This window comes from Heteronotia binoei, chromosome 21 (assembly GCF_032191835.1).
Source record: "Heteronotia binoei isolate CCM8104 ecotype False Entrance Well chromosome 21, APGP_CSIRO_Hbin_v1, whole genome shotgun sequence".
Classification (NCBI taxonomy): Eukaryota; Metazoa; Chordata; class Lepidosauria; order Squamata; family Gekkonidae; genus Heteronotia; species Heteronotia binoei.
This window is the reverse complement of record NC_083243.1, coordinates 128,239,118-128,383,296: the sequence shown is the minus strand read 5'-3', so window position 1 is coordinate 128,383,296 and position 144,179 is coordinate 128,239,118. Positions and strand designations below refer to the sequence as shown.

At 42.8% G+C, this 144,179-nt stretch overlaps 1 protein-coding gene across 3 annotated transcripts; it reads left to right on the top strand.

Moving 5' to 3' along the window:
* The first annotated feature begins 38,215 nt into the window (after positions 1–38,215).
* BDNF (brain derived neurotrophic factor) lies at positions 38,216–131,660 on the top strand. 3 transcript variants are annotated; one of them, XM_060262397.1, is made up of 2 exons: positions 38,216–38,594; positions 130,193–131,660. In XM_060262397.1, the coding sequence occupies exons 1-2, from the start codon at positions 38,592–38,594 to the stop codon at positions 130,952–130,954; spliced, it is 765 nt and encodes a 254-aa protein (XP_060118380.1). In that variant the 5' UTR covers positions 38,216–38,591; the 3' UTR covers positions 130,955–131,660. The 3 variants fall into 3 exon arrangements, with proteins under 3 accessions (XP_060118380.1, XP_060118382.1, XP_060118381.1); XM_060262399.1 differs by lacking the exon at positions 38,216–38,594 and adding an exon at positions 39,636–39,760; XM_060262398.1 differs by lacking the exon at positions 38,216–38,594 and adding an exon at positions 74,792–74,912.
* Positions 131,661–144,179: the final 12,519 nt, after the last annotated feature.

Below are 144,179 nucleotides of genomic sequence, written 5' to 3'. Positions count from 1 at the left end.
CCTTCCTTCCCTCACTCTCTCCTTCCTCCCTCCCTCCTTTCTTCCTTCCTTCCCTCCTTCCCTCCCTCCCTCCTTCCTTCCTTCTTCCTTCCTTCCTTTCTTCCTTCCTTCCCTCCCTCCCTCCTCCCTTCCTTCCCTCCCTCCCTCCCTCCTTCCTTCCCTCCTTCCCTCCCTCCTTCCTTCCTTCCTTCCTTCCGTGGCTCTCAAATATCCGATGTTCATGTCTTGCGGCTCTCAAACATCTGTCCTTTATTCTGTGTTGCTCTTTTGTTAAGCAATTCTGGCCACCCCTGGAGTAGACAATACTGACTTTGGTGGACCCAAGCACTGATTCAGTGTAAGGGAGCTTTGTGTTTGTGTCTTCTGGTGCAATTTTGTTCTCAAATCCTGTATTTACTTCATCAGTATATGGGATAAGGCACTTTCTCAACTGTGCTGCATAATGCAGCCTATTTATTTTGTCCTGTTGGCTCTGTTGGCTCTATCTGCACCACCTTCATCACTTTCGGGGTGTGGATCCCCCAGTGGGGTGGTCTCCTGACTCCCTCCGCCGGCTGTTTCTGATAGCCCTGCGCCCCCTCTTTCATTTGATATGTGTCCCGTGCGGGTGCCACCCTCCCGCCGGGAGATGCTGCAAAATGAGCCCCCTTGAGGCTTATGGCGGCAGGGCTCGAGGGAAGCGAGCTAGACTGCTGTTCTTTTGAGGGGTTATAGAGTGTTTCGAGCCCGTCCTTGTGGCATCAGTCCCATCATTGTGGGGCTCAGGGGGCCGGCGCAGCGGCCCGCTGAAGCAGCCTGTCGGTCACTTCCGGGTTCCTGTCCTGCATCTCGACCAGTGTTATTAGTGACAGGCTGCTTCGGCGTGCCGCTGCGCCGGCCCCCTGGGTCCCACAATGATGGGACTGATGCCACAGGGACGGGCTCGAAACACTCTATAACCCCTCAAAAGAACAGCAGTCTAGCTCGCTTCCCCCGAGCCCTGCCACCATAAGCCTCAAGGGGGCTCATTTTGCGGCATCTCCCGGCGGGAGGGTGGCACCCGCACGGGACACATATCAAATAAAAGAGGGGGCGCAGGGCTATCAGAAACAGCTGGCGGAGGGAGTCGGGAGACCACCCCACTGGGGGATCCACACCCCAAAAGTGATGAAGGTGGCGCAGATAGAGCCAACAGAGCAAACAGGACAAAATAAATAGGCTGCATTATGCAGCACAGTCTCACTGGAATCTCACTGGAATCTGACTGGCTTCTCAGCGTGGAACCCGTTCTCTCTAGTCTTCTCACTTTGAAAAAAGTAAAAAAAGAGTTTTATTTAACTTTATTTCCCCCTTTCCCTCTCTATAAATAATCTTGGTGTTTCCGGCGGTGATATTTGGGGGATTTTTGGGGACGTCACAGGAAGTGCTGTGAAGTCACTTCCTGTTTCCGGCAGTGGCATTTGGGGGAAATGATGTCATTTGGGGGAAGTGATGTCACAGGAAGTGATGTCACTTCCTGCTTCCAACAGGTGGCGCGGGGGATGATGTCACAAGAAGTGATGTCACTTCCTGTTTCCGGCAGGTGGCACGGGAAAAAATGATGTCACAGGAAGTGATGTCACTTCCTGTTTCCGCCGGTGGCATGACATCACCGGAAGTGACGTCGCTTCCTGTTTCCGGCGCCGGCGCGCGCTCCGCACGCGCACACACATTCCTTCCCCCCTCAAGGTGTCCCTGGCTGGCCTGCAGAAATTATGGCCACCCTACTTGTAACAGCAAGGAGTTAACATAAGCAAGCTCTAATGTTTGCCATACAAAGACAAAAGCAGAGGTTACCAGTTATATCCACAAATGCTATGAACCAATTTTTCCATTCATCTCCATTGAATCCAGCAACTCAGTTCAGACAGCACATGAAACCAGGGTTTATTTTAACTATGGTTAAATGCTGGTTTCATTGGTCAGGGAGATAGACAGTGAAAAGTAGAGAAGGGTGAGAAAGATTTCTATTTTGATCTATTCTGGTCAGACATCTTGGGAGCTGGGGTGGACAAGGCATTATACCCAGTGGGATATTTCCCAGTGAGTCAGTGGCTTGTCCTCTCTTGGGCTGAACCAGCCCAGAGTAGAAGCACTGTGTGCAGTTCTGGGAAGCAGCGTCTGATCCAGGCATGCCCCACCTGGCTCAGGGAAGGCAGCTCTCAGCCTGCACAAATCCTGTCTGGCCTGAGCTGCACAAGCCACACCTGGCTTGAGAAAGATACCTTCTGACCAACACATGCCACTCCCAGCAAAAGAAAGGAAGCTTTCTTCCTTCCTGGGGATAGGGCTGCCAGGCCTCCTGCAAGCAGTGCAATTTGGAGCAGTAGTGGGACAATTTAAAAACAAAACACAGTGATATTGTGTATGTTGGGATTTTCCTCACTAGGAATCACCAGAAACACAATCACAGTTCCTAGAGGTACCCTCCATCATTTCTGTTTTTTTCCCTGGAAGTGACATAGCATTATAACCAACATTGCTTGCTCTTCCATTTCCCTGTCCCCCAATCCTCCTACCTGTCGCCAGCCTCAACTCCCTGTCCTTGGAAGGCAGCTCCCAGCCTTAGCAAGACACACCCAGCCCAGAGAAGTTAACTCCTTGCCCAGGCAAGCGCCATGCTAAAGTTAGAAATATGAATCTTATTGGTTTACTGGTTTTCCTCAAAAATAACAATGACTTTTTTTTAAAGTTTCCATCGTAAAATGAATGTTGCTAGGATGCATCCAAATACTTAGTTGGTTGGTTTAAAATATTCGTATCCTATCTCTCCACAATGTGCTTGAGGCAGCAAACAATAAAAATAAGCAATAAAATGCATAAAACAATCAATCCTGTAACAGTCTAAAGGGGAAAAAGAATTCTGAATCAGATGCTTGACCAGATAAGATGTGTCTTTAGCTGACACCATGGAAAAGAACATAAAACTTTTCAATAAAATATTTTTATATTACACTGAACCAGTTTTTAAAAATATGGTCAAGTGGCTAAAGCTGAACAAAATGAGGCTGAGTCTGGACAAGATAAAAGTAATGCTGGTTGGGAAGGCCAATACTGAAGCCACTTGTGGTGGATAGAGTGGAGTTTGCATTTGCAGAGCAGCTTAAGATCTTAGGGGGCTCATGGATCTAGCCTTGCTATTTGAAAAACAGGTTGGTATAGTGGCCAAAAGTGTATTCAGTCAGCTGCATTTAGTTTGTTAACTCCCTGAATTACCATAACACTTTCTACAGAGAGGGGGGAGGCAATCCAGAAATTGTAGGGTTTTTTCAGAATGCAGCAGTCTGATTATTATCAGGAGATAGGCTTACCAGCTCCTGGGGGTAGCGAAACCTGGGGGAATGGAATGAAAGGACCTTGGTGGAGTATAATGCCATAGACTCCACCCTTCAAAGCAGCTGTTTTCTCCTGATCTCTGTAACCAAGAGATCTGTTGTAATTCTGGGAGATCTCCAGGTCCCACCAGGGGGCTGGCAACCTTAACAGGAGTTAGTCAATGGGAACAGGTGGTGCATATAGAGCCCTTTAAAACCTTTTTTAAAAGGTGGAGTATTTTTATTTCAATAAATAAAATATTTAGTTTGGAGGTATGCTCCCTTCAGGAGTTAGAGGCACACTGTAAATAGAGCAGTCTAACTTGATTCCAAGGCCAATGGAACTGTTTTATTCAAACAGAACTTTATAGCAACTTCACTCCAACTTCAATAGTGGGTTCCCAATGTATTCTCTCCTGCCACTACTGCCCTACTCCCACCTTCCTCCTCCTTACCTCCTTCCACCTGTCACTATCTCTTCTTCAGACCTTCTCCATTTTCCTTGAAGCCAGCACTATGTTGCTTTCCCATCCTATCTTCTCTTCAGAAGAGCCAATGGACTCTGTCTCTTCCCTCTCTATCCATTAATCCAAACCTTATCCTCCTTCTTCACAACAGGCCCAAGGAGTTCTGATCTAAAAGTCAAACCAGGGGGCCAATTTCCCAATTGTGCATGGGTCAAATGAAGAGATAGCCCACAGCCAATAGTTCCTTCTTCTCATAGACAGAACCTAAAAACTCTTCTGAATCCTTGCCTTTCCAAACTCAAATTTGCTACAGCCCATCTGCCATATGTGATACCCTTCAGTGGAGAACCAGGTCAGACTCCCACCCTGAGAACAAGTACAAGGGTAGACCAAGACCCACTCACAGATTAAGAATAAATAATCTGAATGATAATATGGGCAAATTTTGTTGGGAATGTGTAGTCTATTACAAATGTTCTATCTACAATGAAGAAAGGCTGCACTACTGTTCAAAGAAAACAGTAGTCAAATTGCAAATAGTAACAAATTACTGCAGCCACGTTTCTTTTTTCCTCAGGTTCTGATTTCTCTCCCTATCTCTGGTTTTGTTCTAATAAGAGATACCTGAAGGCTCACTTTGCTGGGGTCACCAGGGAGAACTTCCATGAATGAAGAGTTTCCATTACATTTCTCACATCTTCTCTCAATTAAAGGAAGTACTATTTGCAGACAGTTACATGGTTCTTTAGTCTGTGGCAAATTGGGCTGGAATCTGGCAAGTCAGCTCAGATGCAGATGAATTCATTCAGTAAATTTAGAACCCAAATAGTACTCTGTGTTTTATAAAAGAAAAAAAATGTATATAACCCCATCTAAGATAGGGTTGCCAAGTCCAATTCAAGAAATATCTGGAGACTTTGGGGGTGGAGCCAGGAGACTTTGGGGGTGGAGCCAGGAAACATTGGGGGTGGAGCCAAGAGCAAGGTTGTGACAAGCATAATTGAACTCCAAAGGGAGTTCTGGCCATCACATTTAAAGGGACCGCATACCTTTTAAATGCCTTTCCACCACTGGAAATAATGGATATAGGCACTTTCTTTTGGGGCTCAGAACTGGACACACTGGCCCAATCTTTTTGAAACTTCTGAGGAGAAGCAATGGATGCTATTGAACAACATATTGAACAAATAGCAACCCACTGGGGCTTCATTCTAACAGAGGAGCATTAAAGAGGAAACTACAAATAGGCCTCCTTCCCAAGCTAAATGGCTGCCCTGTGCAATTATATTCAATGTTATGCTTCAGTCACCAACTCCCAGAACCCCCTGTGTGAATTTATCCCAAATTTTCATTTCCAACTGTATCCTTTTAGAAATTGATTACCTTTCCACTAATTAACTCCAAATTAATTTCCATTCAGATATCCAAATCACCTCCCCTTCAATTAACAACTGAGAACCAACATAATCTGCAATCTGAGTACTGAACTAGGGTATAGGAGACCCAGGTCTCTATTTCCATTCTGCCACAGAAGCTCACTGTGACTAGTTAGTTTCTCTCAGCCTAATCCACTTTACAAGGTTGTGGTGAGGATAAAACTGAAAAGGAATGAATGATGTAAGCTGTTTTCAGTCACCACTGAGGAGAAAAGCAGGGTACATATATCTAAATAAATAATTTCACACCCCAAAAAGTTAACCATTTGTTATTCCTCAACCATTGACATCCTTCTTTGCAGTCCTGCTCTTCCTTTTCACGATTACGGTATGAACCAAGAAGATGTGAAGCTTGAAACACACAGCTGTCATTTTTTGATTTTTTTTAAAAAAATTAAAACTGGAAATACCACAATGTCCCAATGTTGCATCAGTGGTGCTTAAAGGTTTGGAATTATTTTATGATAGAGAAGATTACTGATTGGATAGTATGTTTTGAAGGAAATCTCATATCTCAAAGTGTGAGGAATAAGTGGTCAGCATGAGTAGATGCTTTTTTGGATAAAGTAGGAGCTGCTTATAGAAGGCCTCACTTTGAGGATTTTAGGAATCAGGATATTTTTTTATTCCATTAAATAGCTTAGATATCATACTTATGTTGTTCTAGTTTACAAAATTTGCATAGAAGAATATCTATGATAGATTGTCACAGCAATTTCTTCCTTGCATGTTTTTGGCAGACTGTAACTGTAGCTTTTGCTGTGTCTTTGATGTACAGCCTGAATTCTTTTTAAAATAAAACAGTATGGTTTTTTTTAAAAAAAAAAAATTAAAAGAACTGGTCTCTCTCAACTGAATTCAGAAATCTGCTTCAAATTCACACCTTTGATTCACAAACTCTGCTCACCCAGAAGAACATTCCTGATCTCTCCAGTGGGTAAGGAAGTTTTGCATGTATGTGCCTTCAAAATGATTGAGAAAAATGTAAGGAGCAGAAGCTTTTTGCTTACTGGGATACTTACAAGTTACAAGACGGGTATAAAACAGATCTGATTTTGCTGACTGCTGTAGAACTCAGAATTCCAAAATGGGTTTTGCATTTCACCAAGGGTTGCCAGTCTCCAGGTGAGGCCTGGAATACCATTGATCTCCAGTCTAGAAATCTGTTCCCCTGGAGAATATGGCTGCTTTAAAGGGCAGACTCAGTCCTAAGTAGTACTAATTCACATATGTAGTAAAGAGCAACAGTCCATTCCAGTAGCACCTTAAAAACTAACAAAATTTGTGGTGGGGTATGAGCTATCCCATAGAACAGTGTTTCCCATTTGCAGGGTCATAACCCGGTACCGGGCCATGGAAGCCTCACTACCAGGTCACAATAAAAGCCAAAGCTAGCCCCACCTCCAGCAAAACTAGCCCCGTCCCATCTCTGTGTTGTGCAGAGAGGAGCTGGGCTGCCTCTCCTTCCTTCTCCCCCACTCCCAGTGTTTGAGAGAAAAGCTAGCATCCACTGGCACTTTAGACCCATGAAGTGTTATTCAAGGTATGAGCTTTCATGTGCCTTGCAGTATGTTCTTTTGGGGAGATTTCCCCAGGAGGCCTGGGCGGCAAAGAAGGTGTATGTGTGTGTTTTCAGCCGGGAGGGGCAGGGAGTGGGCGTTCTAGTAGATATTTTTTTACCGAACAACCCCTGGGCAGAATTTTTGCTGGCTGGGGTCATCTGATAGTGAGGAAGGGGGTTTTTTCTTTCTTTCTTTCTTTCTTTCTTTCTTTCTTTCTTTCTTTCTTTCTTTCTTTCTTTCTTTCTTTCTTTCTTTCTTTCTTTCTTTCTTTCTTTCTTTCTTTCTTTCTTTCTCTGCAAGTGATGCTCTGTCTGTATTCTTGGTGCTGGGGATGGGGAAGCAACAGTGGGAGGGCCTCTAGTGCCCTGGCCTCACTGGTGGACATTCTAGTGCTTTTGGGGCATTGTATGAGGGAATTTTGGACTGGATAGTCCACTGGCCTGATCCAACATGGCTCCTCTTATGTTTATGTTCTTTCTTTCCATGTCTTTCTTTTCTTTTCTTTTCCTTCCATTTCATTCTTTCCCTTTCTTTCCTTCCATGTTTACTGGATGAAACTTTTCTGTTCATCATACTGTTGTTGCAGACATAGGAGCTCTGCCAATGAAAAGCTGGCACCCCCAGTTGTAGCCAGGTGACCGTCTATGAGATTTCTCTGTGAGTGAGTGAGAGGAAGAGGTGTGGGGCAGAAAGAGATTATTGGAAATTACTGCAGTATATCTCAAAAGCACTGGAAGAGATGATACTATGAACTTGATACCATTTTACTGGTCCTGCTTTTAACAGCTGTCTGACACCAAAATTAAACTCTTCCTGTAGATATTAAAAAGGATGAAAGTAGTTTACTGGCTAAGTAGCTGCACAACAGGTTGCTTTTAAAGGCATGGGAAACACAGTCAGTAAAAAGCTGCAAGTCCTTCATAAATATCCTTTTTGGGATAACTGCAGAAAAGCTTGTATGAACTTCGTATAACTTGAAATTAATTCATTAATTACAGTACAATTCTCTGCTACCTTTCACAGCAATTTCCCCATGTTTCAACCAAATAAAAGTATGAAAAATAGCTGTCAAAAGATTTTCTTGAAACCAAGCAACCTTGGTTGTAGCTTGAGGCAGGGTTCCAGTAGTAGCAGCTGAAGGCAGGGCCTACTAAATGTGTCAGCATATTTTGAGGTAGAGCAGCTGCCAGGGCCCAGTGTGGGTGGTACATAGTGCTGGCATTCCTGATGGCAACGGCAACAGAATTCCCAACTGCATACACTGGCCAGTGCTGTCAAGGAAGGGATGTGTAGGTGGTGCAGGCAATTGAACATGGGCATTAGGAGTGCTTGCAAGCTGGAGAAAAATACACAAACAGATAGGTGCATGCAGGTGTAGCGGTGAAAAGATAGGACCACCCACTTTCCACCCCCATTTTGACACAGCAATAGTTTCAGAGAGATTTTTCTGAAAATGAATTTACTTCCGAATAAGAGGCAGGTTTGGGGGAGTGCCCTGGAAGTGACATCAAGGGAAAAGGTGAAATTTTGGTTCAGTGTGCCCCGGAAGTGACATCACTTGGTCCTTGACACCACAGGAAATGACTTAATTCCTGTCTCCCAGCTCCATCCCCAAATTTTAGTGGGCCACGAAGGAGAAGTGTAAAAATAACCGGACCACGGGAAAGAAAAAGTTTGGGAAACCCTGCCATAGAGCTTTATCATGTAACAGTAAATGGCCAGCATGGTTCTTCTTCCTAAATAGTGGCAGAACTGCCAAAACAGGGCAGTGAAGACCCTAAATTCTAGCATATGAAGTAGAAAATCTAAGTGGCACCTCTCCCTATCATGGTAAAAATATGACAAATGAATTAATTCAGGGGACTAGCCATGTTGGTCTGAAGCACTAGAACAAAGTTAGAGTCTAATGGCACCTTTAAAACCAACAAAGTTTTCTTCAAGGTGTGAGCTTCTATATGCATTCAAACTGGAATGAAATTTACCTGTCCATATATATAAGGCATAGGTTGAACAGAAAATTAGCATACAATATAATGAAATGTTTTAACAGATGCACACATGAATAGCAGTCTAAGTTTATAATGTCGTAATTGTTTAGATTTAATTCCAAGGAAAAACAGAGAGGCAAATAAGGATGTCAGAATTGGTGATAGATGTGTAAATGTATCCATCTTAATTATGGGGTGTTAATAGACAATTTGGAATCCTGTTATAGCATCTCAAAATATGGTAAATAATCAGTCCACCTCATGAAGTGTTGTAACAATTAAACTGGCCCTGCATAGACTTGTATCCCAATTTGATTGAATTCATTATAGGATTGCCATCCTCCAAGTGTGCCTGGAGTTCTTCCAGAATTACATCTGATCTCTGAATGCCAGTTTGGTGTAGTGGTTAAGTGTGTGGACTCTTATCTGCTGGGAGAACCGGGTTTGATTCTCCACTTCTCCACTTACAGCTGCTGGAATGGGTTAGCCATAACTATTGCAGGAGTTGCCCTTGAAAGGGCAGCTGCTGTGAGAGCCCTCTCAGCCCCACCTACCTCACAAAGTGTCTGCTGTGGGGGGAGAAGATATAGGAGACTGTAAGCCGCACTGCATCTCTGATTCAGAGAGAAGGGTGGGGTATAAATCTGCAGTCTTCATCTTCTTCTTCTAACTCTGTGTTGGGGAAGTTCCTGGAGATTTGGGGGTAAAGCCTGGGAAGGGCAGAGTCTGGGAAGGGAGGTACTTAAGGGAGCTATAATACCATAGAGTCCAACCTCTAAATCAGCTATTTCCTTCAGGAGAATGTATCCCAGTAGTCTGGAGAGCAGTTGTAATTCCAGGAGACTTTAGGCCCCACCTGAAAGTTGGCAACTGTAAACTGTAATCCAGGCATTCACACAAGCAATACTGAACAATTGGAAAGATAGTCCTATACGAGGAACCAAGGGATGGAAAATTCTCTTCTGGTAAAAATTCAGCATAGAAGTCAGAAACAAAAAGTTATCTTTTCTGCTTCTAGCTTAGCATATGGGAGGTACAGAAGGTGGATCTAGAGCACAACATCCTCAGTCCTGTAGAACAATCCTTTAGAAACTATTTCATCCTGCCACAGTTAGAGAAGTTCAAATGCTACTCTGGTCTGATGCCTGGACTGGTCTGGCCTGTGTCCAAAGCATTCTTGTATGGTTTATATTACAATATTAACTCCCCTTGATTTGAAAAGACTTTCTCTGGGAGGTTCATCTGAAGAACTACAAGAACAAGCACCAAAGTCTCACATTTGTGATGTCTGTCTAGTAACTGTACAGGTGAATTGTGTCTTTGAGTGATAATAAGTAATATGAGAGAACCCACCTTTTCTTCCAATTCTCATTTAAATGTGATTCAGTAGAAAGTTGTTCCTTGCTTGCCCCCAAGGTGTCAATGTAACAAGTGCAGTGCCTGAGGCTTGTTTAAGTCAGAATACTTCCTGATATTTCAAGGAGGCTGAAAGAAAAGAGGAGAAGAGGGGGGAAAAGATTCTGACGCTGTGCAGATGTACTACGCAGTGGTGGGAGGGGTGTTTATTATCTGAGTGGCATTGTGACTCAGTGGTTTTCATCTGCATGCTACAGGATGGAAGGAATATACATAATTAGGAATGGCTTTTAGACACAGAAAGCTGATACAGAAAGGGAAATGGCATCAAAGGGAGGAGGAAACAGCTCAGATTGCAAACTATTTATATGCTAGATAGGAAAAAAGATTAACATTGTGGGGCAGGGAGATGATGCGAAAAAGATGTAGCCTGCTCAATTAATAACCCAAGCAAGTCAAAATGTTTGCTTGTAGTTTCAGATTAGTTGGCTAAGAACAGCAATGGATGCACTTTTCCTAGGGCCCCAAGCCATTCTTATTGTGAGATAGGAAGCAACAGCCAGCTGTCTTTCCATCATGCTTCCAACATCATCAGTTGAGCATGCTTTCATCTAACAACCATCACTTCTGAAAGCAGTTGTAGTTGATTTCATTTCTTTATTTACAATATTTTGTCCCACTCTCTCAGTTTAAAAAACTCCCAAGATGGCTTACAAAAGTTCAACACATGAACAATAAAATTTAATATAAAACGCATGGGACTATATAACATTTGTAATAAAAGTTATAGCCTGAATCAGGGCAGTAAAACTATCATCAATTCAAAGGAGTATTTAAAAGGAGGATTAAAGCACAAAGAGTTGCAATGAAACAGCACAGGGCAAGCACATTCAATTCAAATATTTGCCTTTAATGCTGGTCAGTGCAGAGATCATGTTATGGTCTGGTCTATTATTTTGGACAGGCAGGGTACTGAATACATCCAGCTAGAAGCCCTGTACTGCTGCTAGTGAAACAAGTCAAGCTTCTCCAAGCTGGTTTGCAAGTTTGGAGATACAATGAAAAATTGCACATGAGCAAAAATAATCATGGCATATGTACCAACAAAGTTTTCAAGACACCTGAAAGTAATGCTGGTCACTCAGGAAAATTTGCACAGTCAGATGAGTGTTCATTGAATCACATATTGACAAGTGATTCACAAACCATTTGTGAATCTGGCCTAAATTTGTTCAAGGTAAATCAACATTTGTTCAAAAGTAAATCAACATTTACAGTCCTTTAGCAAATTGTTTGTAAATAAAATAGAGGTAGTGTTTTTTTGTAGATTGACTTGAATCCAAGTGTTTGCATTGGATTTAAATTAATTACATTAGATATGTCTGAAGATATATCTGTATTTGAATTGTTCTACTATATATCATTTTGGCCATCATGGCTTCTGGCAAGGAATTTGGGGATTGTAATTTGCTTGAACAGAGGTCCATCAATGGCTATTAGCAACAACGTGTAGATGAACCACTATATCTGGTGTAGTGAAGCTCTATATTCTTGATGGTTGGGGGACAAGAGGGGGCTTCTGGAGTCTGGTTCTGCTGGTGGACCTCCTCACGGCACCTGGGTTTTACCCACTTTGTGACACAAAGTGTTGGACTGGATAGACTATTGGCCTGATCCAACATGGATTCTCTTATGTTTAAAGTGATGATAATTCTGTTACAAGAGTTTGAGCCACCTTCACAAAACTACTAGTCTGGAGGTTTTCCAGGGTGTCAAGTGAACTGCTAGATCAATAGCTAGTTTATAACAGTAGATATCCCCTAAATCAGCTTCAATCCAGGTGAACTGAGCTGGGGATAGGGAGGGGGGAGTGTGAATCCAAATGTATCTCCCTTTTAAAAAGAAGTGCTCCAGGTAGCTATCTCAAGGATTCCTTCAATCCTTCTTGGTTGCAAGGAAAGCATGATATGTATATGAGAGAACACATGCAGAAGCCACACAACATGTTGTGATATGTGCACAGTGATGGTGTACTTGAACCAGTGATTTCATGACACATATGACATCTCTACTTGATCACTACTGTTTCTGGTTAAAAAAAATAGTTTCAACCTGCTTTTCAACCATAGTCATCAAATAAGATAGTTTAAAGACTGCAGAAGCTTACTGTTGCATTAAAAAAAACCCAGACTACAAGCTGACACAGCATGGCTGATTAAACTCCAGTTTAGTGTAATGTCTGAAAGCCAGCTACCCAACAGATTGTGGTTTGTCAATGGGTGCTAAGCTGCTCTTTAACTGTGGTTTGTTGTGATGTACAAATGGGGGGGGGGGGATCTCAGTCTGTTCAGCAGCACTGCCTCTTTTAGTGCTTCAGAGATATCAGCCTTTCTCTGAAGGGAAAATTTAGCAGCAAGAGAGAAAGGAAGTACAAGAGCAAGAAGCCTGCATGCATAATGAATGCAATAGAAGAACAGCCCTGCTCGATCAGACCAACAGTCCATCTAGAACAGCATCCTGTTTCCTTCAGCAGCCAGCCAAGAGCCCAAAAGGGCCTCAGAGATCAAAGTTTCTCCTTGCTGCTGCCGCCCTTCAGAAGAAGCCTGGAAACTGGCCTCCAGTTCAAGGGAGTTTGGGATTCTCTTTGGTGGTAGAAATGAGGCAAGCGGGGGTGGGGAGGAAATTATGAACAAACTTAGGTCTGGTAAACCGACCAGAGTTTATATAACAAACTGTGCTTTAAGGAAACAACAGTTTACTGTTTATTTATTTAAAATATTTTTATACTACCCTTCCACTCATTTTAAGGTCCCAAATGTAGTGAATGATCAAAAACATCAAAATCTTTTAAAATGCAAATTTCTAAAAGAATTAAATTAAAAACACATAAACAGCCAGGATTTTCAGTGAGGGAACACTAAATAAAACAGAAAAGTCTTCACCAAGTGGTGAAAGACAATGATAAAGGAGGACATACAAACCTTTGTGGGAGGGAAATTCCATAGTTTTGGTGCCGTACTTAAGAAGTCCCTTTTTGAATTGCCACTTGTATTGCTTAAAAATGCCTGTGATATCTGAAGACAACCCTAGATCTGCTAATCATGGGAAAAGTGCACAAATGAAACAATCTGAGGGATACAGTGTTAGAAACAGGCAATGAATCAAAATTTCAAATGAAACTAGTATGGACATGCTGAATGTTTAGTCAATGCTAGTTTGTTTATCATGGCAAGACCAAAGACATATTTGTATTTTTCAGAAAGCCAAGCCTCTGTAGAATAGAAATACTAGGTAATTTATTTATTTAGGTTGTTTGTATCCTGCCTCTTGGTATACATATTCAGCTTCCAAACATTACTTAAATAGAACTGTAAAATAATGTGTAATACAAGCAGGTCTCATTTTGAGCAGGAGCTCACAGGAACGGAGCTCCAGAACCTTTAAATTTTATTGCGCTCTTTCTTTCTTACCCCTTCCCCCAAAAAATATTTGCTGCTGGGCATTGTTCAAACCCCCTGTGAGAATTTTGCTGAACACTTGACTTTCTGATATTTCCCCCCACAAAAAATGTAGAAATAACCAAAACATATAAAGCAGACAGATGGACATCTTCCTCAATTTACTGTGGCCACATAGAAGAAAGTAATTTAAAAAGTATGATGGTAGTAAGGTTTTATTATGGCAATTATAATTCAAAAAGCATTTTAAGGAAGATGCTGAACTGATATAATTTAGTACATCTAGTGATGTCAGGGGTGTATGGCATATGTAAATAAGTTATGCAAATGTGCTAATAAGCTTTGGCACCTCTTTTTCTATGAAATGATCTCTGAAGATCTTCCAGAATAACATTAAATGCTGGCCAGCAGCAAACCTAATAAAAGTAAAATTTAAAGCAGGGTAACAAACTGATGTTATGGCATCTATACTGGACTAGCAGCGCAATCCTAATCAGAGCTATAACTTTCTAAGTCTACTGATGTTGACAGACTCAGAAGGATATAACTCTGTTTGGGATGGTACTATAGGATTAGGTAAAACTGTACATTCATTCCAGAAGAGATCCATCTCCTTTGTCAAATGTTTAATGTTAGTGGGAAAGGAAGGAGAGGATGTCAGAACAATTCACAAAAGAGAGATCCATGGTAGCATTCATGTGTAATTCTTTTTTTCTGGTTGAGGTTGAAAAGGTGAGGAAATCTGGATGAGAAAGTTTTCACCTATTTGCCAAATAAGAAATGCTGTATGAACAACTGTAATCTTATATACCATATTATAAAAAAAATGTAAGCTGCAATTTACTGAAGTTAGGGTATGTATAATGTAGTATTTATTGGTCATACCTGTCATGTCAATAATATGTTTATTATTTAATACATTGTGGTAAAGTTATGGGGGAAAGTTGAATATGGGACTATTTATTTAATTAGGAATTATTGCTTCTGCCAATTCATTCTTGTAATATGACCACTAATATACATGTAGTTTTACGGAACTCTACACCATTCCCTAATCCATCAGTTTGAATTGCTTCAATTACAAACAATGATCTCTTGTCACTTTGATCACGTTTCCTTTCCTCTCCTCTTAAGTCCCTTTTCTCTGTCTTTCCTTGTTTGTTTTTTAAATGAATGCTTTTATTTTAGCACTCTCCCCTACTCTGTCCAAGCCACATTTCTTTCTTCAGCTTAAGCTATTATCCTCCTTTATCTCTTATACCCTCCTCAGATTTGTCTTTATCTCCTCTTTGTCTTCTCTTGATTTTAATGCTTCCTATTTCATGGCCTTTCCCCCCTACTATCTTCTTATCCATGGGAAAATCTGCCCCTTGTTGTCCATCAGATCCCTTCAGTCCTCTTTTGAACTGGTCAACTGGGGAGGGAACAACATTAATGGAATATTTATTTTTCTTCATTGTTTGTGAATCTGTCTTTAGAGTTAAAGCCTAGTGTCATGCTCAGCTGTAAGATTAGTTACCACCAATAGGCTAGAGTTAACAGTAATGAGACCCACTGGTCATAAACACGATATAAGGGGCTGCTCCATTACCACCAAGGGAACCTGACTCTCCAATATTCCACTAGATTGACATCAGTTAATCTGGTGATTTATGATGTTGTATGTTCCAGTGGGAGAACAACACTGATGGTATGCTACTAGTAATATAATCTGTCATGGGAAAAGAATGTTTGCATATGAATCTTAGAACACCCTTCTAGAAAACCAAAAATCATAAGTAGGTTCATTTGCTATTATTAGCCCTTTTCCAACCAGGTTTCCTGACATTTCTGTTTGTTGGGGATATTCTATCTGCATTGTCTGAGCTTTATGAAGAGGTCTTTCAGTTGTAGAATGCATTTTATATCATTTGTTAAACTAATGTGGTGGCAACTAAAGGATTAGCTAATCATTACATTGCTGTCATTCTATAACCCATGTAAGACATAATTGTTTAGAAGGGCATTTTTACAAAGGAAATAGGGCTATAGTATAACAGAATGGTTCAGGTAGGTTTATTGCCAGCTCTGGTACTAGTGTCCATGTTTGTTTGTTTGTTTGTTTACTTTGAATTTATATCCTGCCCTTTCCGTGAATGTTTGTTTGTTTGTTTGTTTACTTTGAATTTATATCCTGCCCTTTCCGTGAATGGATTCAGGACAGCTGAGTTCAAATTAGATGTTGTTTGGGGGCAAACTTTCTTGCACACAGACAACATCTGAGTCTCAAAATACTCTTCAGTCACAATAATTCAACATCTTAATTGAACATGGGCACTGGTACCAGAGTTTGGGATAAATCCAGATGCCAGCTTTGATGCCACATCTCTCTCTCTCTCGGCTTGACTTCGCAAACGAAGATTTAAGAAGGGTGCAGTAGCCCACATCTGCTGCAGGCTCGCTGGTGGCTGACAAGACCAATGTGGGACAGGCAGATCCGGCCACAGTGGCTGCAGGGAAAAGTCTGATTTGGGGTTGGTGCTGTAGCAGTGCGATTCTTCCTCAATCTCCTTTTGTCCTCAAGACCAGCTATGCGTGCGTTCTCAAAGGAAGAGACAGCCTGGTGGATGGTATGCCTCCATGCTTTGCGATCTGAGGGTAGGTCAGACCACTGGTGATGGTTGATGCGACAGGTGCCAAGGGATTTCTTCAAGGAGTCCTTGTACCTCTTCTTTGGTGCCCCTCTATTTCGATGGCCGGTGGAAAGTTCGCCATACAGAGCAATCTTGGGAAGGCGGTGGTTTTCCATCCTAGAAATATGCCCTGCCCAGCGCAGTGCCTCGATGCTTGTAACCTCCGCCCTCTTGAGGACTTCAGTGTTGGTCACAAAGTCACTCCAGTGGATGTTGAGGATGGTGCGAAGGCAGCGCTGATGAAAGCGCTCAAGGAGTCGCAGGTGATGACGGTATAAAACCCACGATTCGGAGCCGTAGATGAGGGTTGTCATCACAACCGCTTTGTAAACATTGATCTTTGTGCCTTTTTTCAGATGCTTGTTGCTCCACACTCTTTTGTGCAGTCGGCCAAATGCACGGTTTGCCTTTGCCAGCCTGTTGTCAATCTCCTTGTCGATCTTGGCATCTGAGGAGATGATGCACCCCAGGTAGCTGAACTGCTGGACTGTCTTCAGAACTGATTCACCCACAGTGAGGCAGGGAGGGTGATAATCTTCCTGGGGTGCAGGCTGGTGGAGAACTTCTGTCTTCTTCAGACTAACTTCTAGGCCAAATAGCTTTGCAGCCTCTGCAAAGCTGGACATCATATGCTGCAGAGCTGATACCGAGTGGGAGACGAGTGCAGCAGCATCAGCAAACAGTAGCTCTCGGATAAGTTTTTCCATTGTCTTGGAGTGAGCCTTTAGTTGCCGCAGGTTGAACAGGCTGCCATCAGTGCGATAACGGATGTAGACACCATCGTCATCATCTAGATCTACTGCGGCTCTTTGAAGCATCATGCTAAAGAAGATCGTAAAGAGAGTTGGCGCGAGAACGCAGCCTTGCTTTACACCTGTGCCTATTGGGAAGGGCTCCGAGAGGTCGTTGCAGTGTCTGACTTGGCCTCGCTGGTCTTCATGTAGCTGGATGATCATGCTGAGGAACCTTGGGGGACATCCTAAACGTTCCAAGATTTGCCACAGGCCTTTCCTGCTAACGGTATCGAAAGCTTTGGTAAGGTCGACAAAAGTCACATATAGACCCTTGTTCTGTTCCCTGCATTTCTCTTGGAGCTGCCTGAGAACAAATACCATGTCAGTGGTGCTCCTGTTAGCTCTGAAGCCGCACTGGCTCTCTGGGAGGAGTTCTTCTGCAGTGGTGGGCACCAGTCTGTTTAGGAGTATTCTGGCAAGGATTTTGCCTGCGATGGAGAGCAGGGTTATCCCCCGGTAGTTGGAGCAGTCTGACTTTTCCCCTTTGTTCTTATGTAGAGTGATGATGATTGCATCGTGAAAGTCCTGTGGTAGTTTGCCTTGTTCCCAGCAGGTGACAAGTACTTTGTGAAGTGTGCTATGTAGTACTGTGCCCCCATGCTTCCAGATCTCTGGTGGGATTCCATCAACTCCCGCTGCCTTGCCACTTTTCAGTTGCTTGATGGCTTTAACAGTCTCTTCTAGGGTGGGAATCCCATCCAACTCTGTTTTCACTGGTTGAAGTGGGGTGAGGTGGGTTGCTGAATCTTGAACTACGCGGTTGGCACTGAAGAGAACCTGAAAATACTCCGACCACCGGTTCAGTATGGATGCCTTGTCTGTGAGGAGCACTTGGCCATCTGCACTACGCAAGGGACTCTGAGCCTGATATGATGGGCCATATACTGCCTTCAGGGCTTCGTAGAACCCTCTTAAATCACCAGTGTCTGCACACAGCTGGGTTCTCTCTGCAAGCTTGGTCCACCACTCGTTCTGAATGTCTCGAAGCTTGCGCTGGAGGTTGCTACATGCAGCGCGAAAGATTGCTTTTTTCCCGGGACAGGAGGGCTGATCAAGATGTGCTTGGTAGGCAGGTCTCTTTTTTGCTAGTAATTATTGGATCTCTTTATTGTTCTCGTCAAACCAGTCCTTGTTCTTCCTTGTGGAGAACCCGAGGACTTCTTCAGAGATCAATAGGATGGTAGTTTTTAGGTGTTCCCAGAGTGCTTCTGGAGAAGGGTCTGTGGGGCAACTGGGGTCCTCAATTCCTGACTGGAGTTTTGCCTGGAAGGCAGCTTTAACTTCGGCTGACTGAAGGCTGCCAACCTGAAGCTTCCTCTGAGGGATACCTCCTCTCCTGGGTGTGGGTTTAAAGTGAAGACGGAGATTGCAGCATACAAGACGATGATCCGTATGACATTCCTCACTGGGCATTACTCGGGTGTGTAAGACATCTCGAAGGTCTCTCTGGTGCACCAGAATGTAGTCGATAAGGTGCCAGTGCTTGGACCGTGGGTGCATCCAGGTTGTCTTCAGGCTGTTCTTCTGCTGAAAGATAGTGTTGGTGATGGTGAGCTGGTGCTCCGTGCAGAATTCTAGCAGGAGGCGCCCGTTATCATTGCAATTGCCAATGCCGTGTTTGCCAAGTACTCCTTTCCAGGCTTCCGAGTCTTTACCTACTCTGGCATTGAAGTCGCCAAGGATGATCACCTTGTCCTCTGTAGGGGTGTTCCGTACGAGGTTGCGTAGATCAGCATAGAACTTGTTCTTTTCTGCAGGATCTGCTTGAAGGGTTGGGGCATACACACTGAAGAGTGTTGCATGCTGCTTGTTTTGAAGTGGGAGGCGCATGGACATGATGCGATCTGAGTGACCTGTTGGCAGGTTTTCGAGTTTGGAGGCAATGGAGTTCCTGACCATGAAGCCAACGCCAGAAAGGCGGCTCTCAGCCTTTGACTTACCCGACCAGTAGAGGGTATAGCCAGCACCATGTTCTTGAAGACTGCCTTCCTCAGGGAAATGGACCTCACTGAGAGCTGCTATGTCAATATTCAACCTGAGAAGTTCGTGGGCAACTAGAGCAGAGAGTCGTTCAGGGCGACCACTGTCTACTGTGTCAAGCATGGTTCTGATGTTCCAACACGCAAGCTTAAGTCTTTGCACACTTTGTGAGGCAGGTGCATGCCTTTTCTTTGTTGTTATTTTTTGACCGCAAGTAAGGATGCCCGTTGACCGGGACTAGCCAACTGGGGTGGGGGAGACGAGCTTTATTTAGGCCACCTTTTCTAGGCCCCTCTCCGTGTGGAGCAAGCAGTGCTGTCCCTAGATAAGGCTGCTTGGTCATTCAGGGTGCTGCCGAAAAATGCTTTCATCTCTGGGTCAGCATCAGGCAACCAATACCCTGAACCGCCTACATGCAGGATCGGGACTGCGGCTTCCAGTGGCATCTTCCACCTGCCGTTTCGCCCCTTGCCCATCGCTGCAGGACTTGGTGTGTTGTGGGTTGTGGATGTGGATATGCCCTTCAGGCCTGCGCAGAGGAATTTTTAGGTGAAGCACAGTGTGTGCGGTACTGGCTCCACCCTTTCACCTTGGGATCATCTGCCATGGCCCAGTAAGCCGGGACGCCGGCAGCGAGTTCTCCAGGTGGTAGGTGTTACATTAACAAGCTCTATCTGCCCGGGTTTGATGTTAGAGTTTTCCTTCTCTTGGCTGGCGAGGTTGGTGAGCCCAGCCTGCCCATCCGGTTATACCGGCAGACATTCGGTCGCACCATGACGTGGCAAACTCTGTGAGAAACGGGGGGGACCAGCGGGAAGGTGTTGCCACGGATGCAGTAATGCAGGAGAGGCCATTGCCGTGACCATCTGCCAGGCATAGCTGGACAGTGACCACGCGGCGTTCACTACACCAGGAAAGGAGAGGCTATGTATTGTGCATACACTTTCCCTGGGGGGGGCAGGATACCCAAGAGGCAGCCCACCCCTCCCCCTGCTTCCACATACACCCAAGTGAAACATGTAAACTGTGCAGTTGTGGAATTATCAATAATTCCACAAAAAATAAAGATGATTGTTTAGAGACAGTGCTAAATCTATATCATTTCCAAACAATAAAGATAATTATTCAAATACAATGTTGAGTCTAAAACCTTTTCCAAAGGTATATAGTTCCAACAGCACACACACAATGGGAAATTTAGTTCAAAAATTCCTTGTAAATTTCTTCTCTTCTGACAATCACAGGAAAAACCTAAACAAAGGGGGAACTGGTTTTGGTAACAAGACTTTCTTGTTACTGCATCTCCTACGTCAGAATGTCATTGGGTTCATACCCTTAGAACAATGATGCCACTGGGACTGAATCAAAATTGGAACTTAGCAGCATTCCAGTAAGGGTTAGAGTTTCCCTTTAAGATGGAGCAGAGAATCGAACAGCTGAATTCAATTCTATTGGAAGTGTATTTGTGTCAGTACTTTGGTATGCTTGTCAGGAGAAGCAATACCAACAAGAAAGTGTTGGAACTTTTATCCAGAAAGCTGCTCAGACTGGTGCTTCAACTAACAAGTAATTAGAGGAACTGGTGAGTGTGTTTATCATGTACTCTTTATGGCATAACCTTATTTTTCAGGATTGTAATTTTGTTTCTTGTGAGTGCTTTTGCAACTTTTAGTCTTCTGCTTGTACCAGTAAATGAAGCCCTCCTAAGAGCAAATGAAGCTGTGGGCTGAAGGCCTTGTTACCCAAAGTGGTTCCTCCTTTACTTCAGTTTTTCCTGTGATTGTCAGAAAAGAAACAAGGAATTTTTGGACTGAATTTCCCATTATGCATGTGCTGTTTAATATATGATTGGATCTATATACCTTTGGACAAGGTTTTAGACTCAACATTGTATTTGAATAATCTTTATTGTATGGATATGATATAGATTCAATGCTGTCTGAACAATCATCTTTATTATTTGTGAAACTGTTGATATTTGAGAGGTGCTGCACAGTTTACATGTTTCACTTGTGTTGCTCAAACTATGGTTCTATTTTTTGGAAACACCCAGGGGTGGAATTCTAGCAGGAGCTCCTTTGCATATTAAGCCACATACCCCTGATGTAACCAATCCTCCAAGAGCTTACAAAAAAGAGCCTTAGAGGATTGGCTACATCAGGGGTGTGTGGCCTAATATGCAAAGGAGCTCCCACTAGAATTCCACCCCTGGATATGCCACATACACCCAGACTGGACCTAAGAACATCAACTACACCATCTCAGTCTTATTCACTAGTTAATTTTCTAACATTATATATGCCATTAAATGCCAACAATGCCCTTCAGTTCTCTACATATGGCAAACAGGACAACCCTACACCAAAAGATAAATGAACACAAATATGACATTAGGAATTGCAAGACTGAGAAACCTGGAGAACACTTTAATCTTCCAGAACATTCAGTGGATGACCTCAACATAGCTGTTTTATTTCAAAGGAACTTCAGAAACAGAATGGAAGGGAAATTGCTGAATTACAAATTATTTCAACACTTAGAACAAACACCTCTCCCAGGACTTAACAGGGATATTGGTTTCATATCTTACATATGCTAAACTCATGCTCACCAAGGAAGACTATACATCTTCTGTATTTTATGTATTCCCCCCTCATGAATAATATAATGGAATTAGCAGTAAAGCCCATTGTAGGAAGACATACACGGGCCCTAGAAAATATTGGGGGAGGGGGGTGATGAATGTGTAAGTGGCAGGAAGGAAGGAAGGAAGACAAACAGAATGAAAGAAAGAGACAGGGGAAGAATGAGAGAAACAATTGTAGGAAAAAGATCAGGAGAAAGGAGTGCAATAAAGAAAAAGGAATGGAAGGAAGGTAGACAGACAAAATGAAATAAAAAGACAGAAAGACAGAGATACAGAGAAAGAATAGGAGAAAGATCAGAAGGGAGAGGTAAAAAAGGGGGAGAGAGGAGTGAGAGAAAGAAAAATGAGAAGGAAGATAGAATGAAAGAAAAAGACAGAAATACAGAGAAAGAAAAATGAGAGGAAGGAAGAGAGAGTCATGGAAAAGTTGGGGAGAAAGGAGTGAAAGAAAGATAAATTTAAGGAAGGAAGGGAGACAGAAAAATGACAGGCAGGCAGGCAGCCATTAGAAGCCTCCCTTTCACCTCCTCCCATATACAGGTTGGGGGATGGGAAAGGGAGTCTTCTAGTGGCTGCCCACCTCTAAAAGCAAGCAGCTGACAGGTGGACCCACTCCACTGGTGGCTGTAAGAGGTTGGGAGTCATTGCAAGCCTCTCTTTTGCTCCCTCTCACTTGCAGGTGGCGGGAAAGTGAAAGGGAGTCCATTCCATGGGGCCATAGGACAGAGTGGACTCCATTGTATCTTATGGGCCAATAGTACAGAATGGACTCCATTCTATGCTATCAGCCCATTCTATGCTATCAGCTCCATTCTATGCTATCAGTCCAAACTGGAGAGCCGGTTTGGTGTAGTGGTTAAGTGTGCGGACTCTTATGATTCCCCACTCCTCCACTTGCACCTGCTAGCATGGCCTTGGGTCAGCCATAGCTCTGGCAGAGGTTGTCCTTGAAAGGGCAGCTGCTGGAAGAGCCCTCTCCAGCCCCACCTACCTCACAGGGTATCTGTTGTGGGGGAGGAAGGTAAAGGAGATTGTGAGCCTCTCTGAGACTCTTCGGAGTGGAGGGCGGGATATAAATCCAATATTTTCTTTATCTTCTTATCCTGTCCAATGGGCCCATAGTATAGAATGGACTCCATTCTATCCAATGGACCTATAGGACAGAATGGAGTTCATTCTATCTTATGGGCTGATATGATAGAATGGACTCCTCACCCAATTTGAACAGAAAGAGTGAAGACTATTTGCAGGTGAAAAGGGGACTTGATATATTGTATAGTCTGTTTATCTGCTGCTGTTGAACTGGCCTTCCCCTGCTGTGAATGAACATTCCTTTTGTGTCAGTTGAAGAGAAGTAACTGATACTGTTTGCCTATGAGCATGTCTCTCACAGTTTACTGTTTGCTTCATTGTTTGCTTTGTGGCAGTGTTGTTTGCTTTGTGGCAGTGTGGCAGGGGGGGCGGGGAGAGATGGACTGTCCCAGACTTCCTACAACAGGCCCTGAAGAGAGGCAGTAGTGATCAGTAAGCCCCCAGGAGAACCTGTCAACAGAGAACTGTCTCCCTCAGAGGTCAGTGGCTTTCTGGTGGGGTTCTCACCTGACGAGGCCAGTGGTGGGCAGGGGAGAGCAGAATCAGCCAATGGCACACCAGAGACAGAGTGCAAGCCAATCCTGTGTAGTCTACATCCAACCAATAAAAATTCTCAGATTTGTCACCATGGTAGGGCTTCTGTTATCTAAAGAATACTGTTTGTAAGACAATGCATATAGCAGGGGTGGCCAACGGTAGCTCTCCAGATGTTTTTCCCTACAACTCCCATCAGCCCCAGCAATCATGGCCAATGGCTGGGGCTGATGAGAGTTGTAAGCAAAAAAAAATCTGGAGAGCAACCATTGGCCACCCCTGGCATATAAGAATAATTTCTTTTATGACATAACACTCCAAAGAACAATATATTGGTATAATATTTAGAAGAATATACTGTATAGTGATTGTAATGTAATGCAATGAAACTTGAAATATACTGCATTCCACCTCAACTAAAAGAACAAAAAAAGCTGTTCATTACCTTCACACTTGAGGGGAGATGGATGGGGCATCATAAAGGAATCTCATTTAACTTCCCACAATTAGAAAAGATTATCTTACACACTTATCTCTCGTTTCAACATATTTATTGCTTCAACCATTCTTCCCCCTTAATTGGACTCATATAGCTGTTGAACCTGTACACTTGGCTTGTTGTTCTTGTTTTATTTCAAAATGTCCTCATGCTTATTTGCTGTTTCGCTTTTCAGTCCTGTCCTGACTTTTGAAAGGTTTTCTTCCACTGGATTTTACCTGAAGATCCAAGTGTGCAGACTAGATAGATCTAGATTCAGATTGCCATGAACAGATTACTTCTTCCATGAATGCATATGTCTGTTGTGATAATTTCTTAATTAACGTATTGTAGATAGCACTTTTAAAGAAATGCCGCATGGCATGAAAATGGTACAAAATGATAACCATGACCAGTGACTCTTGTCAGGCATGCAACCTCTTAACCCTGGAAATGAGCAAGAAAGGGCTCTTTGCCGCAAGGCCCCTTTGTGGGAGCAGTCATTTGGGGGCATAAAAATGGTGAATTCCCCTCAAAAGAGAGCCAGGGCCCCCTCAGTGATCTCTGTGCCAGACTTGCAATCAAAGCCTGATGCCAGAGGGACAACTCAGGCCCCAAGAGCAACTTCTGAACCACCTATAAATAAGGCTAAAAAGGAGTCAAAACACTCAACTTTATTGACTGCTTGACCCCAACATACTGGCTCCAACATGATGTCAAAACTGCTGATCTAGGACCTGGCACAATGCCAATGATTCAATTCCCCTTGAGGTCAGTCACAAATCCCCTCAATGTCACCACAATATCAGAATGACTCACCTTGCCATTGATCATCCTCATCGACTTGAACGCAGCCTTTGGAGTCCCCCACTGTTTGACACTGAAATCTCCTCTAAACCAAAGTGTTCAGTCCCTTCAACACTGAATTCCCAACAGTCAACAGCATTGCCACTCCTTGGATGAAAGCACAGCACATTTGTGAAAGTCCCTTACTCCTTCCCTCTCCATGGCTTTGAAGGAATACCAACCTTCAGATGAGGACATGTTTGAATTAATCACCCTTGGATGGAAGGCTTCAACAAACAAGCCAACTTCAGTTTCCAGTGTCAACACTTTGCAGGCATCAGAATGGAGCTCTCAGCCACAACTGGTCAGTTCTCCCGGTGGTTCATACCCACGTGGAACCACTGGGATCTTTCCTCCTTCCCTCATTGGCAACCACCTAACTTTCAAACCAACCCTGCCATGGGATCACAATAGTCAGACAGCCATAGATCAACCTGGAACACTGTATGTTCCTATGCAGACCCTGAGATACAACCAGACCAAGAACTGGAAAATGGCTCAGAATGCACATCTGTAACCTCACCTGATGATCCCCTGGGAGACCCCATGCCTGAACGAATTATATGAACAGTTAAGGCATTAGAAACTGAATATGCACCACCGGAGCCAAAAGTTGAAGACCCAATTATGAATGTGTTGTATTCCACTCACCCAGGCCCTGCAGTCCTACTGATGGTGAAAGGCATTTTAGAGATCACAAAAAACATACAGGCTAAACCAGCCTCTAGTTAAGCCTCCATTAAGAAAGTGGGAAACCTATATAAGATTAGAGAGGAAGAATGGAAATTCCTATTTCAGCATTCCCAGTAAACTCTTTAGTGGCTGAAGTGCTCCCATCCAAACAAAACGTAGGAATGCATTCAGCCCCTCTTGATAAAGAGGACCATAAATTAGACATTCTATGATGCAAAGACTACACATCAGGAGCCTTAGGCCTCCACATTGTGACAGAGAGCCCCCTATTTTTCATTTATACGGACATCATAATCTCCCGTTTGATTGCCAAGGTGCCTGGAGTTCCAACTCACACACACCTGCTATGAAACATGAAACATTTTCTAAGAGACTTATGTGAATACTAACAGTCTCAGCATTACAACAGCACTCTATATCTCTGGAAGAGTGCTAGTCAGAAGTACAGATGGGTTTCCAGCCGCTCCATGCGTGCACCATCTCAGCCATTGCAGTGGAAGAAGTCATGCCGCCAGAAACTGTCTGGGCAAGCGGTTTCCAGCCTTGTCCAGAAAAGCCATGTTGGTAGGCTAACATCATCAGCGACCATCTTCCTGCAGTGCCAGACTCCATGACAGAGAAGCGAGAGGCTCATGTACTCAACAGCTGTTTCAAACATCTACATAAGGCAATCAAGCTTAGCTTAGGCGTGGATCCTGCCAGACCGCCCAAGTCTTTGTCAAATGGAATTTTAGACAATGGACAGTACTAACCAGAAGAGCAAGAAGAGAAAGACCAGCTTCATCCAGAGCCGGAGTTCTTTGTGTAAATCAGGTGTCACCTTAGGTACCAATTTGACACTCTATTGTCACTTTTAGATAAGTTTGGATAGCTTGTTTAATCACCTCCACCCAGACCTCCACCCATGCCTTGCCCTAACTGTCATTCTGGAACCTCCCCTTTTCCTGAGGTAATACACCATGTGACACCGCATCATGCCCCATCTGACCCCGTGTCATAATCCTCTGTCCTCCTACCCCCTAAGGGCTTAAGGAAGACCTTATAAACTCTTACCCTACACCCCACATGTGTGCATCTGACAGTACCCAATACCCCGCTGCAATGCTTGACAGAATTCGTAAGGTGACAGCCAAGTGTCTGGATAACATTTCAGGGAACTTCAAACCCAGGTACTTCCCAAGATACACTCAATAACCTCAGTTCTGAAAGACATACAGATTCCAACCCACCCAGAATTACTAACACTATCCTACCCCCTTTCAAAACCCTATCCCAACCTAGCTGCCAACAACCTAGGCAGAAAAGCTGACAGGGACGATCTCCTAGGGACCCCTCCTCTAAAGGTAAGGCACCCCAATGGCTGGATCGTTTCCCACAAGATGTTTGGGTTTTGAGTGTAATAAAGTTTGGATATGTTCTGGAATTTAAATCCACTCCTTATTGTATTAACTTTAACCTCAGGAGGTCACCCTCCAACTTGGTACTACAGCAAGAAATTCAGCTTCTTCCCTAAAATTGAGCTGTGCAGATCATTCACCCCTCAGAAGAACAGATGAGTTTTTATTCCAACTACTTTCTGATAGCCTAGATCCAAGTGTTGGTCTGAAACAATAGAACAAAGCAGGAGACAAGTGCACCTTTAAGACCTGGGCTAACTATAATGATGTTATAACCTCTTGAGATACTAATGCCCTTCATTTAAAACCACAACTAAGAAACCAGAATGACACCCAGATTTATGGCACTTCACACCTATGACATGTTTTTTATCACCCTCCACTGCTGTTACAGCCCAGTTAACAATACCAAACAAACAAACACAGACCCCAATTTGTGATCCTTTTAATCTGCTAAAAACATTCCCATGACTCTACTGCTCACTTTTTCTACTCACTGCTCACTTTCTCTATATTTAAAGATGGCTTGCCATTCCAGTATTGTCTGATGAAGTCTGCTTAAGAGCATACAAAAGCTTACATTCTGAATAAAATTTGGTCTTAAAGGTGAAACTTGTCTACTGCTTTGTTCTATTTCTGATAGCCTGTTGTAGATTTTCTGGGCTGTGTGGCTGTGGTCTTGGCATTGTGAGACCTGACGTTTCACCAGCAACTGTGACTGACATCCTCAGAGGCATAACCCAGAAAACTGGAGTTCTCTCTGGGTTTATCTTAGACCTGAGGGAACTCAACAAACATTTGAACATCTGCAAGTTTTGCATGCTAGCCCTAGAGGATATCTTCCCTTTATCAACAAAGGATGCTGGTTTACATTCCTAAATTTCAAAGATGCATATTTCTACATAACTATTCACGAAGCTTGCAGGAAATTAGTGAGATTTAGGTATCAGTATGGAGTGTTGCCATTTGGATTAGCCACAGTCCCAAAGGTCTTCATGAAATGCTTCTCAGTGATTGTAGCTTACATGCACTTGGGAGAGCTGCTTGATTTATCCTTTCTTGGATGACAAAATCAAAATCACAATTAGAAGCACATATATCTTTGGCAATAAACATGTTAGAATGGTTGGGTGTCTTCATAAACTTCACAAAATCCAATTTAGAATGTGGAGTTCATCAGAGCTAGACTCAGTTCCATATCCCATAAAGCATACTTCCCGGTGAGTACAGCCATAACAATACAGAAATAGGTATCAAGATGTTCTCACTCAAGATTTCAAAAAGCAATCCTCATTCAGAAGCTTTTAGGCCTGGTGGCTTCCACAACAGCTACAATTCAACATACAAGGCTTCATGTGTCCCCTACAGAACTGGTTTCTGAGAAAGTTCAAAATGATAATTGATTCACAATGGCAGAAGCCTTCTACACACAGATGGATCATTAGATCCCTATCCTAGTGGTCTTTAGATTCAAACTTATTACAAGGGGTATCTGTAGCAGCTCCATCCCCTGTTCTCCATCTGTTCACAGATGCTTCAATGATAGAGTGGGGAGCTCACTGTGGTTCAGTTTGCATTAATGGTCACTGGAGTCCAGATGAGAAGACTCCATAGAACTTAGAATATCATAGAACTTAGAGCCACTAGAAATGCCCTTGCTTCTCTTTCAGACATCATCCAGAGAAAGACTCTCTTGCTGTACACAGACAATCTAGAAACAAAATACTGCAAGGAAGCACCACTTCTTTAGAATTAGGCCACTTAGTACAGAATAGAGTTGATAGCCATATATGTAGCAAGGCAAGACAACACTGCAGCAGATTGCCTGAGCAGGGACCCACTTTCAACACATGAGTAGTTGGTAAATAGGAAATAAATGTTCGCAGGGTGGGCGGGATACAAATAAATAAATATTATAAATAAATATTAGCTGTCAATTTGTGAAGCTTGGGGTTACCCTCTAGTAGACCAGTTTGTTTTAGCAGACATCACAAAATGCCAAACAAAATGTACGATAGAGTTATTCCACCAGGCATTTGGTTGAGGCAGCAGGCATCCTATGGCAGTGGAAAGAGGACTAAGGGAAGAGTGCTCCCTCTGCCCCTTGTCACATGATCATTTGAGTGGCAACAGAACTTATAGCTCTGCTATGCTGAGGGGAAGAGGAAAACTCAGCTGTAAATTCTAGAAGCTTGTAGAAAGCTCCTCTGTTGCAGGCCTGCTCCAAAGCAGTCCCCATGTGTGCCTGCACAGAAGACACTTGATCAGGGCTTTTTTTTAGCAGGAACGCTGGCTTTGTGTCAGGGGGTGTGGCCTAATATGCAAATGAGTCCCTGCTGGATTTTTTTTTCCCTACAAAAAATGAACTTGATGAACATTAATACATTTTTCTACAAAGTGAACTTGATGAACATTAGTTACAGGTAAATGCAGCCATGTTTTCCCATTCAGTCACCCTGATTACAATTTATGTAAATATGATGAAGAAAAACAATGTTGAGCAAGAGTTGTTTATTTTTAGTTACAAAGGGTTAGTTTACTAATATCCTTCTTTTGTGATAAATCTTTTTCTGCTGGTTATTCATTTTTTGTAGTAAATCAAGGAATGTTCAGGTCATGTTCATTTTCAGGAGTATGATAAAAGGTAATTGTTCTGTGTTTGTTTTTAAAGAATAAATGCCCTATCATCTTTCATGTTTGAAAACTTACCATCTTTGTATAAGCTAGCCAAATAGAATAGATTCATAATAGCCATCTACATATGTCAGTTCTGAAAACAAGAATGGACAGAACTAATTCAGGTGGCCATAACCAGAAAAAGATTAAATTATGAGGAACTACTGGTGAATGTAAAAATAACAGAGTTGTGTCACTTAAAAGATGAAGAGATTTATTGTGGCACTATTTTTCATGAGCCAAAGTGAACTTCATTCAGCTCCCCTCAATGGAGTCAAAGAGAAACTACAAAAAGTAGTCTTATTTGATCACAGCTCAAATAAATATGATGTGGTATCCTTTCTGCCAGACAAAACGATGTCAACTTCCAAACATAATACTGGCTTAAGACCCCAACTACAGAACATGGGGCACAAATCTGTAGACTTAGTCAAATGTTCCCAGTTGGCCCTTGCATACCTGAACAACAACATCAAAGCAAATACTTTTATTCAATTGTAGAAATTGAATAATAAGGTTCAAACTGCCTTCCTTTGTTAAACATAGTGATATGATTTCTGTTAGGTGTTCATTCAGTAGACCAAAAGAACTTTCCTTAGGTATTCAGGTAAAACTAGGTTTCTTTGATTTCTTCATCCTACTCACTGTTCCTTGCAGGTGTACAGCTGAACAAAATGCCCAATGCCTCCTTTTGTGTTCAGGGAGAGTAGTGACTTGGGAGGACAGGAGAACATTTAGCAGGAAATGAATTTTTCCTCAGATAAAAACTGATGTCTGCAGGCCAGTCCTAGCAATAATGGGGAGGGGCCATTGCTCATTCGTAGAGCTCTACTTTACATACAGAATGTCTCAGGTTCAGTTCCCAGCACCTCCATTAGGAGGTACTATGGAAAACATGAGACCATGGGGAGCCTCTGCCAATCAGAGTAGACAATACTGACCTTGATACACTGATTCAATATAAGGCAACTTCATGTGTTCAGTGATTTGTGTGAGAATTAAAGAAACAGGGGCCCATACTATATTGAGTTAGCGTGTCACTTCTGTGACAAGATTTCAGCCCACACAACAATGATGTCAGGTGTCTCCTGAAGAGTACTTCTTCAGTTTACCTTCAGTAGCTTTATTTCCAGTAGGCTTTTCAGAAGCAAACAAGGCCTTGTTATGTAAACCTCTGAATAAAATAACCATCGGTACTCTTGTAGCATAATAGGAATTCCAAGTAATTATAGCAACATGCAAGCTAGGCTGAATAATATACAGTTAAGATTATTGAAGTAAATTATATTTATGTAATAAATTATGTATATTTATGTAATAAATTCCTTTTGGTATTATTTCTTATATTGCTATATAATTTTATGGATTCTATAGATTTAGACTTATTGATAGGGTTATGTTAATCTGTATTATCATTTTACTGATTAATTTCTGTGATAGTTTGTATTGACATTGTAATTTGGTATTAATAATTATTTGTATTTTCCTTCTTTGTGTTTTGTTGATTGCTATGACTGAGCTGAAGTAATAGAGTTCTTTAGAAAGAATGAATGAATGTCAGCAAACTGTCCTCACTGTCATCCTCTGACAGATGAAACAAGAGCAACAGGGTTTTGCCATCTGTTCTTATGCTACTAATCTACATCTTCAACTGATTTTGTAAATGACAACTGCTATGGAGCAAAAATTAAGAAATTGTACAAATTGTAAAATTTGTGAAACAGTATGAATTAAGGAATTTTACAAACTATAACTCTAAAGGAGTGATATATGTTACTAATGCCCATGCAATAAACTATAAATAGGAAAAACCTTAAGGATCTTAAAAACATGTATTTGTGAACACAACAGCAACATCTGTCTTGGAAGAACAGGAGCATCTCTAGTTTCACATTTTATTGAATATAATCATACCACCACAGACATTGTCTTTTGGACTATCCAAAAAGTACGAAGCTAGAATGACAAGCTGTTGATGAGAAAGGAGGATGAATTGATACTTAGATTATCCTTGGCCCCCTATGGGCTAACTGGGAATCTGGACCTTCTATATTTACCTGGTCTTGGTGACTAAGCATTTGGAGATCATCAGTCCTTTAAGGGTTAAACGGTGTCCAGATATCTTGCCATCTTACCTGGTTATAAAATACAGTGAGCTCTACCCTACTCAGCCAAGTGTTCAATGTGGAAACCAGAAAAGTTTTTATATAAGGGATGCCACAATGTCTGTTTTTCTACCTTTCTATTATGGACCTTGCAGAGAATGTTTTGAGTTCTTTTTCAGCATTAAAAGATTTTTTTTTGTTATAATGTAATTTTGATATCACACTACAAAATTAAAGAACACCCGTACACGAGCCTTCTCCATTGCAGCTCCGCACCTATGGAACCAGCTCTCGGAAGAAGTGCGGGCCCTGCGGAGCCTCGAACAATTCCGCAGGGCCTGCAAGACCTTCCTTTTTGAGATGGCCTTTATCTGACTGAACGATTAATGATTCGCCTTAAGTGATTCCGCCATAGTATATACACCTAATAGAATAGCACTAGGAATGTTAATTTTAATTGGAATGTTTTTAAGTGAATGCGATTTTAAAACCTGTTGTATAATTTATTGTATGGATCGATGTTGTTAGCCGCCCTGAGCCTGCTTTGGCGGGGAGGGCGGGATATAAATAAAATATTATTATTATTATTATTATTATTATTTGCAAAGTTACCTTATACCATGCTCAGACTGTGCCTTAACTCATTTTACTGGTAATTGTAATTTTAAGGAATAATTAATTATTATTCTGTATGTACATTTTAATTAAATTCATGATTTTTTTTTACTTTGTATTAGATCCTCTGATAAAGCATTTGGTGAAATGCATAGGGATCTAGAAAATCTAATAAAACTCAACTTTGCACTTTGTTCTCTTTTTGATTCTACCTACTGGTGCAGCCTTATCTTCTTCCTGCAAGCAAAAGATAGATCATGATTTACCATGGTACATCTTGGAAACCTCCTGATTCTGGAGCTGCAATGAGTTCTCATTGTCCAATGCTAAACAGGTTAAACTTATCTCTCAGGATAAACCCAGTCTTCTCCCCATCCTAATTTCCAGGGAATTCCTATTTCCTCAAGAATTTCCCTACCCTATTGCTAAGGCAATCTCTCTTCCATCCCTTGGCTGCTCTGCTGTGTTTATCTAATAAAGAATGCTGACACAGATTAAAATGATGAAAAAATACTTCTCATACTCAGTGTTCCCCATCTATATTATTGTTGAATGTCACCAGATTTTTATGTATAGTATTATATTAATCTCAGATCTGTTGTAACTCAGATGAGAATTTGCACTTGTACAGAGAGATTATCTAACCTTTATCTCAGGCAATACAATAGGTAATTGTGGCATCACTGACCTCTTTTGCTGATGAACCCCCAGTGAAGACACTGACAAACAAACGAGATCCTTCAAGTTTGAATTCTGCCCACTCCTGAGAGCCTTATGTTCAGCTTGGAAGGTATTCATTTGCCTTAGATTGAGTTAAACCCTTGCTCTTTCTGTTCCTTTATTGTCTATTCTGACCAGCAGTTGCTCTCCAAAGCATTCATCAGAGAACTTTCCCTGCTGAGAATAAACAATTATTCTGATCCTTGGCATTTTGAGCAACCACAAGAAAGCTCCTCTCAGGCATTCAGTAGTTTCAGAACCCTTTGAAAAGCACCATAAGACTGAGAAATGGTTGGCTTTTTCTTTTGAGAATGAACAACCCACCTTACCTAGTCTTCCATCCTCCATGAACTACACAGTGTCCAGTTATAAGGAATCAAAACATTTGATTAAAGTGTGAAATATACACAATGACATGAAATGTGTGGTCCAGTTGAAAGGCTGAAATGCTGCAATGGCTACCTATCAGAGGAGATGTAGGAAATAAAGCTATTCCTTGATATCCTTTGGTGAAGAGGAAGACAAATAAATAGTGGTCTAGAAATGTAGCCTGTGACAACCAAAGCCACAGCAGTGCACAGTAAAGTTGATCTTTCGCCTTCTTGGAAAGTTATAGATATAACTAAAGAAATAAGCAAAACAATGTTTAGGAGAAAATCTTGAGCTTTCTTCCTCAGTGGGTGATCTGACTGGGAAAAGTTTCTAGGGGGGGGTTGGGGGGGGTAAAAAAGCTGCGATCAACTATGGTGGCAAGATGGTTTTGTTGCTAGACTTCTAATATGTATGTTTCTTTTGACAGAAGACAGGGAATCTAAGCTAGAAGTCTATTCTGACCAAGAAACTTGCTTCTACATATGATGGGGGGGGGGCAGTTTCAAAATAAATGACTCAAAAATGAAAGCCGGCATGGTATAGCTCAGGTTCATTAGATCTCAGAAGCTAAGCAGGAAAGGACGGAAGCCACCAAAGAAGACTCTGAAGAGAAAGGCAATGGCAAACTGCCGCTGCTTCTCACTTGCCCTTGCTGGGGTCACTGAAGTTGGCGGCAATTTGACAGCACTTTAGAGACACATAAATGTCTCAACATATATTAATTAAAGCTCCATGCACAGACAGCTATACCTTAATTAAGGTTCTGATCCTACAGAACTGAATGCAGACACCATCTCCAATACAAAACGTGTCTGGTGGAGGAAACAGTGGGATTCTCACACATTGAAATGCGTTTATGCATCTCCACCAGCATTAAAATTACCCAACCGGTCTGAGAGTGTAACTGACAGCCTGAAAGTGATAACTATTGCAGAAGCATTTGTGTAGTGCTAATGAAAAATTTTTCAACTGGCCGTGATTTTTTTTGCTTATATTGCAGCCATATCTGTACGTTACTGAATCCTGCAGTATTCTTGACTGGACCTTTTAAAAGTAATTCAGCAAGATGAAAACAGATTCCAGTTTGTGCTACTGGTACAACCTATTTTAAGTTAAGTCAAGATCCATTTGGGGTCATAGTCCATTACTTTCATTAATAAATTAGTCTTTCCACTTTTTAAAAGCAAAGTCTTGACACCTTTTAGCTCTACTGATTTCAGAAATACAGTGTTTGTTTGTGTGTATTTATTTATTCATTAATTAAATAAAATTAACATTTGGGAAAAATTTCAAACCAATTTTTAAAAGATTACCAATTTTTTATTTTCATCTCCTGGATCTTTGAAGAATAGCATCATCTTATTCAATGGTAATGCAAACTAGCCATTTAATAAGGCAATTTGGAGAACCAAGAAATGAGCAGCTTTACTGATGAGTTATCAGCTGGTTTCTGAGGGAGGATTTTCACATAGTACTTTCCAGTGCCAGAAGATCGTGCTATCCACAAGGTACCAGTCCTAGGGCAGCATCTACTGGTGGTTTCTCCATTACTTTAGAAAGTATTTTCTTGGAAATGTGTTGTTTGCTTTGTCCTCCAAATAAAGATATTTCTTGCATCAACTGTTCCAGAGATTGGTGTGGGGTCAACACACTCACAATGCAATCCTACATAGAGTTATACCATTCTAGCTCAATTGACTTCAATGGACTGGAGTAACTGTCCTTGGATTGCACTGTCAGTCTTGTATGCACAACTGCATGAATGAGTTTTAGATCAAATAGATATATGCATGTTTTTCAGCACATGGAATTACCTCTAAAAATAAATGTGTTGGATCCTTAGCATATCTTCGCATATCTTTATCTCAGGATATTTGAAAGCAATACTATAGGAAGGGCTAGATAGATCTCATCTCTTGATTAGGAACTTTCAGTTTGACTACAGTGAATTTATCTTTATAATTTTCCCCCCTAATACTACTAAATTCCTTTCAAATAAAATCATATTTGATCAAGTTTCCTTTTCATCAGCAAGGGTGGGGTGGGGTGTTTTTTTTTATGTAAGTTAAAAATACTAAACAAGGAAATGAGCTGCTATTACTGTTAAACTTAAAACTGGTGAGTCTTTCCCATAAATGATAGCTTGGGATTGACAATTCACTCTCTCTTTCTTTCAGTCTTGATCTCTTGGTGAGAAATGGCAGTTTGATCAAGCTGCTAGAGAATGATTCATAGCTTGATATTTTGTTATGATCAAATACGTAACAAGGTTTCTGTTCCTAATATAAATAAATATTTGTGCTATCTGCATTGAAAGGGTTTAATGCAACAGGTTTAATACTCTGTTTGTGCCTCTACATCCACTGCTGTGAATGTACGGCAAGTAAAGAATAATTAGGTGATTTTTTTCACCAAACTGGAGAGATAACAACTGGCATGAGCAATGGACACTAATTTGACATAACAAATATCAAGTCCTTCTCAACAGAAGTAGCAGCTGTAAGAACAATAAGGCAGATGTTTCAATAGGAGCCAAAAAACCATACTAACTATGAAACAAACAGAATACATAGTAGATAAGGGCCTGTAAGACATGGGTTGATTTCAATGGTTTTCCCAGCTCTTCTCTATGATCCTAGAACTGCCTGGTCATGTCAGTTTGCAATCATCCAGAAAATAATCTCCCCAATACCTCAACCAGTACTTCTGGCTTTGACGTGATACCCCCTGGCAACTTTGTCCAAGTTAGCCTATTGTAGATGTATTGATGATGCAAAATAATAACAAGAAAGCACTGATAGTCCCCCACCCACTCACTGAGATGTCCACACCAAATCATTCACTCTGGATATTTTGGTTTTGCAATTGTTTTACAGGCAGTTTTGTTGCCTTGAATCCAAATGTGAATGTGAGGGTGTTCCTCCCAAATCCCTGCTGTTCTCTCCCCACCCCACCCCACCCCACCTAACATGAATTCAGAGGCTGCAACTCAGCATTTCTAAAAAGGCTTAAGAACCATTGCTTTTAATGAGACTTGAAAGTGCTTAATGATGATGCTCTGTATTGTGGTTAGAGTTCTTGGTCACTTATCACAGATCTGGCTTCCACAGCTCAGTTGCGAAGACCCTTTAAGGAGCCCCCACCCCCAGGGACCCTGTGCTGAGCAACTCACCGGGGATCAGTAATCTTCAGATTCAAACCATCTTCATAATTGGATCCCATAATTGGATTAACTCAATTGTTGCTAATCAATTTACTGGAAGAGAAGAGACTGGGAGTGATGGAAAAATGTTTCTCTGGGTAATTCAAGGGAGCTAGCACAGGCTCTCTCTCCCACAGCCCCAGACGCCAAGCTGGCTACACCAAGTGCCGTTACTCAGGGCTAAGAGGCAGCGAAGCCATTAAAGCATTCTGCAGGCAACTTCATGCAAACTTTAGACTGAACCTCTGAATGGCTCTCTTGGTTTAATTGCATTGCACCCGAAGTATCTCTTTGGATTAAGAGGAATGGCAAAGGAAAGGTAATCTCATTTGGTGTGTGTGGGGGAGGGACCCTTCCCATCATTTTTTTGCAAGAGGGGGTTTCCAGTCTTGTTCGGGCTATAGCATAGCCCCAGTGGCTGGAAAATTGCAACCAATTCCTTTCTAGAAATTTCACTTTGTGATGCATAAGGAGAGGGAAAACTGATAGCCAAAAGGTGGATGGAAATTTTTCTAGCTAAGCAGAGGAAGGATAATATTTTGAATGTCCATAACTTTCCAAGGTGTACACTGCTTTGTAATGACCTAGCTGGTAGGTTGCTAAAATATCAATTTTCAAAATGGGCAGTTGAGTCTAGTGACACCCCCAAGGCCACCCACTGAATGCAAGGCAGACCCAGGACATTCAGAACCAGAGCCAACAGCATCCTCCCTCAGGTGGAAAATGGACTCATAAAAGATAATGGGAGGAGGGGCAGATGGTCATGATAGGTAGATCAATATAAACAGGTAATGGATACACAGGGAAAGATGGATAGGGTAGAATATAGTATGTAATATATAGATAACTGGAATTGGATAATGGATTCAACCATATGCATGCTTACTATGGAATCCCACTGAGCTCATCAGACTTTACTTCTATGTAAACATGGCTAAAATCGGACTGAAAGGCTGAAATGGTAAGAACACTTACTTGGGGGGGGGGGGTCTCTTGAACAAAGTGAGACTTGCTTCCAAGTTAAAGACTCATGGGATCGAGGTGCGAGATCCCGATCCTAAGAACTTCGACTTGGAAGAAGGCTCCGTTAAGGTCATGAGTATCCAGGTACACTACTGAAGCATGGGCACAGGGACGATAAACACGTGTCTGTTCGTCCACCCAATCGCCAGCGGTCCGCGAGTGCGTACCTGTCCGTATCCCTCAGTGCTGTGCCCGGCTCCAAAACTCATGTGTACAGAAGAACTGTGTTTCCTGTTTTTTCTGATACACGCGTACAATCCTTTCATTAACAGCCATGTATAGATGTGTGTGCAGGTGTATCTAAACACACCGCCCGTTGTGCGTGTGTGTGCGCGCGCGTGTGTGTGCACATAACGCATCTGTCTCTCCGTCTCTATCCACCATCTGCCGGTCTCCCTCCCTATCTCCCTCCTTTAGCCGTGCCACCTGCATAGTTCCGCCTGTTTGCCTCCACTCTGCTCGGATGCAACAAGTCCCTGGAGTGCCGTCCGTGTGTTCAGCTAGAGTGAAAGTGACATGGAAAAAAAGCCGGCTGCTTCCTTACCTGCCAGCACCACATGCAAATCTCCAGCTGGCTCGTCTTGCTCGCAAGCACACCAGGCGGATTAGAGAGGCCGAGTGAGTTGGACTTTTCTCATGCTAGAGAGGGAGGGTGTGTGCGTGTGTGTCTGGAGAGAGAGGGGTGTCCTGAAAAGACTTTCGCGGAGAACTTTGTAGCCCACTCCCAACGTGTCAGGAGGGAGGCGGCGAGAGAGAGAGAGGCACGTTTTCTCTCCTGGATTGTGCCGGCTGGGTCTGGTTGCCAACCCCTTCTCGTTCATTAAGATCACGTAAGAAGAAGAATCCAAAGGGGAAACGTGTCTGTGAGCTAAGGCGTTTGCGTAAATCTAGATAGGGCTTTAAAGAACTCCCTGCCAGCCACTCGCTTTCTGTCTTCCTGTAGTCACCAAGGTGGTGGAGAGTTGAGGCTTGCGGATATTGCAAAGGGTTGTTATTAGATTCATAAGTCACACCAAGTGGTGGGCGATCCACTGAGCAAAGCAGAACTTCTCACATGATGACTTCAAACGAGACACATTACCTCCCAGCATCTGTTGGAGAGACTGGATTTTAAGGCACTTCTGTCTCCAGGACAGCAAAGAAACAATGGTGAGTACCCAAAACAGGTATTGGGGGAGGGGGTTTCCGCCTAGTGCTTTAAAATATTTCCCCTCCTTTAAAAATCACTAAAGCTTGGTGAAAAGCTTGAGTCTGTTGCCTGACAACAGTAGTTCAGAGCTCAGCTTTTCCTTTTTCCAGCCTGCCCCACTCCCTACACCTCCTTTCCCGATAGCACTTTAATTTCCCCGAGCATAATACGAGCCTCTGAGGCCAGATGGATGTGTGCGTGCGTTTAAAAAAAAAAAAGATTCGCCAACTTTAATTGCGAGGCGCTTTTGATTTAAGGCTGCGTATAAGAAACTTGGAGCGGAGCTTCTCCTCCTAGGGATCTTGGGATGCGGTGTCGCTTTAGACTTCCACCCTGTGCGGCGATGAAGACTGTTGATGGTCTTGGTGATGGATGATAGTTCTTCTGGTTGTTTCTGCTGTCGGATATGGGCATTTCCCTAATACCTGGATTGGGGAGAGCGGGGGTGTTGAATCGGGATGTTTGGGGGCAGAAAGAAGAAGAAGAAGAAGAGAGTTGTGGAGAGGAGAGGGAGAGAGACTTACAAGTCCACCAGCTCTCCTCAAGGAAATGGGTGATCCCCTGGCTAAGCCAAAGGTCCACTCAACATGTGATCATCTATTTACAGGGCTCTTTTGGCAAAGCCATTCTCACGTGACGAAGTCCGGGGCAAGGACAAGACTAGGCGCAACCCGTATCGAGTGTCACTTCATTAAAGTATAAATTCTTGACTCCCCCTCCCCACCTTTCCTGGAGCGTTGAGAAGGGGAGGGTGGCTGGCTGGCTGGGGAAGAGGGGGGGGAGGGGTTCGATCAGTACCTTGGATAGAGGCAATGGGTTTGGCTGAGGTGGAGGCACCCCAGGTATCCGTCTCCCCTCCGGATTAGTTCCCGGAGGGAGCCCTTAAAAGGCAGCCAGCTTCGACCTGGCCTCACACTGATAACATCGGGCTGGGCGAGAAGAACGCTCCCCTCGCAGTTGCGTCCCAGTTGTGGCGGAGTCGCTGGCCGCGGGGGCTGGAGTAGGGGGCAAGAGTCCTGCAGACGCTCCGCCGCGGTCTTGGCATCGACGGGTCAGGGGAAGTTTGGGAAATGCGAGTACTTCTCGGCAAGATCTAGCCACCGGTTGTGGGTTAGCCGTGACTAAGGTAAGGCAGAAGCCCGGCTCGCCCCCTTCTCCCTGGGTGCGTGTGCCTGTGTGCGCGTTTCCTTCTCCATCTCGGGGTGGGGGGCTGTTGGCTGCTCTTTGCGGAGTTTTTGTTATCTTGGTGGCTGATCTGGGCGCTCTCAGGAAGAGAGGCAAAGGTAGGAGAGAGACGCGACCTCACTCCTAGGAGTCGGGTTAACTGTTCTCGGGTTGGATCCCCCAATCGCCTCCTGTCTGTCTCTGGGTGCTCTGGGAATGTGTGCCCCTATTTGCTTGTGTGTCTGTGTGTGCGTGTCTTTTGCCTTCGCAAGAAAGAGTTAACCTGCGGGAGGCCGCTGCAGTTTAGACTGATCGATGGCCAGAAGTGATACGTAGCTAGCTAGGCTCCAGTCATTGAGATGGAGATAGTAGGCTCACGCCGACCAGTCATTTCCTCAATGATCTCCTTTTGGTGTTGAGATGTCTCACTTTGGGATTGCATTCACGTGTTGTGCTTTGTTCAAACGAATAATGTCTTGCTTCGGAGTTAATGTCTTCTCTTTCTTTTTTTTAAAGAGCGGGGCGTTTCTAATCCCTGCAACGGATAAGCCCCTTGGAAACTCCATTCTTTCCGCCCCAGTCTTCCTGCTTCTGCTCCTCGAGGTCCCCCCGCCCCTTTCCTCTTTCGATTCTTCCTACGTAGAAATGTAGCTAATAATATTTAGTCTCCGGGCTAAAAATAAGCTCCGGAAAGTCAGCAGTTTGGAGCAGCGGGAGCCGCTGCTGGCAGGTAGAGCTGCCTGGGTTTTTTTGGTGCGGGGTCCCCCCTCTGGTTCCTCCCTGACTGCTCTCTTCCCCCGTCTGCTTGGCTCTCCCCTCCCCTCCCCTCCCCTCGGAGTGCCCTGGCAAGGACCCAGGTAGCGGCTCCCCTGGAGCGCTTTTGGGGTCGAGCCGCGCAGCCTGCAGCCCGCTCGGATGGCCGGAGCCAGCTGGGTGGGGGGCTCCCAAGGAGCTTCCTGCGGGCGCGGAGACGCAGGAGGGGTGGCGTAGCGCCAGCCGGCCAGCCAGCCTTGACAAGCGGAGGAGGAGGAGGCTGGCACAGCCAAGCAGGCAGGCGGTCGGCAACCCCGACGAAGCTGCTGCCTCCTCCTCCTCCTCCTCCACCCACCCCCAGCTTCGGCGGGCTGGCGAGCAGCAGCGGAGGCAGGAGGTGTTACAAATCGAGGAGGCGGGTATGGGGGCGGGGGGGGGGGGAGCCTTCCTGGGAACCTCTTGGCTGAGCCCGGAGCCCATCCGCTTCCTTCCTTCCCGCAAGCCGCAGCTGCCGGGATCAGCAATTAGCCGGCGGGGAAATTGACAGGAGAAGAGGAGGAGGAGGAGGAGGAGGAGAGCGCCCTTCCTTCCCGGGAGACTCCGCTGCCTCGGCCGGTCCCTTCCCCTCCCCTCCCCTCCCCTCCCCTCCCGGCTCCGAGTCCCAGGCCAGGTCCGGGCGGGGGGAGGGAGGTGATTTCTCCTTGCCGGCCTCGCTCTTTGTTCCAGGCTCAACTCGGGCGATGTGGGGCGAAATCCCTCTTCCCTTCCTCCTCCTCCTGCTGCTGCTGCTGCTCTTCCCTTCCCTCCCCTCCCCTCTCCCCCTCCCTCCGCCTCCTCCTCCCCCAGTTACCACCGCAGCTGCTTGGGCCGTGAGCGTCTCCACCGGTGCGATTGCGATCACGTAGCTAAGGGAAGAAGGGAGAATCCCAAGCAGGCAGACTTGCGGGGGGAGGGGAGGGGAGGGGAGGGGCGGGGGGAGTTTCGCAGCAGGGTGTGGTCGGCGGCCGAAAGAGCGCCTACGCACTGGGCGGAAAGGGTATCGGGTGGGACCCCACTGCCAACCAGCCGGGGAGAATTAGGCAGCAATTACGAGGACCCGGGAGGCGCCTCCTGCCGATCCCGCAGGGACTAGAGCACCTCGTCAGGATGGGGAGGGGGGCGGAGAAGAAGCCGGAGGGGGGATTTCTGTTCCATCTGATGCAATCCCAAACGTGCTGCAAAGGAACTCCGAGGCAGCAGCATCACCAGCACCTCCCACCTGCCCAGATGGTGCTCCTTTAAATACGGATCTGCGGGGCTGAAAGCTTTAAACAGAAGATTCACGGCGCACCCGGAGACAACCGGTGGTGGAGACCAATTAAAGGCGCCGCGCGCGATTTTGCTTTTCCCCAGCTCAGATTTCTAATTCGCGGCTGTAGGAAAAGTAAATATTGTGACACTCGCGACTGGCTTGATTGATTGGGGGGCGGGGGGCGGGGCGGGGATGGAGTGCGAGAAATCCGCCGTCGAGTCTTAACTGCAGGATTCACTTTGCTTCTGCGCGTGTGTTGCAAAGCCGTGCCTCAGTTGCTAAGCTTCCCGTTGACTGCACCAGTGAGGGAGATATTACCCTTTTAGTGGAGTTACCAATTTAGCTGACAACCGAACCGCGAAAATTGTAAGTCTGTGGAGCTCTGAGGAAGGATTCCCTCCTCCCCCTTTTACCCTAACAGAAAACTCAAGTTCAGGCAGGGGCAATCTCGGCTGTAAAAGCTGAAGCTCAGGCACAGCAGTTGCTAACTGAGTGGCTCTGGATCAGCGGACCCTCTTGGTCTCGAAATATACATTTTATTCCAAAGCAGCCCTGTCCAGAAACTTGGAGATAATTATGGCTAGAAGATATTCAGAGCTGCAGAATAAATGCCTGGCTCATGGATCTAGTAGCTTTCCCTAAGAAAAGTCATCATCATCATATCCATTATACAGATGGGAAAGTGACATGTTTCAAGTCCCCAACCAGTGCTTCTTTTCTAAAATTGGGGGGAGGGGTGTGAGTTACTGATCATTAAACATGCAGGAAGGATGCCCTGAAAATATTTAATACTAATTCAAAATGTGGGGAGCTTGGTAGTAGTGATGGAAATCATTCTGCAGGTGTTCAGAGGCATGTTGTTGTTGCTTCACCTGTTGTATGGTAGAAATTGCCATATATGTTACGCAGCTAAGCTGTGTAAAGGCCCAGTATTGTGTTGCCAACTGAAGGATGTCATTTGTTGAGAACATGTTTGTGCATAGATGGGGGGGTGGTTTAGTTACTCTGGTCAAATGCACTGCATTACCTATCTATAGTGAATGATTTTTACATATACATGCTGCATTTTGCATTATTTTCTATACATACAGCATTCAAATCCAGCATTCTTTTTGCATTCCATTAAAATCATCAGTCAGTTATATTCAGCATGTGACTGCCAAAAATGAGAGGTATGAGCTTCCCTTGTATCACTTAGGACATAATGCTAACACTATCAGCTGAAGGTGCTGTAAGGCCTCCTTTCCCTACCTGAACTACCATATGGTCCCTGGACTCTGTCCATTCAAAGCTCCCCTACCTATTTCACCCCAGTTCTCCAATGAAAATCCCTCCTCTTGGTCATCAATGGAACCTCAAGTCAGAGACAATATGCCCCTGAATACTAGATTCTGGGAAGAAACAACTATGAAAGGCACTCAAACCTTAATTGCAAGCTTCCCAGAGGCATGTAGTGAGTCACTGTTAAAAGCCAAATGGTGGACTCAGTGAAGATGAGAGACTTTCACAAGGCCACAGGTTGAAAATAAAATAGATGGGATCTGAGTCCCAAACCCCACAAATAATATCCCCTTCCAAAAAAATTGCTAGTCCTCTGACCCAGCATTTACAGTCATGACATTTATACCCATTTTGTTCACTAAAAAGCTCTAGGGAAGTCTCCCATCCAGACATTGACTAGACCCAGATATGCCTAACTTCAAGGGAGGATCATATGCCCTCCAACTATACCAGGCTGTGATTTACTTGATAGTCCTGTCCCCTTCTCCCTCTCTCTTTGCCTCAATTTCTCCTATGCACAGAGCCAATTCTAATCAAAGGCAAAACTTTCCATGTATGACATAAAATTAGGCAGAAATCATGAAGGTGGCACATCTTATAACCAATGTGATATCAGATATGTGACATGTACTTGACCTATGTGCTCTCTTTGAACAGGGATGTCCACCTTTTGCATTCTTGGGAGAGAGCAATAGCTCTTCTGTTTCCTACTTTGTCTGCTGAGTATCAGCTGTGGGACCCCTATGAAGACTGTTGGCATAATCTATCTATGGCATAAACTTAGTTTGACTAGGATGCTGGCCACATCTGTTAGATATCACCATTGCCAAGCATAGACCTCTTCTTTAGCTTGGAAACTAGAAGTATGTTTTGTCACTCACAAACTGACAAAACCTCTTATTTAGCTTGGAACTAGAAGTATCTGCTGTCACTAACAAACTGACACCCTCATCCATGGGCAGGTTCCATAATGAAGTCTGTTCTATCTAGTAGTAAGTGCTTTGTAGCTATGTATTTAAATACAGCATTACATGACAGAAGTTGCATACATGTTACATACAGATTCCAAAGAGAGATATAACATTAAGCAGTGTCCTTGCATCTGAAACTCCAGGCAACCTTTCTTTTTAGAGCTTCATTAAGTATTAATAGTGTAGTAGGTGAAAACTACAGTAGCTTCATGGGCAATAGCTTTCAAATGACCATCAGTGTCTTAAAAGAAGACATTCAGGATATGACACTAATCAAAAGAACTAAAATTGTTTTCAGTATGGAAATATGCTTTCTACAACAAAATAGAATCAACAATATAATAATGTAGATTAAGTTTTATTCACATTTTATGTCCCATGGGAAAATATGCTGTTTTTCAACATTTGACTTACGCATTACATGAAATCTGTTTTTTTTTGAATAACCAGAATCACATGGATGGCCTTAGAACAATTTATGTTAAGGTCATCCTATGGACCTTAGGACATCTAAATAATTCCCAAGTTGTTTGCAAATGCATCTCACTGGTTATTTTAAAGTAATGGTCTTAAGCTACCTATCACACATTTATTGCTTCAAGAAGCTCAGTGTTATATATGTGGGGGGGTCTCCTTTCATTTACAACCCTCTCTTTATATCACAGGAGCCCATTTAGATAGATTAGGCTGTGAATGAATGACTGTCTCTGGCAGAACTTTGAAACTGGGTCTCTAGGTTTGCCAGGTGGGGTCTGGCAAACTCCCAGAATTACAAATGATCTCCAGACAACCAAGACCTGGTTCCCTGGAGGATGGTGCTGCTTTGGAGGATAGACTCAATACCACACCTTTCTCAGGTTCCAGGAATTTCCCATCCCAGAGTAGGTAACCCTAAGTCTGAGCAGTGCAGGAACATTGCTTCAGTATTGCAGGCAGTCTACAGACACAGTTGTTCAGGTTTGGGCTTCAGGTTTGGGGCTCAGTAACAAGGAATTGCTAGGAGGGAGCATTCACCAAGTGTTAATTTGCCACAGTATGCTATTGGGCAGCCATATCTTGCTGACTACTAGGAATTTTTTTATCATACTTCCATATCCAAAAATGTAGAAATCTGAGGAAGTAAAAAAGTAGCAAATCTCATCACTTTATTGGATAAACAACTAGTTTACTGAGTGCTTATATACACATCACACTAAATGAAATGCTACTGGGTAAATTGCCTAGCAGTTCCTACCCATATACTGTAAAATGAAGATTAGATGGATCACAGAGGGATGTACATAAGTTGATTTCTCAATAGTTGTTTACAGAAATTATTATAAACCGAAGACACTGTGGTTTTTATCCTGCTACAAATTGAACTTGGATTCTCTCCAGTTCCACTTCTCAAATGATACATGTATTTGCTCCTAATCTAAGGCTAATTTCTTCTTTCCTTCTACTGCTCATCTCCTTCATGCAGGCATTCTCCCCCCCCCCCCCGCCGCCCCAAGTGCTTGCTATGTTTTTCTGAATATTTGTTTGAAACTGTAAAAAAAAACTTTGTAGTCCCTTTGGCTACACATAAGGAAAATATCTTTCACCTGAACTCACTGTGGGAGAAGACTGTACAACTGGCTGAATGTGAGTATGCTTCCACAACTCACCAGATTAAGTACATTTGAATACTTCCTTGATCAGGGGTGCCAAATTCATTTGTTACAAGGGCTGGATCTGACATAAATAGGACTTTGTGGGGCTGGGCCAGGCGTGTCATAAAATGTAATGCCAGGTAGCAGAGATATAAACTTTATAAAAAACACAGGAGAACACAAAGGTGTTTTTTTTCTTAAAATACAAAATGCTTAAAATTCTTGCAATATTTTGTTTAAAACGGAAAGGTGGGAGAATATTGGGATTTGGCAATGCAATTTTTAAAACAAAACATCAAGAAAAAGAACAAGGATCACAGCAGAAACTAAAAATATAAAATACTCTGAGCCTAGGAAAACATGAAATGTCTGGGTATTGCAATCTTCTCCCCTCTACCCCAGATCTACTCAGATTGGCAATGACTCTTCAGTGTAGTATCCCCCTTTGGCTGTAGGTTCCCAGGTCAGAGTACTCACTAGACACCAGTTATCAGGTCCATTCAGCAAAGACAAGCTGGCTCAAAACATCAACCCTTTATTTGCAAGGACATAATTCCAGGAAGCAACAGCTTCAGCTGGCCATAAGAAGGCTGGAAAGTGAAACTGACCTCCACTCCGTTGAAACACATTGCAGCACAGACAAAGTTGTAAGGAAAACATGGAATGGATTTTCCATTAAGGTCTCTGGGCACAGACAGACTATCTATCTGGGCACAGAGACCTTAATGAAAAATTCATTCAGCATTTTCTTTGCAGCTTTGCAAGGCCCAAAGAGTTTCATGCTGCAGCCAGCAAAGACAAGGCAGAAAGAGTTGGGAACATCAGGAGCCTTGGAGCTTCAAAGAGTGAGGACAGGAGGGGGATGAGGGGAGAGAAAAGAGCCACATGCCTGATTAAAGTCCGGGGTGGGGTGGGGTGGTTCTGGCCTGTGGGCCAAACATTTGTTTATGGTCCATTTACGCCTTGTTCAGATACATAAGCTCATCACAAGGACTGAAACATCAGTTGTTTACTTGAATGTGTGAGCAGGCCCTTCATAAGTGGACCCCAATTTTGTATGGCCTTAGCACAATGACTTTCAACAAAGTTCATATCTTTCTATTCTCAAAGCCCTTTTAGACAATTCTTACATGATTACTGAACATGAATGTTTGGGAGAAGGGAGTAGAATCCCAGTAGCAGGTCCTGCTGTCATTCACTTGGTAAGCAAGCTATAAGCCCTATTCACATGTTACAGTAAATGCACATACAGTCCATGTATAGTGTACACTTGAGTTTTTCTTAAATACATGTGTTGAGTAATTCTCATGTTATATTCAACACATGTGTGACACAAACCCCACATTTAACCACATACTGGTCTTTGGTTTCAATTGAAAAGTGAAAGTGTATTGACTCTTTCTTGAAAGCAGATGTACATACATCCCATATGTATGTACATTTCTATGTACATTTGCTAGAACATGTGAATAGGGCTAGTGTGAGCAACTGTGCATGCAATTGTGCATGCATACAAACTGTTTGTGCACATGATTGGTGATACAACTCTACATGCATAGTCAGAATTCCTGCATAAAGCAATGTTCATACAGTTAACATGTGCCTAGAGTCTGTTTACAGTCTATTAATCACAACTGATATTGCAGTCCTATTGCCCTCTCATCCGCAACCATGTTTTGTACTACATATTTATTGTTTGAAAAGAACCTAAGTGTACATGAATCAAATTATGAACATGCATGTGTGAACCAACCCATAATTAATTGTAGCTGATTATATTGACTCCCCACTGAGGAGAAAGGCAGATTATATATGAAAAAAAAAAATAAATTCTACTGAAAAGCTTAAGCATGAATCAAAAAAGTCACTGGGACCTATGTAAAGCCCTATAGATTTATGGCATTTTCTATTTTGAACCTCATGCCCTGTCATATTCCACTTTTGAAAGTTTGAAATTGCTCTCTGTTTCAAAAACTGTTTGCCATGTGGTAAGGATGAGTTCTGTTGAGAAGACAAATCTAAAATCTTCAGTTATTTGAATCTTGGCCATTGCAGTGCAGGTGATACAAGGTTCTTCCTGCATGAGTGCTTATGCAAATCATTACTTGGTGTGCAGTCATCATAGATTAATACACCTGTGTCAGTCAGCCCAGAAGCAATCTGATAAATGAAAAAAATATGTATGCATGTAGCAACTCCATTAAGATTAAATATGTGGACTGACTTTGATTTATTTCCTACTGTGGGTCATAGCCTTGATACCCAAAAGCAACATCAGTGCTTCTCTTAGTACTAACATCTAAGGAAACAACTTAAACCCATATGGCTTTGTCCGTATCACCCATGAGAAACTTCTTCTTAACCTGACAGAATTCCAAGTATTGAACAGCTTCCAGTGGATATATACATATACACATGTACAGCTGAATGTGTGATACAAACCCATTTAACCACATACTGGTCACTGGTTTCACCTAAAAAGTAAAAGTGTATTGGCTCTTTCTTTTTATGTATATGTCCTCCACCCAGAAACCTTACTCTGGCTGCTCTGCATAACCGAAAATATCTGTGAGAAGAAATAAGCATGTTCCCCCTCAGTTCTCTAGCAGATTCTGGAGTCAGAAAAACACAACGGGCAGTGTGGAGTTAGCATAACAACTGCCCACCCATTTTCATTATTTCACAAATGTGTGATGCATGCTCGTGAGCTGTCATCATTGGCAGCGCTAACATTTCCATCTGCTTACATATTGTTTCTATTCTTATGCTGCAATCCTTCTAGCTGCTTACTCTGGAGTAGTCCCATTGATGTCATATAGCTGCAGTCCACAGGCTGTTTATTCCAGGACAGCTGTAACTGAGCTATTTTGGGACTGATACTTCGTATATTGTCATCCTTAATTTTAAGTGCATAATTAGCACTTTTGATTACTCCTAAGAATAGGTTTCATGCTACTATATAATTAAAGATAGTCAATGTCTGCTTGAGTTAGTGTCTGGAAACCAATGAAAAACTATGAGAGCAATCACATAAGAGATTTAGCCTGACGTAGCCATGCCTCCCCTCCTGATCTAGTGTGTGCAATGTCATGTTCTCGGGATGCAGGCAGGCAGGAGTCCAAAGCCAGTCCAAGGTCAAAGTCCAGGATGTCAAGCAGGAGCCAAGTCACCAATGCAGAATCACAAACCAGAATCAGAAGTCAATGTCCAAAAGCCAAAAGGTCAGGGTGCCAAGGAAATCAAACAGGTCAGGATCAGGAAGGAGCATGGATGCAAGCTAGAGAAAAGACTTGTTGCTTCCACAAGGTTACCAGGTTCTGAGTGGGAGCTATATGGGAGTCTCAATCAGCCTGCTCCCTGGGTGGCAGTGACTTTGCTAGAACTCAGGGCTGAGAGATCTGAAGCATCGGCATGCCTCATGTCTTCGCTCTGAAAGTTCTTTCCGGAGCCTATTCAAACTCTTGAGATGGGAGGAAGAGAGCTTGGAGGAGATTGATTGTCAACAGCTGACACTGGTGCCTGGAGAGTGATTGATGGGACAGCTGCTGTTTGTTCAGCTGAGGAACTGGCTGGCAACTCTTCCAGGTCTGTTAACCCTTCCAGCTCCTCCTCGTCAGGGCTCATGATATGCAATCACACGTGCATACCTGCCCCCTGAATCCTACCCATACCTACCTTGTCTGAGGATGGGCTGGGGCTGGATTAAATAGCTACCAGGAACTTTCTGGTAGCAAATCTCTAAAACATATGCATGGTACATTTCCCAGCTGTCTGAATGGCTGGGTGTGTGCTGCACCTGCCCAGCACCCAGACAGCATGCGCATGAGCAGTCTGAATGTTCCTCTTGCACATATGTGGCCCATGCTTCTCTCAGCAACAAGGCAGGGGCTGTGTCATTGATGTGGCATGGATCAAAGAGAACTGGCTTTTTCAGAGCCAGGATACTGCTGTGCCAAATCTCTTGTATGATTTCACCCTATGTGGTGTCCTGAAGTAACAGTAGCATATAAGGACCATCTCATTGTTATAATACACTAAACCTGAGTTTGCCACCAACTGTACTCTCAACAAGGAATTACAGACTGTCCCAGGTCTCTGACAAATGTATCTGTTTTCAATCACTTGTTTGTCATATTCTCACATTACTTGTAAGATATAGCATGAGAAGCGGCTCTACCTGTAATAGGTACCATTTATTGAAACACTGTGGATCTCACAAACACATGTGGTTGAAAACAATGAGACCCAGCTCTGTCTTTTCCAACTTAGGGCACATGCCAATGAAGAATCAGAAGGAAGTTGAATGCCAAAAGAAATTCTTCAAAGAACTTTGGCAGGGCCATATGGTATGTAAAAGAATGTGTACAAATATATGGAATAAACTGTGGCCTGTGGTGGGAATAGGCAAATATCTCAAAGGCTGAGCCTTCCAATACTGCTCAAAAGTTGCTAGTTGCCATTTAATAATACAAAGAGTTATTGCAAATACCATTTCTGTCATCACCACAATGGAACATTTTGTCAGTACTGTTTTGGACTTCTTGATTTATACTTTCAGGCTTTGGTCTATTCACAGTTGTAAGAGTCATCACAAATTGATGGCAGCTTTTTCAAATAAAAGTCCTCTTTATCAATATAGGTGAAAGAACTGCTGTAGCTGTTAGAAAGGGATGCTATGATACATATTGTATCTTAAATGTGTTGGCAAGTGCAAACAGCATGTGGCAAATTTAGCTTTGTACTGCTTCTAGGCAAAGTAATTTCCTAGGGAGCTGTCTGCGTGTTTCAGCTCCTTGCTTAAAAACATAATCTGGATTCTCTCCTTTTTCTGCACCTAGCCACACTGAAAGCTAGAGAGTGACCCTGTATCATTTTGCAGGCTATTAGTGAGTGGTTGTTCTAGGCCTGAGTTTCTGACCCAATGACAGAACCGTTGGGTCCTGCCACAGGATTGGCCACTTCGGCCTTCTACGTGTAGAAATGCTGGTTTTCCTGGTATTAGGCCAATTTATGCAACCATTTTTAGGTACTGAGCTGTTAATGAAATTAATTAGCTTCAGGGCTTTTTTGAGCAGGAACACACAGGAACGTAGTTCCGGCTGGCTTGGTATCAGGGGGTGTGGTCTAATATGCAAAAAAAAATTCTGCTGGGTTTTCTCTACAAAAAGCCCTGCACAAAACAATGATGATGTCAGGGGGTGTGGCCTAATATGCAAATGAGTTCCTGCTGGGCTTTCTCTTTAAAAAAGCCCTGATTTGCATTGAGTTGTGGTGAACCAGTGAGTCATGTGATCATTTACTAGATGCTTGGATTTGATTTCCTATGCTGCTTTATAGCTTTGAAATGCAGCATAAGCAGGGACAACAACATGTACCTGTGGAATGAAATCCTGGGTGTCAGGAACCACTGTATGAGCTATTAGGGTGCTTGTCCTCTAGATTTCATTTCTTTATTTTTTAAAATTATTTTAAACAACTGCATGCAGCTTTCAATATAATACAAAAAAGTTAAGAACATGATGCCAAGTACTATTAAATACTATGAAAGAGGTATCAAAAATGCCTTGGCAAATTTCTGAAAGTTTGAGGGGGTGGTGCCTAGGGAGGGTAAAGTTTGAGGAAGATGTGATATCACTTCTGGGTGATGGTCTAGGCTGCCTCTGCTAATTTCTAGGGGAAATTCCTAGAGCATTGTTATGAGGAGGCCATTTTTATTTCTGCTCTTTAATTCCTCTAGAGTGGAAAATTTGGGCTTGGGGATGGTAATTCTCTGCCACAGGTGGGTAAATGGGAAGCCTGGGGGAAATGTATATAATTATTTGCATGGAACAAGGATGGAGTAGATATTTCAGACACACAGGAAAATATAAAATAAGGCTAAAATAACACAGTAAACAAACACAACCTGACTAAACTAGTTTCTAGCTTAATGGCTTACATTTCTTCAGAATTCCTGAGTTATGGCAGCTTGACATGAGCCTATCCTGCAAGGGACTTCTCTTCTCTTCCTTGCTCCTGGAAAAGTCAAGTACAATTCTCCCCTCAGAGTTTTATTAGAATCACACCCCCTTCCATGGATAGGTACTCTTTTCCTACTCTGACTGGTGCTAAGCCTATCATTAGTGGAGAAACTCCGTCTTTCTCTCTGAAGCTTTATGATTTGATATCCTGTTCCTGCTCTGATTAGAGATGCTGCCTGCAGCCCCAGCCTGATCCTGGATTTTAATTAGAGACCAGAAAAGCATGGGGACCAGGATGGGACTCCTGGCATAAACATTTGATTAAATCTAATTGAAATCAATATATTGCTCATGTTTGATTGGATTTTGCCTTAACAGAAAATAGACAATGACAATAATGCAAGAGCATAAAAATACAAATAAGAAAGACGCATCCTATGAAATAAAAGCCAGTATCCTGTTTAGTATAGAGATGTGTGACCTTTCTGGTACCCAAAGCATTTCCTGTTCAAAATGCAAAGTCCAAAAGCATTCCCTTCTAGTACAGTTATGGGCAGTTGGAGAGTTTGACTCTCTTTTTGCATTGCACTCAGGGCACAGTTTCTCCAGCTGGGTTCTTAAGCTATATCCTATGGTGTCCAATTTATTCTGACATTCAAGCAGAATGATTAAGTAACATGGTCATTAAGTTGCAACTTTTTTGCTAGCTTGCCTTTTCAGATCTTTCCCTCATGTCACATGTGGAAACAATGAATTCTGCCTCAGAACAGAAACAGGACATTATAAACCACTGGAGTGTGTACCTTGGTCTAGAATCCAGGGGAGGCTTTTAAAGACTTAAGCATCATTATAAACAGTAATTGATCATTTCTCAGTCATCAACTGAAAAAAGCTTCTTTCTTTCTTTCTTTCTTTCTTTCTTTCTTTCTTTCTTTCTTTCTTTCTTTCTTTCTTTCTTTCTTTCTTTCTTTCTTTCTTTCTCACTTGCAGTGGAAAGGGAAGAAGAGCATGCAATGGTAATTAGACATGTTGCTTGCCTTTTAAATCAGAAGCTATTTACACCTTGAAATTCATGAATAATGTATGATATACAGGCATGATAACAGATAATTAGATGGACCAGCTAAGAGGAAAGTGAAAGAGGGCTGGGAACCCAAGGATTGCATAAGGTGTGTGGGCATTTTGACATCTAAGAAGTGCTATAGATCTGGCACTAACTACCTCAGCCTCATGAAGATAATTAAGAAGAAATGTGGGTGTCAAAAAAACCTAGCAAACTATTCCCATAGATTGGTTAGCTTCTTGCAGCAGTTCAAAACACAATTGGCAGCCGCCAACGTCAGACATGATTGCCCTTTGATGAGGCTGTTACTGACTTTATAAAAGATGCCTGAGTTAAAATGTTGTCTTAAGCTCATTGGATGACAAGTTCCTGTCTAGGATTCTGTCACTGTAATAAATGTCAGCCTGCCCAGTGAAGTTCTAATATTCCATTGTGTCCAGGAAGAGTCAAATAGCAAATTACTCATATATTCAGTTTTATTTGAAGATGTACTGTATTGTTAGTAGCCTTTTGTTGAGTTAGAAAATGTACAATGACAGGCAGGTCCTCAGTTTTCTTTCCATTCTGTTTATCCCTGTTTCTCACTTTTATTCTGTTGTGTGTGTGGGGGGGATGTCAGGATAAAAATGAAAATTAAAAGAAGTTGGCTGAAGAGCTACCTTGCAATCCTAAACAGGGCTACAACCTTCTAAATCCATTGACATCAATGGTCTGAGAAGGGTGAAACTCAGCTTAGGATGACACTTGTTAAATTCTCGATGGAAAATGAAAAACTTTTTAGAATGAAACATATAGGCTATATTGTGTTGTCAGTCAGGCCAGGATGAAAAATAATTTTGCTTCATCTTCATCTTATGGACAATTCACATATGCATTGGCTTTAGCATTGGATGTTGTTTCCATAGGTGAATAAGCAGTTACAGTTTGTTAATCGCCTTAGAAATATTTTAATATCACTCAATGCTCATTCCAGAGCAATATTTTTAAACATTCAACTGGTAACCATTAAGGCTTGGTTTCCATATGTTATTTGTATCTTTGGCGCTTGATCACTATACATTTGGAGACTGGAGCCAAATGTGTGAACTAACTCCACCAAGAAGCACTGCATCTGAAGAGAATCGAACAATATGTGAAAGTTTTATATCTGTGATGGATCAGTAATCCATGCTAATCATTATGTGATGTTACAGTAATCAACTGAGGAACATTCATTGTTAATCACCCTCAATTGTAAAGTAATCCACTGCTGAGAAAAGTAATGTGTATGAATTTGTGAACTGAACCTTAGCCTATTAGGCCTGTCTTTAGTCACTAAAGTAGATTATCTGATGTGTCAATGACTTCTGAGTTGCAGTTTGTGCTTCTTCCTTACTACAAACATGTTGAATTCTTGTCAAACAAAATTAGTTGTATCAAGAGTTAAAGCACATCAAGTCTCTCTTTCAGTTTCAAATAATTATCTTGGGCTGAATATTGTTATCAGCTTCTCCATGGGAGTCTTCTTTAACTTGTTTTAAAGTTTCCAATTAATAATTATTAGTTGGGTTTGAAGAAAAGACTACAGTTGCCTACCAAACTCAATCAGATTGAATTTTAAAAAAAGGTAAAGGTAGTTCCCTGTGCAAGTACCAAGTCATTACCAACCCATGGGGTGACATCACATCATGACATTTTCTTGACAGACTTTTTATGAGGTGGTTTGCCGTTGCCTTCCCCAGTCATCTACACTTCACCCCCAAGCAAGCTGGGTACTCATTTTACCAACCTCAGAAGGATGGAAGGCTGAGTCATCCTTGAGCTAGCTACCTGAACACAGCTTCCTCTGGGAGTGAACTCAGGTCGTGAGCAGAGCTTGGACTGCAATACTTCATCTTACCACTCTGCGCCACTGGGGGTGGGGGGCCCTACCAGATTGGTTACTGCACGGAAATTTGTTTCAGTATTAAACAGTAAACTGAAAATCTCCTTATCTCCTTATCAGAAGGGACTGAAAGACCATTTATTCCCATCCCCTGCCCAAAGGCAAGACAGTCTACCTTTCAGTCCCATCGGCAATCAAGTGTTCCACAAGCAGATAATATATGTATTGCAAGACATGCCTAGAGAGCAATAGCTTTGGATGACTCATGCAAATGAGCTGATCTATACATGATAGGGGAAATACAAAGGAAACATATGAATTACTAACCACTATAATATGGGAACAAATTTCTTTCCTAACCCCATCACTACAATTAGACAGATTTTCAGTTATTCACTTATCCCAAGGAAATGTCAATCTACATGTTTTTTGAGGGGGAGCAAAATTTTTAAAAATGACACCCCCTTTTGGGCCATTCTATATTATGGTCCCATAGAATACAATGGACTCCATACCCAATTTGGCACACACCCCCTGTCAGCGCCTGGGGCAAACACCCCCCTCTGCCCCCCCCCCATCCAGCCCTGATTGTAAATGGCAATATGAATGGTGTGGTATAAATGATATTTTAAAAAACCATTTCCATTGCAGTGTGTTTTCCCCTTCCCTCTCTCATAGTCTCAAAGACTTCATATCCCATGAGTCATTGCTAACTTTCTAAAATAATTTTTTATATGAATAAATGTGTCACCTGAAAATTGAAAATATTCTGAGGTGAATATGTTCTGTAAAACTGACTTTGAACAAGGCAGCTGAAGAACAAAGTTTGAGTTCAGTAGCACCTTTAAGACCAACAATGTTTTCTTCACTGTATTAGTCAGTTTGGTGTAGTGGTTAAGTGTGCGGACTCTTATCTGGGAGAACTGGGTTTGATTCCTCACTCCTCCATTTGCACCTGCTAGCATGGCCTTGGGTCAGCCATAGCTCTGGCAGAGGTTGTCCTTGAAAGGGCAGCTGCTGTGAGAGCCCTCTCCAGCCCCACCTGCCTCACAGAGTGTCTGTTGTGGGGGAGGAAGGTAAAGGAGATTGTGAGCCGCTCTGAGACTCTTCGGAGTGGAGGGCGGGATATAAATCCAATATCTTCTTCTTCTTCTTGTGCATGCACATGTGCTTGCATACGATAGCTTTTACCTAGAATTAAACTTCATGGGTCTTAAAGGTGCCACTGGAGTCAAACTTTGCTCTGCTGCTTCAGACCAACACAGCTACGCACCTGTAGCTGAAGAAGTACAGCTTAAGTGTATTAGACATTTTTTCTTGGTTTTCAAAATCTGCAGTTGTGCCAGGCCAGTGGCTGACAATAAAAACAACAATCAAGTGTGACAGACAGCAGTTACAGCAAGGCTGAGAATTCATGTTGATACGGCTTCCATAAAGAACCTTCCCAAACATCCATTTCCCTGGGAACAGCTGCTGTGTGATAAACATAGTGCATTTAAAAGCTACATCCAAACTTTTGTTTTCCTCTGTAAACAGTACTCTCAGGAAACTACTAGGAAGCCACAGTCTCTTGTTATCATTCTTTATCTGTTAATAACTCCAAAAGATAGCATATCCACTCTGCAAACTTATACTGGTTGTATAGGCATGAGGAGCTCTAGGAATTGTAGCTGTGAAGTGAAAGCTTGGTTCTAAAAGAGTTTCTTCACCACAACAAAAGTTCCAAGTTTTAAACTGTTGATTTAAATAAAAGTTAAATAGCTATTACAGGGGGGGAAATTGGGAAAGATCCAGGCATCAAAAGAAGCAAGGATATTTTTTCAATTGGTATAAGATAGCCACCTTGTGTATTACTAACTGAAAATTATTACAAGGTTATGTCTTAATGATACTTTATGCCATGGAGAACTAACATTACTCAAATGTATCTCCTAACTGTTCATTTTATGAACATCTGAAAACTATCTTTGCCTGATTTGGTGGACATGTCAAAGAATTAAGCTACTAACAGGAGTTGTTTTGATGGGCCCAATAGTGATTCTTCTAGAATATCTAAACATCTTAGGATCAAAACAGGAGACTGAGGGCATTTTTTATTTACAGCTAGAACTTTAAAAATTTCTACATTGGGAAGAGAGAACTTAAAACATCTGGACTTCTCCCCAAATACTGCAAAAGGTCAAAGAATAAAAGTAACTACCTTCCCCAAAAAAATGACAAGTCACAAATGAGGATTGCACAACCACACATAGCAAGGATTGGTATGGGAAAAGCAAGGTATTGGGGGTGGGGGGATTGTGGCATAGGATTGTGGAAGCATACCTGGAGGAAGTTTTCACACAAAATACTCTCAAAGAAAACACTTTTTACATGATCTTTGTAATGGTGGTTCAGTGGTAGAGCATCTGCTTGGGAAGCAGAAGGTCCCAGGTTCAATCCCTGGCATCTCCAAAAAAGGGTCCAGGCAAATAGGTGTGAAAAACCTCAGCTTGAGACCATGGAGAGCCGCTGCCAGTCTGAGAAGACAATACTGACTTTGATAGACCAAGGTTCTGATTCAGTTAAAGGCAGCTTCATATGTTCATGTGTACACACAGATATGATAGAAGAAAGGAATTGAATGCAGGGCCTTATAAAAATGTGTGTGTGTATGAAAAGCCAATTTAAGTGTCATGTACTGAAAAATCCTTAGAGTTGATTCACACAATATTTTGGTGAGTTAGTGCATGTTCTTTTTTTTTTTTTTTTTTTTTAAAGCACCACTGTATAATGTTTCCTTGAAAGCATTCAAAATGTATGATCAGCCAGGATGTAATGATGAGCTGCAATCATTAACAGGTAACCTGTTAACAATTCATCCCATCTCATGGGAACTTTCTTCTGCTCTCAAGAGATGAAAAAAGTATCTCACTATGAGTCACCATGTAACATAAGATGAACTGGCTATGATGTGATAACTATCATGGGGCAGTTGCTCCTTGTGCAGATTGACAGCACATGTGCATCAGAAAGAATGCTTGTGTGCAGGTTGGAGACACTAGACTGGAGTAACTATAAGACGTCAGATGAGATCCACTTACCTCCTCTTGGAAACAAAGGGCCCTTTTTAAATCCATGTGTACTGCAAACTTTATGGCAAACATGTACACTAAGTGAACATACATTGTCCAGCCACCGTGACCTGTTAACAAGTAAAGCCTTGGATCAGTTCCTCTTGCCCTCACTGTTTGCTTCTTGACTAGGACACTGAATCAGGCAGCTTTTCAGCCCTATTGCAGCTGTAGTAGATAAATTTTGTGTTTTTCTGTCTTTATGCAACAAACACATGGGTGGTTCAGGACATTAAAGACAGATCACTCCATTTGTCCTTCGTTTGCCTCTGTGCAGTATGAAACATAATTGAAATCATCTGCATTGAACCCACTGCCTATTATTGGCAAGGCATTATCTTATTTTTTCTAGTTAAAATATTAAAAGCCATTTATTTAAGTGGCACAAGTGGAATAAACTGCAGCTTCCAATGTTAACATTTAAACAATTATTGGCAGGTCACAGTAGCGGCAGTCGGGAAAGTTAATGGCACTTCTAAGCATGCACAACACTAGCATTCCTATGGTAGACAGGTTTGAGCAGTTTGAGGATGGGCTGAAAAGGCATACAGGCATAACATATGCTGATCCAGAGGTGCCCGAGCATGTCTAACTGAATGCTAAATGCATTCTTTGGAAATCACATACCTTTTTGGAAGTCAAACCAAAGGAAATTATACAACAAATCTGATTTTCATTATTTCCTCAGAACAAAACTCCATATATTCACCAACCTACCCATAAATTTTTTTGTTCCCAAAGCCCAAACATGAGAACTGCTCAAATTGAATTGAAACAAGCTGAAAGAAGTAAAACATTTACAAGTTGTTTTATGTGAATAGCTTATATCCCAGTGCATATCATCAGAAAAAGCTTTGGTATTTTAAAAATAAGAGCTTAATTAAATACACCTGGTTCTTTTTGCAACCTGTTTGGGGAAATGTTTTTCAGATTAAAACCACAAACTCTAAAATAATTCCAATATTTTACCTCCCTCATACAGCTCATTAAGATAACAGCAAGTGTACAAAATGCTTGCCATGTTTATACAAATGTTTGCTTCGCTCTGATTGCTCATGACACCTTAACTGTAGCTTTGTAAAAGAACTGTAGCAGATCATAACAATGGGCGACTGGCAACATGAAAACATTAGTCAAAATCCAAAACTCTGTAGAGCTATACAGTCAGAAGAAGTCCCATCTTTGTCAGGGGAACTCTTCAGAAAAGCAGAGCTCTCCTTGACATTAAAACATATGAAGATGTCTCACAGCTAGATCCACCTAATTCAGTAGTGTCGAATAGTTTGACAGGCAATGGCTCCCCAGGGTCTCAGGCAGAGAAGGGTCTTTCCCAGCGCTTGCTGACTATGAACTGGACATACCCGAGACTGAATCGGAAACCTTATGCATGCAAAGATATGTGCTCTGCTTGTGAGACTCCCAAGGGACAAATGAAACTCTCTTATAATGAATCAGATCATTGGTGTGTCTAGCCTACTGCTGTTGCCTCTGAGTGGCTGCAGCACTAGAAGGCCTCAGGCAAGGGGGTTCCTCAGCACTACTTACTGAGATCCTTTTCACTGGAAATAACAAGGACTGAATCTAAAACCTACTGTGCAAGACATGTAGACACTCTCACTGAGTTGTGGCCGCTCCTCCAAACAAACAGAGAAGTCTCAGCTTGTGCAATAGAAACTCTGAGTACCCATCAGATCTTGTGGAGCAGATTTTCCTGAAAGTAAATCACCTAAAATAGAAATAGTAATGATTTGACACCAATTTTAGTTCTATGAATTTCCCATAAACCCTCAAAGCAGAAACTGTGCAGGATATTCCTGCCTGAAGCCAATAATCTACATGGCACCTTCCCCTAGGGGAAAAAACTGATCAAAATTCAAAATGTTATGGACACCCTTCCCATCTGTACCTGAGAAAAATTCACCCTGCCTAATATATAGGCCAGCCCTGCCTCCAAAGTTATTTTAATAAAAAATGCTTACTAGCAGGGGAGAGGTCACAGTTAACGGTACAGTGTGTGCTTCATATGCAGGAAATCTCTAAAAATCACCATCTTAAAGGATACTGGACAGCAAGTGCTACAGAACATCCTTTTCTGCCTGGGATGCTGGGAAGCTGCAGTCAGTCAGTGCAGACAATAATGGACCAGTGTTCAAACTTAGTATAAAATAACTCCATATATTTGCAAAGAGGAAATGGAAAATTTAAAAGACAGCATTTTGGGCGATCTGATCTTTGATGATTGATGAGTTTCCAGGTATTGGAATATCAAATGACTTGATAAGAGTGGCTGTCTGAATTTTTACGACTCAGAACTGCTCACTAGCTGTCAATAAATATGAGTAGTTATCCAATAACCAATTGTCTGGGTTCAGATAACAATGCTGCTGGTGAGGGGGATGTTTTAACCACTTTCTCACAAGTAAAAATCACACCTGTTAGAGCTTTTGCTCAGCCTGCTTTTAACTACACTCTTCATTACATATTAATTTTGACTCCAATAAGTTCCTTTTCTCAAAAATAATTGCCAGGTGACCTCTTCTGACCACTGGTGGAGTTTATCCCACTCTATGAAAGACAGGCAGCAGGTAATTCAAATGGAGGGGGTCAAATGAAACAGCTGTCTGGCAACAGACCAACAATCAAGTGGTAGGCAGGAAAGCACCTGCCTAAAGGGATAACCTGGGGGTTGCAGTCTTTGACAGGCTGCCAATGTGTTTTAATAGTTATAGTCCTGGACTCAGAGACCCAGGTTTGAATTCTCACTCTTTTAAGGAAGTTTGCTGGGTGACCATGGGCCAGACACAAACTCTCAGCCCAACATACATCACCAGGGTTTTTTTTGTAGCAGGAACTCCTTTGTATATTAGGCCACACAGCCCTGATGTAGCCAATCCTGTGTGGCCTAAAATGCAAAGGAGTTCCTGCTACAAAAAAGCCCATACATCACAGGGTTGCTGTGAAGATAAAATGGAAGAGAGGCAAACTTTGAGTCCCCGTTGGGAAGACAGGCAAAGTATAAATGAAATAAATAAATACATACTGAGGGATCCAGTAGATTTTGGAGCTTATATAGAAAGAACTGGTCTGGTTCTCTGGGATCACCTGATTGCCTGGACTAGGACAATGTTTGCTTGTCATCATAAAGTCATGGCTTGAATGGTCAACAATTGCCTCCTCCAGTTAGTGATATAGACAGAAAGCTAGGCAAACAGTTCTTGGTTGGCTGGCCAACTGGCTGCACCAGTTTTTTCAGGATGTGTGTATGTATACAGCTTCTATCACTTTCCCATCATCTGTGCCCTATATAAGTCCTGTAATGGGGTCTGGAGTCCATAGTATTCCTTAACTGAGCAACAGTCTGACAAAACTATTGTAATGCGCTGAATAAATAAAAGACTTGAGGAAGCCCTGAATAGAATGATAGAACTATTTTGGCACTCAAAGAGTGTCAATGTGTTTCTAAAAATGAAATACCCTACTGGAAACTAATCCAAACCACACTGCTCTATTCAGTCACTTCATATGGCTTTGTGGTCAGAGACTAGATGTATATTGAATTACATATGTATCTAGTCAAATGGTTCCTTATTAAAATGTCTTGCTTGTGTGCTGTCATTCATTTCACTGAATGCCTGAGGCAATGAATCTAAAGTTAATTGCCAATCCAGATCCTGCTGGTCATCCTATAAACTTTAGGAGATCACCAAACACCCAGTCTCTTAACCCCTGCCTCTGGAATCTATGCTAAATCCTGTGTGGCCCCGTGATCTGTAAATGGGCAGATGTGTTTGCCTCTGTGGGCAAATCCACCATTAGTTGCTATTAGCGAAACAGCTTCCATTGAGATAGATCCAGGTGGACAGCTGTTGAGATCATCCATGTTGCTCAATCATTTTACACTGGTGTATTTTACAAGAAGTGCTTCCTGTGTGAACAATGCATTCAAAAGTTCAGGGCACATTCTGCAAAAGATATAAATAAAAAAAATTATTATTAAAAAATATTCTTACCTATGCCAGGCCTATTGAAACTACAGGAAGCTGCAAAAGAATGTGACTACTCTCCCATTCATTTCAATGGAGCTCGCTCAGGACTTGGAGCACTTGTGATATAAGTCTGTACAATGTGGAAAAGAATGGATTATAAGAGTATAATACTGGAAGCAAATGGGACACAATGAATAGGAAATTATTGCACAACACTAGAGCTAAAGGGCATCCACTAGCTTTGAATCTGAATGGATAGCAGTATGGATTGGACCCAGTGGAGAGAGCAAATTAGTAGGCATGGCAAGATGTTGGTAGGCTTCCCAATCCCCAGGTCCCAGTGGGGGATCCCCCGGTTTTACAGGCTTCCCCTCGCCCCCACAGTCACCATGTACCTCTAGAGCTCTGGCAAGTTTAGAAACCTGCAAACAGGTCCCATTTCAAAATGTGTGCCTTTAAATTTGAGCAGGAAAAAGGAAGTGCTTCATGGGGAAGGGTCAGCAGCAGTTTTGTCAGAGCACAGACCCTCCAATTCTTTTGCTTTCATTTTCAGAGCAAGTAAAGATGTGGAGGAATCAGACCCAGTAGGTGTGTGTGTGAGAGAGAGAGAGAGAGAGAGGGAGGGAGGGGGCAGGGGATTCCCCAGTTTGGAGGCCCTCCCCCCACTTTAGAAAGCATTAGAAAGCGGGGGAGGGAGGGAAATGTCTACTGGACACTCTATTATTCCCTATGGAGAATGATTCCCATAGGGAATAATGGGGAATTGATCCGTGGGTATCTAGGGCTCTGGTGGGATGTTCTTTGAGGTAGAGGCACCAGATTTGCAGCATAGCATCTGATGCCTTTCCTGAAAACACCCTCCAAGTTTCAAAAGGATTGGACCAGGGGGGCCAATTCTATGAGCCCCCAAAGAAGGTGCCCCTATCCTTCATTATTTCTAATAGAGGTAAGGCATTGAAAAGGTGTGCAGTCCCTTTCAATGTGATGGCCAGAACTCCCTTTGGAGGTCAATTGTACTTGTTCCAACCTTACTCATGACTCTGCCCCTGATGTCTCCTGGCCCCACCCACAAAGTCCTCAGATATTTCTTGAATTGGACTTGGCAACCCTAGATGTTGGACCTCATCAAGGGGTGGAGGCCACTGTGAACATCTTGCCCAAGAAACCCCCAGACTTCAACCTGACATGTAGGATTAAAGTTTACTTGAAAAGTCAGTTTGTATGGGGAAGAGGGGCTATATGAAGATGGAGGTGGCCACTGTGTGTGTGTGATATAGTGCAAGCAAATCACAAGTATAGCAAATAGCCCAGAATATCAAGAATCATTCCTCTGTTAGTGAACAGTTACAAGGTAAAGACTGCTCATTCCCAGCTCCTTTTGCTTCACAGTGCGGGAAGAGTTTCTTGAACTTGCTCAATCATAGAGATCCAATGAGAGGATTAATCACAGAAATACATCATCTGGCCAGATTATCTGGTTGTAGCTCAAGTTCACAGAGAAATTTTCTCCATCTGCAGCTCCATCTTCAGTTATGTTTTTATCTTCCCTCCTGTTGCTTTGCTGGTCCTTCTTCCCTGCCAACTGCCGCCATCGTAAAGATATGCACTTGAGGTCTCTCATGTTTTTAGCTGAGAAAATCAAGAAGAGAGAGGCAGAAATATACTCAAGTTCTGGACACTGGACACCAGATACCCAGATACTTTGCTCTCTACTGAGACACTAACTTTTTAATGCCTGCCAGAGCACATGAGAGTAATCCAGTAACACCAGTGAAATTAATTCCCAGTTCCTCTGAGCTCTGAGTCAAGAGTGCAGAAACACAGGGTGTAACTCTGCCATTATTGAAGAAGCTGAGAGGATCTCTAACATCACCAGAGCCAGTTTCACCAGCAAGTTAAACCTAGCCCCAGTCTTATTCTCAAGGCTTTCTCAGGATTTGGTAGTTTATGTGTGCTGTTGTTTTGCTGAATTTTAAGCCTTTGGTCTTGAAGTTTGGGGTTAAGGTGTTGTATCCTCTCTTACATTGCATTTTTGTGATACTGGAATCTTTAAACGGTTGCCCTATTATACAGTCAGAATGGAGCAACTGCACAGAGGCAGGGAAAGGCAGAAATGAGGGTATCAAGTGCAAAATCCTGATAATTGCAACTTCCACTTCAAAGCCAAGTTTCTAGCTGACAAGACTGCAAGTAGACGTTGATAACGTGTGGGCATTGCCTGCTGATCTATCAGAAACCTGCAAGGTAACAGAAGTAAGATTTCTAGTGTTAAGAGCCAGGGCTTAAAAAAAGGCTTCTCATTTTTTAAAAAAATAAGAAGGAGAAGGAGGTCATTGCAAAAGAAAGAGCTGGTTCAACTTGGTCTGTTTTCAATACCTTTTCTTGCTGCTGTTCAATGAACATTGTGTTGGGTATTCAGCTTCACTTTGGCCAGATAAGTTACATGGCATGGCTCCCAATTTCCTGATTACATAAAATGTTTGACCTTATTTGATATGCACACTCTAATACACACATTTAGAATTCAGTTTCTGTGAAAATGGGAAGATGAAATTGGTAACAACTTCCTGGAAAGAAAATAAGATGCATGAGTGCGGAAAGACAGCAGAAAAGAGGCTTCAGGGAAGCAATTACTCATGTGATTATGCCCATCTACAGAGTACATGCGGCATGCTTTTGTCTTCTTCAGAAAGCAATGGTTTAAATAACACTAGAAGAATACTAGTAGAAGAATACTACGAGCAGTGGCTGGTGTCTGTGTAAACTAGAATGTAGACACTAAAATGGGAGTGGCTATAGAAAAGTACCTTGTGATATATATTTTATGGGGAAAATTAATCTGATAGTTGAAAGAAATAGCAAAATGCCCATTTTGATTACTGGGAAATGTTTAACTGAAAAAAAAAAGGTAAAGATAGTCCCCTGTACAAGCACCAGTCGTTTCCAACTCTGTGGTGACATTGCTTTCACAATGTTTTCACAGCAGACTTTTTACGGGGTGGTTTGCCATTGCCTTTCCCAGTCATCTACACTTTCCCCCCAGCAAGCTGGGTACCCATTTTATCGACCTCGGAAGGATAGCAGGCTGAGTCAACCTCTATTTAAACAAGTCCTTCATCCCACATTGGGATGGCCCCAGATAGGTGTTTCCTGTAAACAAACCAATAAGCTCCTTGGATTTTAGGCTGAGACAAAATGGAGACAAATAGGGAGGATGAAAATGACCATTTGCCCACCTGCCAGGAAGGAGTAGGACATATTGCTGTCTGCATATCCTGGGTTAGTACCATAAAAGTTGAGGAGGTGAGCCTTGTTCTAATTAGCTGAAGGTGGCATGTGTGAAAACTCAAACCCAATTCTAGGATAGGCCAGGAAAAAACCTCACAACTGGGGCAGAAAAGTTAAAAGGTTTTAACACATTTTGTGAAAGGTATGCAAACCAAGGACCAGAAAAAATGGAACAAATTGAGTGAAATCTGTGTCAACTAGCTCCTATTTATAAGTTCCAGTTTGGCTTGAGTCCATTCCTCAGAAAGAAATGTCAAGGTAAACCCAGTGACTTGTACAACTTAGTTAGCCCTTGGTTTTGTTTCTTTTATATTAACTTCAGTAATATTCCTGCTAATGTTCTGAGACTAGGTCCCTATGCTTTTGGCTCTTAAAACATAGATTTGTATGGTAGTGAACAAAAATCCTTTTTCCTTTACAGATCTCAGACTGTGACCAAAATGTTTTCATCCGAGCACCTGGCCCTTGATCTTCACATAGATCAAACACCTGACTGGGCAAGAGAGCCAGTAGGACAGGAAAAGGGCAGTGTGCAGCAGCAAGCACTTGCACACCTAGGGTACTGCTGTTGCCACCAGTGTCTCAAACAGCTGATAGCAAGGGGAAGACATAAGTTTCAGTAGTGGCAGAGACTCACCCCATGCAATAGAAGGGAAGGGAGCAAGTGGACAGCTCCCTTGCACACAGATACTTCAACCACCTCTTGGATAACAGACAAGGGAAGGGGGGCAGGGCAGATTTCCACACTCAGCTCGTTCCAGTGCTGGGTTTTGTGCAACAGCTGTCCATATATCCAATGAACAGGAATGGTTTGCAACAAAGCACACCAGTCTGCTGTGTCAAGATCAAATGGGGCATTTAGCTAGATTTGCTTAGTAGTAGAGGCTTCTAGACTTGACCCAACTGTCTCAAGCACTTCTTGGTCTGTTGTTGAGTGGTGCATCATCTTGCCACTTGATACAGCAGGCAGGAGTTGTTAACACATAGGAAGGTCTAATCATTTGCATATGCTCCAGCATGAAATACCTTTGAAATGACTCTGTTTGTTGCACAGTCTGGATATAGATTGCAGAGATCCACAGAAACCATGGTCTTCTTGTTCACTTCAGTGGCTGGCAAGGCTTTTTTTGAGCAGGAATGCACAGGAACGCAGTTCTGGCTGGCTTGATGTCAGGGGGTGTGGCCTAATATTCAAATGAGCCCCTGCTGGACTTTTTCTACAAAAAGCCCTATGTAAAACAATGGTGATATCAGGGGGTGTGGCCTAATGTGCAAATGAGTTCCTGCTGGGCTTGTTCTACAAACAAAGCCCTGGTGGCTGGTATGGTTCTACAAACACTATGGGGATGTGTATGCAGACAGCCCTAACAAAGGAGAGAATTAGAAAGCAGTTGCTCATGCAGACCCCAGTGTCTGCATCAGAACCTCACAGCTGGATCCCAGGGATGGCCTTTATCATTTCTGAAGTTTATGTTCAGGCTGTTGCACTGTTTGATCCAATGCTATTTTCACTGGCAGTGCTGTGAATGACACCTCTGAGCGACACCAAATAGGTGAATATATTTTATTTAACCTCCATATGGTTGTTTTTGAAGCCCAGATGCCCAGGCATTACTTCACAAATATGACAAGCCTGTTGCATGGCCAGGGTGAAATCTCACTAACACATTGTCATTCAAGGGAGCTGAGATTACACAAATTCTGCACTAGGCCTGCAGACTCCATTTTGTGCTGACTATCAGTTTTTGCTCCCCCCCCCCCCCCCATGTGCCTTGAGCTCGGTGATTTCAAGCAACTTTTGGTTTCAAAGATGTGGATGTAGGTAACTAGGAGACAGGTATAAACATAATTAAACATAAGATGCTTGTAGTAATATTAGAACTGACCTCAGGCAATTAAAAATATTAACAGATAAATACTCTTAAGTCAAAACCTTAAATTCATTTACATCACTCTGGTTCGTATAATCAGGATTAATTTAGATTTCCTGACAAGCAAAAGAAATCCAAGCTTAATTTTTCCCCCTTGACCTTTTCTTCTCAGAAAATCAGGCTGGGACCAGATGACATTAATCAAACAGATGGTACAAAAATATTGGGGAAAAAACTTTATTAGTTTGTCTATTTAAAAAAAGAGAGACAAAGAAATTCTGATAGTCTGTTTATACATAGGTTAATGGCTGTTTTAATGGGGAATGTGTTTAACTAATGAAGTTTTGGCTTTCTCATAGATTGCTAAAAATATAAAATAATTTCCTACATCGCATAATGATAAGGAAAGACCCAATTCTCAACAGCAGATCTCCTGCTGTGTGTGCATAAGGCATGTATTCAGCCTCTGATATCTCCTTCATTCAGTACTCCACATGGCCACATCCAGTCCCCAAACTGCAGCTAACAAGCTAAGAAAGACCCCAGGGATGAGCTGCCAAACAGACTAGACAATACTGGACTAAATTGACCATTTGGTTTTACTCAATATGAAGCACTTCTTTATTTTGTTATTAAGAGTCTGATGATGCCCTTTACTTTAATTTGTAGTCCCAGCTTCCACTTCTTTTCATATAAACTGTCTTATTAGTCTTATAGTTATACCTCCCATGTAATTCATCCAGAAAACAAATCCCCTCCCCCCACATGCCCTCTTTGGATTAAATGGGGATTGGTCTCCACATTGCTGTTGAATGATGGGGACCTAGCTTTGTGCCATTCTCTCTGCCTCTCATCTTTGTCCTGCACTGAGACATTTCTTTTATTTGCTTCAAGATTTGAAACTATTGGGTTCAGTTGGTGATTGTGCTTCAGCAATAGCTCCTAACAGGGATGGCCAAGGTTTTTTATTGGGAGGGGGGGCTGGGCAGAGAATTCCCAGAGCTCCCCTATCCTTTATCAGCTACCAAACCCCTGCTTGTGCCTTCCTTTGCTTCCTCCCACCCATCACATGACTCCCACCTGCTTGTGTGTTCTTCCTTTGTCTGTTCAAAAATCCTCCCATTGCCCTTGCTCACAGTTGCCTGCCGCCCTTCCCCGCAGTGGCGACAGGCAGGAAGCATGGGTAGTGGAGAGTCCACTATTAAGTGAGTGTGCAAAGGACATCAGATGCAGTGGGCCCTGTTTGAAACCTTGGGCTTTGGCAGCTGCCCCACCTCAAAGTATGCTGACACCTGCTCTGACTCCCTGCCCCCTCTTCATACAATGGGTAAGGTGAACTGAGGAGGGAAGCTGAGAAGGCATTTGTAAGAGGAAAGCAGCAACATCAGAGGGGTTCTCTCTGTACCTCCCAATTCTCCCCCTACAAGTACTCCCCCTGGCTATTTTTTTTTTCTTCCCCCAAATTTCACAAAAGCCTGCAGCGGTCAGGGAAATTTACATGAGAGAATCAGGGAAAGGATTAAGCACTTCCTTCTTGTGTGCTTATTACAAATCATTCTTGTTCTTCCTCTGTAATTTTAACTGACAAACACTAGGGAATGGCATTTTTCTATATAAGGTGTAGTTCAGCCCTTGGAGTATGTCCTCCCCCCACCCCTTCAGCTTTTGGAATGTTGAACACCACTGGAAATACAGGATGTATCACCCCCCCAGTGGTAAGTCAGCAACTGAGAATCTGCACAGTACTGACCCAGACAATTCTACTTCCATCACCACCAGATAAGGATGTGAGGCTATGGCGATCTCACTTTGTGCCCTCCCTCAGGCATAGGATTTTCCCTTGGTTTCTTCTTTCTTTCCTGCTGAGCAGCCCCTACATCTACTTTCTTCTTATTTGTTGGTCTATGGCTGTTCTACCCTGTCACATTATATATTTTGATGCTGGCCCAGCTCAGAGACTTGTGAGAAGAGATAAAATCATGTGCTTATATTCTACTCCTGTACTGGCATATGAAAGGCTTTTGAAAGCTCAGAAATAAACAAAATATTTTATTTAACTTGGAAGAGAAAAGGTCAGGTGGAATCAGGGATAGGATGTATGAGATGAATCAATAATAAAACTGAAGCAATCTTGTAATCATGCTAAATTCAGATATTACATTGCCAATTTTTATTTTATTTTTTTTGCTTTTCCACAACATCTTTTTTGAGGAGGAAGGCTATCTTTTCAGTTTCTGCTTTAACTCACAAGCATAGGTTTCTGAGTTTTACTAACAATTCCAGTTTAGAAGACAGGAACATACAACAGATTTCCCAAAATCCTTCTCTCTACACAGAGCAGGGATCACTCCTCTTTCCACTGGGCAGGGATTACTTCTCTTGATTATAAGCTCTGTCCCTTTTTGGCTTGAATGGGGATCTTCCATGAGCCTCTCACTCCTCTTTTCCTCCTTCCCTGTCCTCAGTCAGTGCTAAACTATCTCTTCTTCAACTGTCAGTTCCAAACAGTCATTTCTTAAATGATGTTCTCCACATAATTTCCTTTGAACGCAAAAGCTCTCAGACTCTGTGAGGCATTAACCCTTGCCTAGTTTGCCTCACCTAGTTTGCCTAGTGGCAGAGCTGGCCCTGCCCATCCCTGTACTGGTTTACTGGATGATGGGCCAATAATAAATACCATCCAGTATAGAATGGTCATTTGAAAATGCTCACCCTTTTTGAGGAAGACTTTCATGGTAGCACGGGCAGCCATTTCAATATAAGCAATTGTGTTACCACTATGCTGATACTGCAGGTACTTTTTACCACATATGCCCAGATTTACACCTCCAGTTTGCTGAATATCTTGAAGCCATAAAGTACAATTGGTTATCATAAATTGGCACCAAACAGACAAACAGTGAAATGTGTGCAGAATCCACACCATTGCCAGCACTGAAGAGATTTTCATGTAGACTTGGATCCTGCAGTAAATCTCTGCTGAGAGAAGTTATTTTGATCAGCAGAATAGGCATTTGTTGTCCCCCTCCAGCTGCACCCCCAAAATGCTGCTCTTGGGAAACCAAATACACCCCCCCCCAAAAAAGAAAACCCAGAATGTTAGGATTTGAAGGTCTGCAGCAGGAACCAGATTCAGCAAAAATCTCTCACTTCCCTCAGGGATCCCCCCCTCCCACAGGACCCTGAATTGTAGGGAACAGCTCTTAATTATGATTCCTTTCTTCAGGGTTTGTAGATGTTAATAAATAAATAATTATCATATATGTATCTTCTCCCATGGGTTTATGGTAGAGTTGTCAACACTGTTTTTTGGAAATTCCTGGAGATTGGGAACTGCAGAATTTGGGGAGGAGAGAGATCAGCATGAATGGGATGCCATACAGGCCACCCTCCAAAGCTGTCATTTCCTTCAGGAGAATTGATCTTTGTGATCTGGAGATCAGCTATAATTCCAGGGAATGCCATTATTACTTCCACCATGCAATTCATTTATTACTTGCGTACCTCCAGGTCTGTAGCCCTAGTTTATGGGCAGTTCAGCTATTGACGGACCATGCTGCATGTGTGTGATAAGGCCTTAGGAGCATGTGTTCCCAACCCTTCATATGGGCAGTAACATCTGAGTGAAAGCCACAAACTAACGTACCCATTGCCCATGATTTCTAGCCTCTCTAGAAGAAGAAGATGAATGAGATATATGGGAATGCATGTGCCTTCCCAAGGCTTTGAATCATGAATCATGCTTTGAACCATGAGTTTGGCTCATGTGCTCTTTGTTAGTTGCAATCAGGCAACCATTTTTTCAGTGGACCATTCATCTGTTGATGAGTTCATGGCTGTTCAGCAAGTTGCTTCACTGAAAAGTATAATAGTCTGCAGTGTGTTTTTTGTACATGTACATTCTCACACAGACTGATGGAGCTCAACTCCCCTTCTCTTGCTGTTCTACCACTCTGCTTGGCAAGCAATTGTTTAATAGACAAATTTAATCAGTCACAAATCATATAATTCACTCATAAATAAATGCTATGAGTTAAAAAAAACCCCCTACAGTGCAGTGTATGCCCAAGCAACCCTTAGAAACATAAGTGGCTGCCTATCAGTTTGGATCAGTGTCATTTTCATGCATACACATTTTTTAAAACCCCAACTCAATCCTATTTGAAAAGCATTTGAGTTGTTTTGTGCTGAAAACACACCAGTGATCAGCACACATTTGATTTAGTTCAACACTGGATCTTCAAATGCATTTGCCATGAGATTTGCAGCACTGCTAATGCCATGCCCTGCTGCACCTGAGCTTTTACTGGCCTGCTGGTGTTTGAAGCAGCCTTCCATCATGTAATGTCTCATAAGTAATTACTGTAAATCTGGACATGGCATTCTGTACTCAGGCACTTCATATCATTTATTACTTGTGTACCCCATTTATCTTGTATCATGGAACTCAAGGCTCTGCTCATAGACTTCTTAGGAGACGTCCCATCCAGGAAAGTACAGACCAGACCTATGCCTGCTTAGCTTCAGCAAGGTTGGTGCCTTCAGACTCTTCTGAGGCTGTAAGGATACATTGATCCCACCTCTGATCCTTTAAACAGAAAGTTCAGAAGTACCCAGATGTCAAGATGTAATTCAGAAGACTCTTGTACTGACATCTCACTTTAATTGGTGCTGATGGCATTTCCTGCACTGGCACTCCTAGATGTCAAGCATGCAGTTTCAATGATGAGTCAAGTTTGATACAAAACTAGGTTTATTGATAGACTGAAACTTTCAGTGTAACAGATTCTTGAGAGTGATGCTAAAGATACATTGATACAATACTTTTAAGGCTTACTTCAAAAGGATTCCAAAAGGTGGGGGTGAGGGATGCGCTCTCACACATAAACTATCATAAATGTCTATATTCTCGTGGTGTTATCAGGACTCTGTCCTTGCTTTCCCCAGATGTGTCACACTCCCTAACAGGAATGTATGGGAAGGTACTGATTACTCTTTCTCAAGTTAGTTTCGTTTCTCTCTACTTCTACTTTGCAAGCAATAAAGTAAGAAGGGGGAGGGGGAAAGAATAACAAAGCTAACAGACCTTGGTCCTCCATGATATTTCAAAGACCAGCTTTATGGAGGACCCTAAACCAATCAATTACCAATGGAATTTTAACATGCTTGACACTAGACAGATCAGTAGAGAGGGGATAGTGACAAATAATGAGGTTTCAAAGAGGCTTGAGCTGAGCCAGGCTACAGCCCTGAAACTTGTATAGTAAAAGAAATAATGGAGGTCTTTCAGCAAGTTCAGAGCTCCATTTTCTCCTGAGTGAGTAATCAAAATCAATCATCTGTGAAGACTGGCTACCAGGTCAGATAGGACAACTATATGCAAACTTCAAGATTTCTAACTCTCCCTCAGGCACAGTTCCTATGTCTTTAATCAGCTGTACAACTGGCAATGCATTCTGCACCTTGATACTAGACAAGACTGCACCTGTTGAATTTCTTCCTGCAATGCCATTGATAAAAATCATTGATTAAAAACAAGCAAAAAGAAATCCCTAGTGTCCTGCTGGTGCTTATTTAAGCAGCAGTACTCACAAACTAAGCACTTCTTTGGTGCAACTGAAGTACAGCAGGGGTGGTCAACGGTAGCTCTTCAGGTGTTTTTTGCCTACAACTCCCATCAGCCCCAGCCATTGGCCACCCCTGGAGTACAGTATTCTCTAAGCATCTGTATTCCTCATTTGGCTGTAAACATGGTTTCTTTAAAATAATTGACTAAGGAGGAGGGGAAACCGTTCCCCTTAAAACTTGTTCTCCTTAAATCTAAAAATTAGATCATTTGATGAGGACTAGGGGAAATAGTGAAGGGAACTTGCCTCCTTGTATCCAGGGGACTTTAGAATCCCGCCCCCCCCCCCCATTGTGTTCTTCTAGGATATGTTACCTTCCTTGCCCAAATACAAGTAGGCATTTGAAATCACTACAAGGCCAGAATGAGTTTAGCACAATTTCCAGTTTGCTAACCCAAAGCAGAAGCTTAAAAGCACAACCTCAGGAGAAAAATCTCAGAAATCACACTCCGGCCTTGATAGTAGGAAAGAAGCCCTCCCTCCAAAACACATTTCAGCAGATCTACAGCTTCCAAATGCCTGTGAGAAAACTGGGAAACCCTCGCCTGATGTTTAGGGAGAAACCGAAAGAACTGAAGCGAGAACATGGTAAACACGTGCAAGGGGCGGCAACCTCAGGCTGCTAGCTAATAAGAAAGAAGGGAGGGGAGACAGAGAGGCATCATTCGCGTGTATGGGATTGTGATTCCTCGTAATCCATGCAGTGGTGTTTCTATTAGAGGCAGGCAGGGTATCATATGACATACACGTCAAGAGTGTAGAGCTTAGCACTCGTGTGGATTCCCGTCCACACTCCATTCACGGCGCTAGAGAGAGTTTGATGAATCGTCGGCTAACCCTAGCGAGCTAGCATGAAATCTCTCGGTCCTGACCAAGATCAAATGGAGCTACTCAATCAGGGGATGCCATTATTACTTCCGTCATGCAATTTCCACTATCAATAATTTAATCTATTTGCGACATAACAGAGGCGGTAAGGGGAGGGGGGCGAGAGGACGACTTTGTAAAACCGTCTAGGACGAGAAGGTGGCGGGGGGCTTTTCCCTGAAAGCCTCCCTCCCCAAGAGCCAGGAGGACTCCGGAGGCCACAGGGGTGGGCGTTCCGTCCAGACCTCTCTCATGCGACGCGCTTGGGGCTGACTGTGGCCAGGAGGCGCTTCCCAAGGCATCCGGTGAGTTTGGGCTTTGGGGCTGTCTTGCTATGTCTGCTCTGCGAGGAAGTCCGCCGGCTGACGGGATTGGGCGCGCTTGCCCGCTGCGTGTTCTCTTCGAAAGTGACTAGTTGAAACGTTATCCAGTCCCTTCATTAATAAACAATGCTTGTTATTATCTTGATTGCATTCTTAATAGGCAGACTATGAAGAGGTCAGTGAGGGAGCTATATTTAAATGGATCTGGTTTGTTTAATGCACTAACAAGTAAACTAATATTCTCGAGCTTTTAAGAGATTTCTAGCTTTCAGGGGCAGGCTCCGACGCTCGTCCCAGTCGCGTTGAAAAAGAAACTTTCGCCCCCGAGTGCTTTCATTCTTCTCGTTCCGGTTTCATCCTCCCCCCCCCCCCCCCATCCTTTCTCTGAAAACGATCCTTTTTCGACTGCGAAACAGGGATCTGCAATCCCTGTCCGCTTACTCTGGAGTAGTCGTATTGAATGCTCATTCTTTTCTGTCTCCTGTGCTTGTTTGAACCTTATCTCTTCCCTCCAATAGTAATACAAATGGGGGGGGGGAGGGGACTGAGCGGAATTTAGGCTAAACCCCCCTCAGTAGCCAGAATGTAGTGTGCGAGTTCAAACGAATAGCAATTTTTACTTGATTTATTTCTTCAGGGTCATCCTGAAGAGAGGGCGATGGTGGTAAGCAAAGGTAATCAGGGTCTATGTAAGTAATCTGCTGTGTCTTCCCCGGGGAGGCTCTGAAGATGTTTGATAGATCGAGCCTATTCGGGGTTGGAACAAAAAGTTTGCAGGAAGAGGAGAAAGGGAGAACAGACCGTGTTTGGCAGTGAGGAAGGGCGTTGGGTCACGGGGGGGGGGGGGGGGAGTGCGGTTCCTTTAAACTTGGTGACCCAGTGCTGGTGTTCCTACTTGGAGCAGTTTAACCAATCGAAGCCCAAACGGAGCTCTAAATAATTCCTGAGTGAGAAGTCAAACGGGGGGGGGGGGGGGGGCGATAGGGGCATATCCCGGCTGGTGCGAGAGGCCCCTACGCCAGCCCGGGGAGACGACGACGACGAGAGATCAGAGGCTCCCAACAACTCCGTCGCCCTCCCACCTTTCATAAAGCTTTGATGAGACATTTGAGCCGCCTGTCTCCTCCTGTGTTGCTGGAGCTGCAGGAGGCGGCTGGAGGGACTGGACGGCCGGGAGACGATGTGACTCTCCGGAGGGGATCCGAGCAGACTTTGTGTGGACTGCAAGGTAGGGTTAGAGAGCGAAGGGGCGCAGCCGCCGAAAAGTTGAAGCCAGCGGCGGGCGCCCGGGAAGCGCGGCTCCCAGAACAGGAGCAGCCAGCTAACACCCACCCCCCTCCCGGCAGCACCGCCGGACGAGCGGGGGGCCTAAGGGAGTAGGACAGGGTAGAGGGCAGGGCTGGGGAGAAGAAGACTGGTGCTAGGAGGGAGCGCGGATGGAGGCGCGACATTATACACCTTTACTCGGAAGTAAGTCCCGCGGGATGCAGTGGCCCTTACACCCCGGCAAGTGTGCCTGGGATCGCAGCCCCGAGGGGGCGGGCAGCCAGAGGACTCTGGATTTCGCGCCCCTCCCGCCAGCTACGCACCGGTCCCGGAGCGGTGCCAAACACCTGCTCGGCTCCTGGGTTGCGTCGGCCTGTCCGAAGGTCTGGGCAGTCAGCCTCCAGCCAGTTCTGCCCTTCTCCCCGCCTCTCCCGCTCACACCGGATTTCCCAGCAAAGGGGGGCTTGTCGACCTTTCTCTGCGAGGAAAAGCCGCGGGCTACTGCTAGGCGTAGTGGAGGCGCGGACGAACGAAAAGGATGCAGGCGGGGAGGGCTTCCCCCAGCGTGTTGGTCCAACGGCTGGTGTGAAGGCGAAGAACCCGCAGGAGTTGAATCTTAGCTGTCTTCTGGGTGGCTGTTTTAGAATGGGACTTTCCCGCTTATACTTGGAATAGGGGGGAGGGGGGACACCACTGGGCTCATGCAACTGCAGGGTTGGAAGAGCGGAGACCGACGTATGTGGGATGGGACAGAGCGGCGACCGTGTGCAAACTGTGATCCCCCGACAAGCACCGAAACCTTTGCTCTTGCAGTGCGTGATGCGTTATGTGAAGCGTGGGCTTTTTTTGCGGGAAAGGGGGCCCTCTACAGGCCAAAACCGGATGCATAACAGCTAAAAGCCAGACGAAGAGGCCGGGTTAGAGGGCCGTCTTGGCGCCCCCTCACTTTCTTCCGGACGGCTAGAAAGGCCTTTCACAGATGTCAGGGCAGGTTAGTAACCGCTTCAGGCTTGACACTTGCTTACACGTTTAGATTGACCTCCAGTTCAAAGGGGACTTCATTGTACAATTTGTCCGTGTTCTTAAGCTTAGTTCAATAGGTTTAAGGAATCTTCTCCCACACTAAACATCAGCTGATGCCTGGTAAAAACTTTTGGATGGTAGCAGAGACACGTTAGAAATGAAAAAACCGACGTTATAGCAGAACACAGTGGGTGTAGCAGGAGTAAAATTGCCCCTTGTTTATAAATACCTCTTTGAATATTATTGGATAGTGTCATTTTTCATCCTTGTTTATCTAAACGACTGCTGCTTCAAAAAGAGGTTTCAAAATATTTGTATGCTGAAAAGTCTAGATAAGCAAAGAGTGCTCTTTACAGCATGAGTGGAGAGAGGTACATGTAGATACAGCCAAATACAAATAATCAGGAAATTGTTTCATCACCCAGCACGCTATTAACTTACAAAACTCTTCACCACTAGTTTGTTTTTTAAAAAGTAAACATTAGGACTTTATGGGCTGTACAAGCCGCATGGAACCTCTGTGCTCTGTCCCTCTGAGACCACTAAACAACTGATGTGGGCAAACAGCAGATGCCTTTGCCTTCACCCATCTGGATTTCCAGGGGTGTAGGGGGTGTCACTTTGTAAACAAAATGGGCTAGACAGAGATTGGTCCCCAGCAGCAAGGCAATTCTTATGCTTTTTTTGAAAAAATGGGAGTTTAGTTACTTCACTGTTCAAAAAGCCAAGCACATAGGTTCATATGGGGCAAGTGGCTGCAGCATCCTACTTTTTTGGATGAGATTTCTTTTTTGTTGCTTCTAACACTGTGATTAAAACTTCAGAGTCTGCTAAGCTCCACAAAACAAAAAGTTGTCCTTGCAATGCAGTAGTTTTCTGACCTGAGCAAATTCAAAGCTCTCCTAGCGGGAAAGAGAATGAGGATGTGTAATAGCCACATAGAGAGCTGCGTAGGTATGACACTCTGCCAGAGGTTATAAATGGAATGTTTGAGTGAGTGAAACGGGAAGCAAGTCCTTGGCTGCAGCTCAGGGTTCTGCATCTCTGCTAGCCAGCAAGGCTCAGTAAGTGAACGGAAAGATACACTTGTTGAAACATAACCTTTACTGGAATTTCAAACATGAGGGTTACCATAACTGGAATTCCTGGGCCATACAGTTTATTTATCCATTTTGTCTACTTTAATAGACTGAATATATGTGAACACCTACAGTGAATTAGTAAGCTACTTATATGTGTGTTCAATCTATGGAGGAAAAGAAAAAACATTTAAAAAGCAACATTTCTACCATGTATTCTTTCGCTCATAACAATGATAAAAACTCTGTGTTTATTTTCATTGTCTTACTATTGCTTTATTAGTGTCAACATATTTTTTCAACTGATGGGAAAGTCTCACTAGAAGGAGACTGGCATCTTAGCAAGTTCCAAAGAGTTCTAGAAGCACATGCATAGATTGGTTCTGAGTGACCACTAGAGCTTCTTAAATTTTCACATGCAGATGTGGCCCCTTATGTGTCATTCTGTGCTGTTCCAGAGGGCCCCTTACTTTTCAGGTGCAGCTTCTAAGCGTTAGGGGCTCATGTATACCAGGAGCATTTTATGTTTAGGATTTCCATGGGAACATTGGGTGGCAAATACCCCAGTACAAAGGCAGCCTTTGGATCCCACCTGTCCTCTAGAAGTAAATCCTCTCCATTTAGATGGAATTGGTTATGTATAAAGCCAATGTGGTGTAGTGGCTAGACTGTCAAATTAGAACCCTCAGATCCTTGCTCAGTCATGTAGGTTGCTTGGTAACTTTGGGCCAGTCACTGTCTCTGAGCCTATCCTACCTCACAGTGTTGTGAAAATAAAATGGCATAGGGGAAACCATGTTTACTGATCCAAGCTGCTTGGAAGAAAGGCGGGGGGGTAAAAATGCAATAACAGTCATGTAAAATATAATAGTCAAACGAGTTTACTCTAGACTTGTCTGCTAGTGCAGCAGCATACAGGCTTGGATACACTGTCCCTTTGGATACCACAGCTAGTAGAAGTCATACCTGCATCTCAGACAGGGATAACAACAGCAAGAATTGCACAGTGCCCTAATGTGACACAGACAAGAGATGGATGGGAAGGATGTGGCACCTCAACAGAGCCTCATTTATGCATGACAACAGAAGTGCTGGGAGAGCAAGACAGCTTGGTCAAAAGTAATGCCGACCAAGAATGTGCCTTTTGCAATAATATCTTAAGCCACAGACCTAAAGGATGTAAACATGGAACAGAGTATTGAAGCACACAGCCCTGAAATAAAGTGAGTGCTTAAACATTTATTTAACTCTTTGTTCAAAGCTCTTTACATACGGTGCTGTTGTAACCAGGACTTTTTTTGTAGCAGGAACTCCTTTGCATATTAGGCCATACACCCCTGATCCTACAATTCTTCAAGAGCTTGCAGGGCTCTTAGTACAGGGCTTACTGTAAACTCCAGGAGGATTGGCTACATCAAGGGGGTGTGGCCTAATATGCAAAGGAGTTCCTACTACAAAAAAACCTCTGGTTGTAACAATTATTAAAATAATTTACATTAGGTTGGTAGGTATGATTAATCTGACCTGACTAATCCGGTTCCACACTACCTGTTACATCTGCCACATTGCCACAGGGACTTGCAGCAAGACACTAGCTGAAAGTTCCCTATTGGAACTCAGAAGTGATGCACGGGCCCAGTTCACATATGCAGCTCCCCACTGAGCAAATAATGCCCCCAGGGTCATTTTGGGTCCCTTCTACTACACAGGGTGTGGGTTACACCACAGCCCCAATCTGAATTGGACCCCTGCGGTGCTTCTACATTAAGTTCCCACACACAGGGAACTCACAACTGGTGTCCTGCTGCAAGTTCCTGTTGTGACCATGTGGTAGGTGTAACATGTGGGCCTCAATGACTTCATGGATAAGGTGAGATTTGATTTGTGGACCCCAATTCTCTAAGCACATGTACTCATAAATCTGAGTTCAAAGAGTTTTGCTCCATGAAACACGATACTTGGACTTTTATGTAACTTAATGGAAGCTGGCATAGTAGACAGTGATTGACTGCAATTAGTATGTTTGAATTGGCATCTTTAAGCAGAACAAAGTTTTTGAGTCCAGTGGCACCTTTACGACCAACAAAGTTTTATTCTGGGTATAAGGTTTCATGTGCATGCACACTTCTAAGTATGCATACACACAAAAGCGTATACCCAGAATAAAATTTTGTTAGTCTTAAAGGTGCCACTGGACTCAAACTTTGTTCTGCTGCTTCAGACCAACATGGCTGCCCCCTTGAACATGCTTACTGTTACTTCCAAATTAGCATGTGTAGGATTGCAGCCAGTTCCTGCAGCCAGTTATGCCAATTATTTTTGTCAAAGGGACTTACTTTCTATTAATAATTGTGTTTTGCTCATGGTACAAGTCACCAGAGTATGATACTTTTTGAAAATGTTACCTAGTAATTATTACCGGATATCCAAACTCCGAATGAAGTATTTGGCAGCTTTGTGCTGCACTATTGATTGCTCTGTTTCTTCCATTTTTTATAAGATTAAAAGAGCAATGTGTTACAACCATGTACATTCTTTTTTCCCAGAATAGCCATTAGCATCTTGCCTTGAACATTATTTTTTTTTCAAAAGTGCATTTTTTAGTTTGTTTGTTGTATGTTTTTTGAGGTTATTACCATTTTGAGATCAATAATCATTACTTATTTATGCTTTTAGTAACTGAGTTTTAATGTATGCAAAGAAGCTATCCTTATAGTATACAGCAAGTACCTGTGTTATCTTTAATTCATGGATTGATAAAAATACTTAGGAATGAAACTGATGTGATATTTATAAATGCACACATACAAAGAGGCAATGCTGTGTGGCATGAATGAAAAAAGTAATGATTGCTCTCAAATATTGTCTAAATATATTGTCATTGTGACTTCTCGCCAACATGAATGAAATTTACAATTTGACCATTCAAGTGTATGTGTCATCTGTCTTTAGTCTTGAAGCAATAATTTCTGTTACAAGAACCTTGTTAATAATTGTAAATGTCACAGGAATTGCTTTGCCCAGGCACTCAAAGATATGACAACAGGAATTTGAAATGCTAAATTTAAATAATCAAATATTTCAGTTTTAAAACCTACAAAACCAAAGAAGGCTCCCAAAAACTCAAAATATTTTTCCAGCCCTTAACTCTGTTCCTCATTAGCATAAACTACATTTAATTCTGCAGTCTTGATGTTGATTCTCCAACAACTCCTTCTGGATGCTTGCCTGAGGGCAAAAATGGTATGGCACCAGGTGTGCTTGCAGTTGATTATTTGTTCCTAGAGACTAAGAAAGTTGTACCCTGGCAGATCTCCATGGAATCCCTGTTGAGTGGTTCATTTCAGTCTTGGTAAAGAGGTCTCAGAGACCTGTAGGTCATTGCTCAGCATCAGCTTACTGAGGCCCTGCAACTTCTGTCATTTTCTATTCCAACATGTTTATGAGTTTCTTGTTGAGTTTGTTTACTGGTCTACCAAGAGGTTTTCTTAATAGCAATACTGAAGATTTGACAGTCAGACAATTCTATAGCTTGAAGGGGGAGGACAAGAAAATGACTGTTCAGTTCTGTCTTAGATTGGTCTTGGAAAGCCATATTGGTCACAGGATCAGGAACACTGTTCATCAGTTCCTCTTGCTGGAATTCTGATTTCAGATCAGGTTACCATTATTCATGGATTTGATTTGAAGGTGGTGAAATTTGGATCCTCAAGACATAAGAATATAAGAAAGCCATGCTGGATCAGACCAGTGGTCCATCTAGTCCAGCATCTTTTCCCACACAGTGGACAACTAGTTGCTCTGGAAGACCAAAGAGGGCATAGAGGCCTAGACACTTCCCTGCTGCTGCACTGGTAAGTTTAATGCCTCTCAATGCGGAAGTTCCCTTTAATCACGCACCATGGTTAGTGGCCATGATGGACCTCTCCTCCATGAATTTATCTGATCCCTCTTTAAAGCTATTTATTGCTTTTCTGAGTATTAAAGATTCCTGAGTGTTCCTGAGTATTAAAGATGCTTGGATTGCACTGAAAATGATCACTGATTAATTTCAATTAGTGAAGTGAGACTTCCCACTCCCTCTAATGCTCATTGAGAATGGGATACCCACAAGAATGAAGGGGGAGTTGCAACAACATAAATGTTTGGTGGGATCCAACTCATTCTCGGATAAGAGAAAATTTGTAGAACTCCTGAACTTGTATAACACCAATCTATAGATAATATACTCAATAGCTAATTTGATTAATATCTTTACATTTGTGTGGTGTACTGTAAGATGATGGTGATGGACAAAAGTGCTTAGGGTGCCGTATACAAGAAAGTCAGTTGATGCTAGTCAGGTAGAGTGGGGAAAATCATGTTTGGATGCCTGGAAGTGAGGTTATTTGCCACACCATGCTGAGCATCACTGCCGTGGATAGTTACCATGTCATTGATCTCTCCCACGTGATTGTTATTGTTTTGATGTTATATAATAGTATAGAGTCATAGAGTTGAAGAGACCCCCAGGGTCATCTAGTCCAACCCTCTGCACAATGAAGGAAAGTCACAAATACCTCCTCCTAAATTCACAGGATCAACATTGCTGTCAGATGGCCATCTAGCCTCTGTTTAAAAACCTCCAAAGAAGGAGAGCCCACCACCTTCTGAGGAAGCCTGTTCCACTGAGGAACTGTTCTGTCAGGAAGTTCTTCCTAGTGTTGGGCTGGAAACTCTTCTGATTTAATTTCAACCCATTGGTTCTGGTCCTACTACCTTCTGGGGCAGCAGAAAACAATTCTGCACCATTCTCTATATGACAGCCCTTCAAATACTTGAAGATGGTGATTATATCACCTCTCAGCCACCTACTCTCCAGGCTAAACATACCCAGCTCCTTCAACCTTTCTTCATAGGACTTGGTCTTCAGACCCCTCACCATCTTTGTCACTCCCCTCTGGACCCATTTCAGCTTGTCTATATCCTTCTTAAAATGTGGAGCCCAAAACTGAACACAGTACTCCAGGTGAGGTCTTATCGGTGTGGAGTAAAGTGATACCATCACTTCATGTGATCTGGACACTACACTTTTGTTGATACAGCCCAAAATTGCATTTGCCTTTTTAGCCACTGCATCACACTGTTGACTCTTGTTCAGGATATGGTCCACTAAGACCCCTAGGTCCTTTTCACACATACTACTGCTAAGACAAGTCTCCCCCATCCTATAACTATGCATTGAATTTTTCCTACCTAAATGCAGAACTTCACATTTATTCCTGTTAAAATTCATTTTATTAGTTTAGCCCAGTTTTCTAGCCTGTCAAGATCATCCTGTATCCTGACTCTGTCTTCTACTGTATTTGCAACCCCTCCCAATTTAGTAACATCTGCAAATTTAATAAGCATTCCCTCTATTCCTTCATCCAAATCATTTATAAAGATGTTGAACAAAACAGGTCCCAAGACAGATCCTTGAGGCACCCCACTTGTCACTCCTCTCCAAGAGGATGAGGAACCATCCTCTATATAGGATGAAGCCACCCGCATATACCACATATAGTATAGGATGAAGTCACCCACAGAAATGCAGCAGCAACTGAGTTCCTGTGGTGTAAGAACAAGTCATAATTTTCTTTCCCTTTCTTTTGTTGTACAACAGCTGCTTTTGATTTATCTGTCAAGAAGCAATATATTGTCTTCTGTGCTGCCATTGACATTTTCAAATGTGGAAGGGATGGCTATTTGCACCTCTTTCCCCATAACCAGTTCCTCTGATGATGCTGGTGGGTCAGGAAACAGCCTATATTAATTTGAAGAGGAACCCTTGAAGGTTGGATATTTGAGATCTTGTCTACTAAGCTGCTCAGTGAGCTTAAATTAAAATATGTAGGACTGCTCATCCACCCTGTTCAAAGGAGGGCAGATTTCCTGTGATTGGATAGTCTGTGAGAAAGAAACGATGGTTTGTACAACTTCTCATGTAGTGTTTGGAAAGCTGCTCCTGGTGAAATTTCCTCCTCTGAGTAAACTATTGAGGGTCCAAGACTTCGGTCATCTACCCATTCATTGGTCACCTCTGCCCTAAGCCTGGCTGTGCCTGGTGTTGTTTGTTACTGCCTCTGATAAAGATGAGAGGCCTACTCAGAAGGAACAGGGAAAATATGACTGTCTTTCAAGCCAGTCTATCTTACTCAATGCTCATGATAAAACCACTACTTAACTCCCAATATGAAGCAACTGAAAAAGAGCTGTTCACAATTGTTTATGTAATGAAAAGAGATAAAAGGAGGGCCTTTCTTTGAGACTCAACAACACAGAACAATTTCCCTCTATAGTACTGCCACTTAGTGTTCAACCTCACTGAATCACAGCTGGAAAACCCATTTTAAAAAATTGCACTCTCTTTGAGAGTCCCATTTTTCTTGCTGCAGGGAGGATGTCATCATTCAAAACCTGTAAATTGTGGTTGGCATAACAAGCCCAAAGACTCAAACAGTTTATTCACAGCCAAATTACTGGATTGAAAGAGAAAGGGTAGGGTACAGAAGACAGCAAAATCTCATTTAAATGTGCATGTATACAAAAATCTAGGGGTTGTATGTGTGTGACAAAGAGAGAACTAGTGCACCGAGAACATTTATGGTCTCAGAACAAACACACAGATCAGCATCTCCAGTTCTGAAATGGGCCAGGTGGTCTCTTATTAAGCAATCTGCCTTTTCTGTTGACAGTAAAATTCCACACCTTGTTACAATATGCTGTTGTTTCTCCTACACACCAGCACACTCCTGAGTAAGAGAACTGTGACAAAAATAACACTTAAAATCTTTCAGAAAAGAGATTAAAATAATAAATTTGTTGATGCTCTGTTCCCATAATTGTCTATATACTTACCTCAGAGCTCAAACAGTACCACTGACCAATGTTCCCTCTAAGTTGTGGAATCTTGTGAGCAAAAATTCTACTTTGTGGGCTACTGGCATTAAACTTGTGAGTTACTGATATTAAAGTTGTGAGTTACTGCATAAATTAGTTTGCTCTGGGGCCATTTTTCCTGAGCTAAGACAAAAATGTGTGAGCCAAAGGATAAAAAACTGTGAGCTAACTCACACTAACTCAGCTTAGAGGGAACACTGCCACTGACCTCAAGTTAGAGCAGGAGATGAGAAATGTAAAGTGACAAAAATAAGGTCAAGCTATTTTCTTGGAAAAAGAGGTCAACAATATGCTAGTGAAGCAGTGAGCAAAGGCTATCTTTAGTCCTGGAGGTAGTGCTTCTTTTCATTTTAAGTGGCTACCTCTTTAATATCTACAGATGTTGTTTCCAGCCTTTGATTTACAACTACACTGAAAAAATTGCTCTGTGTGTACTGTGGAGCATGACCGAGGCTCTTGTGTGAGAGGATATAGCCCATTTAATAGGTTAATTACTAACCTGCATTTACTTGTTTTTGCATAATTGTTATAAGCACTTAGTACCATCCCCCACTGCAAAATCGCAGCTTAATTGAACTGCCCTCAGTCATCTCTCAGAGAAGTTCAGATGCTGGCATTCTCCATCCTACCAAAATCTGAACTGTATCTTGGAACGTTCTTGTTTTGAACATTAACTGAAACTGAGCTCTGTCATCTTCTTCTTTTTTCCTTTTTAAAGAAAATAACTCTTTTGCATATTAGTGGCAAAAAGGATATGAAAATAGGATGCCCTTTGTTTTTCACTCTTAGGGAAAACCACATGGTACATGCAAATGTGGGTAATGTAGGCCCTTGTGAGGCTGCAAGTTTGAGTGGCAATGTAGTTTGTCTCTAAGCCCTGCTTCCAATCAAAATCCATTAATAATGTTCATTGAAGAGTTTTCTTATGCTAATAGACTGGAAACACTTGCATTTAAGGTATACCAGCTGAAGTTCATGGTTCTCTTTAAATTTAGTTTATTGGCCTGGTCCTTTCCCGCTGTGCTATAATAATGCAGTGGGGAGTGATTTGATTAACAGCTGGCTCTCAGGTTTTCAATGGGAGAGTGGACATTCCCTTCTCCCCCCCCCCCTCCTCCTCCTCATCCTCTGATGCATCTTGAGATCTGTTCTGGTCGTCATGTCATCCAATTTAGTTCTGTTTGCAACATCTTCTCAATTTAATTTGAAAAAGCTGTAGACATAATTTCCATCATGCCCTGCCTGATGATGAATTCTAGGGAACTTGAAAGCTTACTTCCTAACTATGTGACAATTTGGTTAGTCCTAATAAAAAGGTACTGCACTGTTGCTATTTTTAAAAATTGTTCTAAGTGACCAACACAGCTACTTCAATCCTTTCTTTGCTGCAATGTCATCCTTTCCAGACAAGGACAGAACTGAACTGATCTGTAACAATGCCTACTAGAATCTTCTTCAGATTGCTCCTATGATATGCTACCATAGAGTTGAGCCATCTTGTGGGGATGGATGGATTCATCCCCCCAGTTTAAGTCCCTCTTCCGCTAGCTTTATTGCAGAATTTATACCCTGCCTTTCTGCCCTCTTCAAGGCTACCAAGTTAAAAGCATATATAATAAAAACACATCTTACAAACCATTAAAACTAAACAAAAACATATCATTCAAACTATTAAAACCAACTGAAAATTCCTGAAAATTGATAAAAACCTATCTAAGACAGCTTCATTAAGAATATCAGCTATTTTTTGAGCCAGTTTATTAGAAGAAATTATAGGCAATCTAGTAGTCAGATTTGGGGACATAATTCTTAGCTGATCTAGGCTCTCAGCAGGGAGAAGAGACTTAATAACAAAGGAAAGGGGAAAATGGTCACTAGCTATACAATCCCTAATAGAGAATGCTCTCACCTGTTTCCATGAGACTGGTGACATTAAAAAGTAATCAATCACACTACATCCTCGACTCGAGGCATAGGTGAATTTGCCAGGATAATCATAGGGAAGGGCACCATTCAAAATAGATTAAACCCAATACATAGCTGGGCAAGACAAATCCCTGCCTTATTAATACAAGGTCCTTAGAAAGTCTAAGGCTGAACATACTGTCAAGCAGTGATTATCAGACTGAAGACTAGCCCCTCAGCAAGGACAGGGCCGTCCTGTCCAAATCTGGAATTACAATCATTAGCCATAATTATACCTTTTAGTGGGAATTTTAGTTCTAGAACTTCAAGTAGTAGTTCTACATCCTCCCAGTAGAGAGACAGTGAATCTTTGTTCAAACATGGAGGGATGTAGACATTTATTAATATAGCAACATACTTTTACTTCCTTAGTGATCCATGTACCCACAGAGCTTATATGTTAGCATGTTTCAATGTGCTGCCCTCTGCAGTACTTCATGAGAGGTTTCTGAAGAACCCTTACATGCAGAGGGCATGTGATTGTGAAAGAAAGAAAGTATTGAGCATGTTCTTCTGTATTGTGATTATGACTCTGACATTTGTGTTAAGTATTTAGATCGGTTGTTAGTGGATTTAATAGGCCAATCTGATAACTATAAATCCCTTTTTTCTTTCCTCAAAAAACACTGTAACTATTGAAATGGTGGCAGGTTTTTTTTGTAATCTGGCTTCAAACAGGCGTGATTTGCTTTAATTGTATTAAGTACTCCTTATCTCCTGTATAATGCCATTAAAGGTGGTGGTGGTTGTAAAACCAAGCTAAAATCCCTGCACAATGCAATAAAATACTCATGCATAAATGGAAGGATTACTGAGGGAACATCAGATGAAACAAAAAAGTTTCCCCCCATCTGCTGAAGATGGAGACGGAAAGGGACAGACAAATCTCCCTGGAATTCCAGAGTTTTGGTGCCAGGACTGAGAAGGTCCTCTCCCAGGTAGCTACTTGCCTAATTTTAATTACCCCTTTGCACTCCACTAATATGTTCCCTTGAGGCTCTTTACTATAGCCAGGAGGGTGGAGTTAGCTAGTAGTGCAATGGGCAGAATCCAAGATTGCCCCCCAAGTCGGAATGAAGAGTCAGACACAAATGCTTTGGTATAAATAATGGGCCACTTTATTAATCATCATAATAAACGGCAAGGGCACCCAACTGCAGTCTGGTCAGGGCTAGTGGTCTCAACAGACCGCTCCCCTGCCATTCGCGGGTGAGAGACACAGCTCCCGCCAGGCCGGCCCAGCAGGGAGGCACGCCCCAGAGGGTCCAACCACCAGACGCACGTCTCAATGGAAGGCACCCTCTAGTCGAGCCTTCAGGACAGTATGCATTCTCCCCACCCTGGGTCATCAAACCCCAAGGTTGATCATGCCAGACCCCTAATTCCCCAAAAGGGGGATGCTTCATGGTCCTCCCCTAGCTGCATAGTACCATAAACCCAAGAAAACCTGCCACCGCTAAGGCCAAGTCTCTATTTAGGGTTTAGCACCCACCAGGAGGCCCAAGGCCACCCGCAACCCTTGCCGGAGATCTCTCAAGAAAAGCATATTACCCTTTTCTGAGAGATGTACCCCATCCCCTCTGTAGAGGTCAGGAAATTCCATAGAAATGTCCGGATGGGGCAGATAGTGGCCCAACCCCCTTTCCAAAGCCCTCCTAATTTCCTTATTAGCTTTGTAGCATGCCCTCTCAATAGCCGCAGGGTCCCACGCACTGCGCCAAACAAGGCGAGGAAGCATGGCTGACCAAATTATAGTGGTCCCAGGCCATCGCTCCCTAATGTACTGTAAATCCTCCCAGGCCTGCCAGACAAAAGCCTTGCCTTTTACTAGCCCAAGATCATTCCCTCCCAGATGAACAATTAAAACCTGAGGAGGAAGGCCCATACTCCCTTGAAATAACAAAGGCAGCAGACCCGGCCATTGAAGGCCCCAGCGCCCCTGCCACTCGATACAAACATATTGGCTGAGTCCCAGCTGAGAGCCGACCGAAGTTCTCCGCACCTGATGAGCAGCCCAAAACATGTGGTTATGGCCACAGACGAGAACTCTGCTCCTCTGGCCAGGAACAACAGCATCTAAAAGAAAAAACAGTTAAACAAGAATACAAACCAGTAACACTTAAGCCAAACAAGCAAAACTAGGGACTGAGCAAAGGTCACACATAAGATTTGTAAGCTGATGAGCTCCAATGGCCCAAGCGATGGATGGAGAAGGAAGGATACCCCATGGCGGCCACTGTTGACGCTGCCTCAATTCTAAAGGAATGGGTCCCAAACCGCACCCCAGACAAACCCAGCTCCCTTAAAGCCCATGATGTCACAGCCCAAAACTGATGCTTCGTCAGCGGGCTACCATTAATGTGACTGAACAAAACCCCCTCCTTGGGCCCCCGAACTGCCAGATAAGCAGCCAACGCAGTAATGGGGCACAGCTCAAGGTCAGAACAGTTGTCCAGCTCAAGCACGGTACCTTTTTGATATTGATCCATTTTAGAGCGACGGACAGTAATCACCACTGTACCCTCTGATAGCCTAACATCCTGTAGCAACAGAGCCTTTCCAGAAACATCGATTCTGGACTGTGCCACTAGCTCACTGACTCTAAGGGCCCCGAAAAAAGCTACTAAAGACGCAGCATGAAACAAAGATGCCTCAAATAAGAAGCACACACCATGCCCCAAACCCCCTTCAGGTCCCTAAGAATCAGAGGGGACATAGGTTTCTGAGTGTCCATCTTAGGTCCAGCCTCTCTGGCCCACCCCTCCAGCATTTTTCAAAGACGAAAATGAGCTATTTCTTCCTTATGACCCAGCGTCTTACTGGCAAAAGCCAATGCAGACAGGCGCCCCCTAATGGATTGCACGGCCAGTCTCTTACCTCAAAGCGAAACACAGTAGTGGAGCAACTGCTCCACCGGGAGGGGCCAAAAAATGCGATACCCTACCTCAGCCCTAAAGTCTTCAAACTGCCGCACAGCCCGTTCGTAAGACTTCCTGGTGCTAGGCGCAATGGCTAGGCCTATTGCTCTGTAGGCCTCAGCTCTCTAATCAGCCATAGCTCCTGGGGCATTGGCACCGCCTCTCGATCGGCATCTGGAGCCAGCTGACGAAACCTCTCCGTCTGTTTACAAGAGAGAGTGTCAGCCACTCTGCTACTCACCCCAGGGACATGCTTGGCTAAAAACAATATGTTAAGCTGCAGACAACGCAGAGTGAAGGCCCTCACCAACCTCATAACCCGCCGGGATTTGGATGAAAGGGAATTAATGACATGGACTACCTCCATATTATCACACCAAAAATGAACAATTCTATTGGCCATAACCTTCCCATACAGCCAAACCGCGACTAGAATGGGAAAGAACTCGAGAAACATAAGATCTCAGTTCACTCCTACCTGTCTCCAGGAGTCTGGCCAACTATCAGCACCATTGTCCATGAAAATAGACTCCAAAACCCAAAGACCCAGCAGCATCAGACATGACCTGGAGCTCAGCCTCAAGCCTCATGTCCTCTCTCCAAAAAGAGACTCCATTAAAGGACTCCAAAAATTCCTGCCAAACCCTCAAATCTTCCCTCATGCTGCTGGTAACCTGTGTTCTATGCTGAGGCAAGTGTAGTCCTGCCATAGCATCACAAAGCCTACGGAGAAATGCTCGCCCCGGGGCAACCACTTTGCAAGCAAAGTTAAGGTGCCCAACCAGGTGCTGCAACTCAATCAAGGTGATCTTTCGCTTAAGAAGAAAGGAATGAATCCAGTTCCTTAAATCTACAATTTTTGGGAAAGGTATCCTGGACAGCTGTGCCACAGTGTCTATTTCAATCCCCCAAAAGTCAGCTTCTGGGCCAGACCCTCCGTTTTTTCCTGAGCCAAAGGAACCCCAAGTTCAGCAGCCAGCTCTATAAGGCCAGACAGCAGCTGAGCACAATGCCCAGTCCCTACGGGACCCACAAAAATGAAGTCATCAAAGTAATGAATGACGTCCTGCAAACCCACTTTCTCACGAACAGCCCATTCCAAGAATGTGCTGAAGCACTCAAAAGCTGAACACGATACAGAGCAGCCCATTGGCAATGCTCTGTCCATGTAAAATTGGCCCTCAAAAGAAAAACCCAAGAGTTCAAAATCAGCAGGATGTACTGGTAGAAGGCAAAATGCAGATTTAATATCACACTTACTCAACTCAGCACCCTCCCCGCAGCGCCTCACCACAGCCACGGCCTGATCAAAACTAGTATACCTAACAGAGCATAAATGATCAGGAATCCCATCATTAACAGACTTCCTTTTGGGGAAGGAAAGATGGTGAATCAAACGAAATTCCCCAGGCGCCTTTTTAGGCACAACGCCCAAGGGGAAAACCCTAAGGTTATACACAGGGGGATGGGGGAAAGGGCCCAAAATCCTGCCCTCAGCCAACTCCTTGGCAATCTTATCTTTAACAACCTGCTCCAAACCCTTAACAGAACTAAGATTTTCAGACATAAAAGGAGTCCGGGGCCCATGAAAAGGAATCCTAAAACCAAATTTAAAACTTTTTAGCAGGTAAACGCTATCAGCCCTTTGCGGGTACTCAAACAGCCAGCGCTCAAGCGGACCCACCTTTATCAGACTGGGCCCCTTTTCCAGGCTGATAAGATCCTCCCCCCCCCCCGGGCTTCTTTTGATTCTTCTGTCCCCAGGCTTTCGGGCAGTTATTGAAGGAGTGGGACCCACCACACATGGGGCATTCGTGCTTGAACTGGAAAGCCTTTCTGCTACACACTCCCTGAGAACCGAACTCCCAACAAAGCAGGCAGGGTTGAACCGCCTGCCCCGTAGAACTGCGGGAAGAGGCTGACGATGCTGAGGAGTTCGCACCTGACCTGGCCACCAAATGACCGCTCTCAGAGCGGTCACCTAAATTTGGCTGAGCCGGGGACCTGACCTGCAGCCACAGCTGCTGATGAATGCGGTCCCACTGAAGGGAAGGATACAAGGCTGCTCTCATCCTAAACTCCTCTTCATACTGCATCCAAGCAGGCCCGCTAAACGCCGTGTACCCTTTGTAAATTATGTCCATGTATTGGATAAGGGAAGCCGCCCTCCACGGCTGAGCCTGAGCAATCACCCCAGCGTAGATAAAAATCCCAGGCAGCCAATTAGCCCAAGTCCGCTCCACTTTACGTTTCTTCAAGTTTTCTTTGTCTTTTTCATCTAACTCCTCTTTGTCCTTTTTCTCCAACTCGCGAAAAAGGAGGGAGAAAATATCCACGTACTCACCCTTTAAGATTTTTTCCCTAGTTGCAGGTAACAAATGGTCCTCCAAAGGCAATGCTACATTTCCAAAGGGTAATGAAGTAAAAGGAACCATCCCATAAAGAGAAGGGGTGCCCCAATTCCCCATAAAAGAGCCTGCAACACCCCGCTGCCCCACACCTGGCCAAGCTCCACTAGGGCCACACTGACCAGTTGGCCTAGCCCAATTTGATAACGAGCCCATACCTGAATGGGAAGCAAACCCTGTACTCACAGCAGGGATGCCCTGCCCAGCAGGCGCAGCAGAACCCCAAGGCCCCCACGGCCAATCCAGCCCAGCATACGCCTGCGAAATGTCCCCAGCCTTACCCACATATCCAGCAGGCATCAGCGTTGACCCAACTCCAGCAGTTCCTGATGACCCTGCTGCTGCATCTTGACCGCTGAGACCCATGGCACCAGATCTGCCCTCAAGAATAGACAACCTGGTTGACACATGCGCTTGGAGCCCCCTTTTAGAAGCCTTTACCCTTTCCCTCCCCTCAGCAGGAGAAATACCAGACACCTGCTCCAGCGCCCGTAGCCTCTGCATAATGTTAACACTAACTGCCTCATCACCTTCATCATCAGATGACGACAACAGGGGTGGAGGCCTCTTAGCAGGTGCCTTAGGGGCCTTGGACGCTGGCTTTTTTCCTTTCAGCCTACCAGACCCTTTTCTCCCTGACATCCTTATAAGTTAAAGATGACCCTCAAAATGGCCACCAAACAAGAGCCTTCTAAAATGGTCGCCCTGCACTAAGGAAGAAAGGGAGCCCAAAATAGCTGACACCCCACTCCAATAAGAGGGAGCAAAATGGTTGACCCAGCTAAGTCACCACTCTCCCACAACTCCCACCGAGAGACCGAGCCCAAAGAAAAAAACCCTTCCCTGCCCAAGGAGGGAGAGGGCAAGCCACACAGCTGATGACAATAAAAGTAACACTGCTGCCTTAAATGAAACTCCCTCGAGCAGCCACCGCAGACCCAAGGACCACCAACAAGCCAAGGAGCCCCCTAGCCCCTACACAATAGGAGCCTAAACCACCAAAGCGGCCTCCACTGCACTCAGAGACACGTGGCTCGTGTCTCTCACCACCCAACGCCGATGAAGCACAGGGCCTCCGACCCCCCATGAAAAGCACGCTCCTTGCCCGAGCATGCTCGTTGCTCGAGCTGATCTTCATGAGGACTGCATCAGGGAGCGGAGGACTGGCCATTACGACGGCCTGGCCCCGCCCCCTAATTTGCGCGCCCAAATGGACTGTGTCTCCTCCCTTCCCTCCCAGGGAGACAAAGCCTGCCTTTGCAACCTAGCAGCTTTGCTGCAGGCTGCAAGCATCTAAAAGGGAAGAGTGTTAGCGACCTCATCTATGAGTCATGTTTTTGGTGCAGTGCAGTGGAACTTCAAAACAATAGTTTTGCTTATCAGACTCAACATTGCCATGCATTGGTGCTCAGCTAGGACTTGGGAGGCTTGGACTCAAAACTCCAATCAACTGTGAAGCTGAATGACCTTAAGTGAGTTGCTGTCTTTCACCACAAGCTACCACACTGTCATAAAATGGAAGATGAGGGGACCACATCTGTTGATCTGAGTTCCATAAAGGAAATGTAATAGATCTTTTAAAAATTGGGTGCATTTCAGTGGCTATATAAGTGAAAGTAAAAAAGATTAATGTGTGTTGGTTACAGCAGCTATAACTGAAAATGGTTTGTCTTTCAGAAAATGTAAGCTATGAACTACAAATCATTTTAAGCTTCCCAAATACAAACATAAGGCTTGAGCTGTGTGTCACTATGCTTAATTGTCCTGAACAGGCTAGAACAACAAAGCCTGGTATTGGTGTTAGGTGCAGTGTTTGAAATTTCTAGACTATTTATTAAACTCTAAGCAAGTTTTGGGACCTATTAGTCTTTCATTTCTGGGAAATTATTGTGATCTCACGGGGCATTCAGTAAGAATTAGTTGCAGTTGGTATTCTACACAGTTGAGAAGACACAAGATTGATTTCAAAATAGGCTAAAAAATAAAAAGTAATTTAGAAAAACAGAAGTAGGTAAAAATCTGCATTATCTCATTAAAATAAAGTATATGTACCAGTAGCACCAGCTAGAAACAGTTCTCACAAATTTCTCCATGGCTGTCAGATGGTGATGTCCAACACTTTCCATGTTTAGTTTGAATTCTCAAGCTGGGTTCAGACCACCTCATTTATCAGTGGATGCTGAAAATCTATGTGGAATTCAGACATATGAAAGGTTCTAATGAGCAACTGGTTCCACCAATGTTTCAGAAAAAGTTGGTGCTCTCCCACTTTCCTTGGGGCTGATTTCCACATTATGGACTGTGACTATAGATCATGAGGAGAAAAGTCTTTCAGCCTTCTTCTTCATTATATTTTCCTGAAATGATCCCATGGTGCTATCTGGTCCATTGGTGAAATGCATGTGAAAATACATTCATAATCTGAATTAGGCACCATGGTTGTTATACAGGCCACAGAATGGAGACCCCAAGACACAATCTATGTACTCCATAATGTAGAAATCACACTATCCACATTACAATTTAAATCATGGGAATGATTCTGGGAGTAACTCCCACAGCTGAAAATATGAGAAAATTTCATAAGCCTCTTTGCACATCAGAAGGACATGAACATGAGGAACTGCTCCTGGATCCATCTTTTAGCAGTCCACCATTGCAAAAAATCTCTTGCTTTCTCTCTTCATAACCATGGCAGCGTTCCTTCGCCTTCATTATTAAGAGGCTCAGGGCTTTTTTTGTAGCAGCAACTCCTTTGCATATTAGGCCACACACCCCTGATGTAGCCAATCCTCCTGGAGTTTACAGTAGGCCTTGTACTAAGAGCCCTGCAAACTCTTGGAAGATTGGCTATATCAGGGTGGTGTGGCCTAATATGCAAATGAGTTCCTGCTACAAAACAAAAAAAGCCCTGAAGAGGCTTTAAAAAAAATCACAGTAATTTGTAACATTGGTCCTGTATATCTAGTTATCATTTAACATTATCCATTTCTTTCAGTGTCTTTTAGCTAAAGTTAAACCAGGCTATTTTATGATCACAGGGCAAAGTTATTTCACAATTCCCCTTCTTAATTTCAGCAAACAGCACATCTTTCCTGGAATGGGTGTGACTACATTGTTGTAAATTGTGTTTCTTTCCCCCTAAATAAGCAAAAACTGTGCAATTATAAATCTGGGAGAAAGTGTGCACAGCATTGGGACAGTAAGGATTAAAACAAAAATAAAATGCTACAAATGTGCTCATCTGGACACATCCCTGCTATCATTCTGATGCAGACTTCTTAATAGACTTCCATTGGAAGTTGTATATGTTTCCATGTTTGACTTCATTTTTAGTGGGGTGGGATTCCTCTCCAAATCACAAAATAGAGCAAGTTTTAGATTTCACCTTTTAAAAGAGGGGTATGCAGGTGTGTGAGAGAGAACCAGGCACACTGCCAGAACTTTGTTTTGGATTTTTTTTCTTCCTGCAGCTGTTCTCACTACTGAACCCTTTAGCAAGAGGAACTACTCTGGTAAAACAGTCAGCAAAGCACTGGTTGCATGCAGTTGTTTCCTACATGAGGACATGCCTTCTTTGGCCTTAATCAATGCAAACATCCCAAATAGATCTTAGAACAAGAGCCACCACTGAAATAATTAAGAGACTCAATTTTTCATATATTCCTTTCCATCTTCTTTCTTCTTGAATGCAAACATCATTAGTCAATTTTATTATTACTGGCACATAATCTGCACACACCCCACAGTTAATGTTGACAGTTCCCTTCCCCACCAATTCTAATTACTTCCATGTTTGCTGTCAATAATAAATGTAAAACTAGAACCTGATTACATCTTTAAACTTGCGTCATAAAGTAGTTTAGTCAAGGAAGTACTGCATCATTTGTCAGAACAAGGGCAATCACACACCATGATGTTACTAATATGTTCCCTTAAATTAGTCAATAAAGCAAGCTTTGATTCCTTTTCATGTATTTGATGGAGTCAGTTGTTAAATGTCAAAGATCAGGATCTACAACAATGTGCTTGTTTGCCTGTTTTCCCCAAGCAACTATTTGCAAATTAAATTTCTGGGTCTTGTTACAGGTGTCACAAGTTCCATGCTGAAAACATGCACCATCTATGCAGGATGCAAAACCTCTTAAAGGATTTGTTTTCAGTTTAAATAAAAAAAATTCAGTAGATAGAAAACAATTTAGCAGGAAGGCTCATGAGGATGTTGAAAACTGATTCCACTGTGTTGACAGTTGGTTACATATGCCTTTCTTCTAAGGCACCACACCTTATCCCTAGTGTTTTACATGCCTCAGTGGAAAGTGCACTGTTTGTATTCTTTGTGACCCAAATCCTGTAAATTGGGCTTGCCACTCTGACTGGTTTTAAATGCTTTATATCCCAGAACTGTAGCATATTCAGAGCTTCATTACTGCAAGTTACATCCAATCCAATACATGGTTAGAACTAAATCCACTGTGCTGAGTGGGGCTTATTCCCATGTAAGTGTGAATAGGACTGCCACCTTGCTAGGTAAAGGAATGACAGTGAAGAAGAACGATGGCCTCACCACTGAAATTGGGGGAGGGGGTATAGATTGTCTCTCCGGTGTCTCGGTTTTGAATTTTTCTTGAGTGACAATGGTCTATTTTTGAAACCTAAATTTTTGACCGTTTCATGCACACATGAAGCTGCCTTATACTGAACCAGACCCTTGATCCATCAATGCCTGTATTGTCTTCTCATCCTGGTAGCAGCTCTCCAGATAGGGTTGTCAGGTCTGGACTGGAAAATACCTGGAGACTTTGGGGGTGGTGCTGGAAGAGGGTGGGGTTTAGGGAGGGAAGGGGCCTCAGCATGGTACAATGCCATAAAAGTGCACCCTTCAAAGCAACCATTTTCTCCAGGGGATCTCTGGAGATCAGTTGTAAAAGTGGGAGATCTCCAGGCCCCACCTGGAGGCGGGCGATCCTATCTCCAGAGTCTCAGATTGGTATATTTCATATCACTTGCTACCTAGTCCTTTTAAATGAAGATGCTGGGGACTGAATGTGAGACCTCCTTGCAGTTGCTCTACCACTGAGCCACAGCCCCTCATATGATAACCATTTATTCAGTCACATAGATCCCACTTTTTGGGGTCTTTAAAACAAATAATCAACAATGTGTTTTGCTGTATACAGTTTTAAATCCAAATACGTTTTTCCCCAGTTTGGTGTAGTGGTTAAGTGTGTGGACTCTTATGTGGGAGAACTGGGTTTGATTCCCCACTCCTCCACTTGCACCTGCTGGAATGGCCTTGGGTCAGCCATAGCTCTGGCAAAGGCTGTCCCTGAAAGGGCAGCTGCTGTGAGAGTTCTCTCAGCCCTACCCACCTCACAGGGTGTCTGTTGTGGGGAAGGAAGATAAAGAAGAAGACTGTAGATTTATACCCTGCCCTTCTCTCTGAATCAGAGACTCAGAGCGGCTTACAATCTCTTATATCTTCTCCTCCCACAACAGACACCCTGTGAGGTGGGTGGGACTGAGAGAGCTCTCACAGCAGCTGCCCTTTCAAGGACAACTCCTGGGATAGCTATGGCTAACCCAAGGCCATTCCAGCAGGTGCAAGTGGAGGAATGTGGAATCAAACCCGGTTCTCCCAGATAAAAGTCCACACACTTAACCACTACACCAAACTGGAGATTGTGAGCCACTTTGAGATTCGGAGTGGAGGGCAGGATATAAATCCAATATCTTCTTCATCTTCTTCTTCGTTCTTCCTCCCCAGATTAGGCCAATATTAGACTTGTATCATAAGCAAATATGTACTTACGATGTGACATAAGAAGTCTTCTGATGAGTTCACAAACAATGACATTGCATTGTTATGGCAGGGAAGTTACTCAAACCAGCATCCCACACATGGATAACTCTGTGTGTGTGTTGTTGCTGCTGCTGCTTTTTTTAAAAAATGAAGTATTACAGATCTTTGTAATATATATCATGGAACATGTCTAACCTGCAGAACTAATTATAAATGCACATGGCTGACCTGCATGTCAAGACATTTCTGTGTTTTTAAAGAGCAGGATTCCTAGTTGAACAGGAATTTAAATATATATATCTCCTGACTTTAAATATATCATATCAGCGCTCTGGGCCTGGTCTAAAGAGCACAAAAGAAGGAAAGTGAACAGTGTTGGGGGTGGTATTTAAAGGGACGGTCAAGCACAGGGGTCTCAAACTGGGCATTTTGTTAGTATTGGATTTCTTGAAGAACACATAAAAGCAATTTATTATAATACTTTCATCCAAGGGCAAGATTACAATAAATGCTTTTTAAAAAAATGCCAGTATGTTTACAAGTTAGAGCCAACAGAATATGATCTCCTTGTCTTTTCTCTTCCCCATCTCTACCACCTCCTTTCTGTATCCATCTCCTGAGGTATTCCAGGACACAAAGGAAACTGAGTGAGAAGAGTGCTAATGTGCACACATGTGGTCTCTGGAGAGAAACCAAGGGGCTAGGTGGACATATCTCTGAGCCTGACATAAGCACATCAACATGAAAAGTGGGGCCACACAAAGAGCTTGAGTTTACTGCCAAACCCAGGCTTGTCTCTTGCAGCTGATACACACTCCCGGTGACCCAGCAGTTCATCTAAGCTATGCATATAACTTCAAGCTGTGAACACATCCATTATTATGCAATTGTTTTACCAGCCCAGAGGACAGGACTATTTAATTACCCTGCTAAGTATAATTGTGTCAAAGGGTACCATGGCAGCACAGCATCTCCACAGTATTGGGTGAAGCCCTTTGTAAAGAAAGAGGGGGAAAGCCATGCATACCTTTTATTAAAACTGACCAAAATAATGTAACATAGTGTGCAAGACTGTATGCTTTGCAAAGGACTACCCCAGCACAAAGAAACAGGTGGATGCAAGCCAGGGTCATGGGGAAGGGGGACATGCCCACCCAACCCACTCTCGCTGCAGGTCAGGGCCTAGTCTAAAGAGCATAAAAGGAGGAAAGTGAGCAGTGTTGGGGGTGGTATTTAAAGGGACGAGTCAGAGCTACCCTGATGGCACTTGGTTTTTTTGGCCACTATGTGACACAGAATGTTGAACTGGATGGGCTATTGGCCTGATCCAACATGGCTTCTCTTATGTTCTTATGTACCCGTCCTCATCTTGCCTGGTGAGGGACAGGCCCATCCAGCCCCACCCTGCTCAACCACCCAACTTGGTCACCTCCTGCTTGGAGTTCGCTGGGAAGGCACTCCCTCCTTCCTTTTCCAGGGCAGTCCCCCCCCCCCCCCCACAATTCCTCCCAGTTGGTATGATGCTCAACTGACTTCATGAGCGCAGATGCAGCTATTAGGATTCATATTCTGCCCCCTGGCAGAAATTCAACTGGTGAAGCTTTCTTCCATGTCGGGAAGAACTGTGTTGCTAGGCCCACAGCAGAAATGAGGAGGTAGTGGTTAAGGTAACTAGGAAGAAACAAAACTGGACACCATCCATTGGGAAATATTACAACCAGTAGTTGATCTATGTCTCTCTTTTACCATATGAAACTCACAGCTCCCTTGAAAAGTAAGAACAAAGATAAAACAGTAGTCTACACAATAGTCCTTATATTAACAGTACTGAAGAATAATTTTTAGTTGGTGTACTAAGTAAAGAATCGATATAAGCTGATTGTGATATTGCCTTAAGAGATTTCCCAAATTCTTCTCCCTCCAGTGGATATGTCCTTTCCTTCAGCTTCATCCTGATCGCCCCTTTTTTCTGGCAAGGAATTGTGTCTTGTACAGTTTGTATAGTGGAAAGCATTCTAATAGCTAGAAAGCATTTCAGTAGTGTGCCACGCCGGGGCAAGAAAGCTGCACCCATTGAAATTCTGTCCTTTACATGAACTATCCTGGTTAGATCTAGTTACCTTAACCACTACCTCCTCATTTCTGCTGTGGGCTTAGCAACACAGTTCTTCCCGACATGGAAGAAAGCTTCACCAGCTGAATTTCTGCCCATCAGAGAGCTATAACAAGCAGAAGAGCCCTTCCAGAAAAAAAGGACTGCAAGAACAGTAATGTTGTGTGTAGGCTTCCCAACCCTCCTGCTCTGGCGGGAGTCCCCTGGGTTTGCAGCCTCATCTCCCGGTCTTCAAGAAGTGGGAAGCGGGGGGGTGGGCGGTGGAGGGGGGGGGAGAACATACCTGTAGGCTTCATTATAGAGCTCCTGAGCCGTTTGTAAAATGTCTGCTCCTTTAAGGCTGGGCAGGGAGCAGGAAGGGCTTGGGAGAACAGCCCCGCCCTTTCTTTTGCTTTCGCTTTCACAGCAAGAGTTCTCCGGAAGAAGATCTTGTGAGTGTGTGTGTGTGTGTGAGAGAGAGAGGGAGGGGGCAGGGGATTCCCTGGTTTGGAGGCCCTCCCCCCTTTTAGAAAGCGTGGGGGGGGAGGGAAATGTCTACTGGGCATTCTGTTATTCCCTATGGAGAACGATTCCCATAGGGAATAATAGGGAATTCATCCATTGGTATTGGGGGCTCTGGGGGGGGCTATTTTTTGAGGTAGAGGCACCAAATTTTTAGTATAACATCTAGTGCCTCTCCCCAAAATACCCCCCAAGTTTCAAAACGATTGGACCAGAGGGTCCAATTCTATGAGCCCCAAAAGATGGTGCCCCTATACTTCATTATTTCCTATGGAAGAAAGGAATTTTAAAAGGTGTGCTGTCCCTTTAAATGTGATGGCCAGAACTCCCTTGGAGTTCAATTATGCTTGTCACATCCTTGTTCTTGGCTCCACCCCCAATGTCTCCTGGCTCCACCCCCAAAGTCTCCTGGCTCCACCCCCAAAGTCCCCAGATTTTTCTTTAATTGGACTTGGCAACCCTAGTTGTGTGTTTGGTTTTGCATTGGATGGGTCATTTCTTTCCCCCAGAAGACCATAGGGCGACCTGATACTAGCCATACCTTACACTCACTGGAGTCAACAGAATATCTATACAGGATGCCGACCAGGGCCTTAAGACCATAGCCTAAAAGATCTCCCCCCCACCCTCGCCTATTTATTTAGTCTTTGAACATCCAGTCTGATGAAGAATTCAGGAAAACATGACAATTTATACACAAGATGTGCTATATAGAGTGATTGCATAAAAGGTATACGGCTTTTATTTTTTGGATTTTGCTATGGACAGATGTGTCTGCATTTTTTTATTATGTCCTTAAAGACAGAATGAACTCATGGCAGAAATGGGAATAGAAAACACTTTGGCCATGTACCCAAACTAATTACTCTGGAGTATAGGCATGACTTTATGATCCACCAATACTGGATTTCATTGTCCAGTATTGATTGAATAGTTGATTGCCTGCATGGAGCTAAGAAAGCATTAAAATCTCTAATATCTGGGGAGTTGGTGATGGGTTAATAATGGAAACGTTAGCTAGAAGGTAAAGAAAGAATGACTAGTGTGATAAAACCTTATTAGTGACAGGCCATGCTGTGGGCTAAAGTCTGACCATTTTTCTTGCCAAACAATCACATGTTAATAGGGAACTGCAGGAATTTGGCAAAACGCCTTTGTTTCAATTCTGGAATCCAAGTTCAGGGCCTTCTCAAAGAATCTGACCTATGACCTTCTTATATGTAATGAAATTCTTATATCTAATGAAGTTCTGACGCTTTGACTCAGACCAAAACCAACATACATTCTGGGATTTCCCCTTTCTTTCCCCTCCTCCCAGTGCAACATCATACATTCCCTTTCTTGTCCAGATGTTGGTGTTACCAGTGAGAATTGTTCCACTGCTCTCCATTTTAAGTTAATTGTGGGTGACCCTCAAGTTCTTGTCAAGCTGCCGGTGCAGCTGTCATAGAGGATTTTTTGGGACTCATGGAAACACCTATTTGTGTAGTAGTTTCTCCCTGTGCAGATAGTTATTTCCTGCCTTTCATAATGATTTTTCTCTGTGTGATGGGGGTGGGTGAGGCAGAGAGAGAGAGAGAAGCTGTGTGTCTTAAATCAGTACTGCTGGAGGGAAAATCTGCTTTCACAAAGAGCATGTTTCCGCTTAGCATTGCAAATGAACTTGCACAAACACACGCACACCCTTTATTTTCTTTACATGCCCACAAGTCAGAAGCCTGTATGGAAACAGAAGAGTTAAAAATCAGCCATATGGCAATAGCAGGAGGTCTGGCCACCCCACTTTAGGCTCGTGACAACATGCCCTACATTTAACCTACAGTCAGGAACTAATTAACAACACAGATGGGAGTGAGCTAGCATATGCAATAAGAAAAAAAAATTAATACCCTAAAGGTTTTAATCAGAAGCCTTGCCTCTTTCTGGGTTAGACGCCCAAGTGTTACCATGGAGAACTCTGCAAAATGTATAGATGATGCCTTTGGAAAGGCCATGTGTTGCAGTGGTTAGAAAGGGGGGGAGCTTCATGAGTGGCACTGATGTGCTGCATGGCTGTAGGTAAGTAACTAAAAACTTCCTATCTGCTTCAGTCTGCTAAGGAAAAAGATGTGAATATATAAAGATCACAGGTGCTACCTTAGGTCAAGCATTGAAGTCTGAAAAATATAGGATGGTTAAAAGGTTTCAAGGCCAGTGAAAATGGTTTTGAAGGGATCACTACTGTATGGGTCCAGAGAATCCTACCAGTTATTTTAGTTTTAGAAGACCCTATCCAGCATGAATGAAATGACAACATTTTTATTTCAATAGGTGGAACTTTCCTCCCTGTTTCTGATAGGTGATTGAATGCTGGGTATAATCCACATTTCATTTGTGTGCAGTTTTTGATTCTGAACTTTGTGTCCCTCTGACTTTTCATGTTTTGCTAACTCCTTCCTTTCAGCTTTCTGAAAGATGCCTTTCTTCTTCAGCATGTTTTCAGAATCTGCACTATAGCTGCTTTTGTAGATAACTGCTGTAGTGATGTGGAAGGCTTTCCTCCCTTTGGAGTCTTAAATAGACTGTGAAAGAGAGCTGTTTCTTGGCCTCCCTCTCTGAATGTGAATGAAATGTTAATGAAAACAAAAATAGTCCTAAATTGACAGTGAACCCAGGAATGTTAGCTTGAGGAAGGTGAGGCTTGGGCCTTGTTTCTTGCAATGATACTGGCACATCATGGATCTGTACCTGTATCTGTTTAAGAACTGCACAAGGGAGAAATTTCTGTGAATGCAGCTTCTCCAGTCATCAAGTTGCTGTTAACAACTTGGCAAAATTGCACCTTCTAAAGCAGGGGTAGGGAACAGTGGCTCTCCAGATGTTTTTTTGCCTACAACTCCCATCAGCCCCAGCCATTGGCCATGCTGCCTGGGGCTGATGGGAGTTGTAGGCAAAAAACATCTGGAGAGCCACTGTTCCCTACCCCTGTTCTAAAGTCACAAAATACCTATCCATAATTTAATTTAGCAGTTTTAATGACAAGAAGTAGCTTATGAGGGGTGGTGACCCTTTAGGAACTCTTCAAGGTTAAAAGAACACATGAAGCTGAGTCAAACCATTGGTCTACCAAGGTCAATACTGTCTACTCCAACTGGCAGTGGCTCTCCAGGGTGCCAGAAGAAGTCTTTCTTCATTATCTACTTTGTGATCCTGGATATGCTAGAGTTTGAACTGGGGCCTTGTGCATTTAAAGCAGAGGTTCTATGATTTCTGCTACAGCACACCCTTGTTTTAATGTGGTTGTAAAGACTTGGAAGGAATTTATTAGGTAAAAACCCACCAAGGAAAATGCCATTTCGCAAAAAAAGTTATTTATTTATTTTATTTATCTGAGATTTATATCCCGCCCTTCCCACTAGGTGGCTCAGGGTGGCTTACAACATGTAAAACTAACATAAAATATAAAATTAAGCATTAAAATTAACATTACATAATTTATAGTTAAAAATCTAAACATTTGTTATATACATAAAACATTAAAATCATTCAGCGGTCTTAAGTTACGCAGAATTCAAATTCGCTGTTCAGTGTTCAGTACTCAGTGCCGGTCAGCTGTGGGCCAGCCGGAAGAGGGCTGTCTTACAGGCCCTGCGGAATTGGGTAAGGTCCCGCAGGGCCCTTACCTCTTCCGGCAGCTGGTTCCACCAAGATGGAGCCATTATGGAGAAGGCCCTGTCCCTTGTAGCTTTCAAACGGGCTTCTTTTGGCCCGGGGACAACCAGGAGATTTTGAGTTCCCGATCTCAGTGCTCGCTGGGGAACGTGTGGGAAGAGACGGTCCCTGAGGTAGGCAGGTCCTAGGCCATATAGGGCTTTAAAGGTAATAACCAGCACCTTGTACCGAACTCGGTAGGATATTGGCAGCCAGTGCAGAGCCCGAAATCCCGGCTGGATGTGCTCCCATCTTGGGAGCCCCAATAACAACCGGGCGGCGGCGTTCTGCACCAGCTGCAATTTCTGGGTTCGGCACAGGGGCAGCCCCATGTAGAGGGCATTGCAGTAGTCCAACCTCGAGGTGACCGTAGCATGGATCACTGTTGCTAGATCGTCGCGCTCCAGGAAGGGAGCCAGCTGCCTTGCCCGCCTAAGATGGAAGAATGCGGACTTGGCAGTGGCTGCTATCTGGGCCTCCATTGTTAAGGAAGGCTCCAGAAGTACCCCAGGCTCCTGACTCTATGCGTCGCAATCAGCGGTGCACCGTCAAAAACCGGAAGGGGTATTTCCCTTCCCGGACCCCGACGGCCCAAGCAAAGGACCTCTGTCTTCACTGGATTTAGCCTCAGCCCGCTCTGCTTGAGCCACCCAGCCACAGCCTGTAGTGCCCGGTCCAGATTTTGTGGGGCGCAGACCAGCTGGCCGTCCATAAGCAGATAAAGCTGGGTGTCATCAGCATACTGGTGACAACCCAGCCCGTACCTTCGGGCAATCTGGGCGAGGGGATGCATATAGATGTTAAATAACATCGGGGAAAGAACCGCACCCTGAGGCACCCCGCAATCAAGCGTGTGCCTGCGGGACAGCTCATCCCCAATAGCGACCCTCTGTCCCCGACCTTCAAGGAAAGAGGAAAGCCATTGCAAGGCTAACCCCTGAATCCCCGCGTTGGCGAGACGGCGGGCCAGCAGCCGATGGTCGACCGTACCGAATGCCGCCGATAGGTCCAACAGCATCAGTACCGCTGAGCCGCCCTGATCCAGATGCCATTGCAGGTCATCTACTAGGGCAACCAGCACTGTCTCCGTCCCATGGCCCGGGCGGAAGCCGGACTGAAGGGTATCAAGGACGGAAGCGTCATCCAGGAAAGTCTGTAGCTGCATCGCCACTGCCCTCTCGATAAGTTTGCCCAAAAAGGGCAAATTCGAGACCGGCCGAGTTAGAGAAATATAGGATGGTTCTGAAAGGAAAGTTTTTAGCAATATTTGAATTTGCCCAAGTAAAAAGAATTCTGTAGCAGATAATGAATTTTCTTTCAAAGCCAGCAGTAATTTTGTTGAGAAACAAAGAATGATTAAGAAAAAAATTGTCTGATCTAGGTGCCTTTCAGTGATCGTGTTCAGCTGAAAAATGAGATGCCTATAGGACTTGATCAATTTTATCATTTCCGCATGGAAGCTTTTGTGTGTGTGTGTAATTGGTTCCTGCACATCTAGAGCACCCTTCCAATGATCTGACTCATTGCATGGTTCCTGAGTATAGAATCAGCATGCCATCATGAGAAAGACCATGTAATGGCCCAGGTGGTTGGGGGTCATTAAAACTTTACCCCAGACACATGGGAATGTTTCACAGAAAAGCTGCTCAAGCAGCCTTGTGTTTTAAAGGACACTGGGATATAAGGTTGATGTTTTTCATTTGCGTATTATAGTTTCATTATATATAATCATAAGAATTTTTAAATACTGCTTACTATTTCCTGAAAGTGACAGCAGTTCAAGGGCATGTGTATAGGGAAATTATTCTTGCAAAAAGGAGAGCCAGTATGACCTAGAAGCTATACAGTCATGTAGTCGCCCCCATAGTTGGAAATCAAGAGACAGACACCATTGCTGGATTGAACTATGGGCAACCTTATGTACACTCAACAAGAACATAATTGGCAAGGGCTCAAATACAGGGCCAGCAAAGGGACGCCTCCCAGTCCCCTTCTGCCACTTAAGGATAGCATTGGCCCAAGGCAAAACCCCCTTGCAAAGCTGTTGCCTGCAGCCAAGCATATAAGAATCCCCCTGGTCAGTCTCCCATTCAAGCTGTAAAACCTGAATAGAGGACAGACCCAGGAGGCCTCACCAACCAGATGGCTTCTGCAGGTCAGCCTACCCCTCATTCAAGGGGGGTGGGGTCTGCAAATTGATGCTTTCCCAATGAATTCTGCCTGCCACCTGCCAGGATACCTATTTAAACTGCACTACCTGAGCCAGTTTGCCCAAACCTCTGCTCTAAGAATGAGGTAGGCAAAAACACCCCCACCCACAGCCAATCAAGATGAGGGTGAAAAATTCCTACCTGGCTCCAAATATGATGACCAGCCAAAGCTCATTGTAACACAGGGTGGGTGGGTGGCCCAAACAATGAACAAGAAATGTTCCAACTCAACAATGGGTGTACATAACAGCTCCGCCCCCAAAATACCCCTAGTTCAAATCCATTGGTCTCCTTCCTTCCATGAGGGCAAATTGGGCCCTCCTTCCTTTACAGGCTTTGTCAGGTAGGGCTGTGTTCTCACTGTGTGGATTGCACAGTACATGTGCAGCTTTCAGTCCTCACATTTGCCCTATGTTCTATGAATCAGTCAAACATGTTGTGGGCTCTCCACAGTTCCCATGTGTGCAGTGCCTGATCCAAATGCTCAGTATGACATATGTGGACCAGGGGCTTTAGCCTTTTCCCTCCACTGGTTTCCTGATCTGAAATGGTCCAAGGGCTTTATTTCAACCATTAAGGAAATCCACAAGGGTACACTTGTGGATTTCCCCAATGGACCAAAGACCATTTCAACACACACTGGGCGGTTAATCTGTGTACACCAAAATGTGTAAACTGGTTCATTATATTGTAAGAGTGTAACATCATGGCCAGTATCCAAAGATAGTGTTACTCTTGCATAAGGCATCTCTGGCCAGATTGGCCAAATTATTTTTGTCATGGGTGCATTGAAAATGCAGTTGTTTTCAAATTTATTTTCCATGATACCTCTCTGGATCCTTCACAAGATTTGTCAGTTGAAAAACCATGTGGCAGTTTCCCACCTAATTTGTATCAGATGTGTTGCTGCCACACACAACTTTTTTGGCATTTACCACAGTAACACAATATTACTTTTGATGGAAAGAATGCCAGGAGGCACCAAAAACCTGTTCCTAAAACCTAAGACAACCCTGAAATAAACCAGGTTTCCCCTTTTGCTGAATTGTTTAAAATGGAAAGTTGGAAATACATAAATTAGGATTGAAAGCTTCAAACGCTTTCTCCAGCAAGGGGGCAAAACCTTTTCCTATCTGCAGAGAAATAAATTCTAAAGCCCCATTTAGCTTTGTATAAATAATTTATATAAATGCATATGTGTGTGTACAGTTACAATTCTGATAAATGTGTGAATCAATTTATATTATTTTTGCAGGAGTTTTATTTATATTCATTTAAGGGTATGTAAAGGTTGAGACAAATTATTTAATTGGGTTCTTGTTCAATGATTATAAACACCTAGTACATAGAGTACTTTAATTAATTAGTGTTTGATAACAGGCTGCTATTTGTTATTAACATGACAGCATGGTGCATGTATATATTCATAACTGCAGAATAAATCTTTTCATTTCAAGGGCCAATTCGGTGCCCCCACCTCCCAACACCTTAGGCAACTGCCTAGTTTACGTAGTGGGCAAGCCAGCCCTGTCAATTAGATTGGCTTTAGTGTGTACCTCTGGCCCCAGTAGGGTTGCCAATCCCCGGATGGGGCCAGGGGATCCCCCAGTTTGGAGGCCCTCCCCCCACTTCAGGATCATCAGAAAGTGGGGGGGAGGGAAATGTCTGCTGGGCACTCCATTATTCCCTATGGAGACCGATTCCCATAAGGTATAATGTAGAATTGATTCATGGGTATCTGGGGCTCCAGGGGACTGTTTTTTGAGGCAGAAACACCAAATTTACAGCATAGCATTCAGTGCCTCTCCTCAAAGCACCCCTTCAATTTGGACTGGGGGTCAATTTTAAGAGCCCCAAAAGAAGGTGCCCCTATCCATTATTTTCAGTGGAGGGAAGGCATGTAAAAGGTGTGTGATTTCTTTAAACGTGATGGCCAGAACTCACTTTGAAGTTCAATTATGCTTGTCACAACCTTGCTCCTGGCTCCACCCCCAATGTCTCCTGGCTTCACCCCCGAAGTCCCTAAATATTCCTTTAATTGGACCTAGCAACCCTAGGCCCCAGAACTACTTTACTCAGAAGGCTGATTTTGTTTATGAGATTTTTCGTCACTCACAGGAGGTATCCACATTTGACAGCAAGAGATTAATTGGCTTTCAAGATATTAGCTGGCTTAACTTTTCCCAATCATATTTAAGGACTGAAGTTGAGAAGTGTATTCTTATTACAAAGATGATGGCACGGGTTTGTGCGAAAAGGGTGAGGAGGGAATTGGTAGTGGAGAGCTCTGGATGGAATTTTGCTGAAAGCCCTCTAAAATTTAGAATTGGTCCTGCATTGGCTGCTTAACTGTATTTCAAAAAACAATTAACAATAATAAGAAATTTGTCAGGAAAACATAGCTGGTAGTAGAAACCAATTGCTTTAGTTGAAATTGTTGTATGTAGGTTTACTAAACAGTTCTGAAATTAAAGGAACATTCCTTTGTCATAATTAAACTTTATTCCTTAATGTACTGTCTTTTATATAAAACACTTCTGCTATAGTCTATCTTTATTGCCTAGTCAGAGTTTTCCAATATTTAGTGCAATGTAATTATTATGAGTAACACTGGGAGACTACATTAGTCAAACAGCCAAGAAAAGCAAAATTGTTGTTAATTGGCATAGTAGTGCTATCCCTGTTCATTGACAACAGCACACTCCAGATCCACACAAGGTAACAATAAACCAATTCATTTAAAGAGGTGTGATTCATTTAATTGATTGCAAATGCTTCAGGTAGCTACCAATGCAAAGCATGGGAATGATAATTCCACTTTCATATGACAAGCAGTTTATGAATGATTTCTCTTGGCTAGAAAACCTTTCCAGGAACCTCATTTGTAAGCAATACATCAAAATAAAATTATGGGCAATTTGTGCATGTGCCTTTTATAATTATTTTCCATTGTTTGCATAATCTAGTCAATAATCTGTTTATAATTACTAATTATTGTTTCCATTATCCTAGAGGCACAATGGACCAAAATAATTAGGATGCTTTCTCTCTCTAACACACACACACAAAATGAGCTAAAATAATCCATGCTTTAATCTAACACCAGTATACTATAATGGGTATATAGAGAGAGGAAGGTTCTCTTATGCCATTTTGAGGTATATTAACAAGCATGTCAGATTTGTATTGGAATGGGAAATTTTTTTTATCAAAGTAATTATCATTTTAATGGAGGAGAAGAGAATGATAATTATTTCCTAATGCAGACCAGATCCATTGCTCAGAATACCGAGTTCGTTACAAGGTGCTGGTTATTACCTTTAAAGCCCTATATGGCCGAGGACCTGTTTACCTTAGGGACCGCCTCTCTCCATATGTTCCCCAGAGAGCACTGCGATCCAGCTCACAAAACCTTCTGGAAGTACCTGGGCCAAAGGAGGCCAAACTAAAAATAACTAGAGAACAGGCCTTCTCTATAAAAGCACCCCAATGGTGGAACCAGCTGCCGGAAGAGGTGCGGGCCCTACATAACATTAGCCAATTCCGTAGGGCGTGCAAAACTGCCCTCTTCCGGCTAGCCTTCCAAGATGGAACCTGAAATGAACACCATGCCATCACTAACATCAACAATTGAGATAGCAATAAGATGAGATTATTTTAGATTGATTTTAGACTTTTATATTATGTAAACTTAATGGTAAATTTTGAATGGTATAGAAATGTATAATTGTTTTATTGTTTGGCATGGCTTTTGCCACACCCTGTAAGCCGCCCTGAGCCTGCCCCGGCAGGGAGGGCGGGATATAAATAAAATATTATTATTATTATTATTATTATTATTATTATTATTATTATTATTATTATTATTATTTTATTATATTACACATTACCGTAGTTGAGGGAATGGTGTGGCATGGCATGTCTGAATCTGGTTATGCAGGGCAGGTTATTTTAAATAGATCTATGCCATTCCCACTTCCTGATGGAACCTCAGAGACTGTAGTTCTTGAAAAGGCCATGGATCTCTTAATTCTTGGCACCCTCTCCAAACTACAGTTCATAGGATTCTTAGAGGAGGGAAGAGATGTGACTGATAAACCATTATAAAAGTGATGGATTTTGTAGGGCATCTGTCTGTTAGATCCATTGTATGAAATCCCAACAGATGTGAGGAAGACTAGCTGGTGGTACTATTATCTGTGTATTTGAGCAGGACTTTCTTCCATTGACTACACTTTGAAAGTGGAATGTGTTTCCATTCATTTTGAGAACTGGAAGAAAAGGGGTAATGAAAGCAAGAACTATAGATCTCTCTCTCTCCCCTCCCGCTGGTTGTTTTTATCCTTGTACACTTTTGCATTGATGAGTGATTACTTTTCTGATCAACTGTAAAAAAATAAAACTGTAGTTCTATGTATCACTTCATGTCACACTATATTTCCCTGTAAACATGCAGCAATGATATTACATATACTTAACCCATTTTCACTATATTTTATTGTATTCTTTTTTTCTAATGGCAAACTAGAATGATGTTTACATGTTAAAAAGTAAAGTAGGTGGACAAGAACATCACTATCCAATGTATTTCTCTTTTAGCTGTATCGACATACTCAGGGATATTAGCTGTTTATCTCATTACATATACTAAATTATCTCTTTACATATACTAAATATACTAAATACTCATTACATATACATCTTACACTATATTTTAATGTATTTTTCTTCTAATAGCAAACTATTTGTATGTTACATGTTAAAAGGTAAATTAGTTGGATGGGAAAAACTTCTGAGAAAAAGAAATACCCTTGTTTTGGCCCAGGCTTATAACAACAGAGTGATTAACAGACGTTCTCGCATGGTTTGCTCAATTTGTTAATTTTATTATTCTGTCATTGGATCTTAAATTTGCACCATTTTGCATTCTAAACCACTGCCTACCAGCTATGTGTAGCTCTGTTCACTGTACCTGATTCCTCGTCTGATGAAGTGTGCTTACAGCACATGAAAGCTTACATTCTGAATAAAACTTTGTTGGTCTTAAAGATGCAACTTGACTCCTACTTTGTTCTACTCCCATATACAAGATGCTAATATGCTTACTTGCAAACAGATCTCATTCAGCAAAGGTTCTGCTTCTCTCTACTTCTGTCCCTTTAACTTTTGCTGCTTTGCTTTATAATCTGTTCAGTAATGGAGGCTGCAATGTTTCTGAATCAGTTCTTGAATAATTTTCCTAATCCTACCTTGGAGCAAACATGCACAAAATTATTCTTTTCCAGTACTGAATAATAGAATGGGTTAATCCTTTCCAGTACTGAATAATAGAATGGAGAAGCCCTTATTCGTATGTAAACAGTAGAAAAGTGCAAGAGTCCAGCAGCTCTAACACCACACATTCAACCTTTAATTTATTTATTTATTTATTTCATTTTATTTTATTAGATTTATATCCCACCCTCCCCTAATGGGCTCAGGGCAGCTAACAATTTACATAAAACCATTTTTTTGTTTCCCAAAACGCTGTCCACATGGTAGACCTCATCCCTAAGGTCTGTTCCAGAGGTTGACTTACTCACTCAATGCAACGGAACCCTGGGCTCACCAAAACACAAACTGACATTTGCTACCTATACAGAGGTTTTATACAATACCAATTCTGCCATAAGGTATGAACTTACAAAATTTGATGATGGGTACAAGACAGATGCATTCTTGAACAAGATAATGGATTTCTCAGTTTTAAAGTTTTACACTTATTTTCCACTTCATCGCCTCCCTTGTCCTACTTTATGACAAAATCTCCAAAAGCTTGTTTTCACATTGATTACAGCTATCTGTTGCAATAGTGCTGGCTGGTTGACTTTATTATTTCAGCAAAAGTATAAACCACTAGTAGATGAAAAAACAAGACAGTTTCTTTCACTGGCAGTTTAGGACACTTAGATCAATTAGTTTGTGTATTTGCATGTTTTCAGCAATTAAAAAATAATTGCAAACTTTGAATGAATAAATAATCTGAAGGATACCTTGCTTGTGTTCAGCTGCCAGTGGCGCATGCATATGACTGCTAATCCAGCTTGCTCTTAGTCTTTGCAAATCAAGTACTGACATGCGCTGCCTTTTGGTTAAGTATCTGTTCACACACCTATAAAAATACATTAAGCAAGAATCTTTTGCAAGCACCAGTCAGTAAAACTGAGTCAATGGCAACCTTGTATGAAGGAATACAGAGAGAAAATGCTAGTGTTCTCATTTTGTTATGCCCTCTTGGGATGAAATCCTATCCACATTTACTTGGCAGTAAATCCCACTGGATTCAGTTTTGCAGTTTAATGTTGTAAATATTTACTCAAAAGTAATACCCTCTGAGTTAAACTGGATTTAGTCCCAGATAAGTCTGCACAGGAGTGTTACTACCTAATATAAAATGTAAGCTTACTTATTTACTTAAAACATTTATAAGCCTTTATTCTCTTTTACTTTAACAATTTTAGTGAGTTGATTTAGTGATTTAACTTTGGATGTGGAGAGAAGATCCGTGACTTCTAGTCTTCTGCATACTATAATATTTCACCTCCCACTGAAGTCAATGGCAAAGTGCCCAGTGATTTTAACAAAGCTGGATTGCACCCAAAACATCTAGGTGTGCACAACATTCCGCATTTCATTGAAAGCCACATTAAATGTAAATATTTATTTTACTGGAAAGGTAATGCGGATATGCAATTAACTTTACATGGCATTTCTTTAGTATTTCCTGAAACAGCCTAATAATCAATACTGTATTCTTGATATAGTTGTAGGGTATTACTCTGATAATATCAGTGTCTGTGCAGCTCAGAGTATAGACTTTATTGCTTCATTTATATCCTGAAAGGTTTGAGCTAAACATGGAAATGTAGCACATCTTGGCCCATATCTTAAAGAAAGACAGGTATTTCTTTCACTTGACTACACAATGTGTGTAGGGAGATATATTGTGCATGCTTTCTCTGATTGGGATCTCCATACATTAATTTGAAAGTTGAAATAGACTCTATGTGAGGACAGTTGCATCCAAATAGGAAATTTTCTATGGATAGCCTGGGGTGTGTGTAGGCTGTATATAGGCTATACACACACATGCACAGAATGTTTTCAGACTTTCAGTCAACATGTGGAGGTTAGAAAGGCAAACAGTACATGCTCTTGCACACCCAAACAATAATATGTTAAGGTCCCTTCACTGATACCCAGAAAATGTCCAGCAGGATCTAATTTGCATATTAGGCCATACCCCCTGATGTCAAGCCAGCCAGAACTGCATTCCAGATTTAAAAAAAGTCCTGCTGATAATTTAAGACTAATTACAGTCACTGTTGCTCTGCCCCCAGGCTTATGCTGTCATCAGAGCAAGCAATTAATTCTCTACCAGTTGCTGTGCAGGCATGTTTTGACTCGTGGCTCCCTCCAATTCTCCCAGCACTTTCCCCATCTTGTTTTTTAGAGATCAAAAAGGTGCAGGGAGAATTGGAGGCAGTCTTGGGTCACAATGCGCCTGCACATAGGGTTGCCAATCCCCAGGTGGGGGCAGGGTATCCCCCGGTTTGGAGGCCCTCCCCCCACTTCAGGGTTGTCAGAAAGCGGGGGAAGGGGAGGGAAATGTCTTCTGGAAACTCTATTATTCCCTATGGAGATTTATTCCCATAGAAAATCATGGAGAATTGATCCATGGGTATCTGGGGCTCTGGGGGGGGCTGTTTTTTGGGGTAGAGGCACCACATTTTCAGTATAGCATCTAGTGCCTCTCCCCAAAATACCCCACAAGTTTCAAAAAGATTGGACCAGGGGGTCCAATTCTATGAGCCCCAAAAGAAGGTGCCTCTATCCTTCATTGTTTCCTATGGAAGGAAGGAATTGAAAAGGTGTGCTATCCCTTTAAATGTGATGGCCAGAACTCCCTTTGGAGTTCAATTATGCTTGTCACAGCCTTGATCTTGACTCCACCCCTAATGTCTCTTGGCTTCACCCCCAAAGCCCCCAGATATTTCTTGAATTGGACTTGGCAATCCTACCTGCACAGCACTGGTAGGGAACTGGTCACTTGATCTTATGAAAGCAGAAGCCCAGGGGTGGAGCAACAGTGACTGAAGAATTGGTCTTTGTGTGTATATGTTTCTGTGGGTAATATATAGTAGAGTATCTTCTAAAGAGACATATGCTGTGGTTCAGGTCTATTGAATTTGTAAACTCTGCCCACCCACTCTCAAATGAGTGGATTGTGGCTGCTATGGTAAGGGAAAGGCATTCTGCACATACTCGTTTTTTTTAAACTGTGAAGTGTGCCCCACTTTCCCAAGTGGTAGATGTTCCACAAGTAGATCTTACCTGGGTAATTTCCCTTTTAATGAGTCATCTCTGAAGATCTAAATTAATCTTATCCAGGTTTGCAATATTTATGTGCAAATATATAAGCAGAGCACAGGTGGAGGCACAGAGGTATTCCTAGGGGGCAGCAGATCTTCTACCCCACATAAGAGCTCCAAGAGAGAGAGAAAATTTGCCCTAACAGGGCCAACTCTCTGTAGTGTCTGTCGGCTTCTCTCCTTACTTTTCCAGCATCTGAAAATGCATTTACTCTTCTGCCAGACACCTGTCTGCCTCCTCCATTTAGTTAAAGGGGGCTCCCCTCTTCCAAGCTTTTATGGACACAGCCTTCAATGTGATGCTTAAGGTCCACTGAGGAGATCTCTACAATTGTTAAGAAGACATCACCCTCCTTTTGTCATATAGGATAGGCTGATTCACAGTAACAAGAATGCAAGCTTATACATTCAAACTTAAAGTCCTACAGTAGGGGAAAGGATCTTTGTTGAACTTTGTCTCAAGTCCTTTCACAGGCCTAACCTCAGAAGCTAGCACTTTGCTGCTGAGTCCCACTATTAATAGAGCCAATACATGATACGTGGAACCCCACCTGCCTTTTCTCTGTGAGTAGCAGTAAGGAATGGACTCCTGCTCTCTTTTCCCCATATTACTCCCTTTCATCCCCTGCCTCCCAGACAGAAATTATTGCTCTTTGCTGCTACTGTTCACCTATGCATTAGTGGCAATGATGACTAAGATGAGGGGCTTTTTTTGAGCAGGTAGGCACAGGAACGCACTTCTGACTGACTTGACATCAGGGGTGTGGCCTAATATGCAAATGAGTTCCATCTGGTTTTTTTCTACACACATCCCCCCCCCAAAAAAAATCCCTGCTACGAGGTACTGCAGCTGCTCATTCATCTCCATGACAGATGGGGAGGAGAATGCACCTCCATTGTCTCCTCTCCCTCACTACTTATTGCAGAAAACCAGACAGTAGGCCATGACTACTTGCTTGTTTCTTCACTGGAGGAAATGAGCAGTAGGAAGCAACAAGTGCATATTATTTGCCTCTGTATGGAAGATATGAAGGGAGAGACAATGTGGCTACTGGGAAGCACCAGAGCACCTATTTTTCATTATATAAGGAGAAAGGGCAAAGTGCAGTAATGCACTGGGACACAATCTGAAAAAAAGCTGCTACATTAATAGTCAGGAATAGATGGATACAAGAGGAGAACTTCTGGTTCCTTCAGTGTGGCAAAATGCTTTTGCCTCAGTTGTTTTGTGGGGAGAAGGAGTTCTTCCTTTCCCTTCATGTTTAGGACATTACTGTGGAACACAATTTTAAGTAAAACACTTCCTTCATCACATCATTCTATAGTCATACATCTGCTGGGGAACAAAGCGTGAAAGGATTAAACTTGGGGCTAGAAATCTGTATACATTACATGGGCATTAATAATCTAGAAGCAGTAGAGGAGGAAAAAGTGAGTAAGATACTAGTGCAACATATAGCTAGGATAACAAATGTGATTTTTGGCTTCCTCAAGCCTGGTGTTTCTTCTAAAAATGGAAGTCGGTAAACGCTAACCAGAAGCTCCTCAGTAAAATCAGTGATTGAGGACCGGCGTCCATAAAAGATTGCATATACTTACCAATGTGTTTCTGCATTATGCAAGATTGTATTGGATATGTTCTAGGTCACATTCGCAAGGCAAGATGAGACCCAACAGGTCTTGGAAGCGCCTGCATGAACTGAGTGTGGTTTGAACCAAACTGCTCTCTACATGATGTTTGCAAGCCAAACAACCCCCTGCAAGCCAAACAACCCTGTACTCCAGGCACCCACCAGGAAGGGAGGCCAGGCAGCAGTCAATTTGGGAGTCCTACAGCGACCAGCCAGCCACAGACCAGCCATAGAGGAGGCAAGCCGTGCCACAGCTCCAGGCCTGGAACTGCACCAAAGAGTCACTGGGCTTGGCCCCTGGCACAGGTGGAGTGATTCTCAGTATAATATAGTGGGTTCAATGCAAGGAGACAAGATTGCAGCGATTATGGCTCTCTTTATTAGTTACAGCATGTTAACGGTTGAACTAGAAGACTGCTTTACTGGGCCAGCTATATACAGATCAAGGTTCCCCTGCTAGGGTGCCATTGGATCATTCAAACCAGCAGGGAGTTCGTGATTGAAGCAGGACAGCAGGGATTTGAATCCTACTGCCCAGTGTTCCTAAGTCCCCTAGCTCAGTCCTCAAGGCTCCAATGAGCCAGGCAGGAACACTACTGATCACATACACAACATCCCTCCCCCGCCTAGTTCGCAAGCCTTAGCAGACATAGTCCTTTAGGTAGGCAGGCTTGTGGTGCTCCCGTGTAGACCGCCTTAGTGCCGGAGTGGGTGGAGGAGCCAGAGTGGGTGGAGGACTGGTTGCCACTTCTGGTGTGGCGTGCAGAGGTGCTGGTGATGTTGGCAATTCAGTCGGTGTCACTGGGTCCTCGTGGCCACTGGCTCAGCCCTGGGGGCAGAAGTCGGGGCCTCTGGTTCTGCCAGCTCAGTCAGTGAAGATGGCAAAATGGCAGGCTGGTTGTAGGGACTGTAGGCCCCTACCTCATCATCTGGGGCCACACGGGACTTTAGCTGATAGATGTGCCGCCTCAGCGTGAACCCGCCCTCTGTGGTCACCTCATATGAGACCGACTCTAAAACCTGGGTGACCTTGGTCGGCTTCCATGCTGGCCCGCCTCCAAAGTTCATTGTGTACACCAAGTCCCCTGTATCAAACCCGTGGGGCACCTGGAGTGCCTCCGGCAGCTCCTGTAAGTCCAGGGCTCAGTCCGGGTGCAACTGGTCCAAAAGGTTGGACACCTGCCAGCCCATTAAGAATTCCATCAGGCTACGGCTGATGGCAATGCAGGTGATAGCATGCTGGGCCAAGATTTATGTGGGCCCCCCAGACCCCCCACAGGACACTTTGGGGCTTTCGGCCACCCACAGCTACCTGGAAGAACCAGCGTGGGCTTCGCTTCCGAGCCAGGCGCCCCCTCGGGTCAGCCCTTCCCGCGGCGCGCACCTGCCTTCGCCGTCCCTCACCTGTTCCGAGGAGGTGCCGCCTGCGCCAGCGGAGGGCTCTTCGAGTGCTGCGCGCCCGGGCCGCCTACAGCTGCTGCGCCGAAGGCGCCATGGGGCACTCCCAAGTCAGCGGCTGCCTTCGCTCCGGCGCCCGAGAAGCCTCGGCTTTGGTCGAACGCGAGGAGAGGGGAAGGCGAGGCGCTTCGAGCGGGACGAGGGGCAAAAAGCACCAGCCGCTGCCTCCCGCCGCCTCAGAGACCCGCTCCTCCGCTGCCAGTCAGCGCCTGCTCAGCCGGGCCAATGGGGAGTGGAGGGAGTTGGCTGCAGCCAACTTCAGAGTTCGCGAGCAGAAAGGCGGGCCCGCCGAGGAGCAAGGAATGCCGCCTGGGGCTCCCGCTTGCTTGGGAAACAGGTGCCCACCGCCCAAGGTCACGGAGCCAAGGGGAAATTTCCTGCCCCGCACCAGACACGCTCAGCTTGTCACACGCGCTCGCGCACACCCAGGAAGGGGGGACTTGGGGACTCCCCGCTGCAACACGCCCTCAGCCTGCACACGAAGAAACTCTGTGAGAGTTAGCAGCTTTCTGCAGGGAGAGAAGGGGAGGCAGGTGCTGGTTTTGTACATCCCAGGCAGCCGGCTTCTGAGGGGCCCCTTGGCATTGCCAAGGGGCCCCCCAGGCCCCCCAGACCTGGGGCGACCCGCCCCCCCTCCCTACGCCATTGGGGCCAGCCATAGAGGTAATCTCTGTGAACCCATTCTTGTGTATGAAAGAACAATTGCATCGTCGGCATACAATAATAATGGAATTTGGAGATTGTTTAGCTTGGGTGGATGCCTATTTATGGATTTAAAGAATTGTGGTAAGTCGTTTAAGAAAAAATTTAAAAGAATATGCCGCTAGCACACAGCCCTGCTTAACTCCTTTAAAAAATAGATATTTTCCTAGTTAAATGGCCTTTTGATGAGTATTTAACCTGACAAGTTTTGACAAGTATTTAACCTGACAAGTTGCGCTCTGATTTCTACAAAGTCCTCAAGTAATAAGCTACCAGGACCTCTTGGCCGTCCGGCAGCACATGGGCAAACATGGCGCCCACCCCATAGGGAGAGTCATCGCAGGCCAATACAATGGGCAGTCGCTCATTGAAGTGCACCAGCAAGCTATTTGAGGTTGCCAGTCCTTTACCGCCTGGAAGGCAGCAGCTTGCTGGCAACCCCAAACCCAGGGAGTCCTCTTGTCCAACAGTCTGTGGAGAGGCATGGCCATAGCCGCCTTGTGGGGAAGGAAGGCATGGTAAAAGTTCAGGAGGCCAAGAAATGCCTATAGGTCTGCCTGTAGCTCTGGAGAGCCAGTTTGGTGTAGTGGTTAAGTGCGCAGACTCTTATCTGGGAGAACCGGGTTTGATTCTCCACTCTTTCACTTGCACCTGCTAGCATGGCCTTGGGTCAGCCATAGTTCTGGCAGAGGTTGTCCTTGAAAGGGCAGATGCTGGGAGAGCCCTCTCCAGCCCCACCCACCTCACAGGGTGTCTGTTGTGGGGGAGGAAGGTAAAGGAGATTGTGAGCCGCTCTGAGACTCTTCAGAGTGGAGGGCGGGGTATAAATCCAATATCTTATTATTATTATTATTATTATTATTATTATTATTATTATTATTATTATTATTATTATTATTATTATTATTGGTGGGGGCCAGGGCGTCACAGATGGCCCTGAACTTGTCCTGCGCTGGGTGGATCTTGCTGGCATCCACTGTGCAGCCCAAAAAGTCTATATGCAGAACCCCAAGGAGGCACTTTTCCCACTTTACCTTCAATCAGGCTGGATTGAAGTGTTGAAGCATGGCGCAGAGGTGGAAGGTGAACTCTTCTTCGGTGGCAGCGGTTATCAGCACATCATCAAAGAGTGGATGGACCCTGGGGATGCCTTTTAAGAGAGAGTCCATAAGGTTCTGAAAAATCCCCAGGGCTACGCTGACCCCAAACTGTAGGCACTTAACCCTGAAAGCACCCCCATGCATGATAATAGTTTGTGCTTCCTCCCTGTGTCATCTCTCATCTTGAGAGATGAGCTGTTTCAAATTCAGGCAGTGTTCCTAAAGTGGTAGCCATGTCATCTGGCGGAGGCGAGGCAATGCACGGAGCTGGATGTGGGGCACAGCAATGCACGGACGATGCCGGTTGCTGAGGCTCCTTGCTCATCAGGATCCCATCCTCATCACCACTATAATATAGTGGGTTCAGTGCAAGGAGGAGATGATGTTGCAGTGATCATAGCTCTCTTTATTAGTTAGTGGCAGCACCGATGCTATGGAATGTTCTCCCAGAGACTATTTTTGTATCTGTGCAATAAGTGAAACCTCTGAGGAACATGAGTGGTTGGCCCAAATAATTCAATGATGCAGCTTATATTTATTTATAAAATTTGTATCCTACCTTTCTGCCCTTACAAAAGCCACCAAGGCAGCTAACAATTTAAAACATACATAATAAAATCATATTCATGGCTTGATGATGATGATGATGATATTGGATTTATATTGTGCATGTTGATTTTCTCACAGTCTTATGGGAGTCACACCACATCGGCATCATTGAATTACCTGGGATAAGTGAAACCACTGTGGAACATGAGTGGTTGACCCAGGTAATTCAATGATGCAGAGGTGGTGTGACTCCCATAAGGCTGTGAGAAAATTGACATGCACAATATAATGTTGGTAATACTATTACTAAGTACCTAATAGTGAGACTTATGAAAATGCAGTTGTCACTGGCTAATCAATTAATTTACTGTTTATTTACATAATTGGATGCTGCATGGCAGGCAGAAATTAGAGGCTTCTGAAGGAAGGGGGAAAGTAGGACTCCTATAACACATGCATGAAATATTGCTGGTTATACGTGCTTGCCTGTACTGTACTGTTTGAATTTTGAATATTAATCTGCCAAAAAGGCTCAAATTGTTCACATTAACAGCAGAACTGATTGATGAAAAATTGGCTTCCTGTTCATAACAGGCAAACAGAACATGAGGTATTTGAACACCCCTAATCCTAGTATCAATTAATGTGCTTTCTGAAAGAAGACCCATTTTCCCTAGGAACAAACATTTTGAATATGGCGGTGGGGTGGGGGGAAAAGACTCCAGCAACAACTACAGTGCTTTGAGGAAAGATAGGTGAATAGTATACTACAAATAAGAAACAAGTTCTCATTTACTGCACAATGATAGAGTGTGACTCAAATCATATTTAGCAAGCATGAGAGATATTTATTTATACCTGCCATTATGGTTTTGTATCACAGGATTATGTTATGTGTGTCTGAGTTTCCATGATGAGCTCACTGTTGCTTGTAAGAGTAATATGGAGATTGATTTACTCTGCCATTGTTTCTCAGAATATGTGCCAGTGCCACTGTTCATAAAAAGCATAGAAATATAAAGCCACTGAACTGAATGAGACAAAAAAGTCCATAAAGACAAGCTCCTTGGCACAAGACAGAGCATTCAAAAGCCACATCCCTCCTGATACAATCCAGACCACACTATGCCCCAAAGAAAATAGATATGCTACAAAATGTTTGTAAACAAGCAACATATAGTGGGGATAATCTTTTGGATTATTTGTTCTGTTATTAGAGTTGCCCACCTCCAGGCAGGCCTGAATATCTCCCACTATTCTAGTTGATATCCAGATGACAGAAATCAGTTCCCCTGGAGAAAATGGCTGCTTTGGAGATGAACCCTGTGACATTATACACCATTGAGGTCCTTCTCTTCACAAACCCCACCCACCCCAGACTGCACCCCATCATCTCCAGGTATTTCCCCACCCAGAGCTGGCAACTCTATCCATTGTTGACTTGAAAATAAGAATAGTTGTCATTTAGGTTGAAGGTTTCCTGATGAGACAACATGCTTTAAGAAACAGATCCCTCTCCTATTTAATTTCAACTGATATACAATATGGTATATTTACTAGTAAAAATAGAAAGGCAAAGCAGAGTAATGGTCATGAACGCTTCTATTATGTACCTTGGGCAGAGTTGTAGACTACAGATGTTTGTGCAGTATTAAGGTTGCCAGCCTCCAGGTGGGGCCTGGAAATCTCTGACTTTTACAACTGATCTCCAGCTGGCAGAGATCCACTCTCCTGGAGAAAATGGCTGCTTGGAAGGGTGAACTCTATGGCATCGTACCATGCTGAGGCTCCTCCCCTCTCCAAACCATGCCTTCTCCTGGATCCACCCCCAGAGTCTTTACAAACCAGGTGTTTACCAACACAGACTTGGAAACCCTAGTGCAGTTTCTTGTTGATATAGACAAGTATCTTGGTCCTTTGCCTCTGAAACTTCAGTTTATGAAAACATTGTATATTTTCAGTAGGGTTGCCAATCTCCAGGTGGGGGCAGGGGATCCCCTGGTTTGGAGACCCTCCCCCCGCTTCAGGGTTGTCACAAAGTCCTGCTGATAATTTAAAAAAAAAGTCCTGCTGATAATTTAAAACTAATTACAGTCACTGTTGCTCTGCCCCCAGGCTTATGCTGTCATCAGAGCAAGCAATTAATTCTCTACCAGTTGCTGTGCAGGCATGTTTTGACTCGTGGCTCCCTCCAATTCTCCCAGCACTTTCCCCATCTTGTTTTTTAGAGATCAAAAAGGTGCAGGGAGAATTGGAGGCAGTCTTGGGTCACAATGCGCCTGCACATAGGGTTGCCAATCCCCAGGTGGGGGCAGGGTATCCCCCGGTTTGGAGGCCCTCCCCCCACTTCAGGGTTGTCAGAAAGCGGGGGGAGGGGAGGGAAATGTCTTCTGGGAACTCTATTATTCCCTATGGAGATTTATTCCCATAGAAAATCATGGAGAATTGATCCACGAGTATCTGGGGCTCTGGGGGGGTTGTTTTTTGGGGTAGAGGCACCAAATTTTCAGTATAGCATCTAGTGCCTCTCCCCAAAATACCCCCCAAGTTTCAAAATGATTGGAACAGGGGGACCAATTCTATGAGCCCCAAAAGAAGGTGCCCCTATCCTTCATTATTCCCTATGGAAGGAAGGAATTGAAAAGGTGTGCCGTCCCTTTAAATGTGATGGCCAGAACTCCCTTTGGAATTCAATTATGCTTGTCACAGCCTTGATCTTGGCTCCACCCCTAATGTCTCCTGGCTCCACCCCCAAAGTCCCCAGATATTTCTTGAATTGGACTTGGCAACCCTACTTTTCAGTGCTGAAAGGCATTTGATCTGTATCTTTAGATGGTTTTTAAAAGACGCATGTGCACTTGAAAGCAGTACTATGTTTAAATGTGTGTTGCAGGCAATTGTGGAAAGATCCAGACACTTAAATAGATGTGGATGCACCAGTACACAACATAGTAGTTGAATGTCAGACTAGGATCTGGAAGACTCCAGGTTGAATCCCCGCTGTGCCATGGAAACCCACAGGGTAACCCTGAGCTAGTCACACCCTCTCAAGTAACTTTACAGGAATATTGTAAGAATAAAATGGAGGAGAAGAAAACAATGTAAGTCACTTTTAGTCCCCATTAGGAAGAAAGACAGGGTATAAATGATGTATGTACATGTATACACATTTCTTTAACCTGCAATGATCTTTGTGGAAGAAATTTACCCCATGTTTTTAAAATAGCCTGAACTCAATAAAACAAACACACCACCCATGCCCAGTCACTGCTTCTAAGTGGTTAACAGTGAACCCTTGACCATGTAAACTTGTAATTAGGTTTTTACTGAACATGCACCTAGAGCGCCATTCTCAATGACCACCTGACAGTTGTGCAACATTTTCTCCCCGATACTCACCAAAACTCAGAAGCACTTTAATATATTTTCATTTGGGTTGAGTAGTTGTTCCCAAGGCTAATTTGGGATCAACTGTATTTTATCCTGTATTTTATTGCCATGTTTTGTTTTATTTTATGCAGTTTTGATTTGAAGGATTATGAATCATGAAAGCTCTCCCAAAAGCAATCCAAATAAGCAAAATGAATACATTAAACTCTTGAGATCCTTCTGAAGACAGTGAGAACCTACACTCCTTGCTGTGTTATTGCTGTTAGCTGTCTTTTGAAAGTGGCTTTTGCTATAAATATTTTTGCTGTAATTACTAAAGAGTATACAGTATCAACCCTTGAGAACAGTGAACACTATTACCAGTGTTCCCTCTAAGCTGAATTAGTGTGAGCTAGCTCATAGTTTTTCTAGCCTCTGGCTCACACATTTTTGTCTTAGCTCAGGAAAAATGACCCCAGAGCAAACTGATTTGTGCAGTAGCTCACAACTTCAATGCCAATAGCTCACAAAGTAGAATTTTTGCTCACAAGGCTCCACAGTTTAGAGGGAGTAGTGACTATTACATAGTTACTTTTGTTAAATAAATACCTATAAGATTAAAGCAAATTTAGAATGTTTTAGAAAAACAAGCACTTGTCTGTGTTTTGATTTTGGTCCTAGCTCTTCCTCTCTCTTAGTTTCTCAGACAAATTGTATTTAAAAAGAAAGTAATCTGCCTGCTGTCATAGTTGTGCAAGTGTTGAAATTACAGCAAAGAATCATGTACAGCATATCCATATGGCATAAAACTGGGTCCTGAATTAGTTGAGTGCAGGTCTGTGCATGCCTACTCTGAAGTAAGTCCCACTTAATTCACTGGGGCTTGTTCCCAAGTAAATGTATAGAGGATTGTGACCATAATATCCTAATGCTTATTCTCTGATATATAAATTTAGTAAACAGAGGGCAGGCTGATAATCCAGGTGGTAAGTGGGTGGTGAAGATAGTCTGGGGGGGGGGGAGGAAATTGGAGTGAACTTTACCATCCTTCTTTTGCTCAGTTATCTTGCCATGTATTTGTTGAATTTGCATGCCAAAAGCTGGGCTTGTATGCCACCATATTGAATCAATTATCATAAAGATTAATGAAAAATTAAAATAATCTTTTCAGAGTTAAATAGCAAATGTATATGAATGCTTGGAAACATTGCAGAAACAAGACAGCCAGTCAATTATGACCTGTAGAAGCTGAGTAAATTACTAATATTTATATACTTATGACAACACAATATATATATGAATAGAAAGAATGACTTGGATCTGAGAGGCAAGTTCAAATTATTGTACACAGAATTCCTCACAGCCTAATATTTCCTTTTATAAATGTCAGGGCCTTAAAAGTTGGGCAATTCCTGCCTTAGTACGTAAACCTACTTTGTTTTGCTTATCCTTTGACAAGTGTTAAGATTCCTTGTTTCCCACAGAATATTAGTAGGATATGAAGTAAGGCTTTTTACATAGCACTGTGTTGGCAAACAGAAACTGTGTTTACTACAGTATGTGCTGCCAAGTATGAGGTACTTCCGGCTGAACTTCAAAAACACTGAAATGAACATTAGCTGCTTCTTCAGAAATGTGAATAATGCTGTTGCTTTCTAGCAAGCAAAGCATGGTCAGAACAACAGCTAGTTCAGTTGCAGGACTACTTCCAGTTATTTTCTCTGTCTCATAAAAAAAATTTTTCCTCCAGTAAGGAGGATAATCCAGGCTAGCCAGATCTTGTCAGATCTCAGAACCTAAGCAGGATTGGCCCTGGCTAGTTTTTGGATGAGAGACCTCCAAGGAATACCAGGGTCATGATGTAGAAGTGGGCAATGGGAAACCACCTCTAAATGTCTCTTGCCTTGAAAACCTTATGGGGTCACCATAAGTCAGCTGTGATGATGGCAGAAAAAATGAGACATAAGTTTCCTGGGAAATAAGCTCCACTAAATAAACTGTGACTTACTTCTGTGCTTGCCATTGCACTGCTAATATGATTCAGGTCCCTTTCAAATGTACAGTCATAACAAGGTTTCAGAAAACTCTGTGGGACCTGATGCCCCCTGGTGACTCATTGGATGAGCTTGTGGAAGACTGGCATAGCCATCTTTCTGAGGCCACTTATGAGATTGCTCCCTGACATTCTCTGCACTCTCGTACCAAACTGGCTCCATGGTACAACCCAGAGCTATGGAGGATGAAATGAGAGCTGAGACAACTAGACCGAATGTGGAGTATGCTTGGGTTGAAGCCTCAAGAACATCTTATAGGATGCTTATGAAAGCTATGAGATGGTGGTGAAGGCCACTAAGAAAACTTTCTGTGCAGCCTCCATTGCATCTACTAGCTCTTGACTGGCCCAGTTATTTAGAATGATTTGATCTCTGACTTCATTGCCTGAAGGCAAACCTGACGGCAAAGCTAAGGAATTGGCTATCAGCTGTGAGGCATTTGTGAGCTTTGCACATAAAGTCTTGTGGGTCCACCAAGACCTCCCAGCCACATTTGATATAATAACAGAACTGGAAGCCCTTTGTCCATCTTCTGGTCCAATATTGGACTATTTCAGTTACCTCTCAGGAAGAAGTTGACAAGATTCTGGTAGCTGTGAAGCTCACCACTTGCCCCCTTGATCCATGTCCTTCCAGGCTGGTTGAAGCCTGCTAGGAGAGCATTTGGACCCCTGTGGGTGACATTATCAACTTATCCCTGTTATCGGGGATCTTCCCAGCAGGTTTAAAGGAGGCAGTAACATGTCCACTCTTAAAAAAGCTGTCATTGGACCCTACAGTTCTTTCTAACTAATGCCCAGTTTCAAAGTTAGTGTTTCTGGGCAAGGTGGTAGAGAGAGCAATGGTGGAATAGCTCCAGGCTTTCTTCAGTGATGCTGCAATCCTGAATCCAGTCCAGTCCAGCTTTTGCCCTGACCATGGGATGGGGACCACACTGGTCACCCTCATGGATGATCTCCAGAGACATCTCGATCAAGGTGGGTTGGCACTGCTGTTGCTTCTTGATCTAATGGCAGCATTAAACATGATCAACTATAATCTTCTGACCCATCACCTCACTGACGTTGGATATGCGGGTCTGCTTTACAAGGCTTTCCTTCACAGCTGGGGACAGAGGGTGAAGCTTGGGTGAGAGGATTGTCCCAGCAACACCTACTAGAACGTGGGGTGCTACAGGGGGCTTTTCCCTCCTCAATGCTGTTTAACATCTATATGTATCCCCTTGCCCAGTTGGTCCAGAGGTATGGGCTGGGTTGTCATCAGTATGCTGATGACACCCAGCTCCATCTGTTTATGGGCAGCTGGCCGCACAGAGCTGATTGAAATTAAATCCAGCAAAAATGGAGGTCTTATACCTGAGTTGTGGAGTCCTGCGAACAAGAATCCAATTCTCAACCCTTGACGGGATACTGCTAAAGCTGGAGCCATGGGTGAAGAGATTGGGAGTGTTCCTGGATGCCTCTCTTACAATGGAGGCCCAGGTTGCCACCATTGCTCCATTGGCTTTTTACCATCTGCAGCTGGTCAGGCAACTGGTCCTATCCAGGACTTCTCAATAGTGAGCCTTCATTGGCATCTATCAAGCAATAAATAAAACAGTGACAAATATGAAAAAAAAATGATATTGCAGTCATATACATCTAACCATTAAACAGTCGAACCTTAATTACCAAACTTAAAAATAACACTAATTTTTTAGTTATTTCGGGTGATGAATTGTTCAGGAGACGGCATTCTATCACGGAACACGGCTGTCCAGGACTTAGCTACCATGATCCATGCAATGGTCACTTCCAGGATGGATTATTGTAATTTTCCCTACAAGTGGCTGCCCTTGAACCTGACCCAGAAATACAGCTAGTGCAAAATGTGGCGGAACATGTGCTCATGGCGATGATTATGCCAGCTGGTACTTAATGGTACTTTCTACCTCTCAACAACATAAGTAGGCTTCAACTTTAAGATCACTCCGTAAGAGTAAATTGGTATCTGTACCAAAATATATCCCCCTCCTTCTTGGTTCATTCCCTTTCCAACTAAGCTTGCAAGGATTAATCATTATGATTAACTGAGATGTTCCCTATGAATTTTAAGTGGAAATGCAGTGGCATAATAACATATATACCTCATGATCCAGAGAGTGCAATCTACATAAAGAAAGGAATTCAGCACAGAGTTATTCTTCTAACAGCTTAAAACAGACTGTGCATATGAGATGTTCCTGCATCATGTGCTACTAGTCAGGATGATCCATTTGAATCCATTTTCTGGATCTAAGTGTACAAATGTTGGTCATCTGTTAGATGTGTGTATATGGAGGGGGAAATGCCCAGATTAAGAAACTTCCCTTTCTCCCTTCTCTTGCTGCCCTCTAACAGATGATTTGACACCTTCATGCCCTAGAGCAGGAATGTCAAATGTGCGACTTGGGGCCAAATCAGGCCCCCAGAGGGCTCCTATCAGGCCCACAAGCAATTCTACTTCCTTCTCCTTCAGTTATCAGAGACTGTTATATAAAATATTGCAAGAATGCTAATCTTTTAAGCAAGTTTAATTTTATTTTTAAAAATCTTTGTGTTTATCTGTGTCCTTTATAAAGTTTATTTCTCTGCTACCTGGCATTACATTTTATGACACACATGGCCTGGCCCAACAAGGTCCCATTTATATCAGATCCAGCCCTCATGAATTCAACACCCCTGTTCTAGGGGTTTTTGCTGCAATCAGCAATGTGTTTGTAGACTTCTGGTGCATTGGTGAGTAATGGTTCAGCATTTTCTAAATAATGTTCTAAACCGGGGTGTCAAACATGTGGCCCGGGAGCCAATTCAGGCCCTTGGAAGACTTCTATCAGGCCCTGAGCAACTGGCTGTTATCTACTTCCTTCTCCCTCTCTCTTGCTTCCTTCTGCATAACATCTTGCTTTGCCAGGCTTGCTCAATCACACGAGCTACAGAACAAAGCCTCTATTTTCTCCATTGGCTGAGGCTCCTCCCTTGGGGAGGAAGGGGGGAGGGAAAGCTTGCTTTGCCAGGCTCTCTTAATTGCACAGCAGAGCTACTGAGTCAAGCCTCTCTTCCTTCTATTGGCTGAGGCTCCTCTCCTCCTGGGCTCCTTGGGAAGGAAGGAAAGAGTCAGAGCTTCCTTTGCCCAGTTCCCTGGATCCCATGGGAGGAATACAAAGAAAGCACCTTTAAGACCAATGAGTGTTAATGTTTTAAGTTAAAAAAATAAAATAAAAATCTTTAATTGTGTTTACCTGTGTCCTTTATAAAGTTTATATCTCTTCTGCCTAATCTTAAATAGGTACACATATGGCCTGGGCCAGCATGGCTCAGCCCAGCAAGGTCTCATTTATGTCAGATCCAGCCCTCATAACAAATGAGTTTGACACCCCTGTTCTAAATAATCCATTGTATGGCTTGTTTTATCATCACTGAAAATGCTTCAGATCAGTGGCCCTTCTATTGCAACGTATTTTTAATCTGTTGACAAATCAGTTGATCAGTTTCAAAGAAACAGTCTGAAAACAGAATTCTTAATAGGTTTACATCTTCACTCCCCCACCCCATGCTTAGTATTGCTTCTATCTCTATGGTAGACTATGATGATAAGTGCTAACATGATTTGAACAATGCATTATTCTTAGGGGGAGGGGGTTTGCGGGGGTCTATGGATACAATGATAGTTGAATAGCATGTCTCAAGATTCTCATCTCAGCTATTGGAGCCTTCTCTAAAGATGGAGGCTCAGATAGCAGCTGCTGCCAAGTCCGCGTTCTTTCACCTTAGACGGGCAAGGCAGTTGGCCCCTTTCCTGGAGCGCGATGACCTAGCAACAGTGATCCATGCTACGGTCACCTCGAGGTTGGACTACTGCAATGCCCTCTACATGGGGCTGCCCCTGTCCCGAACTCGGAAATTGCAGTTGGTGCAGAATGCCGCGGCCCAGCTGTTATTGGGTCTCCCAAAATGGGGACACATTCGGCCGGGTCTTCGGACCTTGCACTGGCTTCCAGTGATATACCGCGTTCGGTACAAGGTGCTGGTCATTACCTTTAAAGCCCTATATGGCCTGGGACCTGCCTACCTGAAGGACCGTCTCTCCCCACATGTTCCCCAGAGAGTACTGAGGTCGGGAACCCAAAATCTTCTCACTATCCCTGGGCCAAAAGAAGCCCGCTTAAAATCCACTAGAGATAGGGCTTTCTCTGTTATGGCCCCTACATGGTGGAATCAGCTGCCGGAGGAGGTGAGGGCCCTGTGGGACCTTGTTCAGTTCCACAGGGCCTGTAAGACGACCCTCTTCTGGCTAGCCTACACCTAGCTGAGATGAGAAACTCAATGTAGCTTGCCAGACTCCTGTTATATATATATATATTTGGAATGTTTACTGGTTTTTAAGGTTTTAACTGTTTTAAATGTTTAACTGTTTATATATTTAAATATTGTTTAATTTTATGTTTGACTAATTGTTGGGAGCCGCCCTGAGCCACTTGTGGGAAGGGCAGGATACAAATCATAAATAAATAAATAAATATTCCAAATAAAACTAAAATGCATGAAATCTTGTGTTGTACATTATTGTTTCTCATTCAAAATATTGTGGTTCTAAAAGCAGACTAGATACTATAGCTACATAGGCTCCCCTTAGATACAGCTACAATGATAACAAGCTTTTTTATTGTATGTAATTATAGTGAATATGGTTCCAACTTTCATGCTGTGATCTCTTTCTGTAAAAGACAATAAACTTTCTGAATTTTTTCCAGTTACTCCAGGCATACCACAGAAGCTTAGTAACCTTTCCAAACATGCTGTTACACTTGTCATGCAAATGGAAGATAATTAATTCTCATTCTGAAAGTGTGACATTTGCTGCACAAGGGCCTTGAGACTGCCAGGCCAATTTTTTTAACTTGTTCCTAGCAGCAGAGTCTAATCACTGGCTTTTGCTGCAGCTAGCTTTCTAAATAAATGCCTTGATGGCATCAACGACAGAACAATGGAAGGCTGCATGAATGGCCACATACTTGTGATTTCTGCTGTTCAAGGAGCTATGTAGGGTGATACATCCACATGCATTATCCCATTGCTGGATGTCATCTTTTCTCTGTGTGACTGCCTGTTACAAACCATCTGATCTATGCAAAGAAATGTGTTTCCAGGTGTGGGTTTCTTGCTCACTCAAGCAACCTGAATGAAGTGGTGTGGGTATTATAGACAATTAATGTATACATTTCTCAACTGCTATCAGATACAAAATGCTGTATGTTTTGAACCCAGCATGTTTTGAGCCCTATATGATTGGACTTTTTTGTCTTTTTTTATTTAACAGTTCCACCAAGTGAAAAGAGTGATGACCATCCTTTTCCTTAGTATGGTTATTTCATACTTCAGTTGCATGAAAGCTGCCCCAATGAAAGAAGTTAGTATCAGAGGACAAGGCAGCTTGGCTTATCCTGGTCTTCGGACACAGGGAACTCTGGAGAAACTAGGTGGGCCCAATGATGCCTCAAGAGGATTGACATCTTTGGCAGACACTTTTGAACATGTCATAGAGGAGCTCTTGGATGAGCAGCAGGACATCCAGCCCAGCAAGGAGAATAAAGATGCAGACTTGTATTCATCTCGGGTTATGCTTAGCAGTCAAGTGCCTTTGGAGCCTCCACTGCTCTTTCTGCTTGAGGAGTATAAAAACTACTTGGATGCTGCAAACATGTCCATGAGGGTTCGGCGTCACTCTGATCCTGCTCGCCGTGGGGAGCTGAGTGTGTGTGACAGTACTAGTGAGTGGGTAACAGCGGCTGAAAAAAAGACTGCAGTGGACATGTCAGGGGCAACGGTTACAGTTCTGGAAAAAGTCCCAGTACCCAAAGGCCAACTGAAGCAATATTTTTATGAGACCAAATGTAACTCCAAGGGTTATACAAAAGAAGGCTGCAGGGGCATAGACAAGAGGTACTGGAATTCCCAGTGCCGAACTACCCAGTCTTACGTGCGAGCTCTCACTATGGATAACAAAAAAAGAGTTGGATGGCGTTTTATAAGAATAGACACTTCCTGTGTTTGTACACTGACCATAAAAAGAGGAAGATAGTGGGTTCAAGTTGTATAGATTATATTGAGACAAATTTATCTATTTGTATATATACATAACAGGGTAAATTATTCAGTAAGAAAGAAAATAATTTTATGGACTGCATGTATAAATGAAGTTTATACAGTTCAGTGGTTCCACAATCTATTTATTGAACATATCCATGACCTAACAGGGAGCAAAAGAGAGAAAAAGATATTCATTTGCGCACAACTTTGAGAAGAAGAAGAAGAAAAAGAATTTGCATTACATTCCTCTAACATTGTGGTTTGTTGCCGTTGCCAAGAATTGAAAATGTTTTTAAAAGTTTTAAAAAAATAAAATTGCATGCTGCTTCAATTGTGAATTGATGATGATAAACTGTCCTCTTTCAGAAAAAAATTGAACCAAAACATTCCGTTTACATTTTAGACAGTAAGTATCTTTATTCCTGTTAGTATTATATCTGTTTACTGCTTTTAAATTCTTCGGTAGCGTTGGAATTAAAACAATGTCAAGGTGCTGTTGTCATAGTTTTACTGTTAATTTTTTTATTTTAAAAACTTCCCACATGATTTTAAAAGGAGAGAAGACTCCCTGTCATCACCATATGTGTTCTGGATAAAACTAATTTGGTTTTTTTTTGTATGTTGTGAAGGTGTTTGCAATATCAAGTCAGACTACTGAAAAAAAAACTAATAAAAAAAGAGGCAACTGAAAAAGACAATGCTGATGGTCCTCCCAGTGCTCTTTTCTAGTCTTCAAGCAGCACTTCCATATTGGTCTAGGCATATGCTATTCTATTATTGTTGCTGAAAAAACCACCATTTTGCTTGTATTACATTTGGTTGTGTATGGGTTCTGCCACTACATCCTTCCTCTCTTTTAGGAAGGCAGCAAACTACAATCACTTTCAATATATTTTTCTACTCTTTTAAGGTGTTGAGATCAAAGACTGAGTCAGTCACCCAATCTAGCAAGGCCGTGTCTCATGCACAGGTGATATGGGCCACTCTGAGCTGGATTGGCACATTGTTGATGAAGGTAGGAATGGTCACACTCATTTAGGGTCAGTCATTGTACAAGCAAAGCTGGATCAGGGACAAACAAGATTTCTTTCCAGATTAAACATCTTGTTAAAGTACGAATCTCAGCAAGAAGATAAAATCAAATGAATACTAGACTGCACTTTAGAAAATACATTTCAAATGTTACTAAATCAAACATTAAGGATCTTCCCTGGATGGTCAGCAACTAATTGGCTTACAGCAATGGAAGAAGTAGCAGTCACTACCAAACTTGGCCGTATGATGAAAGAGCAATTGCTTTCCTGTGACTAAATATATGCAGTATACTGCCTGATTCTCTTGATGCAAAAATAATGTCTATTATGCCTAGTTCTCAGGTGCCTGCTACTTGAGACAGTATGAAAGAATCCAGGCTTGAAGGAGTGGCTCTGGAATCAGGTAGACAGAGCCTTCTACCTCAAAACTCAACTACCTGTTGAATCTAAATATGCCTGCAAGGGTCTATTGCTTTGTAAGGGGTAGTACATAAAAGCCTTAACTCCTACTGGAATATAATCCTGTATAACCACAGCTCCAGTTTTAAAATTAAATCCTAAAATGCAATCCTGGCATCAGTTGCATGCACTTTAATTACAGTTGACTTCAATTGGATGAATATATGAGTAACTGAGCACAAGATTCAAGCCTTAGGCCTTGGATAAATATCTACAAATCCAGCACAATCTGCTACACAAACTGCAATATGTTAGAAATTCCATGGTAAGAATTTAGCTTTTTTTAAAAAACTAAAACATTGTAAAACCTTTCACTTATGACACACACGATATATATTTAGCTGGGAGTATCTATATATACTCGTTTCACAGCAAAGATTCATGTTCTCCTAGACAGACTTGGGAGTTCTGCTAAAAACAACTATTTACTGCATAAACCTATTTCTCACAAACGGCGTTAGTTCTCACAGATAAGCCTGTGGTTGGGCTGTACTATTCCAGAATGGGGATACAGTGCTCCCTGCCACTGCCAGGAAAAAAACCCCCTACATATTCCAAACTAGCATGTTCGGGGAAAAACCAGCCTAGAACCCTTAATCTTGACATCGGATTTCTATTCATTCATTTATGGCATGGATAAGCTTTCAGCCATATGATCCCCACTTGCTGCCTGAAGGAGTATAGTCTAGATCTAACACTTCATTGCTAGTTTATGTGAACCAGGCTGGAAGACGAATATAGCACTTCCAAGGTGACATGTATATACATACAAAGGCTCAGGTCCCAAGTTCTTCAAACATTCACACTCCAGAGACAAAATAATTCCAACCACTGGAGTAAATGTAGCATTGGGAAGGAGCCCCTCTACTGTCATTAACACTGTTATGAAATCTGAAATTTAGACATAAAGAAAAATAAGGATATAAACAGCATCACAACTTTTTCCATACTTCTAAAGCAAGACTGATTCTGGTTTATTACTATATATACTCACTATCATTGGACATATGTTCATTGTTAAAAACCACTACCTTAATTGATCAAAGACAGCATGCAGATAGATAACATTCCATAAATCAATTTTATCTGGCTAAGGTTTTATCAATTTTATCTGGTAATTGTTACCATAAATGAAAATAGATGCTGGCATTGTCCATTTTTAGTGAGAGACCCCAATAGGACTGAACCATCCTTTTAGCCTGATGTCAATTATTTCCTTTAACTTTAACCTGTTTCCCATGGTATCATCACTATAATACCCTAGCAGACATTTATTATTGCCACTATTTATAGGCAGAAAATAACCCACACATTTTGAATTAAAAAATGTCACAAGATGATGTTTCAAGCTAGAAGGCACTGTTCACATATTACAAAGAGAAAAAGGGGGTAGAAGCATTGTAATCCCTCAGAGATGTGTTCTTGTGCAAGGAGAAAATATAATCCTAATTTCCTTCAAAACAGTAATCCCAGTTTAATTTGGTGATTAATATTACAGAATCCTAATTTTATGTAGCAAAGCAACAGAGGATGTATTCTTATTCCACTTCCATCAATATAAATGGATTTAATCTTACTTTGCATATAATGAGGTTAACTTGTTTTCACCAAGGGATAACTAAAGTCAGCTACAGTACCTTAATTCCCACTAATAAAGCTGTAATATGTCGTTTTCTAGTCTCCAGTCAAGATAAAGGGAAAATGTGAAAGTAAAATAACCATTTCCTTATCAAATATGCTTAACTAGTTTGACTTGTATGGAAGATTCCTGAAGCATGATTGTAAATTGAATTGAAAATATTGCTACTTGACTTTATTTCTAACAATGGAAGTTATTCTTGCAGAAATATAATCCATAATCATCAGAACAGAAAGCATCTTTCTATATATGATACTTAAAGGCTTTACGGAAAGTTCTTTCTGATGCACATAATATATCATAAATATTTCTAAAGGTAATTATAACCAGATTTAGCCAGACCTCTTCCTCATAATAGGACAGTCCACTGCATTGGTCCATTACATTGGTAGAATCTTCACTCAATGGCAGATAGAGCCCTTAACTTTTCAACGTCTGAGTAGTACAACTTAAGGCTTGAGTATGCCAAGCAGTACTTTTCTAAGTAGCATTACTTAATTTAATGGGATTACTGTGAATGAACTGTTTTGAGGCTTAAAGCTAAAAGTTGTGTATAACTAATATCTAGCGGTGTTAAAGTTGGGATAATAGTGTACATCGTAAGAATGCAAACAGTTAAAAACAATTCCATATTGGTGTCCCAAACTGCAAATAAATATGCTATGCAATGAATCAGTGTATCTTGAATGAATCCCTAAAGTATTCCTAAAGCATTTTGTAGGCTGAAAGAAGCACTATTCTTTAAACCCATGGCTGTTCTATGCCTGACCTACTACTACAAAATACATGATCACAGGCTTGGCAGTTTTAGTTGATCTGAGGTTTCAAAAATGTTATTCAATTGAAGTTTTTGCTGTGATCTGTTTGTGGCAACGCTATTTCATGCATGTTGTTGGCCCTTTTATTTTGTTAAAAACTCTTGAAATTGTAAGTGAATGTATGTGGCCTTGTTCTCTCTTATTCACCATGTGTAACAAATATTTATTGTATATTTATATAATTTTATGGGATTTTTGGAAAAAATGAAATCTGGCATTAAATCTTACGTCACATTGTAAATATAATTAAGCTATATTTAAGTGTACTAATTAACATATAATATATGTTTAAATATAGATTTTTATGTTTTTAAAATATATTTTCAAAAAAAGAATATCTATCTATCTATCTATCTATCTATCTATCTATCTATCTATCTATCTATCTATCTATCTATCTAAAACAAAAAAAAAACCTTGGGGCTTTTTGGGACCATGTGTCTTTTCTCTAATTGTAAACCAAACATGAGTTTTACAATGAAAATGTGTGTTCTTTTTTTCCCCAAACCAAATTCTACTTTTTATTTTAACAATAAAATCTTCTTGGTAAGGCAGCTAAGCAGCTGTTTCATATTTGCATAGTTAGCAGGGGGGAGTTTCAAGAAGCCCTTAGTCTACACACAAAATATGTGGGTAGTATCCAGAATCCAGAATGATAACTTCTACATTTAATTTAAGATTCTGGCTGTATTCAAACATCACAGACAAACTCCAATCTGAACTCAATTGGAATAAGTTAGGAAATCCTTAGATTTACCCATTCCCTCAAATTTTATTCCGCCATGTTTAACCCTAAAATTGAGCGCTTCCTGGCTTGAAAGAAACTAAATTTTCATACAGAGAGACCAGGTCTTCAGCAGGAGGTCACCTTCTCTCCCTCTTCATTGTTTGATGAGGGCCACCAGGGAAAAAAGTGTTCAATAGGAGGTGTTGTGTCACTGGTGCAACATCACTTTCAGTAAATACCCAGAAGTGATGTCACAGTGATGTCACAGTGGTGTGGTGCTGACAAGATGCTAAAAAATTCCAACAAATGCTAGAACATCACATGAGCCACATGCTGGCAACATGGCATCACTTACAGCTATTCAGCCAGAAGTCATGTTGCACCATTGGTGTGGCATCATTCCTCCCCATCCCTCTTTTGCTGGTTACTAGCTGATGGTTGGCAACCCTATCTTTGTGTGATATCTGATTTAGGCATGCAAACCAACTGTAATTCATTTTTAGCCCACAAACCAAGATTAAACCATAATTAGGCAAAAAAACAGACTGCAGTTTGTTTAAACACTTCAATTCAGACATCACAACAGAGTTTATTTCAAACTAGGAAATTCAATTTTGGCTGTACATACTAGATTGTGTTGTAAGCCGCCCTGAGACACCTAGGTGAGAAGGGCGGGGTATAAATCTTAATATAAATAAATAAATAAATAAATAAATAAATAAAAATAGATAATGTGAGATGGAGAGGGAAATATGAGCCTGGAGGGTTTCCTGACTTGTTTTCTTAATGAAAAACAAAACAACAACCAGATTTCTGTTTCGTGCTATCTGAATGCAGCTAGTGAACTCCAAGCAGAACTTGTACCCATGCATGAAGCACAGTGACTTGTTCTCAGCTACAAAATAAGGCCAAAGCAGAGGTTGTACTTTACATATTGAATCATATATGAACGATCATCAAACTAATTCAGTACAGAAGACCTGACATCATTGTTCACAGCATATGCAGGGGCTCCTGCACACCTGTTGCTCTGTGAAAGGACAGGCTTCCATTGTTTTAGTCTTAGATCCTGTTCTGCACCAAATAAAGTACATTCTGCTTGCACAGCTATCTTCATTTGTACCCTTCAGAAATCTGGACCAGTATTTGTAGACAAGTCATGGACTGAAGTTTTTGGAAACAACACTGCCTTCATATCCATTTTTGCAATGTCTAAGAGTCAAACTAGATGTATAAAAATATGGAACAGTACAGTACGAGACTGTAACACTTAAGAATACAGGACACTTCATGATTAAATACCTCCACACCATCAAAAATTCTGTTTATAGAAAGCTAGGGAAAAGGCCACAGCCTACTTTTCTCCCATATGTGCTATTGTTCTGTGTACATATATAGTTAGTAGGGACACACAATCCACCAGAAGCCTAAAATGCTATAATCTCAGGAAAACTGTACATTATCATGCAGTGTACTCTACTGAATGTGTAGGAGGTTCAGAAGATCCATTCATGACATGCTGTCATGATGATACAGCATGCATCACAATGAGGCCCAATGCATTGCTGAACATTTCAGACACACAAGACCATTATTGTTGCTCTCTGAAAAAAAAATGATTATGTATATCTAATCTGAGACTGGATTCTGCTTTACCTAACATTCTCTTAAGTAGGATGTACCTCTACTATAACTGCCAAGCCTTTGTACACTTCAAACCATGGTCCTATAATGATTAAATCTTGATAAATGCAACTGAAACTAAACAAAGCAAATTCTGAACCACCACTTTCTCCCCAGAGAGATGAGTAGCAATAATTCCTCGGAAGACTTACGAAACTGTGATTATTAAATGCACACTTAATATTCTTCATTTCATGTTTCACTTGAAAAGATAAAAGCTAAAAAGGGCACACAGGCTTAGCAAGCAGTATAATATATGGAAAGATATAATTCCTCAGCTTGTACCTGGAAAGAAATTCTATGGCAGAACCTTCGTTTTAGAATGAAAATTCCTATCCATTCTTTCACATTGGCCTTAAAATATATAACAAGAATATGGAAAAACTTTAAAATATGTTTTCTTTCAAGGTGCACGATTTCACTGAGCAGCATACACCCTAAAATACTTTTATGTGTACTTTACAGCTGTAATTCCAAGGACAAGCATTAGATATATACATCACAGATAGCCAGAGTTAAATTCTACCTGGAATTCTCTCTAAGGGCAGCTGCTGTGGGAGCCCTCTCCAGCCCCACCCACCTCACAGGGTGTCTGTTGTGGGGGAGAAAGGTAAAGGAGATTGTGAGCTGCTCTGAGACTCTTCGGAGTGGAGGGCGGGATATAAATCCAATATCTTCTTCTTTTTCTTCTACAAGAAGGGGGAAGGGAAGCAGAGCAAGGAGCCCATGCAAATCTGGCAGAAAGGTGGGTTTTTGCACATCCCAGTTTAATCTTGGCTTGATGTGATATTGACTGTAGCCTAAATGGTAGGGTTTAGATACTGAGATCTGATTCAAAATAATGTTCATGATGTGATGGTTGTTATCAAGGCAAATTGCATGATGCCAAGCTGACTAGTTTGCTGCTTCTGTGAAACAGCACCAATGTAATTTGTCCTGCTCAGACCCATGCTTGAAGAACTCTAATGGGTTTAAACAGGGCAGGAACTCATTTGAATATTAGGCTACACACACCCTGATGTCACCATTGTTTCAAACAGGGCCTTTTTTACAGAAAAAAAAAACAGCAGGAACTTATTTGCATATTAGGCCACACCCCCTGATGCCAAGCCAGCTGGAACTGTGTTTCTGTGCGTTCCTGCTGGAAAAAAAAGCCCTGGGTTTAGAATCAACCCAAGCCAAACCCTGTATCACATAAGTAGCAAACTACAATTTTACATTCATGCCAGTTGTCAGTGAGTAGGAAACTGAATAGATGTCAAAAAAACAGTTGCTGCCTGTTTGGTTTGAGCCATTTTGAAAACTACATGGAGAACTCCCACAGACACCACATGAGAGATTTTCTACACATGCATCAAACCTTAAGATTTATTGTGCATATTGTTGATGTTCTCATTGGCCACTGCACTATGAATGTTATTTTGCCTGACAGAGATACTCAGGAGCTGAATGGCTGACCCAGATGGATGCTCCAGAAAGGGAGCTACTGCATTTGAGGCAGAACTGAACTTCTCTGGCCCACTTGCCAAGATCAGAATACTGCTGTAGTTGGTGTAATGCAAAGCACTGCTCAGGCCATAACATCAAAACCAGTCTACACAACTTTGTGTCTCACCAAACCAAACACAATAGCTCTAGTCACATTAAAGTTAGTTACTAAGTTCCACTGAAAGCAACCATCTGCATGCTAGGCTGTAGCAGTGTAGCCTTAAACCAGATTTTCAGCTGCAAAATGACAGAAATGCAACAAACAGTTCTATGATTCTTTTTACAGAATTTTATACAGTACAATTTAAAGAGAAAGTCCAACATGGAGAGATGACTATTTAACTTTTCATCATTTTCCTGATTAAAATTGTCACTCCCAAACTGCTTTTATTTATAGAAGCTCATGGAAATACTCATGCCAAATACTCCTATAATCTTATGCCCATACGAGAATAGAACACATGCACCTTAGACAGTGTCCATGTAAATGGTCCCACTTGCAAATTTGGTCCTAACTTTACATTAGGCAAAAGTTGGTTAAAAGTGGTAAGAAAGAGGTGTCATTACTCTCAGAGCACTTATTTTTCTTTTGTTGAACTATTACCTCTGGTAAACATGTTTTGCAGCTTTTTGAAACATTATGAAAGCCAGCCAGCAATACCTGTTTACTAAAGGCAATAATGGATGCCCCGTAGTTTATGCACCACAGGAAAAAATACCTCTCTTGTATATTTGATATATGTATTGGCTGTGATGCATTAGCAACTGGAAACTCCCAGCACATGTAGCCCAATACATGTGACAGCGTATACATGGCAGCTAGATCTACAGTATGAAGGTTTCACTTCCATACGAAGCTTTCATGTAACAACAACAAAAAAAACCCCTTCTTAATTATCTTATTTGTATACCAGCTTTGGACAACAAGAATTTCAGGTGAGTGGAATGAATTTAGTTTCAGAGTTCCCTTCTCACTAAAGACTAAATCCAAGCCTCCAGGGCTGGATGGGTCCGAAAGATTTTGCTGATATAAGCCAGCTGCTAGTGGCAACACCCTCCCCCACACACACATTGCAGCCCAGATGCACATGGATCACTATACCCTAATATTGAAGGAGGGACCCCTGAATAATTAATGAATACCCCTATAATAATAATAAATGAAAATATGCTCTTGCCTTTAGAAGCAAAAAGGGTGTCTGGTGCAATGTGATAGAAGCAGATATCCTCCAATGGGTGTGAGTTGCAGATGTATATTGGATAACAAAGAAGGCCTAGCTGGGAAGCTCCTTGCTGAAAGCTGATGAGGCAGAAGGGAAGAGGGAAATGGAAAAGTACTAGAAGAGGGGGCGGAAGAATGTTGAATCAAATAACTTGGGAGGGCCTGCTTGCTGAGCTTGCTTTATGCTTAAAAAGGATGGTCTGAGAAGTGTGGGGGGGTCAGTATTTTGGGAGCCTTGCTGCTCAATTGGAACATGCTATTGGTGCCAATAGTAAAACCTCATTTCAATCAGTAAGTGTGTGGCCTTGTTGTTTTCCTGCTACAGTATCACTCTGTGCCTTGAGCTGCCACCTGCTCTCCCTCCTGAACAAGCAGATGAAGCCAGGTGGGGTGCCACTTGAAACTGCTACTTACCCCAGAAAGCATCTTTTAGTGTCCCTGTTGCGCCTCACCCTCTGGCACCCTAAGCCAGAGTGGGTGGGGAACATCTAGGGCCTTCTAGTGGATAGCAGCCTCATTCAAACAGGGTACAATGTCTTTCTTTTTCAGATGAATTTCATCAGAGTTGAATGTAAATTAAAAGTTTTTTTAAAAAAAAGATTACTTTATTCTAATCATCTAGAACAGGGGACCCCAACCCCCCAGTTCCAGTCCATGGCCTGTTAGCAACCAGGCCGTGAGTTGTATAATTATTTCATTATATATTACAATGTAGTAATAACAATAAGACATTGGATTTATATCCTGCCCTCAACTCCAAATTTCAGAGTCTCAGAGTGGCTCACAATCTGCTTTACCTTCCTCCCCCACAACAGCCTGTGAGGTGGGTGGGGCTGAGAGAGCTCTCCCAGAAGCTGCCCTTTCAAGGACAACTGTGCAAGAGCTATGGCTGACCCAAGGACATTCCAGCAGCTACAAGTGGAGGAGTGGGAAATCAAACCCAATTCTCTCAGATAAGAGTCTGCGCACTTAACTACTACACCAAACTAATAGAAATAAAGTGCACAATTGTATCATCCCGAAACCTGGATCCTGTTTCTGTATTTGCAACCCCTCCCAATTTAGTATGATCTGCAAATTTAATAAGCATTCCCTCTATTCCTTTATCCAAATCATTTATAAAGATGTTGAACAAAACAGGTCTCAGGACAGATCCTTGAGGCACTCCACTTGTCACTCCTCTCCAAGAGGATGAGGAACCATTCACAAGCACTCTTTGGGTGCGATCTGTCAACCAACTACAGAGCCACCTACCAGGATCCAAACCACATTTTACCAACTTGTCTGTGTATGTGGAACCTTATCAAAAGTCTTACTGAAATCATGTCTACAGCATTCCCTTGATCCAGCAAGGAAATCACTTTCTCAAAAAAAAAAGATCAGGTTAGTCTGGCAAGACTTGTTCTTGAAAAAACCATGCTGGCTTTTAGTAATCACAGCCATCCTTTCTAAATGTTCCAGGACTGACTGATGATTTGTTCTAAAACTTTTCCAGGTATAGACGTCAAGCTGATGGGTCGGTAGTTACCCGGATCCTCCTTTTCCCCCTTCTTGAAGATGAGGACAACATTTGCCCACCTCCAATCTTCCGGCACCTCTCCCATTCTCCAAAAATTCTCAAAAATAATAGCCAGAGGCTCAGAAATTATATCCGCAAGCTCTTCATCTGGCCCTAAAGACTTAGTTTCATTTAAAGAACCTAGGTGTTTATGTACTACCCGTATGCTGATCCTAGTTTGGAACTCCATACCCTCATTATATGTTCTTTTTTTGCCATGTTGAGCACTGTTTCATTTAGAAGAGAAGACTTAGGAATTGAGTAGTTCTGCCCTCTCTTCGTTACCCAGTAGGCATACCTTGTACAACTGGAAAAATCTCCATCATAGCGGAATGCCTGGCTTAGAACGTCAACATTTTGTGACTGCCACACACCCCATGGTGGTCATTTTAAGACTTGCCTTACCCTCAATGGCAGCCATTTTGTGGTGGCACCCATGTGCTTCTCAAAATCCTAGAAGGGCCAGCATGCTCAACAAGGCTGGGAGCCCTAGCCTAGGTATATACAGGCCTCATAAACTTTTCCATCACGTAGATGTTTGATACAGAATTTATTTGGCTTTAATCCCATGATCTACTGATGCCAGGAGAAGCCTTTTGGCTTCCTCACTATATATTTGTCACCCAAAAGCCCAGAGTATTTGAATTAAACCTTCTCATTCAAGACACACACACTTCCTGCTGCCTGATCATGCATGCATGTTCATAATTAAACTAGACATAATGGACAAAACAGATTCCCATTTGCCTTTTAAAGTCAACTTAAAGACACATGTCATTCCTGGTTGGATTGTGATTATAGGGGGAGAAAAAAGGAAGTTTAACCCCTCTCCCCCACAAGTTGCTGTTATCCCTTATAAGAAAAAATGACAGGCATCCTTTATTCCTCTTTTTTTTCTGTTAAGAGAGTGAGGATTGCCAACTATCTGTAAAAATGTCCCTTTAGACTCTATATGTTATTTGCCAGTTACCTTAGAGTTGCCCCTCCCTCTGCCCATGGAGGCTATACAAAGCTTCAGCTGCCCATTTCCACTCTTGAGGTTAAGACATTTTTTTCCCAGGCCTGTTGGCAATCCTGGCCCTGGTTTTGATTTGTAACAGCATTTGAGTGAGGACAACCCCCTTCTCCTCCCAGCATGAATTTATCTGAACTGGAGTTGTTCTGCAGCTGCAATTTAACTTTAAACTATGATGAAAAGATCCAAACATGAATTTCCCAGTGCTTTGTGTGTTCAGAGCCTCAAAACTCAGGTTATCTCTTCAGAAATGTAAAAGTGTGTTGAAGCTACAGCAGAGTGGACTGCTAGTGGTAATTTTCTTTGCCAGAGAGAGAGAAAAATCTTGGAGAGCCAAAGTAGGGTGGGCAAAACTTTGACACTTGCTTAATTTAGCAGAATTCATTATTTTGTCTTTCATCTGAGGGCAAGGAGCCTAGCCTTTTACAGCTTAGTGTGCTGAGAAGTCACCTTTTTCCTTCACTTTAAGAGGAGCCTAGCTGCACCTTTTTAATTATTATTATTTTACAGAGATGTGAAAAAGTGGTGGAATGGGAAGACAACTTCCAGAGGTGCTCGGACCTAGGTTAGGCAAGGCACTGCTGGCGGGCAGTTGTAAACTGAGCAGATTGTTTACTGACAAAGAGGGAAGTGGTAGTGTGACCCTAGCCCAGGTCACTGTCTGTCAGCTCAAACTACTTGACAAGATTCTTGTGAAGGTAAAGTAGGTGGGGAACAACTAAGCATGCTGCTCTGGGCGTTTTGGAGGAAGGAAGGGATAGAAATGTGAGCACAGAATGGGGGGAAATATGTTACATCCAGAGGTAACAAATGTTCCCTCTAAGCTGAGTTAGTGTGAGCTAGCTCACAGTTTTTTAGCCTCCTGCTCACGCATTTTTGTCTTAGCTCAGGAAAAAAGGCCCCAGGGCAAACACAGGAACTCACAACTTTAATGCCAGTAGCTCACGAAGTAGAATTTTTACTCACAAGACTCCACAGCTTAGAGGGAGTAACTGATCTTTGCCTATTCTTGCTCATCAACAAGTCATGTGATTTGTTTCATATGATGTTTAAATTGGCTGTATATGGTGTGAGATGGAACCAAGAAGTAATCATCTAGTGCACTGGTTTTCAAATGTGATGTGCATTTTCTTCTTCTGCAAAGCAGTTCTTTCCTGGTGTTACAACTGATCTCCAGACTACAGAAATGGCTGCTTTGGAGGATGGACCCTATGGCATTGTACTCCACTGAAGTCCCTCCCCTCTCCAAACTTCATCTTTCCCAGACTTCACCCCTCAAATCTCTAGGAATTTCCTATCCCATAGCTGGCCACTCTAGGTGGAAAAAAATTGCATTGTTCTCAAAATTTCCGAAGTTCTCACAGGTTCAATAAAGTTAGGGACCTCTGGTCTCCTTTCATGTATAGTGTTGCCTTGAAGCATTGTGTTGCTATGAAATGAGAAAATAAGTTGTTCAATTTTAGCATTTCTCATTCTCTATGAAAGTCATGTTTCTTTTCTAATTACTCTCACAGATACTGACAGATTGTGGAATTGAGGCAGGCACTGCTACGATTCTTTAATAGGTAAAGGCC